The 144,179-nt window shown below is 36.9% G+C and overlaps 2 protein-coding genes and 1 long non-coding RNA gene across 6 annotated transcripts; 2 read left to right on the top strand and 1 right to left on the bottom strand.

Annotated features, from left to right (window-relative positions):
* The first annotated feature begins 24,814 nt into the window (after window positions 1–24,814).
* Window positions 24,815–51,478, top strand: LOC123313981 (protein Pixie). Of its 2 annotated transcripts, none has more exons than XM_044899093.1 (10): window positions 24,815–24,875; window positions 25,096–25,312; window positions 25,364–25,579; window positions 25,634–25,841; window positions 25,897–26,083; window positions 36,702–36,823; window positions 36,877–37,161; window positions 41,205–41,320; window positions 42,447–42,643; window positions 51,139–51,478. In XM_044899093.1, the coding sequence occupies exons 1-10, from the start codon at window positions 24,859–24,861 to the stop codon at window positions 51,419–51,421; spliced, it is 1,848 nt and encodes a 615-aa protein (XP_044755028.1). In that variant the 5' UTR covers window positions 24,815–24,858; the 3' UTR covers window positions 51,422–51,478. The 2 variants fall into 2 exon arrangements, with proteins under 2 accessions (XP_044755028.1, XP_044755037.1); XM_044899102.1 differs by lacking the exon at window positions 24,815–24,875 and adding an exon at window positions 24,882–25,022.
* On the bottom strand, window positions 43,916–45,984 carry LOC123313995. Its single transcript, XR_006537787.1, has 4 exons — window positions 45,865–45,984; window positions 45,749–45,803; window positions 45,599–45,691; window positions 43,916–44,102 (listed from the first exon to the last, which is right to left on the bottom strand). It is a non-coding gene; the product is annotated as an uncharacterized LOC123313995 (long non-coding RNA).
* A 3,658-nt stretch (window positions 51,479–55,136) lies between the features above and the next one.
* LOC123310381 (annexin B9) lies at window positions 55,137–90,581 on the top strand. Of its 3 annotated transcripts, XM_044893856.1 has the most exons (7): window positions 55,137–55,283; window positions 64,322–64,376; window positions 73,352–73,733; window positions 75,354–75,433; window positions 78,714–78,957; window positions 89,157–89,338; window positions 90,120–90,581. In XM_044893856.1, exons 2-7 carry the CDS (start codon window positions 64,344–64,346, stop codon window positions 90,180–90,182), a joined length of 984 nt encoding a protein of 327 aa, XP_044749791.1. In that variant the 5' UTR covers window positions 55,137–55,283; window positions 64,322–64,343; the 3' UTR covers window positions 90,183–90,581. The 3 variants fall into 3 exon arrangements, with proteins under 3 accessions (XP_044749791.1, XP_044749786.1, XP_044749796.1); XM_044893851.1 differs by lacking the exon at window positions 55,137–55,283 and having other exon boundaries at window positions 64,218–64,376; XM_044893861.1 differs by lacking the exon at window positions 55,137–55,283 and having other exon boundaries at window positions 64,218–64,376; window positions 89,944–90,581.
* The last annotated feature ends 53,598 nt before the right edge of the window (window positions 90,582–144,179 follow it).

Genomic DNA, 144,179 nt, shown 5'->3' with positions numbered 1-144,179 from the left:
AATATCGGAAAGTTTCAGAAGTTGTTTTCTGAAATTGATGATTATGATATTGCCACACAGTCTTCGTGGTTGACAAATTGTACAAATATATTGATACCTGATTGCGTAAGAAAGATTTTATCTTTGGGACCCAAATTTTCATTACCGTATAACTTGACTGATTTTCCATTGATGGACATTTTGGGTGATATTGAATCCTATGTAAATCAAAGCCAGTTGTTGTCTGATGTTAAGAATAGTGTAAGGCTAACGTTGTGTAATATTGTACAGAATTTTTATAGAAATTTGAGATCTGGTAGATTTTCTGGTGGATATGGTAGAACACTATTGTCTTGGTTCAGCAAAACAAAATATTTTCTTAAGACCAATCCTGATTTGTTAATTTTAAATTCTGATAAGGGTAATAAAACTGTTGTCTTGTCGAGGAGAGAATATGATGAAAAAATGTCGCGTTTATTATCTGACACATCCACTTACAGGAAATTAAAACGAGATCCTACCAATAAAATTCAGTCTGATAGTAATAAATTAATCGGTAAATTACATAATGATGGTTTTTTGAGTGATATGGAAGCGAGATGTATGAAACAATACAGTTCTGTACCTCCGAAAATTTATGGATTGGTGAAAATACACAAAATTGATAGACCACTAAGACCTGTAATCTCTTGTTGTGGTTCGCCCACATATAATATTTCGAAATTTGTTGTTAACATTTTAAGTAAGATTAGATTTAAGTTCACACATTCCATTAAGAATTCTTATACATTGTTGTCTGACTTACAGCATGTTACTATACCGGATGGGTTTGTGTTTGTCAGTTTTGATGTGGTATCGTTGTTTACAAATATCCCACAGAGATTAGTTTTTGATCTCATTGATGAACACTGGGATGATTTGAAAACACATGTTCAGTTTTCTGTTGATACATTGAAACAAATAATTAAATTTATATTTGAAAACAGTTATTGTTCATATAATGGTACCTTTTTCTCCCAGATCAGAGGTTCAGCAATGGGAAATCCAGCTTCCCCCATCCTTGCAGAAATGATTATGGACAAGATTATAACATTTGTTCTGTCCAAGATAAATTTTCAAGTCCCTTTTGTCTATGTGTATGTGGACGATGTTATTATGTCTATCCCTGAAGATTCTGTTCAATGTGTCCTGGACATTTTTAATTCCTTTGATGATGATATTAAGTTTACTCATGAGTTGGAGACTGATGGAGTGATCCCGTTTCTGGATGTTCTTTTGATTAAGAAGGACAATAAGATTATAACCGACCTTTACCGTAAACCCATTTCATCTGGTAGGTTATTACATTTTGAATCCTCACATGCCAGATTGCAGAAGGTCACTATTGTTAAATCAATCAAACATAAGATCCTCAACTTATCACATGTATCCTTTCACAAGAAAAATTTTGACGAACAAACATCGTTGTTATTAAGGAATGGCTACCCGAAGTACTTAGTAAAAAAGATTTTTAACTCATCGAGTCGTAGAGAACCACACGATTCTGCTGCAATTAGCCAAGGTGAGGGTAATGTTGTTTTTTGTAGGCTGCTTTATGTACGGGGGTTGTCGGAGAGAATGAAGGTCATCATGAGGCGGGGCACTAATCAGGTTGTGTATTACTATAAGAAAACGGTACGTTCTTTATTTTCTAAACACAGTCATTCCGAGTCATTCGCTTGACAAGAGAAGACGTGCGACAGTGCTCCTAGTGCTATAAAAGAGAAAGCGGACGAGAAAGTCGAAGTGTCATAAAAGAGAAAGCGGACGAGAAAGTCGAAGTGTCACAGTGCCGTAAAAGTGAAAGCGGAGGTGAAAGTGTACACTGGCGAAGCTGCGGAATTTATGATTCCGTCTACGAAACTTCCGAAGTTTTTTGTAAGTTCTATAAGTGTATGTGTTATAGAGCGGAAATTCGTTCAAATTCAGTGTATTCAGTGTCGAGTCCAGATCCCAAGATCGCTGGTTCCACGGATATCACTGGTGAGTCGATTTATTTTTCTGATAGTATAGAAAATATTTAATTTAGCCACATAGCTTAATAGTAACATAGTAGTAAGGATTTCCAATATTCATTATTATTCCGAAATACCTAATATAGTTCAATACGGAGAAAAAGCCATGTCGGAGGTCTCAGACAATGAGAGCTCCTACATGGAAGCTACGGACACCGAAGAATTTAGCGATGGAGATGCAGATTGGGCAATTGAAGGCTCAAATAAATAAATTAACTGAAACCGTAGCTCAGTTGGTCGGGGAGATACGCCTCTTGAGAGAGGAAGTTAACAAAAATAAAGCTCCTCAATCCCCTAGTTTTGCTGAAATTGCAAAACAGAATACGGCACAGAAATCCCCCACATTTGCAGAAATTGCAAAGCCGGTAGCGGTCCCCAAAAATTCCTCCAAACAGGAAGTAGCTCCAGAACCGGAGAAGAAGAGAAATTTTGCAACTCAAGTTGCTAAAACCCAGAACGCGCCGCCCACAAAACGCGCGCGTAAAGAAAGTTCATCTTCAGACGAAGAGACCGCAAAAAAAGCAACGGAGTTACCTAAAAAAGATAAAATTCCACCCATCACGACGATGGGTACAGCCGATTGGGTAGAGATCTCAAAAGCTCTCTACTTGAAGAAATTCAGCTACAACAGAGCAACCGTCGTAAAAGACGGGATCAGGATCGTAGCCTCGACTGTGGACGACTACAGGAACATAACAAAATATTTTGACCAGATTGGTAAGGAGTACTTCACGTACCAGATGGAGGAAGAGAAAAAGATATATGCAGTTATAAGACATCTCCCAATAGATGCTGACCTAGATTTAATAAAAAATGATCTAAAGGTCCAAGGAATCCATGACGCCGAGGTGTCCAGAATGACATCCAATAAAACCAAAAAGTTTATACCCTTATACCTGGTAAAAACTCAGAGAAAGGAGATTTTCGAAATAAGACGCCTCTACAATCTCTGCATTGTAGTGGAATCAAAAAGAAGGGCAGAAAATCCAAGCCAATGCTTCAGATGTCAGAGGTACGGACATGCCCAAAACAAGTGCTCTTTTCCATACAGATGCGTCAAATGTTTGGGCAATCATTGCACAAAAGATTGCGAACTTACCAGAAAAGGTGAGGAGAGAAATGCCACATGCGTTCTGTGCGGTGAAGAAGGCCATCCAGCAAGCTACAAAGGATGTAGCGAATTCAAATTAGTGACAAGAAAGAGGACAGGCCAGAAATCGGCTCAGCAGAGCACGATTCCTCTAAAAGTCCAGGAGAAAAAGAAGCCCACCCCCTCCAAAGTAGATGACAAGAAAAAAGAAGTACCCAAACCAATACAGAAGAAGGACACCGAAAATGCCCCAAGCTAAACCTACGATCAACAAAACAAAAGAAAACAGAAAAGTCTCTGAATCCGCCGACGAATTAGACACTTTTACTGAAAAAATTTTCAACAAAATCATGTTGAAAATTGAAAGAGAGATGGAGAAAAAACTCCAAGGAATGTTCAGTAAACTGAAATAATGGAACATACAACTAGGAAAAATTCCCTTAAAATAGTCTCCTGGAACATAAACGGGGTCAGAACTCGAAAACCCGAGATAGAAAAAATAATATCAGAGAGAAAACCTGATATTATAGCCTTACAGGAAACAAGAATACAACCAAATACGCGATTGAATATCATGAATTATGAGATATATAGATGTGACAGAATCGCAAACACTGGGGGAGGTGTTGCCTTACTGGTCAGACGAGATCTGAAACACTATTTTAAAGGAAGATCTGACGAGTCACAAATAGAAACAGTGACGATTGTAGCTGAAATAAATCGACAAAGAGTCGAAGTCACATCGGCATATAAAAGACCCCCAAATAACCTATTGGAAGAAGAAATCAACAACTTACTAGATGGAACAAACCCGAAAATCTGCATCGGAGATTTTAATTGCAAATCTCCAGAATGGAACAGCAGGATGGAAAACAGAAATGGCAGAAAACTGAAAGATCTCGCTGAAAAACATGAAGCTATCGTTATTGGACCTGAAGAACCAACGTACCTAGCATTCGGAAATGGATTACCAGATATAATTGATATCGCAATTATGAAAAATATCACTAGAGAATTCTCGATAGAGACCTTGTGGGACGGAACCTCTAACCACAACCCCATCGAATTAACAATAGGAGATGGGCCAAGAAGAGAACTAATGCAAACAAGAGAATACACCGATTGGACGAAATATAGCCATCTGATACAATCGGAGGTAACAGAAATACCGACAATCAACACACCGGAAGACCTAGAAAGAGCAGTTGATAAACTAGAAAAGAATATAATAGATGCCTACAAAAAGAGCACAAAGAAAATAACAAGACCAGCACCGATACATCCACACGGTGATACACCCAGAGAAATCAAAGATCTCATCAGGGAAAATCGGAGACTAAGAAAAACATACAGGCTCAACAAAACAGATATAAATAAGAGAAATCTAAACCGACACAGCCAAGTTCTAAAAAATGCCCTGAAGGACATGAGAACAAATAGATGGAACAAAAGAGTTCAAGAACTAAATACTATCGATCATTCTGCATGGAAAATGCAAAAATGTCTGAGAAGAGAAAAGACTAAAATACCACCTCTCCACGGAGAAAGAGGAATGGCATATACGAATATCGATAAAGCAGAAGCACTGGCGGACTCGATAGAAAGAGAATCGAGAATAAATTACAGACCTGATGACGATAATGACGAGCTGGAAGATCTTGTAGAGAACAACGAAGAAGAAATGGACGAACCACCAGTAGACGACAAAATAGAAAAACCAACTTCTCCATTTGAAATAAAAGAGATAATCAGAAGCTTGAAAAATAGAAAAGCTCCCGGAAGTGATAAAATAACGAATGCTATGTTGAAGAAATTACCTAGAAAAGGTATAGCTGCTCTCACAAATATTGCAAACGGTATAATGAGGACTGAACACTATCCGGAAAAGTGGAAAACTGCAGAAGTCATAGTGTTCAACAAACCAGGCAAAGATAAGAAATTCCCCCAAAACTACAGGCCGATAAGTTTATTGTCCGCCCTAGGAAAAGTAGTAGAAAGGGTAATCGCTAGGAGGCTTACAGAAGAAACTGAAAATCTGAATCTCATTCCAGCAGAGCAATTCGGATTCAGAAGAGACCACTCAACTGAACAGCAATTACTGAGACTCACAGAATACATAACAGAAGGATTCCAAAATAAACAAGCAACCGGTCTTGTACTACTAGATGTCGCCAGAGCATTCGACAGAGTATGGCATGAAGGATTGATTTACAAAATGAGATATGCTGGATATTCAATGAAACTGTGCAAGTTGATTAGGAATTATTTGAGGAACAGAAGATTCTACGTGAAAGTGGAAGGAGAAAACTCCACAACCAGATATATGGAAGCAGGGGTGCCTCAAGGGTCAGTACTTGGGCCGTTACTGTATAACATATATATTCACGATATACCAAAATCTCCAAGGACTATGCTGACACTATATGCCGACGACACAGGAATCGCAATGCGACATCGCAAGCCAGAAATTATAGAAGGAATGTTACAAGAAGCTATAGATGAAATAAATGACTGGTGTATTAAATGGAAAATAAAACTCAACGGACAAAAGAGCCAAGCGATATTACTGCAGAAGAGGAGACTAAGAACTACAACAAATCTAGAGGTAGATGGAGAAGAAATCGAATGGAAAAACGAAGCAAAATATTTAGGTATCACCCTAGACAAAGGTCTAACATGGAGAAGCCATATCAAAGAAGCCGTTGACAAAACCAAGGCAGCGATGAATATGCTCTACCCGCTGATAGGTAGAAAGAGCCACATGTCAAATGAGACAAAATTGAAAATAATCAAAGCCGTTGCTAGACCGCAACTGACTTATGGATCAGGTGCTTGGGGATTCGCGGCAAAGAGCCATATACAAAGAATTCAGGCAACAGAAAACAAGCTACTACGATGTGCCATAGATGCGCCTTGGTTTGTCAGGAACAAACAGATATATCGAGATTTGAAGTGGGAAACCATCACCGAATTTATGAAGAGGAAAGCTGAAAAGTTATTCGAAACAGCGAAGGAACATCCAAACGAAGAACTCAGGAGACTAGTGGACTACGATCCGGAGGAAGACAGAAGAAGAATGAGAATTTACAAAAGGAGACCGAGAGATCAATTGAGGAGAGATTAAAATGAGTACGACAACTTATTAAAACTATACTAAGAAGAGATATCCGAAATGGACGAACATGAAAACCCTAGCACGACAATATGCAAGAAGAAATCAACCGATTAAGGGATAAATGGTTTATAGGCAAATGCCCGGAACCAACAAAAAGCAGGTTAGGTTTAGTGGGTCGCGAACTCAGGAGAGTGAGTAACCCCACAGTGTTCCCTAGAAATGGGTTCCTCTGGGCGAGAGATAGAGCCCCGTGTTTTCACGGTCGCAGATTCCCCCTGCTATAAAAAATAAAAAAAAAATAAAAAAAAAAAAAATTTTCTAAACCGACTTACTTGGAAAAGTCATATCAAACAAGCAATCGACAAAACGAAAGCAGCGATGAATATACTCTATCCTCTGATAGGAAGAAGAAGCCACATGTCGAAAGAGACAAAATTGAAGATAATCAAAGCCGTTGCTAGGCCTCAACTGACTTATGGATCAGTTGCCTGGGGTTTCGCGGCAAAGAGCCATATCAAAAGAATTCAGGCCACTGAAAACAAGCTGCTACGATGTGCAATAGATGCACCTTGGTTTGTCAGGAATAGACAGATTTATAAGGACCTGAAATGGGAAACCATAACGGAATTCATGAACAGAAAAGCAGAGAAATTATTCGAAACAGCGAAAAACCATCCGAATCAAGAACTCAGGAGACTAGTGGACTACGACCCAGAGGAAGAAAAAGGAGAATGCGAATTTACCGAAGGAGACCAAGAGATCAATTGAAAAGAGATTGAAATAACAACTTATTGAAAAATTCAATAAAGTGTTAATCCAATAGAGGATAAACACATAAATCCCAGCACGATAGTGTGCGAGAAGAAAACCGACCAAGAGATGAACGGTTTATAGGCAAATGCCCGGAACCAAAATTCAAGAAGCAGTAGGGTTTTTAGTGGGTCTCGAGCTCAGGAGAGTGAGAAACCCCACACTGTTCCCCCTCAGGAGATGAGGGTGGTTCGTCTGTCTTGCAGATTTTCCCCCTGCTACACCAAAAAAAAAAAAAAAAAATTTTCTAAACCAAAGCGTCATTCCGAGTCATTCACTTGACAAGAGAAGACGTGCTACAGTGCTCCTAGTGCTATAAAAGAGAAAGCGGACGAGAAAGTCGAAGTGTCATAAAAGAGAAAGCGGACGAGAAAGTCGAAGTGTCACAGTGCCGTAAAAGTGAAAGCGGAGGTGAAAGTGTACACTGGCGAAGCTGCGGAATTTATGATTCCGTCTACGAAACTTCCGAAGTTTTTTGTAAGTTCTATAAGTGTATGTGTTATAGAGCGGAAATTCGTTCAAATTCAGTGTATTCAGTGTCAAGTCCAGATCCCAAGATCGCTGGTTCCACGGATATCACTGGTGAGTCGATTTATTTTTCTGATAGTATAGAAAATATTTAATTTAGCCACATAGCTTAATAGTAACATAGTAGTAAGGATTTCCAATATTCATTATTATTCCGAAATACCTCATATAGTTCAATACGGACAAAAAGCCATGTCGGAGGTCTCAGACAATGAGAGCTCCTACATGGAAGCTACGGACACCGAAGAATTTAGCGATGGAGATGCAGAGGAGCTTGTAAGGCTCAAAGAAGAGAATGGGCAGTTGAAGGCTCAAATAAATAAACTGACTGAAACCGTGTCTCAGTTGGTCGGGGAGATACGGCTCTTGAGAGAGGAAGTTAACAAGAATAAAGCTCCTCAATCCCCTAGTTTTGCTGAAATTGCAAAACAGAATACGGCACAGAAATCCCCCACATTTGCAGAAATTGCAAAGCCGGTAGCGATCCCCAAAAATTCCTCCAAACAGGAAGTAGCTCCAGAACCGGAGAAGAAGACAAATTTTGCAACTCAAGTTGCTAAAACCCAGAACGCGCCGCCCACAAAACGCGCGCGTAAAGAAAGTTCATCTTCAGACGAAGAGACCGCAAAAAAAGCAACGGAGTTACCTAAAAAAGATAAAATTCCACCCATCACGACGATGGGTACAGCCGATTGGGTAGAGATCTCAAAAGCTCTCTACTTGAAGAAATTCAGCTACAACAGAGCAACCGTCGTAAAAGACGGGATCAGGATCGTAGCCTCGACTGTGGACGACTACAGGAACATAACCAAATATTTTGACCAGATTGGTAAGGAGTACTTCACGTACCAGATGGAGGAAGAGAAAAAGATATATGCAGTTATAAGACATCTCCCAATAGATGCTGACCTAGATTTAATAAAAAATGATCTAAAGGTCCAAGGAATCCATGACGCCGAGGTGTCCAGAATGACATCCAATAAAACCAAAAAGTTTATACCCTTATACCTGGTAAAAACTCAGAGAAAGGAAATTTTCGAAATAAGACGCCTCTACAATCTCTGCATTGTAGTGGAATCAAAAAGAAGGGCAGAAAATCCAAGCCAATGCTTCAGATGTCAGAGGTACGGACATGCCCAAAACAAGTGCTCTTTTCCATACAGATGCGTCAAATGTTTGGGCAATCATTGCACAAAAGATTGCGAACTTACCAGAAAAGGTGAGGAGAGAAATGCCACATGCGTTCTGTGCGGTGAAGAAGGCCATCCAGCAAGCTACAAAGGATGTAGCGAATTCAAATTAGTTACAAGGAAGAGGAAAACAGGCCAGAAATCGGCTCAGCAGAGCACGATTCCTCTAAAAGTCCAGGAGAAAAAGAAGCCCACCCCCTCCAAAGTAGACGACAAGAAAAAAGAAGTACCCAAACCAGTACAGAAGAAGGAGACACCGAAAATGCCCCAAGCTAAACCTACGATCAACAAAACAAAAGAAAACAGAAAAGTCTCTGAATCCGCCGACGATTTAGACACTTTTACTGAAAAAATTTTCAACAAAATCATGTTGAAAATTGAAAGAGAGATGGAGAAAAAACTCCAAGGAATGTTCAGTAAACTGAAATAATGGAACATACAACTAGGAAAAATTCCCTTAAAATAGTCTCCTGGAACATAAACGGGGTCAGAACTCGAAAACCCGAGATAGAAGAAATAATATCAGAGAGAAAACCTGATATTATAGCCTTACAGGAAACAAGAATACAACCAAATACGCGATTGAATATCATGAATTATGAGATATATAGATGTGACAGAATCGCAAACACTGGGGGAGGTGTTGCCTTACTGGTTAGACGAGACCTGAAACACTATTTTAAAGGAAGATCTGACGAGTCACAAATAGAAACAGTGACGATTGTTGCTGAAATAAATCGACAAAGAGTCGAAATCACATCGGCATATAAAAGACCCCCAAATAACCTATATTGGAAGAAGAAATCAACAACTTACTAGATGGAACAAACCCGAAAATCTGCATCGGAGATTTTAATTGCAAATCTCCAGAATGGAACAGCAGGATGGAAAACAGAAATGGCAGAAAACTGAAAGATCTCGCTGAAAAACATGAAGCATTCGGAAATGGATTACCAGATATAATTGATATCGCAATTATGAAAAATATCACTAGAGAATTCTCGATAGAGACCTTGTGGGACGGAACCTCTAACCACAACCCCATCGAATTAACAATAGGAGATGGGCCAAGAAGAGAACTAATGCAAACAAGAGAATACACCGATTGGACGAAATATAGCCATCTGATACAATCGGAGGTAACAGAAATACCGACAATCAACACACCGGAAGACCTAGAAAGAGCAGTTGATAAACTAGAAAAGAATATAATAGATGCCTACAAAAAGAGCACAAAGAAAATAACAAGACCAGCACCGATACATCCACACGGTGATACACCCAGAGAAATCAAAGATCTCATCAGGGAAAATCGGAGACTAAGAAAAACATACAGGCTCAACAAAACAGATATAAATAAGAGAAATCTAAACCGACACAGCCAAGTTCTAAAAAATGCCCTGAAGGACATGAGAACAAATAGATGGAACAAAAGAGTTCAAGAACTAAATACTATCGATCATTCTGCATGGAAAATGCAAAAATGTCTGAGAAGAGAAAAGACTAAAATACCACCTCTCCACGGAGAAAGAGGAATGGCATATACGAATATCGATAAAGCAGAAGCACTGGCGGACTCGATAGAAAGAGAATCGAGAATAAATTACAGACCTGATGACGATAATGACGAGCTGGAAGATCTTGTAGAGAACAACGAAGAAGAAATGGACGAACCACCAGTAGACGACAAAATAGAAAAACCAACTTCTCCATTTGAAATAAAAGAGATAATCAGAAGCTTGAAAAATAGAAAAGCTCCCGGAAGTGATAAAATAACGAATGCTATGTTGAAGAAATTACCTAGAAAAGGTATAGCTGCTCTCACAAATATTGCAAACGGTATAATGAGGACTGAACACTATCCGGAAAAGTGGAAAACTGCAGAAGTCATAGTGTTCAACAAACCAGGCAAAGATAAGAAATTCCCCCAAAACTACAGGCCGATAAGTTTATTGTCCGCCCTAGGAAAAGTAGTAGAAAGGGTAATCGCTAGGAGGCTTACAGAAGAAACTGAAAATCTGAATCTCATTCCAGCAGAGCAATTCGGATTCAGAAGAGACCACTCAACTGAACAGCAATTACTGAGACTCACAGAATACATAACAGAAGGATTCCAAAATAAACAAGCAACCGGTCTTGTACTACTAGATGTCGCCAGAGCATTCGACAGAGTATGGCATGAAGGATTGATTTACAAAATGAGATATGCTGGATATTCAATGAAACTGTGCAAGTTGATTAGGAATTATTTGAGGAACAGAAGATTCTACGTGAAAGTGGAAGGAGAAAACTCCACAACCAGATATATGGAAGCAGGGGTGCCTCAAGGGTCAGTACTTGGGCCGTTACTGTATAACATATATATTCACGATATACCAAAATCTCCAAGGACTATGCTGACACTATATGCCGACGACACAGGAATCGCAATGCGACATCGCAAGCCAGAAATTATAGAAGGAATGTTACAAGAAGCTATAGATGAAATAAATGACTGGTGTATTAAATGGAAAATAAAACTCAACGGACAAAAGAGCCAAGCGATATTACTGCAGAAGAGGAGACTAAGAACTACAACAAATCTAGAGGTAGATGGAGAAGAAATCGAATGGAAAAACGAAGCAAAATATTTAGGTATCACCCTAGACAAAGGTCTAACATGGAGAAGCCATATCAAAGAAGCCGTTGACAAAACCAAGGCAGCGATGAATATGCTCTACCCGCTGATAGGTAGAAAGAGCCACATGTCAAATGAGACAAAATTGAAAATAATCAAAGCCGTTGCTAGACCGCAACTGACTTATGGATCAGGTGCTTGGGGATTCGCGGCAAAGAGCCATATACAAAGAATTCAGGCAACAGAAAACAAGCTACTACGATGTGCCATAGATGCGCCTTGGTTTGTCAGGAACAAACAGATATATCGAGATTTGAAGTGGGAAACCATCACCGAATTTATGAAGAGGAAAGCTGAAAAGTTATTCGAAACAGCGAAGGAACATCCAAACGAAGAACTCAGGAGACTAGTGGACTACGATCCGGAGGAAGACAGAAGAAGAATGAGAATTTACAAAAGGAGACCGAGAGATCAATTGAGGAGAGATTAAAATGAGTACGACAACTTATTAAAACTATACTAAGAAGAGATATCCGAAATGGACGAACATGAAAACCCTAGCACGACAATATGCAAGAAGAAATCAACCGATTAAGGGATAAATGGTTTATAGGCAAATGCCCGGAACCAACAAAAAGCAGGTTAGGTTTAGTGGGTCGCGAACTCAGGAGAGTGAGTAACCCCACAGTGTTCCCTAGAAATGGGTTCCTCTGGGCGAGAGATAGAGCCCCGTGTTTTCACGGTCGCAGATTCCCCCTGCTATAAAAAATAAAAAAAAAAATAAAAAAAAAAAAATTTTCTAAACCGACTTACTTGGAAAAGTCATATCAAACAAGCAATCGACAAAACGAAAGCAGCGATGAATATACTCTATCCTCTGATAGGAAGAAGAAGCCACATGTCGAAAGAGACAAAATTGAAGATAATCAAAGCCGTTGCTAGGCCTCAACTGACTTATGGATCAGTTGCCTGGGGTTTCGCGGCAAAGAGCCATATCAAAAGAATTCAGGCCACTGAAAACAAGCTGCTACGATGTGCAATAGATGCACCTTGGTTTGTCAGGAATAGACAGATTTATAAGGACCTGAAATGGGAAACCATAACGGAATTCATGAACAGAAAAGCAGAGAAATTATTCGAAACAGCGAAAAACCATCCGAATCAAGAACTCAGGAGACTAGTGGACTACGACCCAGAGGAAGAAAAAGGAGAATGCGAATTTACCGAAGGAGACCAAGAGATCAATTGAAAAGAGATTGAAATAACAACTTATTGAAAAATTCAATAAAGTGTTAATCCAATAGAGGATAAACACATAAATCCCAGCACGATAGTGTGCGAGAAGAAAACCGACCAAGAGATGAACGGTTTATAGGCAAATGCCCGGAACCAAAATTCAAGAAGCAGTAGGGTTTTTAGTGGGTCTCGAGCTCAGGAGAGTGAGAAACCCCACACTGTTCCCCCTCAGGAGATGAGGGTGGTTCGTCTGTCTTGCAGATTTTCCCCCTGCTACACCAAAAAAAAAAAAAAAAAATTTTCTAAACCAAAGCGTCATTCCGAGTCATTCACTTGACAAGAGAAGACGTGCTACAGTGCTCCTAGTGCTATAAAAGAGAAAGCGGACGAGAAAGTCGAAGTGTCATAAAAGAGAAAGCGGACGAGAAAGTCGAAGTGTCACAGTGCCGTAAAAGTGAAAGCGGAGGTGAAAGTGTACACTGGCGAAGCTGCGGAATTTATGATTCCGTCTACGAAACTTCCGAAGTTTTTTGTAAGTTCTATAAGTGTATGTGTTATAGAGCGGAAATTCGTTCAAATTCAGTGTATTCAGTGTCAAGTCCAGATCCCAAGATCGCTGGTTCCACGGATATCACTGGTGAGTCGATTTATTTTTCTGATAGTATAGAAAATATTTAATTTAGCCACATAGCTTAATAGTAACATAGTAGTAAGGATTTCCAATATTCATTATTATTCCGAAATACCTCATATAGTTCAATACGGACAAAAAGCCATGTCGGAGGTCTCAGACAATGAGAGCTCCTACATGGAAGCTACGGACACCGAAGAATTTAGCGATGGAGATGCAGAGGAGCTTGTAAGGCTCAAAGAAGAGAATGGGCAGTTGAAGGCTCAAATAAATAAACTGACTGAAACCGTGTCTCAGTTGGTCGGGGAGATACGGCTCTTGAGAGAGGAAGTTAACAAGAATAAAGCTCCTCAATCCCCTAGTTTTGCTGAAATTGCAAAACAGAATACGGCACAGAAATCCCCCACATTTGCAGAAATTGCAAAGCCGGTAGCGATCCCCAAAAATTCCTCCAAACAGGAAGTAGCTCCAGAACCGGAGAAGAAGACAAATTTTGCAACTCAAGTTGCTAAAACCCAGAACGCGCCGCCCACAAAACGCGCGCGTAAAGAAAGTTCATCTTCAGACGAAGAGACCGCAAAAAAAGCAACGGAGTTACCTAAAAAAGATAAAATTCCACCCATCACGACGATGGGTACAGCCGATTGGGTAGAGATCTCAAAAGCTCTCTACTTGAAGAAATTCAGCTACAACAGAGCAACCGTCGTAAAAGACGGGATCAGGATCGTAGCCTCGACTGTGGACGACTACAGGAACATAACCAAATATTTTGACCAGATTGGTAAGGAGTACTTCACGTACCAGATGGAGGAAGAGAAAAAGATATATGCAGTTATAAGACATCTCCCAATAGATGCTGACCTAGATTTAATAAAAAATGATCTAAAGGTCCAAGGAATCCATGACGCCGAGGTGTCCAGAATGACATCCAATAAAACCAAAAAGTTTATACCCTTATACCTGGTAAAAACTCAGAGAAAGGAAATTTTCGAAATAAGACGCCTCTACAATCTCTGCATTGTAGTGGAATCAAAAAGAAGGGCAGAAAATCCAAGCCAATGCTTCAGATGTCAGAGGTACGGACATGCCCAAAACAAGTGCTCTTTTCCATACAGATGCGTCAAATGTTTGGGCAATCATTGCACAAAAGATTGCGAACTTACCAGAAAAGGTGAGGAGAGAAATGCCACATGCGTTCTGTGCGGTGAAGAAGGCCATCCAGCAAGCTACAAAGGATGTAGCGAATTCAAATTAGTTACAAGGAAGAGGAAAACAGGCCAGAAATCGGCTCAGCAGAGCACGATTCCTCTAAAAGTCCAGGAGAAAAAGAAGCCCACCCCCTCCAAAGTAGACGACAAGAAAAAAGAAGTACCCAAACCAGTACAGATGAAGGAGACACCGAAAATGCCCCAAGCTAAACCTACGATCAACAAAACAAAAGAAAACAGAAAAGTCTCTGAATCCGCCGACGAATTAGACACTTTTACTGAAAAAATTTTCAACAAAATCATGTTGAAAATTGAAAGAGAGATGGAGAAAAAACTCCAAGGAATGTTCAGTAAACTGAAATAATGGAACATACAACTAGGAAAAATTCCCTTAAAATAGTCTCCTGGAACATAAACGGGGTCAGAACTCGAAAACCCGAGATAGAAAAAATAATATCAGAGAGAAAACCTGATATTATAGCCTTACAGGAAACAAGAATACAACCAAATACGCGATTGAATATCATGAATTATGAGATATATAGATGTGACAGAATCGCAAACACTGGGGGAGGTGTTGCCTTACTGGTCAGACGAGATCTGAAACACTATTTTAAAGGAAGATCTGACGAGTCACAAATAGAAACAGTGACGATTGTAGCTGAAATAAATCGACAAAGAGTCGAAGTCACATCGGCATATAAAAGACCCCCAAATAACCTATTGGAAGAAGAAATCAACAACTTACTAGATGGAACAAACCCGAAAATCTGCATCGGAGATTTTAATTGCAAATCTCCAGAATGGAACAGCAGGATGGAAAACAGAAATGGCAGAAAACTGAAAGATCTCGCTGAAAAACATGAAGCATTCGGAAATGGATTACCAGATATAATTGATATCGCAATTATGAAAAATATCACTAGAGAATTCTCGATAGAGACCTTGTGGGACGGAACCTCTAACCACAACCCCATCGAATTAATAATAGGAGATGGGCCAAGAAGAGAACTAATGCAAACAAGAGAATACACCGATTGGACGAAATATAGCCATCTGATACAATCGGAGGTAACAGAAATACCGACAATCAACACACCGGAAGACCTAGAAAGAGCAGTTGCTAAACTAGAAAAGAATATAATAGATGCCTACAAAAAGAGCACAAAGAAAATAACGAGACCAGCACCGATACATCCACACGGTGATACACCCAGAGAAATCGAAGATCTCATCAGGGAAAATCGGAGACTAAGAAAAACATACAGGCTCAACAAAACAGATATAAATAAGAAAAATCTAAACCGACACAGCCAAGTTCTAAAAAATGCCCTGAAGGACATGAGAACAAATAGATGGAACAAAAGAGTTCAAGAACTATATACTATCGATCATTCTGCATGGAAAATGCAAAAATGTCTGAGAAGAGAAAAGACTAAAATACCACCTCTCCACGGAGAAAGAGGAATGGCATATACGAATATCGATAAAGCAGAAGCACTGGCGGACTCGATAGAAAGAGAATCGAGAATAAATTACAGACCTGATGACGATAATGACGAGCTGGAAGATCTTGTAGAGAACAACGAAGAAGAAATGGACGAACCACCAGTAGACGACAAAATAGAAAAACCAACTTCTCCATTTGAAATAAAAGAGATAATCAGAAGCTTGAAAAATAGAAAAGCTCCCGGAAGTGATAAAATAACGAATGCTATGTTGAAGAAATTACCTAGAAAAGGTATAGGTGCTCTCACAAATATTGCAAACGGTATAATGAGGACTGAACACTATCCGGAAAAGTGGAAAACTGCAGAAGTCATAGTGTTCAACAAACCAGGCAAAGATAAAAAATTTCCCCAAAACTACAGGCCGATAAGTTTATTGTCCGCCCTAGGAAAAGTAGTAGAAAGGGTAATCGCTAGGAGGCTTACAGAAGAAACTGAAAATCTGAATCTCATTCCAGCAGAGCAATTCGGATTCAGAAGAGACCACTCAACTGAACAGCAATTACTGAGACTCACAGAATACATAACAGAAGGATTCCAAAATAAACAAGCAACCGGTCTTGTACTACTAGATGACGCCAGAGCATACGACAGAGTATGGCATGAAGGATTGATTTACAAAATGAGATATGCTGGATATTCAATGAAACTGTGCAAGTTGATTAGGAATTATTTGAGGAACAGAAGATTCTACGTGAAAGTGGAAGGAGAAAACTCCGCACAACCAGATATATGGAAGCAGGGGTGCCTCAAGGGTCAGTACTTGGGCCGTTACTGTATAACATATATATTCACGATATACCAAAATCTCCAAGGACTATGCTGACACTATATGCCGACGACACAGGAATCGCAATGCGACATCGCAAGCCAGAAATTATAGAAGGAATATTACAAGAAGCTATAGATGAAATAAATGACTGGTGTATTAAATGGAAAATAAAACTCAACGGACAAAAGAGCCAAGCGATATTACTGCAGAAGAGGAGACTAAGAACTACAACAAATCTAGAGGTAGATGGAGAAGAAATCGAATGGAAAAACGAAGCGAAATATTTAGGTATCACCCTAGACAAAGGTCTAACATGGAGAAGCCATATCAAACAAGCCGTTGACAAAACCAAGGCAGCGATGAATATGCTCTACCCGCTGATAGGTAGAAAGAGCCACATGTCAAATGAGACAAAATTGAAAATAATCAAAGCCGTTGCTAGACCGCAACTGACTTATGGATCAGGTGCTTGGGGATTCGCGGCAAAGAGCCATATACAAAGAATTCAGGCAACAGAAAACAAGCTACTACGATGTGCCATAGATGCGCCTTGGTTTGTCAGGAACTAACAGGTATATCGAGATTTGAAGTGGGAAACCATCACCGAATTTATGAAGAGGAAAGCTGAAAAGTTATTCGAAACAGCGAAGGAACATCCAAACGAAGAACTCAGGAGACTAGTGGACTACGATCCGGAGGAAGACAGAAGAAGAATGAGAATTTACAAAAGGAGACCGAGAGATCAATTGAGGAGAGATTAAAATGAGTACGACAACTTATTAAAACTATACTAAGAAGAGATATCCGAAATGGACGAACATGAAAACCCTAGCACGACAATGTGCAAGAAGATATCAACCGATTAAGGGATAAATGGTTTATAGGCAAATGCCCGGAACCAATAAAAAGCAGGTTAGGTTTAGTGGGTCGCGAACTCAGGAGAGTGAGTAACCCCACAGTGTTCCCTAGAAATGGGTTCCTCTGGGCGAGAGATAGAGCCCCGTGTTTTCACGGTCGCAGATTCCCCCTGCTATAAAAAAAAAAAAAAAAAAATTTCTAAAGTTAAAGATAAGGATTCCAGACAGAAATGTTCGGGAGTAGTTTACAGAGTAAATTGTAAGGATTGTGATGCTTGTTATGTGGGTCAAACGAGCCAATATTTGGGACATAGAACGGCACAACATAGACGTGACTGTGAGAATAGAAAGGAGTCAACTGCACTGGCTTGTCATGCTCTATCACTTGGGCATAGTTTTGATTTTGAGAATGTTGACGTTTTAAATCGGGAGTCTAATTGGTTTAGGCGGGGGTTCAATGAAATGATCTATATTAATAAACATCCTAATGCAGTTAATTTCCGTTCGGATATTGGCTCCTTGAGTGTTGTTTATTCAAATTTGATTCAAAAAATTAAGTTAAAATGAAATCGTTGAAACACGTTGGATCCGCCACTGTACGTTTGAAAATTGTTCTCGTGTTTGTCATGTGTGGGTGCTGTTTTTGTGATGTTGGGGTTCAGTTGGCTCTCGGATATCTCCATTGTGTGTGAACCGTGTTGATTCTGTGTACATCGATGATTTTGATCCTTGTTATACCTAAATGCTTATTTTATGTTGCAGACGATTTTCTTTAATGAAAGATTCAATTTTTTAATTTTTTTTTGTATTCCGATGGTGAGTTTGTGGAATGGCCTTTTTTGGTGCTTTTTCGTGGTTTTATTCACATGTCTGTTCACATTCTGATGTTTAGTCATAATTGACCATCTTTAATTGTTCTTGTCGACCTGTTATTTCATATTATTTCATTTTATTGTTTTCATGTTTATTTTTTTCATGTTTATTTTTAATCATTGTAATTTTATATTTGTATATTGTTTTGTTTTTTATGAGTTTTTCTCTATTTGTAGCCTGAAGAAGGCCCAATAAAGGTGCCGAAACGTCGCTGAAGGAATAGTATTCTTTGATTTGGTTCCTTGACCGATACTAGCTATTTCTTATATTTATATATTTCAAGCGCTTGTAGAAAAAATATTGTTCCTAACTCTTGCGTAAAGTGTCCTGCCCGCACTCAACTGCTTACCCGAAATCTTCTTCGCATCGTTCGGGCAACGGCAGTTTCGTGCGGGCAAGTATCACTTTCCGCAGGTGATAGGAAAATAACTATTTCTACATCAGACGATATGAGTGACCGGTAGAAAGTTTCTTCCGACTTTTCAAATGAATTATTGTCTCTTTTCCGGCTATAATTGCTCTTATATCTCTTCAGGCGTTCCGCATATACAGGGTTATCTTCTGCTTCAGAGTGTCGAGGCAGTGGTTAGCTGTAGCATTCTTCGTCTCTCGTTGTATGTGTCCTGTTCCTATCCATGATTTCTTCGGCAACTTTCCCAACCTTTGTTCCGTGATTTCCCCTTCAAGAACTCCATCAGTCGTCCAATGTCTCTTCTTAGCCTTTCTGTTTTGTTTTGTAAACGTTTCTGCCATGGTGGCGTTCAGTGACATCGAAGTTTGGGTAGGATTGCAGAATTTCTCTCATGTAGCCTTTTCCTATAGCTGTTTGTGTTCTGCCCTAGCCCCGTGATGGTGTTATTTCACACAATAGTTTCAATATTATTATTACCAAATAAAAACAAAGAGCCAAAATCAAGGACCTATTAAGGTTGATTCAAAACTCTAGGCGAAAAATTAAGGGACAAATAGAGATTGATATTCTTGATTAAACGTAAAAAAATCTTTGGCCGATGAGGCTTCGTTTCCGAGTTTTTGGACATCAATGTTTCTGCATGAAACCAACTGAATTTCATAAATTACAGTAAGCCTAGAAATAAATGAGATGAATGTTACCTGGTAACAGAACACTTACACTGCGCAAAAAAATTAACGCACATTCTGAAAATCTCAATTTTAATGAAAGTTAACTCTACATTGACTTAATAACTTCTTTTTTATGTTCTCTCGGAAAGGTTTTGAACGAAACAAGACACATTAAATGGAAGAAAAATTCAGGATTTCACCGAATCTTATGTGAAAGAGAAATGAACAATTTTCAAAATACTGAAATGCTGATAAGTGATTTAATACTTGGTATTTCCACCCCTTGCGTTAATTACAACTCGGCAACGACGGTTCATACTCAAAATGAGTGATCTTAAAATGTTCTGATCTAATCCGTCCCAGATTTCTCCGAGTTGGATTCCTTAGTCATTAAGAGTAGCTGGATGATTTTCTGAACTTCTCAGCCTTCTATTGAGGTTGTCCCAAACCTGCTCAATCGGATTGAGATCTGGACTTCTTGCTGGCCATTCCATTCGAGAGACTTCAACCTCTTCAAGGTACTCCTGAACGATGCGAGCACGATGGGGTCTGGCATTATCGTCCATAAAAATGAAATTTTCACCAATGTATGGGGCAAATGGCATTACATGCTCTTCAAGAATGTTCCTTATATACTTATCAGCATTCATAGCTCCATTATCAACGACCACTACGTCTGTGCGAGCAGTCAAAAATATTCCACCTCATACCATAATGGATCCTCCCCCGAAACCAGTAGTATTCAGGAAATTGCACTGAGCATATCTTTCATGTGGACGTCTGTATACAACGTCGCGCGTCGATCACAATGGTAGAGGCAGAATCTAGACTCATCTGTGAAGAGAACTCTTTCCCAATCGGCCTCTTCCCAATGGATATGCTATCTCGCAAAATCCAAACGCGCCCTTCGATGGGCTGGGGTAAGAGCTGGGCCTCTTGCCGCGACACGAGGCCTTAAATCATATTCTCTGAGGCGATTTCTTATTGTCTGAGAGCTAATTTGCACCTCATGAGTTTGCTCACGCTGAATTTGAAGGAGGCGAGCGGTTGCAAACCGTTGTCTCAACGAAGAAACTCTCAAGTAACGTTCTTGAATGGCAGTTGTTGGTCTACCCTGTCCTGGTCTTCGGACATTCATACCTGTCTCCCTGAATCGCTGCAACATTCTGGACACACTTGTATGGGAAACTCCAAACTTTTCTGCAATTCTTGTGTATGCCCACCCTTCTTCTCGCAAAACTACCGCTTGGGCACAAAACTCTTGGGTCAAATTGCGTGCTTCGCATGTGTGTGAAGTTGGCCCAGCACTTTTCGATTTTCGAAAAAAAAATTTTTGTGCTGAATTGTGCTAGGTTTGTGCTGATTTGTGCCGTTAAAATTTTTGTTTCATTCCACACGGTTCTCAAAATATTTCACAAAATGTATAGAATGGGCTAGCCCAGCACTTATCGAAAAAATGAATTTTTACGACTGAAACAGGTTGTGCTATGCATGTTCAGTACTGTGCACTTCGAATTTTTACGAAAGTCCCTCTTATCTCCCGGAAAATCGAAAATGAAGAAAAAAGTTAGCCCAGCACTTTTGATTTTTCTTTCCAAAAATTGGTGGAAAAATTTGTGCTACATTTGTGCTGACTTGTGCCGTAAATATTTTCTCGAAAATTCGTCGGATTTTCCGGGAAATCGCGAAATTAAGAAAAAGGTCAGCCCAGCACTTTCTTGTTTTTGCAGTTTGATTTTTTTTATTAAGTTGTGCTACATTTGTGCTGATTTGTGCCTTTGAGATTTTCAGAAAAAACTTTCAACTTTTCCTTCAAATGGTGGATATCAGAAAAATCAGTAGATTGCCTGAAAATCAGTATAAATGGCAACAGGCCGAATACCGTTGAGGTTGGCAACCCTGCGTGCACAACCTACGACTTATCAAGTTTTGCATAGCGTCATAAATCATCAGAAGTGTATCACGATAACAATGTTGCCAGAATTCAGTTTTCAGGAGAGAAATCTCGTAAATTGAGCTTAATAAACACCAGCGTGGATAGCTAATGACTAAAGAAGATTACTATTGTTTATAACTTGTAGATAAAACTCTTGAAAAAATAATGTTAATGGTTGTTTACATACTGTTAATTTTTCAGCTTAATTTCATACACGGACTGAAACGTATCTTCCATATATATAAAATTTTGAGATTAACGGTAAACTATTTTCAGAGTCACGCATCTGCATCTGTATCAAGAAAATTGAGTTATAAACAATAGTAATCTTTTACAGTCATTGGCTATCCACGCTGGAGTTCATTAAGCTCAATTTACGAGTATTAGGCCTGTTGCCATTTATACTGATTTCAGGCAATCTACTGATTTTGTTGATATCCACCATTTGAAGGAAAAGTTGAAAGTTTTTTTTGGAAATCTCAACGGCACAAATCAGCACAAATGTAGCACAATTTAATAAGAAAAATTAAACTGCAAAAACACGAAAGTGCTGGGCTGACATTTTTCCAAAATCTAAATTTTTTGGAAAACTAGAAGGATTTTCGTGAAAATTTCAACGGCACAAGTTAGCACACGACTAGCACAATTTTTCACATAGTTTTCATTGAGAAAAAACGAAAGTGCTGGGCTAACTTTTTTTTCAATTTTGCGATTTCCCGGAAAATCCGACTAATTTTCGAGAAAATATTTACGGCACAAGTCAGCACAAATGTAGCACAAATTTTTCCACTAATTTTTGAGAAGAAAAATCGAAAGTGCTGGGCTAACTTTTTTCTTCATTTTCGATTTTCCGGGAGATAAGAGGGAATTTCGCAAAAATTCGAACGGCACAACACTGTACATGCATAGCACAACCTGTTTCAGTCGTCAAAACTCATTTTTTCGATAAGTGCTGGGCTAGCCCATTCTATACATTTTGTGAAATATTTTGAGAACCGTGTGGAATAAAACAAAAATTTCAACGGCACAAATCAGCACAAACCTAGCACAATTCAGCACAAAATTTTTTTTTTCGAAAATCAAAAAGTGCTGGGCCAACTTCACACACATGTGCTTCGCGTTGCATAGCGATCGAGTGTAGAAAATCAAACGGAAGAAAAACTATTGATTTTAGAATGGAGCCAATACATTCAAAATCTGATAATATCATCTTTTTTTATTCCTGCTGGGAAGAAACATCTGTATGGAAGAAAACCGTTGAATGTGGATAACATATGCATGCATAATTCTGATAAAAATAATTAACATTGAGAACAACACCTTCAGTTGTAGAATAAATTTGAGATTTCCATATTGTGCGTTAATTTTTTTAGCAGTGTATTTTTTGTCAATTCAAAAGTTGATTTGCTGGTTTAGTCCTTCTGTTAAACATGCAGTTTTCTAACGAAGAATATGAAGATATTATTTTTGTGGATGGTTTTTCTGATGAGAACGTATTAAAAGCTTGTCGGTACTTGCAGTTTTTGGAAAACAATTTCGATAATTTGCTAGAAGATTTTCCAGTGGATTTGTTATACAATCGTATGTGTTATCAGCACGATAGAGCACCACCGCATGTAGGACGAAATGTTGTCGCCTGATTAAACAAAAATTTCAATGGATGGATTGATCGGCGTGGTCTGGTGCTATGGCCAGCGAGATCACCTGATTTGATTCCTTTGGATTATTTTGTATGCGGACATTTGAAACAACAAGTTTACGCAGTGGAAATTAATGATAAAGAACAATTGTGAATGGAACGAATTACACGACTCTACTAATAAAAAAATTTCGTTTTTGTCCTAACTTTTATACTAGGATTTTCCGGTTAATTATGCACAAAAACGAAAAGAAAATACCTTTTTTTGGTATAAAGTTTGCTTTTGTGATAGTTATAGTATTAATACTCATTCTTATTTTTTTTATAATTTTTGATAATTCAAAAAGACCGCGCGACGACAGTGGGGTGTTTACGTTTACAGGGTGCCGCTAGAGGGCACTCGAGTCATAAACAACGATTAGGTGTTGTTTACAAGCCCAGACAAACTTCAAATCAAAGATTATAGTTCTATAATCTTTGCTTTTTGCTTCAAATGTCTTCAAGAAAGTGTAAATACGATGCTGATGCATTTTGTTTTATATGTGGTCAATTTATTATAATTCGTGACGTGAAATACGAATTAAAGACATTTCACGTTCTCTCTGAAGCCTATGAAGCATATTTTGACTTTCCTGTTTAGAATCAAGACAAGCCATGGGCTCTACATGTTGCTTGTAGTTATTGTAAATGATATCGTGGAATCAATCTCCTGAACACAGAAGCAAACTTTTTCATGCCATATATTTTTTTTTCGTCTAATTAGGATCTAAACTATCGAAATTTTATGCTTTGCAGTCAAAGTCAAATTTGGTGTTGACCCGTGTTATTAATGCAGTCGAATCCACTCAGAATAGGCAAAACATGCAACTAGTGTACAATTCTCTTATTCTGCGTTAGCATGCATCGATGCTAATGGTGGCATTTTTGAACATTTGATTTGTATTTTTATCAGCTATTAAAGTTTAAAATCGATGACATGCAGAAATTTTGAACCCTTATATCTCGGAAACAAGGCAATATCCAAAAATTTTATTTTACTTTTTTTTTTATCAAGAATAGCAGCCTGTATACGTTCCTCAATTTTTCGCCTCGAGTTCTGAATCACCCTGTATATATCTTCTTGGTTTAATGGTTTTATTTGTGTTTATCCATGGTTTGTTTACAAGTGCAGTGCCCTCATCGGTTGATAGATCATAGAACTATAAAGAATTGGCATAGAATTATGTGAGATAGATCCTTCTATCTACGACATTGACTTATAATAATAATAATGTTATTTTAAGTCTATGATCTACGAGTTGGATTCGCCTAGAGTCATTGAACTCTACGGGAACCATAAAGTGGAATAGAGTTCAAAGCCTTTGGTTGCGTTCACAAACTTACTCCGAGCAAGCTCTGAGTAGGCTCTGATTACTCGAAGCGTTCAAAAACGTACTTTTAGTTCCTCAGAGTATACTCTCTGAGCGTGGCCATACTCATACTCTACTCTCGGAGTAAGTTTGTGAACGCAACCCTTGAGTTGATATCCAGAAATATAGAGAAATGTTCAATGTATAGAGCATGGAGGTTTACCTCCATGATATAGAGACATTCTCTGGTTGATATAACTAGTGTTCTGTGGATATTACATATCACAGACCACTGAATTAGACGCTCTCCATTCTGTGACTGCCCAAAATCATAGACAAACTAACCAAAATAACCTCATCTTTGCCAACACATTGCATGTTCTATGTTCTGTGGTCAACCGTATGTACTGCAAAGAGCACTATTCTCAGGGGCTGCTCTTTCTTCGCTAAATATTTGGAATTCTGAAAGTGTACTCCCTTTTCGATATATGTGGGTTAATATTTTTCATTATAATTTTTGAAGCGACGACCTCGCTCTTATTGAAAGGTTAGTTTTATAACCTAAAGAAACCAATTTTTGAATACTTGATACATTTATTCAACATATGTTTTGATTGCAGAAAAATGTCCAAAAGAAAAAATCAAGAAGAAAGTGACAAGCTTACTCGAATTGCCATAGTTAATGCTGATAAGTGTAAACCCAAGAGATGTAGGCAAGAATGTAAAAAATCTTGTCCAGTTGTTCGAATGGGAAAATTATGTATTGAAGTATTACCCAACAGTAAAATAGCTTCAATTTCTGAAGAATTATGCATTGGTTGTGGTATTTGCGTCAAAGTAAGATACTCATTCATACCTTCGAAATTAGAAGTAACAAATAATTTTTAGAAATGTCCATTTGAAGCTATTACTATCATTAATCTGCCTAGTAATTTGGAACGAGATACTACTCATCGTTATGGTAAAAATTCTTTCAAATTGCACAGACTGCCAATTCCTCGGCCAGGTGAAGTCTTGGGACTGGTAGGTACCAATGGGATTGGTAAATCCACTGCCCTTAAGATATTAGCTGGAAAGCAAAAACCTAATCTAGGAAAGTATATGGTAAGTAATATTATCAAAATTTCTTCTGTTTAGTATAAATCCATTAAATTCTAGGAACCTCCAGATTGGACTGAAATTTTAAGTCATTTCAGAGGTAGTGAGTTGCAGAATTATTTTACAAAAATTCTGGAAGATGATCTGAAAGCTCTGATTAAACCTCAATATGTAGATCAAATTCCTAAAGCAGTAAAGGGTACTGTTGGCCAATTATTAACAAGGAAGAGTGAAATGGATAATCAAGAAGAAATATGTAAAATGCTGGGTACAATCATCATAAGTATATTCTAATAGAATTGTTCAAATGTTTTCAATTCTAGATTTGAGTCATATTCAAGAGAGAGAAATAGCAGCTTTGTCAGGAGGAGAATTACAGCGATTTGCATGTGCTATGGTGTGCATTCAAAATGGTGACATTTTCATGTTTGACGAGCCTTCTTCTTATTTGGATGTGAAACAACGTTTAAATGCTGCTCTTACCATTAGATCCTTGATTCACCCTGATAAGTAAGTTATCCTTATTCACTATCATAATCATTATTTAAGAAGAATAGTGGTGATCAAGTAACCTGTTAACTTTAGCGCTCGCTTGAGAATTTTATCCCTGATTTTTCTCATCAATATGAATGAATTCAAATAGTGTTGTCAAAAGAACTCAGCAAATGGAAGTTTTCAATTAGTTTTCTGTCAGAAATATGAATAATTGATTCTATTTTTCTAAGTTGTTGAAGAGTAATTGTTTTCCTTTTTTTTTCTTTTATGAAAATATGCCACATGTATTGAATGCAGCTCATCCAAGGGCGAGTGAGGGGCACAATACAGGCAATATGCCTAGGTGCATTTCACCGTCCGGGATGGTGTGAACATTTATCGTTTATATTAAAAGTTTTTTCTGTACACACACGGAAAACAAATAAATGTTATTATTGTTGTAAAAGAGAAAAAAAAAAAAAAATTTTTTGGATGAAAATCATCTGTCGATAATGTAAGGGTTAACAGGTATATGTTTCAATCAAGTTGAGACTTTTACCAATCGATTTTTACCTGTGTGAAGTTGGCCACATCCACCCCCTGACTGCCTGACAAACTTTAAGGTTGATGTCGTTCCATTCATTTTTAAAGACATTCTAGAAGCAGAATGCGGTACTCCTTCATTAAAAAAAGTTATTGATTGATTTCTCATTAACCACCCTCTTCTACCCCCCTGACGGTCTGAAAAAGTAAAAGGTTGATGTCATTTGTTTCATATTTCCTTCTTCAAACACATTCTGAAAGCAAAAGGCGGTACTCCAATAGGAAATACTCCTTCTGACGAAAATGATGTATTTTTTATGAAATATCTTTGAAACTTCACATTTTGAAATAACCATTTCAATCTTTTCCCAAATAAAATTATTTCAAGTACTTAAAAATGAAAAATAAAAATGGGTATTTAAAGTTTAAAGCATTTCATCTCGATTGCACAAGTCGGCAACATCGACTGAAATATGCCTTGATAATAATAATAATAATAATAATAATAATATGCATTTATTTTCCAAATTATCATCACGACAATAAAGAGAAAACAAGTCAAAAGAAAACATTACATAGCTTGATAGACTCCAGAGAACAAGAAAATCTGCTTCAGCGCTCACAGGCGCACTTAAATTCAGAAATCGAATAAGGTTCAATATTCATGATGAGTCGGTGAAGTGATTTACGAAAAGTAGTGTATTCCTTAATGTCCCTTATGTGTTTCGGGAGAAAGTTAAAAAGTTTTATTGCTGTGTACATAGGATTATGTTCGGTGAGAGATAACTTATGAGTGGGAAAGAAGTATGCGAACTTTCTCCTTGTATTATTCGTGTTTTCAAAATCCTGAAAGTAATTCTTATTTTTGTGCATAAAAAGCATGGTTCTGTATATATAAAGGCCGGGAAGAGTCATAATATTCTGCGCTTTAAAAATGTTCCTACATGATGTCCTGTAGCTCATTCTAAACATTGTCCGCAGTGCCTTTTTCTGTACAATGAATACACGTTCCTCCTGTGATCCACCTCCCCAGAATATGAGCCCATAAGCCAGCAGAGACTGGAAATTTGCGAAGTATACCGTTTTTAAGGTATCCACATCGACTTGATCTCTCAATATCTTGAACGTATAAATGACGGAATTCAACCTGGATACTAAGGCATCACAGTGCAACGTCCATCCCAGATTACTTTCAATCATCACGCCTAGCAGTTTGGTATTCTGATTAACAGGAACCTCACCATCACCAAGTGTAATCTTCTCTGGAAATAATAGATTAGTTCTAATGTTAGAAAATATGACAATGTTGGTTTTGTCTGCATTCAGATTCAACTTGTTTTCCGTGCACCAACCCTGAATACGCTGCATTGTTTCTCGTATGTTTTCTGATAGGGTCTCAATATTGTCACCACTCACTATGACATTTGTATCATCCGCAAACAAGCAAGCATCCCGACGCACCGGCATATCAACCACGAAATTCTCATCCTGAATCCTTGTGGGTAGATCATCGATATAGACCACAAACAGGATCGGCCCCAATATTGTGCCTTGAAAGATACCCTCCAGAACAGAGGCCTCAGATGACATATGCCGCCCCCCAGGCGAGTCCAAAACGACAGCCTGTCTTCTGTTGCCAAGATAGCTTTCAAAAAGCTTGAGTGGTAACCCCCTAATACCAAATCTCTCCAGCTTCATTAGCAGGCGTCTATGGTCAACATAATCAAATGCTTTGGATAGGTCAACAAAGAGTCCTGCTGGTATCTCTCCTCGCTCGAGAGTGAGTGTAATCTGCCATAGGACCTCGAAAATGGCAGTCTCAGTGCCGCGCCCCGGGATGAAACCATGTTGTTTCCTAGATAAAATTTCAAATTTTTGGAAGAACTTCAGAATTCGCTTGGCAAGTACTTTCTCGAAAATCTTAGCAAATGCTGTAGTTAAGCAGATTGGTCTATAGTTGGAGAGCAAATTTATGTCACCTTTCTTATAACAGGGTTTAACCAGTGATAGCTTGAAAGAATCCGGAAAAATGCCGCCCCTGAAAGAACAGTTGATTATATAACAAAGAGGTCTTAAAATATTTGAAATATGTCGTTTGATTACAGTCATAGGGACACCATCATGACCACAACTATTCTTGTTCTTCATATTTTTTACAACTGACAATATTTCTGATTCAGTAACGTCGAATAGATAGAGGGATTTATGTGTTCGTTCTGGAATAGCGCTGTTAACATTGACCTCTGGGCCTCCAGTTTGTCTCGGTGGGAGATTCGTAAAGAATCTATTGAATGCATCTGCAGCCTCCGCCAGATTACCTTCTTCGCTTAGCGCTGGGAGTTTGGCATCAGATGTCCTCTTCTTCTTGGTTATCTGCCTTATGACATTCCAGACTGCGCTCGATTTATTATCAGCTCCATCAATGATCCTCCTATAATGAAATTGTTTATTATAAATAATTGCTTTATCGTATCTGTATTTTGCATATCTATAATTTTCCATCATGTCGGGTCTATACCTAGAAACCACAAACAGAGCATCCGCTAACCGCTTCCATGATTTAACCTCTGGAGAGTTCTGAAATTTGTTTTTCTTGCACCTGTTTACTGTCCTCACCGGAAAAGCAATACTATAAATCATGCCGAAAATTTCGGAAAAGGAATTCCACATTTCATCCACATTATTTTCTGGCAGAAGGTAAACACTAGACCAGTCCGCCTTCTTGAGTAGACATTCAAAATGTTGGTGTGTGTTGTCATTAAATATTCTCACCTTTTTCTTCACTACTGACTCAAGTGGTAATGGTCCATTCTGAAAAATGAATTTAAGCCCCGAGTGATCAGCCATATGCTCTTCCTGGACAGTTGTAGTGCCCTCCAGATTAGATATTACATTATCAAGGCAGGTGGCCGAGTGTGGAGTTATACGAGTGGGCTCACGATTAGTCACCGTCAGATTGTATGTTTCTAGAATAGATAGAAATATATTAGTCTCATCTGTGGAGGACAAAATATTAACATTGAAATCCCCTGCAATTATAAAGGGAATATTTTCCATGAGGCACTGGTCAAGAATTCCATTAAATTTTTCGAAGAAAACCTCGATTTTACTTAGGGGCCGGGTGGTAGGCCGATATACACAGATTATCAGCAACTTCTTCTCAGAGCTGACTGTCACAAGTGTGGCACAGCACATAAAGGACAACAAATACATTATCTTGATGAGATAGACAAAGATGGCTGTCTATGAAGTCTGCGACGAACGAGGAAGGTCGTAAAATTTTATGGGATTTTAATGGCCGGTTCTAGAGTTCTTGATCGTTTTCAGAAAGAGTTTTGCGAAAATAAAAAAAAAATTAGAACACAGGTTTCTGACTCTCGAAAAAAATCATATTGAGAGAATTTTTTTTGATATTTCAATTCTGATCAGAGTTCTCAATAGCGCTCGATGAGTTCTACAAAATATGTCAAGTGACTTTTATCAAAGAAACAAAACTTTTCAATTTATCAGCAAAAATAAGGTCCGAAATTTGAAAACCAATATTTCCTGTTGGCAGTTCTTGATCGCAAAAGAGTTCTGATCAGAGTTCTGAATAGCGCTCAAGAAGTTCTAAAAAATATGTCAAGTGACTTTTATTGAAAAAACAAAAATTTTCAATTTATCAGCAAAAATAAGGTCAGGAATTTGAAAATTTATATTTCCTATGTTGCCAAAATTTGATCGCATAAGAGTTCTGATGAGAGTTCTGAATAGCGCTCGGCGAGTTCTACAGAATATGTCAAGTGACTTTTATCGAAAAAACAAATTTTTTCACTTTTCAACTGCAAGCTCTGGCCGACCGCTTCGAAGGACGAATTTCCTTTACTTCACTTGCTTTCCCCAATATGACGGTGTAATAGTAGGGAGTTAAGAAGTAGACAATGATAAATAAAATAAATACGATAAAAGTCACTTGACGTATATTGTAGAACTCGTCAAGCGCTATTCAGAACTCCCATCAGAACTCTCCTGCAATCAATTTTTGCCAAAAGGGAAATATAAATTTTCAAATTTCTGACCTTATTTTTGCTGATAAATTTAAAACTTCTGTTTTTTCGATAAAAGTCACTAGACATATTTTGTAGAACTCTTCGAGCGCTATTCAGAACTCTTCTGCGATACAGGTTCTGCCAACATAGGAAATATAAATTTTCAAATTTCTGACCTTATTTTTGCTGATAAATTCAAAAGTTCTGTTTTTTCGATAAAAGTCTCTTGACATATTTTGTAGAACTCTTCGAGCGCTATTCAGAACTCTCATCAGAAGTCTTCTGCGATCAAGAACTGCTAACATAGGAAATATAAATTTTGAAATTCCTGACCTTATTTTTGCTGATAAATTTAAAATTTTCGTTTTTTCGATGAAAGTCACTTGAAATACAGGGTGTCTCAAGTTCGAGTGCCTATTAGACGTTTCTGGAGAACTAGACATATTTGAAATCTGAAAATTGGGATTATGATATTGTTCGAAGTTCTCTACAGAGCTAAAATATTTTCGAATCCCAAAAACTTCCGGTTATACAGGGAGTGAAAATAAATTCGACGAAAAAATTTTTTTTCAAGTTTTCCATTCCTGGTATGATCGAGTATTCAATATTGTTAAAACCATTGTATTAAATTGAATAGTTTTCAAAATATCCTAAAAAAACTGGAAAAAAAGTCAAATATGTTCAGTCAGTAATATGTTCATTATTCTTATTTTAAATATCCTGAGCGTAAACCGTTTTTACAACATCGAAGAGGAAGGATGTGAAAAGGTCATGCATCTTTTGGATTTCAAAAATATCACAGGGTTTCAAATTTTGTGTTGAAAATTGTGATCTCAAATTGGCCATAACTTCTGTTTTTCAAATTAGAACCCTATATTTTTATAATTGTGTTGGATTCTGCGGTCAAGAATAATGATAGTTTTCTCACATGATTCAATTCAATAATTTCTGAGTTATTTGAGATTTTCTGGATTTATGTAGTACGTAGAGTCAAATTCTTCGAATCTGATTCATAAGGATATTCTGTGAGCATAGAAGATAAATCATCCCATTTATAATTCACAAGTGTCAGACAGGTCTTATTGTTAGTCGTTATGAAATTTTTTGATTTCACAAAATGAATCGTTGCTATTCTAATAATGAGATTTTGGATTTATTTCTTATATTTTATTTTTTCAATTGTATACGCAATACACATTCAAATGCACTTAATGATATTGTTTATTTCAAATCCATGGTGGATGACACAAAATGTTGAGTATCCAATGAGAAGTATCCCCAGTTTTTTTACAATTTCTGAAAAGATGTTTCAAACTTTCCAAATTTTGGAATGTAAGAGCTCCTAAAGAATACAAAAAAAGGGCAGTTGATGAAATAAGTATTTCGACTTATTTCGAAGCGAATGAGAATTCATCTCTTCAATAGGAAACACATTAAATAGATTCGCTACTTCAGTACACCGAATTATGATTATAAATAAATTATGATAATAAAAATAAAAATACGTTTCAAAACTCAAATTAACAAAATAAATGATCAGGTAAGAGTTTCAATATGGTAACCATTTTGTTCCACACACTTTCGAATACGTCTTGAAACACCTCGGTAAGTCGCTCGCTCAATTTCCTCCCCCTTTAGCGAGTGGAAAGCATCCTCCACACGCCGTTTCAAATCTTCTTTGCTTTCAATAGGAGATTCATAGACTATGTTTTTTATTCTACCCCATAAATAAAAATCTAAGGGAGTAAGATCGGGAGATCGTGGGGGCCAAAACAGTGAAGAACGGCGTCCGATCTACCGATTACCAAACATTGCATTCAGTTCTTCAGACACCTCGTGCGAACTATGTGCCGGAGCCCCATCCAATTGATAATATGCGGTAGTCGACATACTCAACAGCAGTTCATCCAAAAACTCAGAAACAAAATTTCTCAGGATTTCCAAATATTTTTCTGCATTTAAATTTTCTTCATAAATGTAGTACCGCACTTTATTGTTCATCAAAAGAGCAAACACATTAAAACTAAATATGTTCTGGGGGTTTCTTTGTCTTTTTCTATGAGGATTTTCACTTCTCCAAATGTGGCAATTCTTTCTATTAAATAGTGCTTCATTATTGAATTTTGTTTCGTCTGTCCAAATGAACTTTTTCAAAAAATTTTCATCATTTTCAAGTTTTTCTAATATTCCTCTACAAAAATTTAACCTTTTTATGTAGTCACCTGGTTCTAATGCATGAACTTTCTCATATTTGTAGTCATGCATGTTGTGTTTTTTCAAAATTCGGTGCACTGAATTTCTGTCTAAATCGATTTCATGAGCTGCACTTCGAATAGATGCATTTTCAGTCGCTTCGAAATAAGTCAAAACACTAATTTCATTTTCCTCATCATCAACTACCCTTCTTTTGTATTCTTTAGGGGCTTTTACACATCCAAAACTTTAAAAGTTTGAAAAATGCGACTCAGACGACCAATGCGACCGTACGACCCTACTGCAGTACTGCTCTAGGAGCGGTCTGGTCGCGTTGGTCGCATGTAACGCGTGCGCACTTGAGGTCAACTTTCAATCAAAATGTCTCCGTTTTTGAGTGAGGATGATGAAAAACTAATTGAATATGTAGCTAGGAACCCATCAATTTATGATTGCAGCCTTTTTACATTTGTTTCTACACCATTGCAGTCACCAGAAAGTGTTTTGTCGCTCCAAAATTGTAGCGATTTTCACCAAGAAGATTATAGGGATTTGGATTTGCAGTCAGTATTTTCAAAGTTACCTTAAAAGTGACCAAAGTTGCTTTATAGGCTAAATTATAAAACTACCTCAATGTGATAAAGAGTTTTTCTTCTGCAGTTATTGCCATTCTTAAAGTTTAGGGCTGTAAGTCCTCACTAACCAAACTAAGAATAAAATTAAATTGGTCATAATTCAGTCTGCAATACTTTCGAAATATCCCCTCATCACTTTGTAAATACCTTTCAAAAAAATGTTGAACGAACCTTCACGTGTACGTGATTTATAGAGTTCCTTAATTGCTCTTCTTTGTCACCAATAAGTGATATAGATCATCATTTTCTTCCTCCTCCAGTAATATCTGTAAATATTTCAACCTCAGCATAGAATTCATTCTTGATACTCTGTATACACTGAAAGTCGCAAACTGATGGTGATTTGAAATCGAATCATGTAGGAAGCGGCCGCGTGTGTCGCGCACCTGGTAAGGAGGGTACGGATGCGACAGGTCGCATTGATCGCAAGTCACAGCCGCAGCCTGTCGCTGTCGCAACCATCGAAAGTCTACCTTTACGCGAGCTACTCATAAATCAGCGAAGGAATTCACAGAGAGGTTTCAGGATTATTGTCCCTCGTCAGTACAGTGCAGTGATAAACTTTTCAACCGGAGAAAGGGAAACCTGGGCGCTGCTGTGAGGAGGATTTTCAATTCTCATCACGATGTCCCACCAAGAGTGTACCAAGCCTCACTTACTTTGTAGAATCCTACACCCATCTATGACTCCCAGACATAACCACTATCTGGAGCCAATGAAAGTACAATTATTCGTCAAGAGACTGCAGGAGAGATCAAGAGTTCGCTCGCAAGGCGGCATTCGGCCAGGAAAACATGAACTGGAGCTCACAGTACTCCGCCGACAAGTGCCACGGGCACCACAGAAATATCAATAATAAAGACAAAAAATTGTCGTTTTAATGAAACGAGCTAGTCATGAATCAGCGCAGGAATTCCCAGAGAGACGGAACATCTAATCACAAACTGTAGACGGGTTTCGGGATTATTGTCCCTCATTAGTACAGTGATGAACATTTCAACCTTGGTTCAGTCTTTATCACTGCACTGTACTGATGAGGGACATAATCCGGAAACCGGTCTACAGTTTGTGATTAGATGTTTCGGCCTCTCCGGGAATTCCAGGGCTGATTAATGACTAGCTCGCATTAATGGAAAGACTTAGAATTTGTCGTCTCCATTATTGATATTTCAACAAATTTACATTCATAGAGCCATACTGCTATATCCAAGTTTGGATAAATATTTGCTAAATTCTATTTTCGCAAGAACAAAGAAACACATCCCTACGATTCACCAAAATTTTTTCACCCTCACCAAGTTTCAGTAGAGTCCAGATCGGCCGGGGAACGTAGGAAAGCGGGGAACTAGTAACCAGGGTAGCATAATGATGCACTAATTGTACAGATTTCTTTTATGTTTAGGAAAAATCAGATGTAGATGTAAAAATAGCGGTAAATTTGCTGCTTAAAGTCCCTTCACCGATTTTCAAAATATTTTGTAGGGGATTCTACATAATGTTGTGATTCCACAATAACAATTTGAGCACTGGCAAATCAGTAGTTTCAGAGAAAACCGGAATAATAAAAATAATTATTGATCCCCTCTGACAAGTCCATACTTGTATGGGACAGGTCAAACAAAATGAGAAAATAGACAATAAAAATCAACAATTTGTCAATACATCGCATAGATAATCATCTACTGAGTAATAATATTTTTTTAACAATAATGTTTTAACAGCTTTCTTGAAAGAATTACAATTCAGAGACTGAATGACACGCGGCAAATGGTTGTACAGTTTGATACACATAGCTTTGAAATGCTAGTATTTCAGTTTATGTAATAGGTACATAAAATGAAATTGTCCCCAAATCTGCTGCCCCTATGAAATTTGCCGCCCTAGGCTTCAGCCTACTCGGCTTCTATGGTAAATCCGTCACTGATTGCTTACTTTATTCATCATTTCATCAGTCGGTAAGTTCGCTGATGATATGTAATCGTTTGGGGAGGATTAAGCTCTCTGACTCTCACTTTTCTCATTGCCTGTAATTGTTCTGAGGATGTCCTTATGGGTTACCTAAACGTAGAGTGAGATCTGTAATTCAAGTTACTGTCGGGCACGTTCTCCTATGTCCAGTGATGCTCACACCGGCAAGACCTTGTACCTTATCGCGTATTTTCTTTTTGCTTGACTGGCCATTCGGAACGTACATCCATCGTAGTATGTTGGGGTTTCAGCCCTTTTTTGCTCTAACAGCTGAAATATTGACATACTTATTCCTCAGAAGCTTACTGTCTAGTTATTCCCAGATATTTGACTTCAGACTTCTATTCTATCATATCTCCATTTAACAAGTTCGGTGTCATGACTGGAAGGTTTCTTCTCCGATTAAACGGAATTACTTTGGTCTTGGTTAGGTAATTGCTGAGCTTCACTGACAAGCACTAGTGCTTGATAATTCTTAGGCCTTTGTGTAATAAATCACGAAGGGTATACTCGAATTTATCTCTTCTATTTGGACATCAGCATATCCTAAGTATTCAGAGAAGAGCTGGTGCGCATCAGTGCAATAATTTCAAATATCCTAGTGCAACACTAGCTTTTCCAATGAAATTCACTATTAGTGAAAGTCAATTTTTTTTAAATATTTTTATTTTGATCTATCAGATAGAATTTGATACAGCAATCTAGAAGGTAACTTTGAAGAATTTGGCACACCTTACCTCTGAGTAGAGCCTCATTTGAAAAATCATATCGCAGAAAGAAAAAGCGCTGTTGCGCGACGTATACCTACCTTCGATATTTCATTGTTCACCTTTGTAAAACTCGTTCAACAGAATATACTCTGGGATCTTGGACAAACTAAAACTATAAAAATCTTTAGTAGAAAAAATCCTTATTGAATTGAATCTCAATCTCATCCTGCAAAAGAACTCGTTGCCGTTTAAACTAGAGATGGTCAAGTATTAACGGAACAGGTTTGACTTTCGAAACAGTTAGGTATGTGGTATGAAAAATATCTGTTCCAACGAGCATAGACTTCGGCCCTAGTTAGTTGCCGGGAATCACTCACTGTATGACATCTGTGACACTAGGGGATCTTTTCGGTGTGTTACTTTGATCCTCTCGATTATCATCTAATAATCATTTTAATCTAAACTTAAAGGTTTTTGATTACATTCCGAAGATTCAGTTGACAGACACTAGCTTTCACGGCCGTGTACTCAGTTATTTTCCATTTATAATTTTTTGATGAAATGCTCATTTTTTCAGATTCATCATCGTGGTGGAGCATGACTTAAGTGTCCTGGACTACTTATCAGATTTCATTTGCTGTCTGTATGGAGTACCTGGAGCTTATGGAGTGGTTACTATGCCTTTCTCTGTTCGAGAAGGTTTGACAATATGATTAAATATAAATTCATTAACTAATACTATGAAATTATAGGTATCAATATTTTTCTCGATGGTTTTGTACCAACTGAAAACTTGCGATTCAGAGATGAGTCCCTTGTGTTCAAAGTAGCAGAATCTGCTACTGAAGAAGAGGTCAAGCGTATGAATCATTATGAATATCCTGGCATGAAGAAAACAATGGGGAATTTCAAATTAGAAGTGGTGAAAGGTCAATTTTCGGATTCTGAAATCTTGGTTCTACTTGGAGAAAATGGTACTGGCAAAACGACATTCATCAGAATGCTGGCTGGTAATCTCGAACCAGATACTGGCTCAGGTAAAATTTTAATCAAAACATCGAATTGCATATATTTCAATAATGTCTGTTTTGTAGCGTGAATAATATATGAATTACAAAAGAACGATAAATTATTGGGGATGTAGTCTTGACAGGTTACTCAAAAAAACCTCTTTTCTTCGAATTCAAGCTTGCGCTATTGTTTTATAGCTTCTTCCAGAACAAACTGAGAAGTATATATTTAGCACCAGAACAGGGCATAGACGATATCATCATCACATCATAACGAAAGTGAAGCCTGAGGCAATTTTGATCATATGATGGTATCAAATAAACAATATCTTATGGTTAACTTTCGGTTTTTTATGTGTGGTATTTATACCTTGTTATTGGTCCTAAATGTATGGGTCTCCCAGTTATTGTTCCTCAAGGAGATATTAAACAATACTGCCTTGCTAACAAGAATGCAAAATTTGATGAATATAATATAATATGTATAATCAAGAATCTACTAATCGGGAAGATATAAATCAAAATTATGTTTTGCAATCAAGCACTATTCTTCGACATAATATATAAAATAAAACACGAAGAGTTTGTTAAAATACTATGAGTTATACAATGAAGAAAAAACAAAAACCGGATTTTCTCAAAACCTAAATTTTGTAGATAGGACGGCAGAATAGCGAAAGCTTGAATTTAGAAAAAAAAGGTTTTCCTTTGACAAAAATCGTTTGAGACTCTCTCCAAATGATTAATCTCCTGTAATAAATATCTTTCAATATATAAATTCATTTTATCTATTTCTGTGTCGATCTAATTAACTATCGACATACTACGGCTAGTTGTTTCAAGAATATACTATTTTTTCACGAATTTGTTAGTTCCTTAGCAAAAATATATGTTGTCACTACCGTGTCCATGTATATCTGTCAATCATTCGCTTCATGTGGATGACGAACACTATTCCTAACCAACAAGTTTCAATGCGAAAATCACTAAATATATAGGGTATTCTAACGATTTGTCAAAATCAGCTGACCGTCCGTTGCCGTGGGGCACACAAAGCTATCAAATCCAAGTGATATTATACATAGTATCGTGTATTGTGTTATCAAAGTAGGTTTTTAAAGATACTTGATTTAGGAATTCTTCTGTGTTTTGTGCATAACATTGAAGGATTACAGAACAATAAAATGTCTAAAACACTGGTGTGTGCACTTGTCATTTTGTGCAAGCATCAACATTGAACCAAATTGGATATATTGAATTAATTTCTTGGCGGCCCCACCATGTCGTTTGCTTCGTTCTATCAAAGAAAGTCTAACGATACTCTCTAGTTTCATTTTGTTCTGCGTGATAATGATCTGTAATCTCGATAGATCAACGAGATGAAAAAATTAACTGTGATCATTTTCTCAGCTGTAAATAAATATTTGCGATTTTACACATATTTTGTTTTAAAAACAAATCTGCGGATACTTCAACACTGCCGAAGGCGACTATTCTTCTTCATGATAATTTCTATTGACAAATTGTACTCACAAGGAAGGTAATTCAATGTGATTTTACTAAAAGCAGTGATTACACCATAGTTTTAGACATCTTACAGAACAACTACGAAAGTGCCAAAGTTAATTATTAAAAATATTGCAACTTAACATACAGTTGATATGAAACTTTGTACTCTTTAGTAGTTGAGATGAGAACAAAACCAAACAAAAACACCAAATGATGTCATAACTTTCCTTGATAATACTAAATATATAAATTTTATATTATGACTTCGATTTGATAGCCAGTGCTTTTCCAAGTTGTTACATGATTGAGGCAACTGATAGACACAAATTGCATCTGAAAAAAAGTTTATATTTTGTGTGTTCTGTCGAATGTTTACAAGATTAGCAATCGTTTCTGAACTCGTCCATAACTTGACATAACTCTTATTACATTATGTTGCAGATTTCTTTTAATTCATGTGTCATGACAAAAATGATTGATATTATTTTTTTTCGCAATGATGCTTAGAAGTTTTCATTTTTTTTTGTTTGCAGTGCCAATTCTGAGCAGAACCCAAATCAATAGTTCTCTTCTGCAGTTTTGAATGGGGATTTCGAAATTCTCCCAATCCTGTATCGCATGAGAAAACAGTATTTTTTTGTGCGTTGGAGAAAAAGCCGTATTACCGATTCTTAACCTTGTTTCAGAATCGATTACACAATCCGCAGAGTCGTGGACCGAGAGTTAGGTTTTCACGCACATGTGCTCATTGGATCGATGCTCACTCCTTACAAATCTCTTACGAATTGTTCAACAAGCAAGCTTTACTCTTTAGTTGTGAATGCATTATTTTGACTGTCATTCAAATTACTCATCTCCAACAGTATGTTACCGACAGTCTGGCGGCTTTCACACTGCTTCACTGAACACTCCCTTATCCCAGATAATGAAGGGCCAATTTCACCAAACGGTGATTATAACTCCACTTGACTAAGATCAAAATTCAAACAAACTGTTTCTCAAACTGACATCTGCTTTGCCTATATGAAGTGAAGTTATGAGGGTAAAGAAACCACAAAAACCAGAGACACTCCATTGTAACTGAAGTCAAGATGCGTCATCCACATGAATCGGCTAGTTTTTTCCTTAACGCCATTAATTCTAATCTCGGTTTATATCCTTGGTGAAATTGGCCCTAAGTATCAGAAGGATTGAACTCTGTTGGAGCCCCTTCCAGATTATCGGGATCCTGATGATGGCCGAATCTTAGCTGCCTCTTAGGGTTCCCTGGAGTCGGTCAGTTTCCTGCTTCACCCCATGTGGCTCTTGTTGTTGCAACCGACGGAGTTGTCTTCCACGAATTTCTGTACTTCCAATGTATTTGCGTACAGTTTTTGCTGCCACCATCTATAATGAGGCTCCGACCAAATATGTAAGCACCCCTGTATACGGCAAGATATCTTATCCAACTCACATCCTACAGAGAACACCAGGATTCAAGTTTATCTTTAAATCAGAAAACAGCTCGCAACACATTTTAGTTAGAAAGAGAAAAAATCCCTGCTTTAACAAAGTCAGCAGTGTACAAAATTCAATGTGGAGACCCTGGGGCAACCTTATCAACAGCGTTCGAGTTTATGAGACTCTTTAAGTGGAGTCCTTTTCCTTTTCTTGGGCTCAACCGTGTTCTCTCCTTCTTCCGTTCTCACCACTGTTCTCCTGCTTTAATGACCTGACGTTTTGCTGTGGTTGAACTCAATGTAGGCCTCTTTTTTGTCGCTTGACATTTCGACGATTTGGATTCCCAGGTAGGCGAGGGGTAATTTTCCTCGAACCGTGCTGTCTTTGTGTGTCGTATGACTAATATGCCCCCTTACTTCATCCGAATGTAGATTCTGTGGGGAGAGGATGAAACGGAGCGTTCTTTTACGAATAAATAGCTAGAATAGACAATACTGTTCGACATTTTCCTGGCTATGGATTATTATGAAGTAATAATTCAGAAATATTCTTAGAAGAAGATCCAAAAATAATGATAATACCATGTGTGCATTGAACAGTTCTGAATTTCGGTCAGTTCAGCATTGGCACTACAAGGCATCCTTTTAAGATTGCACCGCATCAGCAAATACGCAATGAAATATCTGATGATTTTCATCTAACCTCTGTGCCACCTTATATTTGTCAATTATCTATTCATATGTACATATGTGTATTTGTCATTTTTTTGTGTGTGATTATAAAAAACTTATTTATTCTATTATTTATGAATTTCATCATATTGGATCTCTGTAAATAATTTTCCGAATATTCTATTTATACACTTTTTTATTTGTGTGATGTTGTAAATCATCAAATGTGAGAATGCATGTGCCTTCATAATTTGTCGATCGGCTAATGACCTTGGTAGTCGAAGCCGTATGTTAAAACCTAACCTAACCTATTGAGGTAGAGATTCGGCACAATTGCATAACTGTAATAAAAATTTTAACTTCGCGTCGGTCTCTAGGAAATTCTGCCGTTTTCCTCTGCATAATAGGATAATACAAATAATTTTACACATACTCAATTTGTTTTCACAGCTGATTTGCCACAGCTACATATAAGCTACAAACCACAGAAAATAAGTCCAAAATCTCAAGGATTGGTGCGGCAACTACTTCATGAGAAAATCAGAGATGCATATGTACATCCACAGGTAAGTAGCAGATTTTTTTCTTGATGGGACCTGCTTTTTGAAGGCCATAGAAATATTTCTATTGGTTGCTTAAATCACAGCAAAAACTCAGTATTCAGATCTGTTCGTGAACAGTTTCACACTGTACTGAACACTGATGCGAAAATCGCGTGTGCCATTTAGAATTTGCACAATAAATAGCTAATATTTTCACCGAAATTTTCGAAATAATTTTTCCCAGTCTGAAGGACGAACATTTTCGAATAAAATTTTGTTTCATATATGACGAATAGGGCGAATCCACGTTGACGTGGAATAGTTTATGATGTTGAATTTGTAGTAGAATATATTGGGTTATTTCCATCACTTTTGATTATTCTGTTCTAACGTTTCGCCAAGCAGTTGTCAGCCGTCTTCATTAATTCTTTTGTGTTTAATTTTCACTCACTATTCATTGGCCAATTTTTGTCCAAATGAAGAGTGACTGAAATGAAAACTTTTTCTGATCACAACAATTGTTGCTGGCGAATGCTTGCCGAAAGCAGAATATTCCAGAATGATGTAGAATGACGAAAATAGTCCAATTTCTCTCACATCCATGACATTTCTTTCTCCTACTAGTTCTGTTATTTCTTCAGCATTGATGTTCGGTAGTTCTTTTGTAAACACCTTGTTATACTCCACATTATCTATTGTTGGGTTTCTCTCTTTTTTCGCTGGATGATTCTCGTTGTTGAAATTCGCTGCTATTTTCCAGCAATTCAATCCCCCAATAACAGTCGGTTATTTTCCATACAAAGCCTGTTTTCGACACTTTCAACATTTCCTGGTTCACTTCCATCATTTCGAAGTTTATCGTTCACGTGTTTACTCTTGATAAAAAAAAATTATTTTATAACTTGAATGTAACAAGGATTTTCTCTAACGGTTGTCTATTTTCCCTATAACTTCAAGAAGGAATGGAAACGAAATCAATCTCATAAATCCAAAAACATTACAAATGTGAGCGCAATAGGGCAATAAACCATCGTAAAGATCATTTAAACTCTAGTCTCATGTGCGTGACGTTTGCTAAATTTAGATTTCTCGATATTAAATTTTTTTCATCTTTTGATGATAACTCAACTTATTTATTCTTTTCTTCTAGTTTATTACCGACGTCATGAAACCACTGAAAATAGAAGACATCATTGACCAGGAAGTTCAAAATTTATCAGGAGGAGAATTGCAAAGGGTTGCAATGACTTTGTGTTTGGGTAAACCAGCCGATGTTTATTTGATTGATGAACCTAGCGCCTACTTAGACTCTGAGCAACGTTTAGTAGCCGCCAAAGTTATTAAAAGGTGAGAATTCGATTATGTATTTGAATTTTTATTAAACCAAAATTTTTTCATAATGTTTTAAAGACTTCGTACACTCAGAGTTCCAACAGGGATGCAGGTTGTTTTAAGCCAATGCAAAACCTCTAACAACTCGGGCGGTTCTAGTGATGAGATTTATCGTGATTTTGAAATCACGTTGTGAACTGCGGCTGCTCATTTTCAAAATAAGTGATTTAAAAGTGTGACCTGATCACGATCAAAATTATATATATATATATATCAATAACGGGTCAAGAAAAAACTGACAATAAGGCCCGAAGATCCGAATCATCCATGTAAATCGGTTATAAGGAAAATTACCCTTTCTTATATTCAGTTCCTTCCAATGAATGAGAATGAGAAATAATAAAAACCTGACAATAAGGCCCGAAGATCCGAATCATCCATGTAAATCGGTTATAAGGAAAATTACCCTTTCTTATATTCGGTTCCTTCCAATGACATAGAATGAGAAATAGACCCAGCATATCATTCATAACATGGGGATTGTTATGAAACCAACATTGAACTCTCTAAGGAGGGGCTAGAAATAGATAACAATACGTTGCTTCTGCGGTTTTGACAACTTTGCATACAATATTTGTTTTTTTTGTGCATACGATATTCAGCGACGTGGTGCTCGGATTATTTTGTTTAAACTTTTGAGGAGACTCGAAAATTGAAAATACATACACTTCCACGTGATTATTCGACTATCGAGGAACTAGTTGGAAACTGGAACAGGAAACAAAATGGCTGAAAACTCAATAGAGTAGATCAAAAATAATTATTTGTTGTATGCTACTCGTTCGAACATTTATTGAAAGTTTTTGAGCTTCATGAAAGGAAAGTTAAAAAATGAAAAATATAATACTAAAATTAAATGCAAATACGAGTATGACGTGTTATAAATAATTGATACATGGAATATTTAAAAAAATCTGTACTCATCAAGAATAAAAATTAACAGTATAGGTTGCTGAATTGAATAACTTAAGTTCAAAATTTGATAATTCCTTTACGAAAGGGACGAAATAGTCAACTTACCTATATTTCATTTATTCATTCAGAGCCCCCTGCTTCGGGTACTATAAAAACCTTGCTTTAAGTAATAGAGGAAAGAAAATGTTTTTTTGTAATATAGAAAAAAATTTATTTACTACAAAAATTTAACAATGAAAGCTTTTTGAATCAATTGAACTATATTGATTTGATTTGAAACAATTCAATAACTCCTGTTTGAATGTTGTCACCGAATACGTACACTCATAACTCAAATATCCAATATAATTCCTCAAATAAATAACATCTCTTAACAATAGTAATGATGCGAAGAAAAACAATGTACTAAAATATCTAACTGATTATCTAAAAAGGCCTTCTCGTTCATCCAAGTCTTTCAGCTGTTCAGATAAATTATATGGTGCTCAAAAGTTTTTCTCTGTAATCAAAAGAAATTATGATAACTTCAGACATAAGGAAGGTGGGCTTAGTACAATATATCGCCAAGTTCCATTAGACTGAAGACAAAAAATATCATTGTCAGAAAGAAGCAGAGGCTAAGTTTATGTATGGTATTGGTAGTAACAAACATCCGGATGATGGAAATAGCCTAATAACTAAAGAACGAACATTCCATCACCAAGAATGAAACATACACAGCTGTAATAATGCACCTCTTAGCTTGAGTCAATGGAAGAGAGGCTTTCCACTGAACAAGGGGTGATTATTTTTTAGATGTTGAATACACAAACATTGAAGGCCCTCTTAAAGGCAAAAAGAAGGTGGATTCGGCCCGTCGCGCGAAGGACAGGTCTTTGATGTTATTTCTATATTTTTCTGGGGAGTGAGTTTAAATGAAACTCTTGTAAAATTTAACAAATAAATCTATAAAAAAAAAAAATTGAAAACCTCCTTACAAGCACGTAGTTGGTCGATGACGACCAACTTAAATCTTCAATTTCTTATAACACATGTAAAGAGCGCAAAACAATAAACATTAAAATCTTGGGTTAAAATTCAAAACAAAAATTGGAACTTTCTACCTTTTTCTGCGGCCGTCGTTCGCCTGATGATGCTGATAGAGAAACTTTTTCGAACACGACTTTCCACGCACAAAAAGGCGAATTCTTTACATTTAACCGAATTTTCTCGATTTTTTCTGTCGTACCGATAAGCATCTATCATACACAAGCTCGTTAGTCTGCTAATAACCAAGATTCCTACGATCTTTACTACAAATAACAAAAATTATTCTGCCCAAAAAACTGAACTTTAACTTCAATACGAAATTCTCTTACACTATTCCCTGAATAGCTCACACCCGTCTCCCCTTTGAGACCTAACTCTGAAAAATACTACTTATTTTTCCGAACTGCCGAATCTGGTCTCGGACTTCCGAATCAACTATCTTCCGTCTTCCCGACTCTTATCTCTGACGACTTCTCGTCTAATCTTTCGACTGACTCTCCATTCCTTAGAACAAAAACCCAAATTCCTTCTCCACCTCTAGTGGATGGATCCCCAATTATTCCGCTCTAACCTTGCATTTTTCTGCACTAATGGAATTAGCCGTTTAAAACTTCAAAGCTTGCTAATTCTTACAACGCCAAATAAATTATCTTTGAATATTGTATTGATATATAAGCTCTTATGGGCGAGTTATTGTCTAAACTAAACTGTTTTCCTCTTAACTCAAAACCTACTTCATGTCCGACATGAAACTCCACTTCTTCAAAACTTATCTTCCGACTCGAAAAATATCATTCATATCATGCATACCACATCGAAACCTTCATTTTAAAGCAATTAATTATCTGGAAAGCTGTGAGCCCAAGAAAGAATTTCATTGCCCAATATTCTATAAGCATATATATCTCGTCAATATTCCTATTTATTACACAACTTCTTTGTGTCTTCCACAAAAAATAATCTTACCAGTATGGTTGATTGTGCTCCGCCAGAGATATATGCCTTTTCCAACAAGGATTTCAATCTGACAATTTTACTTTTGAGTCTTTGGACAGTCTGCTGTAAGCAACGAATTTTTATTTTATCTCCTACAACCTCTGCCTTGATCATCCTTACATTTTTGCCTCTATGTAGGTGTAGTTAATTTTCATTTCATCTATGTAGCCCTTCTCTAAAGCAGAATAACATAAATTAAAAATTTTGTACCTTGAACTTACTCAGTAAGGAATTACCTGCGAAGGATACAAAGTTGAATGCTCCATGGAAAATAGTGAATTTGCACCACCTCTAATATATTTTGTACCATTTGCTTCTGCAAGAATGTCAATGAAAACCAAATTTTTCTTTGCTCTCTGTTAGTTGGAAATCTGAAACAGATAGAGGTTGTACAAACTCTATTAAATAAACTTATATGGGAAAAATAGAAGATTATCGATTAAGCTTCTTCTTTCTATTAAGTTGTGTGGTGGGTGCCTAACTGGCGCCATCTCCACATTATAGATGTGTAGTGTCATAGATGTGGCTTGTTATTTGGAAGAAAATATTGTTCGCAATAGGTTTCTGTGTTTGGCAACGTTCGAACGTTCGGAGAAAATGTCATTCATTTATTTATATGAAAATGAAGGTGTTATGCAAAGATTATAGAGTAGAAAGATAGGAAACGCCCTCATATCGCTAGTACTAAAAACCGACTACATTTTGGTCAGTGAAAACACGCGTGACAATGAGATGGCGCTAAAAACGCACTGTCAATACAGGAAAACTTTTTGATAACAGTTTTCTGTTTTTTAATTGAGGGGTGCGAAATTCGAATTCTATTTCTCGTATTGCATTCCAATATTGACTTTGTTTCTATCAGAAAACAAACATCCTGAGCGACAAAACAAAAGTATGGTTTTGTTTTGTGATCAGGATGTTAGTTTTCATCTAAACATTGTTTGGAATTCAATTGATATCAACGACAAACGCTGTTGGATGTGCTATATGTTTATTTGCAATTAATAAAAAATTTACAAAAATTGAAATAGTGGGCAATAAATGAAGCTTTAACTAGGACACTAAACTATATGGTGATCTGCTATAAGTCGAAGGTGTTGTTTCTGTACAAAAGACAAACAGACATATGCAAGACCTGTATGTCAGTATAGTTTCTTGGTGCTTTTTTTATGATTTCCTTATGATATGGTCTCTTCATGACACAATATTGATTAATGAATGAACAACACACTCACAGCAGGTTCCATAAAACTTCGACTTTCTAAACAATAATTTGACAGTCACTTGGTTCCCAAATGGAAATCAATAAAACCTCTGCATTTCTGAATATATTGAAAGAGTAGCAATTGAGAATCATTGAATGGACCTATAAAGATCATAATTTCCCCTTAATAGGCCGTTCATGCAAGGGATGCTTTCTGCATACAACAATTTACGTCGATGAACAGTTCTCAATTGACCTGCAGTAAAATGTTCATTGCACATGGTGTAGTTAGTAGTGTTTGCTGAAGTAATTGTCTTCAATCCCTGAGATTTTTATCCACTTTAACAAATTAGAATCAATGGATGACCGATTCACATTTTTAATACTTACGCTTCCATTTTCCTTAGTTGAGTAAAAAACTTAATCACGTAAAATATATTTTATTATTTGATCCACCGTTCTTCACCATTCAATAATTTTCGAACAATATTTTGATGTTTTCACCAAGAAATAAGTCAAAAGAATTCAAAAATCAGCAACTAGAACGAGCCAGATGAACAAAAAGCGGAATGAGAATCAAAACATTCAAAACCTCTTTGATCAAAATTGACGTCTTGAATCTTAAAAAATTTCATATATTTCTGCAAATGGCACTCAAATTAATATTTTAACCAGTCCTAGCGTCTTAAAAACACGCGTGACACACAGATGGCGCTCAAATCGCTTTAGTCGCATCGTTTCCCATCTTTCTACTCCATAATCTTTGGGTGTTATGTTTTAATCAGGCAACTTTTGTACGAAATGAAATAAACAACGATATGATATATTGAGGATGAATATCAGAACTGATTAATATGGGTGGTTGCAAGCTGAATACATTTATGTTATCGAAAATCAAGAAAAGAATATTCAATTTCTATCGCCAACGAAATTGCGGTAACTAATTTACTGTATTATTAATACTTCTTCGTGCACCAAATGAAATGAAAAAGTGACTTCAAGTCTTTCAACGCAGTAGGTTATTCAGAAGATCAAAATCTTTAAACATAAATACAAGGAATGGAAAATAAACATTTGTTGTTGGCCAATCACAGTTGAGATAGTTGACTCGGGCATTGTTGTCACATTTTCAATGCGAAAAGATGGGAAGTACGTAAAATTAATCCATGTTACGTCACTGCCTTAGTGTCGCGCTAGACAGATAGGTTTTCGAAGGTGTAGGTACATACTTCATCAAATGCATTCGTAGCACTTCAATGGCCATCACATGTATTTATGTTCCAAGGTTGAAATGGTATAATTAATGCTTGGAAAACCTTCAGTGTCAGGTTTCCACAGGTGGCACAGCTCATTATGAAAACTAAAGATTTTTATCTTGGCCGAATAGAAAAAAATGGTAGTGTTTATTTTGATCTCAAGAATCTACTATTGAAGTATATGTGCAAGTCAAAGACCCACTCTTCATATTACTCTAAAATGCACATTCAATGCTAATGCGCATCATTTGTTCATTTCAAATCGAACCTGGATATTGAACTAAAAATTTAATTGCATGATTTTCACAAACATGACACGTATTTCGCTATAACAGTAACATCTTTAGGTGGGTAAAAGTAAACTACAGTTAACATATTTCATCCATGACGGATATATTTCAACCTCCCCCCAGAAGACAACATCAGATTCCAGATACTGTTTGTGTTTCCTTTCCTATGTAGGGGAGACGACATATTCGTTTCAAAACGAGCGTCCATTGACGAGCATTAGAATTGACCTTCTGCACGAGTATAACACGTTATTTTCACTATATTCACAGAAATGTACGAAGATGTATTGATATCTAGTTAGCCTAGAGCAGTTCCATGCATAAAAAAATATTGCGTTACCATAGCAACGAACAATTACACATTAGAAGTGTCAGTGTGAAGTTTGAGGTCAAAAAAGTAAACCAGAGTTACGCAATAAATTAAAAGAAATAAGATGTCCACCGAAATTGTGAAAATCCAAAAATTGGGTTATCGAGCCATCATCAAGTATTTAAAAGGGTCAAGAGGTATGCGACCGTGAAAAATTGGAATGCAAGCTTCAAAAGAGGTAAATTTTCCATTGAGGATGATGACCGATCGGGAAGGCCAGTTTCTGTGTCAGTCCCCGAAAATATCGATGCAGACATGACATGATTTTATCAGACCATCGAATGGGGGCTACCGCGTGTGAATTTGCCGCTAGATGTGCTAGTGTTGGGAATTCAAAACAAGCGATACGCCCTCTGGTGGCTATTTTCGTAAATAAAAAGTTAAGGCACTTTTGTCATTTGTTTGTTTACATCATAGACCTAATAAAATAAAATGTATTATTAGGTCTATGGTTTACATCGAGGAACGTAGAACAATGACGTAAAGGCATTAACTTTTTACTTCGAACTGTCACCACTATGTCGCTGCAATCTACATTTGAATTCCCAGTAGCGTGAGGTCCACATCATAGATGCATTTATATGATTAATATTAAGTTCATGGTCTCCATATATCTATTATAATTATATTCATATTACAAGTTTTATGTTATGAAAGGAGTGAAGCCAATTCGTTGTCAGAAAAGGACTTACACACATGTGTTAATTAAAAATCCAAAAATGATGAACAAGATATTGATTAGTAACCAAATATTTCTGTACTCAAAATCTCCAATATTATGATCTGTGAAATGACAAGTTTCCGTCATCGTAGACAAACAGATTTGGCATTAGTTTGTCTATGTTCAGGACCTCACTCTATAGAGGCGCCAACTGGTGAGCACAAAAACGGTAGCCCTCAAAACGGATATCTGAAGCACTGAATATTTCGTACGAACGCGTTCATCATATAGTGACTTTATAGCGGCTACACACTGCCTAACTCGGTCGGGCCGACAGCCCGACTTGGTCGGGTTGGATGTGAAATCGGTCCGTGTGTAGCTATGACCGCCGACATAGGATTTGCCGGGTCTTGTCGTACGGCCTAGCCATCCAACCGCACGAACGACCGACCAAGTTGTATCGTGTGGGGCGCTGTCGGGTGGAAACGAGCTCATTCTGTATTCAGATGTCGACTGGAGATTCGCTGCTGCAAAAATGGCCATCACCATTGATCCGAGCGATGTATACTCCAGCGATCGTGAAATTCAACTGACCAAGTTGGACGGCGGTCGTGCCGTCTGTACGCAACGCCCGATCTGGTCGTCCCGACAGTTGGCCCGACCGAATTGGGCAGTGTGTAGCCGCTTTTAAATTTGATTATGAAACCGGACGTTAAAAGGACAGTAGAGGAAGCTTTAAGCTTAAAGTGACTTTAAAGTTGATTATGAAACTGGATTTAAGCTTAAAGTGACTCTAAATTTGATTATGAAACTGGAAGTTATAATTATTCAGTGAAGTTTAATTTGAATTATATTGGGTAAAAGCGATATGGCTTTCGCATCAACACAGCCTTGCGGAATTTAAAATTATACGTAACGTACGTTTTGGCATGGGTATGTCGCCTAGTGTACATGGAAAACTAAGTATGCAACCAGTCCAGTTTCTTTCGTTATTTTGCATAGCCATATCGAACTTAAAACCAACTTTATAGTATGTATACAGTCTCTGGCCAGTTTATTAGACGCACTGAGGATTTTTTTTATATTTACTGGTATTGCCCGAGGAAAAAGCAGAATATTTGAATTTCATTTCCACAGAATGTCAGTTTTATCTACGACTCTCATTAAATTGTTCTATTTGGCATTTATTTTTGATGTTGTAGTATTAGTACTTAAGTATGAATCAGTACTATGTCTTCCAGTGGACGTCTTGCATTCTGCAGGTTCGGACGTTATTTCGATAATCCACATATGAAATCATTATCCTCAAATGCAGCAAACCGAACAATTCTGCATTGATAGTATGAAGCTCTCATAGCTACACAGGGTGGCTCAGCAAAATATTAGAATTTCATGTTTAATCATCAATAAATCAATATTTTTTTATTGAATATGATATATTATATGTGAAAACCATTTACAGATGAAGTATATGTAACATATACATTCAATTTAATAATTCAATATTGAGATTTTGCATCGAATCAATGCGTCTAATAATATGGCCAGGGACTGTATGTGAAAGGAGCATTCAGTTACTTCTGAAATGAATCTTAGCTTCATGCGTCAGGTGTCGACATGTTGGCCAATAGCCTGTGATGATAATTAAGTAGTGTTTTAGTGTTTTTATCTTTTACCACCTATGCATACTAAATTTTTGAAGAGGTAATTTTATTGTATTTTGTTTCAGATTCATTCTTCATGCTAAAAAAACAGGATTCGTGGTAGAGCACGATTTCATCATGGCTACTTATTTAGCAGACAGAGTAATAGTTTTCGAGGGACAGCCATCTGTTAATACTACTGCTCACTCTCCTCAAACTCTTCTTGCTGGAATGAATCGTTTCTTGGAGTTGTTGGGTATTACATTCCGGAGAGATCCTAACAATTTCCGTCCCAGGATTAATAAGTTGGAGTCTGTTAAAGATTGTGAACAGAAACGTCTGGGGCAGTATTTCTTTTTGGAGGACTAATTTTTAATTGTATTTCTATGCATTTATATGTGACAAGAATACATTGATAAACATGAATTCATTTGAAATAATTTATAATCCCCATTCAACATGCTGCTCTATAAATCCGCCTTTCCGAGGTAGATTTCGTCCTTCAAATAAATATCTGCTTACCAATTTTTATTGGCGATTATAATTTTTCTCTCTAGAGTGAATAATTCCAGGTATATTGAAATTTGCAGGTGTACCACGATCGATCGACAACTTATCGATGTCGGATTCGATATGGCGTTGTCGGCAATCTTATTACACCCGACAGTTTTCGTGTCAACAAGATTTTCATAAAGAGGAAACCAATCATCTGTGGTACAAATTTCCACCTCGAGTCGAGTCGTGAGCTTGTGGTACGTACTCCGGTTCTCATTTATCTCGGATTAATTAAAAAATGCGCGATCCATTGAAGAAACACTGGCAATAAATCACACCATTAATGTCATGTGATGAACGCTGAATTCAAAAACAGTTGGCGATCTCCAGCTCTGAAAAATGCTACGCTTACTATACTCTAATCTACACAGGAAGTTCCGATTCTTTTATATTGAAACTTTGCGGAAATTTTTTTAATGAACTCAATTTTATTATTTCTAGTTTGTGGTGAAACTTATACAGGTGAGACGCCTGGAACTCTAGAAATAAGAAAACACGAACATAAAAATAACATTAAAAATAGAGAAATATATATCACATGATTACGGAGGCGTATAAGGGCCACATAATATATTTTAAAAATATTTTTCGTTAAATTCCGACTTTGACGTCAGAATTTAGTTAAATTCCGAGTTCGAAGTCGGAATTTTATTTTCTTCGAAACCATAGATCATTTCTCTATATATACAGAGGGATTGATGAGAGGTTTTCCTTTCGTAACACAATGCAAAGATTATAACTCTATAATCTTTCACACAATGTGTTTCTATTTTAATGAATACTGAAATTCATTCATATTGTGTGTTCGTACATTTATGAGGAATGTGATTGTTATTTATACAGGATGTTCTTTGATATTATTCAACTCTCCTTGCATGTAATGTGTGTATTCAGTGACGGCTCGTGGCCATAAGGTGTGGGTCGGCCAGACCCAGGATATACATGGGAATATCCTGGAATAAAATTAATATCTATTTTTTCAACCAATAACTGGAAATGAAAACTCGTATTCCCACCATAATCTTCGTTTTTCTAAAATTAAATATTGATATATGTTTTGTCAATTAAGTTTCTAAAGATAAGTTGGATGGGGTTACGGCTAAGGGGTGGAAGAAAAATATTCAATTTTATTTCCCAAAAATAAGTGCAATCAGAACTCAATTGACATGTTTTTCAGCATCTTGATGTTAAGTTATTGGTTGGGAAACTATTAATTGATAGAAGAAGAAGGTAATTGAAAAGCAATTGGTGGGTTTCAGCGTCTTCATTTTGAATGGTTGATTAATATTGAAGAAACATTTATTTTATTCCAGACTTATTCTTTGTTTTTGCCAAGCTTTTGAATAATAGATTTATTCTTCTTCGGGGTATTTCTGTAAATACCGATAAAAAATTTATTACAACCCAAAACATCAACGTCAATACGAATCAAAATTTTAAGCTCACTGAAAAAAATCTACAATTTTGATTTTGAGTGATAATGTACTAATTTTTCCTTTCTTTATTTCACCATTCTTCCGTCTACTGTCACATGATCTTGTGACAGGATGCAAAGTTTGTTTCAATTTGCTACTACTCCAATTATTCAACAATTAAAGAAATTTAGAATCCACTCAGATTATCAAAATTTACGAAATGAATCGAAGAAAACTGATAAACACGTGCACCCGTTTCCCTTATTCTACGACACAGAACACACCCATCTTGACTTACTTTATGTTCTACGACACTGACCTAATTCAATAGAGGACTTCCCTACATGTTTGCCAACCTAGAAAAAGGTCTAAAAGGTCTACCATCAGGGAATGATTGCTTTCTAACGAAACCTACTTCATTCTTTCCGCAATGATCAAATATATTTATGAAATTCTATCGAGCTTTCTAGAGTTTACTGTTAAAAAGAAAAAAAGATTTTCATAACCTCGATTGCTGATTGGTTGAAATTTATGTTGGTATCACTACTTCTTGTGACAATCGACATATTTCATTGGCAAATGTCATTTTTACTGATATATATAATATTAATATTGTCTGCTGTATAGCTTACAAAATACAAGAAAACAAGAATGCGTTCAAGCAAAGATTGTGCACATAACCAAAACTTTGCCCATAACCTAACAGATTACTTTTTTCTTCTTGACATTTGCCAACGAAACATGTCAATCGTCACAAGAAGTAGTAATACCAACATAAATTTCAACCAATCAGCAATCGAGGTTATGAAAATATTTTTTTCTTTTTAACAGTAAACTCTAGAAAGCTCGATAGAATTTCATAAATATATTTGATCATTGCGGAAAGAATGAAGTAGGTTTCGTTAGAAAGCAATCATTCCCTGATGGTAGACCTTTTAGACCTTTTTCTAGGTTGGCAAACATGTAGGGAAGTCCTCCATTCATAATATGGGAACAGCGATGCGGATGCGATTCTTAAATCCCCACTCCGAGGGCCGGCCGGCCGATCTTACGAGAAGCTTCGAAATCACCGTGCCCGTGCCCTTATAAATTCACTAGGAATTACGAATTTTTATGGTCAAAAAATCACTTAACTACTCTTATACGGTCGGAATACCCTTTTTCAAAAGTTTTCCAAATTTTTCTTCAAATGTTGGCTAATGAACTTCCTTATACAAGGTTGGCATAACTCTGGTATAAACGGTATATTTCTTGAACCTCTTAACCGCAACCTCATCCAAATTCCGTTTCCAAATAGAAACATATAAGTACCATGTATGGGCTCGTTGGAGCTCACGTAAAATGGAATACCACCATAATCGTTGTTTTTTTTGTGATCGCAAGAAAGACAAAAGTCTCTCGAAAGAAGTTCTCAAACCAATAACTCAAAAATAGGGCACGGAGGCCTAGTTGCAGGAACGTCCATTCAGACTTAATGCCTCATTAAAATTTAAAACTTTCATTTTTGGAGGGAATAATGGAGGATCACGATTTTAAAGAAACAATAAATTTTAACGGACTTTCCCGCAACTGAGCGTTTAACACGATAATTGATTACCGATTATTTAGTTTCAATTCTGATATATATCAGAATTGAAACTTTCAATAACCGTTTTGCATATTCCCTTTTTGTAATTTACCTTTTTCCTCACTATTATGTTTGTTCATTTTTGTTTCATTGACTAATTATAGAGGATATACGTACAATAAATTGATGTTCATTCATATTGATTATCAGAATTATATTAATCACGAATTGGTTTTTAAAGGGATGTCCTGAACCAGTAGTGCTCGTTGAGCACCACTTATGGTTCCTTTAGTAAAAATATATGCTAACCCCCAACCTTGAATTTTAGAAAAAAATTAATAGAGCACAAGAGGCCATGATGGCTCCTAATAATAACCAAACTAAAGGACACAGATAACTATAACCATTGTATAGGGACAACAATGTTGTTTTTGTACAATGCATGAATGCTACAGAGACTCATAACTATCTGAAATCCTCGAGTTCAAGGAATTTTAGCCGAACGATATGGCAACCCTGGTCAATGACCGGTTTGAAATAGAATAATTCTGGCGCAGCTATTCTACGTTTTGACGGCAAGCCCGAGAAATTAATAATCCCTATTTTTCTGTTGCTGGAATCGTCCTGTGGGTGTGTCTTCTACTGCCAACCCGATTTGAGTTCTTCTGTTTGTTCTTATTCGTACAATTTCAAGGTAAAATGAAGTTATCTAATAACCGCTTTCGATGCTATGCTATCTGCTAACCACATTTCTTGTTATCGGTTTCAATCATCCTGAAACAATATTTTCACGGTGCTGTGAGGGACTCATTTATGTTTAACTGAGAGTTTGCAATGAAAATTACCATTTTAATAAGGCGGAATGAAAGAATGAAATTGTTCACTTTAGGCCCGGTACTTTCACGTGCGAATAAATAAATTCATTCGCATTTATTAAGTCTTATTCGTAAGATTAGTAAAAATGCAGTCTTTTCACTTTCAGATAGTGTTATTCATCGAATAAATCTGTCATTGAAACTTAATTAGAAGAGTTTATTTGTCATAGATCGAATGTCGGTACGTCATTATTGGTTGAATAAAATTTATTCGAAGGTGAAAGTACCGGGCCTACGTCTTATTGGTATTGAAATTTCAACAAGACATTATCAAGCGAAATTTTGGCCCACTTTAAAATTTTTGTACATCTCTGTGATGTAAAAAACTGTAGGAACCGTTTTTAGAAGGGAATTCTTAAGGGTAAGGCAATTAGTGTGAAACCTCATCCGGTTTCATTCAATACTTTATACCTAATCAGTTTCAATAAAATTTGGACCTTTTTTATCCAAAATATTTTGACGAGAATATATATTTTATGTATCACCAGACTGTATAGGCTGACCAGATTTTCCCCAGTTCAATGATGAACGGACCTGGTGAATATAATATATACAAGGTGAGCCTTAAAATCGTAAAAATTTTTTAACAGTAGATTCTTGAGGTCAAAAAAATACTTTTTTCCTGTACCATTTTTTCCGATGCGGCCCTAATAAAAAGAAATCGCCATTTTAAGTTTTCATAATGAGCTGTGTGCCAGCCCTGGAAAAACAAAATTAGTTTCAGAATAAATAGCTCAATCTGTGACACTACACATCTGTGGATCTTTTGAAAATAGTTGCATTCTGTCGAAATACCCAATTTTTCGAATTTCACTGATGTTTAAAAAAAAAATTTAATTTGCTCGAAAACGGCGCATTTTATGGAAAAATATGAAGAATACTTTTATTTTGCAAAACGTTTCAAGAGTTGGGTTCTTTGAATTTCTGGTATTTTATGGTACATAATGCTCATAATGATAGGTCTGGAAGACGTGGGTGATATCCTGTCTTCGAAACAGATTCATCACATAAATGAAAAACTATATTCCGAAATTCATTTCATACGATAAAACCTTCTATGAGATAGACATAGAACTAAAAAGTAACATTTTTTTATAGTTTTTCAATAACCTGTATCTTTTAAACCGAGCCGATTAAAAAAAAATGGTAAGGGAAGAAAGAGTTTCTTTTGATCTGCAAGAATCTATTGTAAAAATATTTGTACGAGTCAAAGACTCACCCTGTATATGCTCTCAGGTACTCAGCTTCCTACTCCGTATGATGAGAGAAGGAAGAAATATAGTTTATTGAAAACAGCGAAACACATAATATAAAAGTTTATCACAACATAAAAACGAAAATATAGGTAATAATAGTGTGCACGTAGTGCATTACGTTGTGGAATGAGAACGGAGCTTTAGGCGTTGCTGGAGAAGCTTCTTCATCCCCGAAATTTGAATGTCTGAAATATTTGGTCAGGGTGGAAGATAATGCTGCTGCATTAACCATTTTTTTATGTTCGTCACTTGAGACATGCCTTAGGTGCAATAGGTATTCTCTTCTTTCTCCAAGTGCATTGCTGAATTGACCCAAACACTTCGTATATTGGACTTCAGAATCAAGTTATTCTTCAAGGAATGGAAATTCTTCAAAAAAATTATTATCCATCTCAAATATTTTTGAGAAGATTACAACGTTCAAATTCCTGCCGTACTTATTGAACGCCGAGACGTCCGATATTTATCTAGCGACGTTAGCACTCGGCTAAGGTACTAGAAATACTGAAAAATTCAAGATTTTGAAGAATATTTAGACGGATGTTTTCCAGTGATAGACTTCTTGAATGATTGACGGACTGTACGTCACAATGACGGACGTCTGTTCACCTTACACCGGAGTATTGTTGCATGGAATTCATGCCAAAAAATATCAATCGTCGAATCTTATATGGATTCTTCGATGAACCTTCTGTATTTGATACCGAATTTTCAGTTTTATCTTCTTGAAAAATTCTTTTTTAGCTCGTGTCCTCTACACTGAATAAAAGTCATAGGATTATTACCAAATTGTTTTTTTTGTGTCATTATTGGCCAATTTGTCAATTCCGATAAATAGAAGTTAATAATCTATATAGTAAATAATGAACATATGCCAAGTCTCTTATTAACACGTTGACTGCGATATCGGTCCCCGGGGACCGATACGAATCTCTTTTCTGGTGCGATTGAAGTGAGATCAAATATTTCCTCATGTGCTAACTCCATAACTTCCAGAACGCTCAAGATAGGATTGTATTACATGTAGCTAAAAAATTGTTGAAATCTTCACATTCTGGTTATAAATGAAATATCTCTTGTAGGTGTTTTAGAAATTTTAATCTAGATGGGACATCAAGTTGATGTTACCTGATGCGGCGCATAGCGTAGACTTCAAATTGATATAGTAAGCTAAAACTCTTCGAGTTTTAAGGTAACATTCGAAAAATCTAACACAATATGGCAGTGAAAAATATTTTAGATATCGGTCCCCAGCGACCTATACCGCACCAGAGCAGAGGAAAGCTCTGGTATCGGTCTCCGGGGACCGATACCGCACGGTAAACGAATCTTGAAAAATACATAACGCAGTCAACGTGTTGAAAGAAATAGTTTATGAGCTACTCAATTAATCGGAAAAATCAACCAGTTTAGCAATGCTTTACGATACTTTTCTTCGTTCTCACCAAAATAAACAATACACGTGTTTCGCTACCACAATACAATAGGATCTTCAGGTGTATGAGATCTAGGTTATATTTCATCCTGAACTCACAGTACGAATTGTTCTGGAAACACATTACACATACAGGGTGTTTCATCATAAACTGGACAAACATATATGGTCGGTAAATGGCACCGGAGAATTATTTTATGACATATACCCCATTTTCGACGAATAAGCGAGATATTCGAGGTGTTCAACGTCGTCGTTGAGCAATATTCTAATGAGTGTGGTCAGTAATGTATAAACCTCAAAGTAACGGTTTCTGGTCATATCTGAGTATTTTTGAGTGCTCAATTCAGAAAAGATGAAGAAATCCGAATTTTTTTCACAAAATGGTGGGAAACCTGCAATGTTCGTGATGTCTTTCTCGGTTGCCAAATTGAATTTCATTTTCTGTATCAAAGTATCAAAGAGTATCAGTTAATACTCTTTGGTAAAGCTGCATTCACAATCAATTCGCAAGCCGAAGTGCATTTCGGCACGGAAGTGGGCAAGAAATTTACCATTCGCAATAAACTGCGGACTAAATAATCTAATGAATTAAACATGTAACTGATCAAAACATAAGCATTAGTATCATCCATAGCCGGCACGCAATTATTTGCTGAAGTGATAGTTTGCAGCTTGCAAGAAATTTTGCCAATTTCCAATTCCGTGCAAGTCTTGAATTTCATTATGAATGGTAACAGAGAATTCCATCTGCTGAGTTCCATGCCGAAGTGCACTTCGGCCCGCGAATTGATTATGAATGCAGCCTCGGTTTCAACAGCTCATATTAAATAACACCAAACTGGTCCCACCAAATCAACAGCCATAACTTTCGAAGAGTGGATATTCGGTGTGACGACGCGACGTAAAAGCATGACCGGGCAGTCCCAATGACTTTTTTCTTTGGGTTGCTGAAATAGATTCATTTTTCATCACCCTTCACGACGCGATGAAGAAAACTCTTCCTTTACAGCCGTTTAAGTAATTTTTCGCTGGAGAAAAAACGACGTTCAACGTTCCTTTGGCTTAATTCATAAGATACCATGTTTTTGAATCATTCCCAACGCATGCAGTCGCTTGGAAATGACTTGGCGGGTAACTTCTAATGCTGAAGAAAGCTCGTATTGCATTTGGTACTCATCCTCATCGAGCAATACCTCCAATTCAGTGTTTTCGAAGGTTTTTGGCCTTCCTTGATGCGGACGGTCATCAAATCGAACTCACCATTTCTGAAGCGACGGAACCGTTGTTTCACTTACTTCGAGCAGCATCTCCGTAAACTTTTCGGAGCTCTCGTTTTCCTCGAATGAAAGAAGAAGATCAACACTTCCCATGGATGATGATTATTTGGCATAAAATCAGACATACTCACAATCAAAACAAACACTAATGTGTTAAGACACATTTTTTTGTACTACGTGTCTAAGCTTGGTTCATGATGTTTTGGACATGTCAAAATCGACCAGCACTTACTGCTGGAACCGTCTATTGCCAAATAGCGTGAATTTGAGGTGCCTACAGATTACTCTGACGGAACGTGGGACCACGTCATAAGGCTAGCCCACAGATTACAGAGCACATTGAGAGTAGCATAGCCTAGCGAAGCAAAGGAGAGCGATGGGCGCATATTGCACGTAGATGGTTGTTTCTGTGTCTTTTGGTTAGTTTCTTACAAAAAATATGGATCCAACCGTTCAGTTAAACCTACTTTTGGATTCGGAGTCAGATTATGAAATAGAAAATATTTTGTTTTCATATGGTTTGTCCCTCGGTTTGTCCAAAAGGCATAAAAAATAAATATTTAAATGTGATAATTTATGGAAAGGAAGCAACATTGAGGAATTTAATTTATTGAAAGAACTAAGTGATGATCAAATGAGAATGTATTTTCGAGTAACAGTTTGAAGAACTACATAAAATGATAAAAACTAAAATGCAAGGAACAGGTTGTAACGCACAGCAGCCTATCGAAACTGAAATAAAACTAGTAGTATGTTTATTGCTGGAGGGATGAACACTTTTATACAAAAATTATTTATTTTGATCATATCTAAAATTTCCAAAGTCGTTTGGAAGAGAAACCTCTTCAGAGGAAACTGTGCGCACTCCAACCGTCGCAGGGCAGACAGAGTACTCTGCTACTCATCAAAGATTATAGAGTTAGGTAACTCTATAATCTTTGTTACTCATAGAGTCTCTGTCTCTGTCTCTGCTATTACTACTTCCCTTAGGCCAGCTACGTCCAATATGCGGCCAATGCGGCGTTCTGTTTGATCGCATTCGTTACAAAATCCTCCACTTGGCTAGACTCTGCTGTACTGTTATGTGTTATGTGCTGGACTGCCCTCAATGTGCTATCATTAACATTGAATGCTAATCATTGAAAAATCTAACATAGGATTTTGCGAAGGAGCGTTCAAATTGTTCTGAAGTGACGTTGGACGCACAGATAACAGACGTGCATTTAAGATGTTTTTAGACATCTTACGTGCATTCCCGCGTCATGTCAGAACAATTTGAACGCTCCCTTGCAAAATAGTTTTTGAATCATGCGCATTATGACGTGGTTCCATATTGAGTCAGAGGAATCTGTAGGCACCTTTTGTGGCGAACATAATATGTAATTCAGTTGTTCGTTAGTAAGTTCAATCATGGATTTCCATTATGGGCCACATTAATTCAATTCAGATGATATACTACCTACTTGCATGTGATATTTCCACTACAATTGGAATGTATAAACAAGTTCGAGTGAAAGTTTTTGAAGGCATAATATTTGGACATCTGTACAAATAAGCATTTGTAAGGTTGGGGGTATGATATAACTTTGGCTTGGCGGCTTTCACACTCTTCTCCAGAGGAAAATTCACTTATTCCAGATATCAAAAGGATTAAGCTCTGGTGGAGCCCTTTCCAGGTTTTCGGGCTCGTGGTGGTGGTCGAGTTCGGGCCGCTCCTCGGCTCCTTGCTGTCGATTGGATTCCTGATCCACCCGCACTTCACATATACTTGCGTACAGTTGTCGCCGTTCCCAGCAGTACCGCCTTCTGTATGACTCTATAAATATTTTCGTCCAACTGAAGTTTCCTCAAGTTTTCTGGTAGTTTCTTTGGTATCAGGCCTGTAAATGAAATGACAATAGGGATGGTCTTGATCTCTTTTAACTTCCACTGTCTCCTGGTTTGTTCTTCTAGATCCTTGTATTTTGAAGATATATCTAGAAGATTGTTATTATTTGGAATCGCCACGTCGATGAATAGTGCTCTGTTCTCATCCTTTTTCAGCAATACAAGGTAATGTCTATTGTGAATTATTTTCCGGTCTGTGAGAACCGTGCGATCCCAGTAGAGATGATCATTTTCCAATACAGCATCCGGATTGTAATTGTAATCGGGAACCTTTTTTGACGTTAGAAGTTGGTATTTTATTGGCAATTCTTGGTGAATAATCTTGGCAACAGGATCGTGTCTATTTTTGTATTCTGTGCCTGCAAACTTCTGACATCCTCCAGTGATGTGCTGCATAGTTTCATCTGTCGCACAGCCATAACGTGAAGGACGATAGCTATTATCGTCCTTCACTGAGGCATACTTGGCGATATATTTCATGTAGTTCCTTGTCGGAATCACCTGGTCCTGGATGGCGAAGATGAAGCGCTCTGTCTTGGAAATAATCTTCCGGAAGTCAACCAAGTAGTTCGACGAACATGTGTCGACATAATCATGACTGACATTCTGGTGCCTTCTATGCAAAGGTTCGCCAATCAGTTTCTGCATTTTGCTTTCTGCAGAGTGTTTGACAGTTTCCAAGTGGTCCTGTTGTAGCTTCAATGGAGTAGAACTATCAGGAACACAAACTACTCGATGGAGTTCTGACGAAGCAGCCTTCGATTTCCTGGGACATGCGGTTGGACAAGTAAACAATTTCTCTACCCTCGAGGTGTCGTGGCAGCTCTCCGTTCTATTGAGCTTTTGGGATGATGTTTATGATGTTTTGGCAGTATCGTCCTTATTTTTCTCTGTAGGGGCTTCTAAATCCGTTGTGGCCCAAGACATTATACCGATTGAGTAGCTCAGTGCTGAGCAAGCGTAAGAAAAAATTGCTTTGGTTAGGTTCTTGCTGTTTAGACTAGTTTTCATTATCCTTCTCAATCTTCGATCTTTACTATTTTGTTTCTGGTTATATTAGGAAGACGATATTTTTTTCGTCCAAACTTTATTTTAATATCGTCGGAAAATTCTTTTACCATTTTCAGCCTCTGTTGCATATTATTATCAGTATTCAATTATGACAGCCTTTGTCATGTAACATTGGAGTGCATTTATTCCCTTTACAAATCAAAAAAATGGAACCGAGTGGCGAAAGTAAGACTTCAGAAAAAATATTGTACCCAACACGTCCCAAAACTTGTTTCAAGGGATTCGCAGAACTCCAGGACGAGCCGTAGGTGTTTTATTCGTCCCCAAAACTTTCGGTTTTGGAATTTGTTACGTAAATTACTATATTATTGGAGTTACATACTAGGACGCGAGTGAGGTACTTATCTCTCTTATGTGACTACAATTTTGGAACGACCTTCAACTTCTTCTGTATATTTATTTCCACTGATCCTTAATCAAGTTAGTCTCTATGCATCAACCTCCAGTAATTTCAATTTTTGCTTGAATATACATTGATTTTATTTCTGGAAAAATTTTCGAAGGGATTGTCATGGTGAGTATTGGAGTTTGTTTGATCCCGAGAAAGATGTTGTTCAACTTATGTTAAAACAAATAAATTAATCCAGTAAGACTCAGTGAGAGGTGCGATTACAATAATTAAATTTGTTCATGCTGAGCTATCCCTTGTAAACTGATTACTTATTTTTCAACTTGTAGATATTGTCTACCCAAAACATAATGTCTCGAAGCAGTGGGAAACAACTTATCTCCTTATTCAACCATGTTGTTTCGTTTAGAATATTGGCTCGTTCGATATTTACCTACGTGGTAATGAAAATGCAAACTTAGGATTACCGAATTTTTCTCTTTATTTTTATTAATTTATACGATTTTTTGAAATGGCTCATTTCGATACCAACTGACAGAAGAGACACTCTTAAAGATCTTTTAGAGTTCACTTGAAATTCAATGAAATTTTGTCGAACTTCTAGGGGTTGTATCTTAGCCATCTTGGATATTTTATATGGACAATTTTTGATTAAAAGATTTATTTTGATAAGTTCTACCTTCTGTCAAAAATCGCATCACCTTTGAAAACACCCTGTTTATATATTTTTTTGAATTTGGTCAGGAAGACTAACACTCATCACTGAGAACTAGGTATTTATGCAATGTTTCTGGATAATTCTCGTTCCTTCCAGAATTCAATAGTGCAACCAAACTGTTCAGTTGATTTTTGGATTATGATTCGGATGCCAACAAAATTTTAAGTATTTACATATCGAGCCCCCAAAGCATATAGATTGTTTTTCAATTTTATTTTTGACTTTCTTATTGACAAGTTCTTCTTGAAGAATGAAGGATTTCTCAGGTAGGAAGTTACAGGTGAAGTTATTTACAATGTGATCTAGTCAGTCCCCAAACAATGAATTTTTATTAAGTTTATCTGTCAGTAATGTTAAAAGTTTTTAATATTCTTTGAATTGTTCTAGCCACATAATCATTCACGCATTGATGGTTTTTTTGCTCATTTCGTTTTTTCATTGTAGCCTGAGGAAAGCGGAATATAACGCCGAAACTTTGCTTTAGGAATCCAAATTGCTTTACTCAGTTATATTATTCCTTAGTTTGTAAAGATGGGATTCATACCCATACGAGAATGTTTCACGATTCACAGAGAAAATAATTATTGGAAGCTCTAGTTCAATATCTCTATTCAAAACAGAATCTAACCATAATTTTCTTGAATAGATTCTTGGAACTTTGATTATTCAGTATAGTATTCCTCTTATAAACTCCCATGAATGAGTAACCTCTGGTGTAGATAGGTAATAACTAATTGTGGATATGATGTCATCCTTCGCGTTCGGATATACAAATCGTCGGGTCTCTTGATATAAGGTTAGTCCCTCTCGCACCGTACTAGTAAGCGTACCTGATCAATCAAAGTGAATTTTTTGTTCTAGTTAACCTAATACAACTTCCAAGATGTCAACTGGCCAGCAATACTACCCATTCAAAGTGAGTACAGAGAGTATTCTTTCACTTCATGGAATTTCAATTTGAAAATAGGTATCGATAATCAAGGAGCGAAGTGAAAACAAGCATCATGTTTTCATTTCAAGGACTGATTGCGAAATTTCTGTTCATTTTATTTCAACGACGATATTCAATAAAATTCTTGAATTGAATTTCGTAAAGACTGAAGGTCTGAATCAGTCAATTGATTTAAAAAAGGAATGATAAAGTATCTTTTCTTATTTCGCTTGTAAAAATTTCATTACTGAAAAAATTGGTGCATTGCATTGAAACTTGACATCACCAAAAAAGATGTTTAAAATAATTGAAAACGATTTTCAAATTTAAAAGCACATCCACCTTCGAAATGAATTATTTTCATAATTTTCATAGTTCTAGCCTCGTACAGAGTAGGTACTGGTATCTCACAATCATCAGATGTGTCTTCATATCACGGAAATTATATCTTTACGAAACGTTAAATTTATTAGGTAGGTTAGGAACAACTTATTATTTGTACAGGAAAGTTTTGTTGGAAATGGTTTGAATTTTTATTAGTTTTTTGGTGCCATCTCCCAAAAACGAATACCTATGACACTTTACGATTTCAATTTTCATCGTATTTTTTTGGTTCCTCCACTTCCACCCCAAGCAAGACTGATATAATCTCACCTTTTTTTTGAAACCACTCAAAATTATTTTGGGATAGTTAGTTCCATAATTGCGTTCAATACTCTGTACCATTTTAAATTTCAAATTTGAAACTTATAAGCAAACTATAACTAATTGTAAAAATAAAATGTGATTCATTCGTGTTAAGTAAACTAATGGTGTTAATTTAGTATTTTTGGGTTTGTTATAACTCTCGTAAAATTCAAATGGATTCGATAAACACATTATACTCATCAAACACAGTGGATGTCGAATTTTTGTCCAGTATCGTGTTTCGAAGTGTTGGTTTTTATTTTATTTAATGCGTTTTGGAAAGTTAAATATCTCTACTTTTGTTTATTCAACTGCGGAAAAGGTTGATCCTTTCGCTTTACTTTAGAAACGATAAATGTGCGAATAGATCGAACAGCTCCAGCTATTTGATGAACAATATAATTAATATAATAATAATAATTTAAAATTAATAAAAATTAATAAAAAATTAATATAATTAATATTAGATAACATGCCATTAGAAAGATGGCATATTCCAGACTTGTAGGGTTTAAAACAATCCAAGATTTAATATATCTAATGAAAAACGACTAATGAAAATCCTACCGTTTGAAGTAGAGTAGCAGTTTTGGGACATCTTCCTCCTACGTTGAGGCAGCTGTCATCTGCACCACGGATTTTTTGTCGTAGTATTGGCATTGAATTAGAAATCTAAAATTGCTGAGAAACTAATAGGCTCTGGCTTAGGTGTAGGAAAACCTTATGAATTAATCTTCATAACGTTCAACGAGATATAGAAATACCGAAATATGAAAGTTTTGTCTACTCGCTGCTTGTATCGCTAGAGTAACTGGTTCCTTCTATTTGGAAAACCCCATATTTTCAATTTTTCGCCATTTTCTCGTAAATGGTTCTTCTAAGGTATGAAGTAATCTGAAAAAACTCATAATTTGAGGTTGCCATTCCATTTTCGAGGACAATTACAGGGTGTTACATTGAAAAAAACGAACTTTGGTCTATCCTACTTTTGTTTTCGAACACGCTGTATATATGAAAATAATTTTAAATTGTTAACAACGTACACACATCACAAAAAGTATTTTCAAAATATCTTTATTTACTCCCTCGAAATGAGCTCCGCCTCAATGGTGGGTCATGAGATTTAAAAAATCTTTTTCTGATGTTTTATTGACATATATCAAATCTTATTTTGTCTCAAGAAATTTCAAGATCTGGAAATTTCTTGTTCAACCAGCGACACTGCCCTTGTTATTTGGACATTCCGTATATGTAGGTACGACTTACGTATTTGGCACGTCTTTGGCACCCAGCGCGAACAGGGCTGTTCTATTGGTCTAGAGCATCCTTCCTCTCAATAAGGTACCTATGTTCCGAAGTCGTAATGATGCATAGAATATAAAGTACCAGGAAGAAGCATGCTGAGCTTTTCCTTTGAAAAATTATGCGAACGGAAGCGGCTATATTAGAGTACCTTGTGTGACTCATCAGTCAAATGTTTAAAAACATAATGATAGTTTGAGTCTATGGTTTTTCTTTACCATAGACCTAATATCCTTCAATTTGATATTTGATCTATGTTCTCTATCAACAATTGAGCCGGTCAGAGGAAAAGTGGTATAAGTCACAAATTCCGATTTTTGAGTTATACCGATATTTCGGTACCAAAAGCATTGATAGGTATGGAAAATTTTGTTAAGAGGAAAAACAAAATGGGTATAACTCGGTCAAAACGACGATTTGACTCATACCACTCATAAGAAGAATAATATGCAACCTGTGGTACCCAAATATCGGTATAACTCAAAAATCGGAATTTGTGACTTATACCACTTTTCCTCTGACCGGCTCAATTGTTGTAAACAAATACATAATTCGAAATGGTTAGTTAGTACATCTTGTGACTTTACTAAATACAAAAACAAACGGACGTCTGTGGAACATGTCACACGTGAGTGTTTTACATGCCCAATTAATTTTTATGTTTATACTCAATAACAGGAGTCGGCCATATATGCAAATATATAATAACAAGGGAACAGAAGTTGGCCATATGCAAGTACTTTTCCGATTCTCAAATTCAGGTCTTATGTTCCCTCCTGTTATTCTAAACTGATGATAATGGCTCTTATTCGTTGATGAATAGTTCATACGATGCAACAAATTTCCACTGTCTATGCATTTATTTAAATAGGGCCAGGGAAATATTAGGGCAAATTTAATAAATGAGTTAGATGCGAAACGGAGGATGATGTTTCGATGTTTGATTAACAAACACCAATTGGCAAATATCATTCAACATGCAAAAAAACACACCACATTATATATAGCTGTATATCCCTTATTGATGTAGGAAACTTGTGTGGATTGGCTATTTCCAAGTTTTAATCGATATTTCAGTCTGGAATACATAGCTCATATTGCAGAGTGGAGCCGTATAAAAGTGAATATCATATAATTCTCTATTCAGTTCAATTGGATTTTCATCAAGTATCAACTATATCAATTCAATAAATTTAAGTAATGCGAAACATAAAATTTCTATGAAGCGACCCTTTTTTTATTTCGTAAGAAATTTGATGGCTTATGCATCTTATTTCAAGATAATGGGGAAGTTTTTCCTTTTGTTTGTACGCCAAATTCATATCAATTTCTTCGAGTTACATAAATTATTTCAAGGAAATTTCACAAGAAAAAGTCTTGATGCCACCAAACGACATTTAATTTCGATATACCTAATCGCGTTTTGGGTTTTGGTTAAGTGTCGTTTTTCCTGAAATGAATTTTTTTTAGCTTACAAAAATTTAATCAGTATCAAAGTTGAGTAGTTTCTACATAATGAATCGTTCCCGTTAATACGTCAGAAAACCTTATTATTTCAGTAACCATTCATCTTCGACCCATGGTTGAGTGGACTTAATTTTTGCAAATAATCTCTAATACGTATATAACCCCTTTAAGAATCAAATCACCATCTCTCTACCTCTCGCCCTACCTTAACATATTTACCTTTGTTTTTCCTATCTCTTGTTATATGCTTTATCGAAATTTTAATTTTCGCATTGCAACTACAATTTTGTGATTTTCCTTTGGCATTTTTATGCGGCTCCACTCTGCGGTATGAGCTCTATAATGAAAATTGTATTCCACAATGAAATATCAATTAATACAGTTGCAAATAGCTAACAAGCTAACCTACAATACAAGTTGTCTAAATCAATTTCAAAATAATTATACAACTACCTGCTTGCAAAAGTAATATGGTGTGTCTTTTTTGGTGTTGCATATTCGCTAATTTATGTTTGTTAATGAAACGTATTCCTACATCCAAGCTTCGCTTCTATCTCCCCCTCATTTAATAAATTTGCCCTATATTTTGCTTGCCCTATTTGAAAATATTTATAGGCAGTAGTTTAATTCGTTGTCAAAAAACGATGGCTCTCATGAGTGTTTTTCTGAAATAATGATGTGGTTCTGAAGATGGCTTTATTCCGTTTTCAGTTGGCCTTGGCCACCTTATATAAAACAGTCAAAAAACTTTCGGCATGTTTTGCCCTCCGGTTATTAGATCTATTGAAGAGTTTTAAGTGTTAGGCTGTTTACAGGAATAAATTTTCGGTCATAAAAGTTCAGTGTGTATGCTTAATCGTCTGCAAAGACTCCCTTGAAAGAATATTTGAGGTGGTCTGTTTCAACAGAAACCATTTGTATAAAGAAAAAAAAACATTCGAGCGAACGCGATAGGTACACTCAGTGATATTCTTGCTTATTCGAATGAGTTCAAATAATTCAGATTACCAATTCATCATTTAGTTATCAATAATTCTTACCAGTCATATTCATGAAAAATTATGATCCAGAAGGAGAAAAAGTTAGGTACTTTGCTGAACTCTTCTCATGACCTCCAAAATATAATGAGTGTAGGTAATTGATTGAGAATGAGATTGAATTCAGACCTTGAAAATTGAAGAATGGAATAAGATACTCATCTCTGATTGCACTAAGGCAACATCTTGTGAAGCAATGAAACAATTCATGACCTTTTGAGAATTATTTTCAACATGCTCGAGTACCCATTCGTGATTCAGAATTCATCATTGGGATTTCAATGTACCTAATGTTTTCAAGAAGAGTAAATGAAAAAGTTGTTCAGAAACCAGAATTCTTCACTGATAAACTTATTCCTACATTTTGTGGAACTCGATACTATACATTGTAATAGAGTGATATTACGCAATTTTTCTAACAATAAAATCTGTGGTATGAAATTATTGCCGAATATCACATATTCCAGAACAACAATGAGATATCAATTCAACCTCAACGGTACCTAAATAAATAACGCTAGTGTTTTCCAGGGAACATTGTTTTTTCTATGATCTCTGGTTTTTCATTTTCCTTCAGCCATTTCAGTTTCCAAAATATTACGTTCCACCATTAACAGTACAAAAAAAGTAGCATCATATGAGCATGTCCGAAACCGCGGGTGTTAGGTCCTCAAAGAGTGCACAATTTTTCCTACATTCTATAGGGTGTAAATGAAAAGTTGTCAAAAAATAGTATGGATCTCTTATATACTCTAAACCCCTGCTTAGATACAGCCTCCTAAAAATGGCACCTGAAAAGCAAGTGTTTCCCTATGTTGGCATGATACCCGCCTACTAGATAAGTTTAAGAGGTGACTCGTTTTCAAAAAATAATGTGGGTCACTAAAAATTTTTATTGCCTTTTGGCTTCCATAGAACGTCTGCCCAATTTAATATTTCTGTCAATTTTCTGGTTTTTAAGAAAAAAATTATTGAAAGTCGCTAAGGCCGTTAGAGGTTATAGAAGACCAAAAAGTATATAGTGTTCTTCTCGAAATCGCTCATTGAGGATGCTTAAACTTCCCCAAAACAATTTATAATAGGTTTTTCCTAAATTATTCGAAAGCTGTATATTTTTGGATCTTTCTTTAGGAGTATCTTTTGTAAAGAAAAAGCTTGGAAAATAAAAAATTTATTACGTGTCACTGAGAAATAGTTATCACCCTTATTGAATCCAAACGTGTCTTGGTACCCTCAAATAATAACCAGAATTCGAATGCATCATTTGTGATTGATTTCAAGCACCACTTCATAAAAAAACCTTCTACATACGAGTAGGTATTTTCTTCACCCCTAACACCATTCGAAGTCGACAATTTCGCCTTGCTGATGTTAAACTCTTGAAAGACACACATGTCTATATACTTAAATTACTCGAAAACGGTTGCACCTTTATTTAAAAAAAGATAACAAAACAAACTAACTACTTTTAGTAACATAAGCAAATAATTTTTCCTGCCTCAATTAATTCTGATCATTTGAGGGCCTTTTTAAAGGGTTGTAGTTTCAGTAGTTTCGAATTAAAGTTCATCAGACTAACCACCTAGATATTATATCTCAAAATTTCGAATTTGTTTCGTGCAAATTAAATGTCTATTCAATATTTCTGTTGATTTCTCAATGAAGTAATACACCCACAAGAGGAATGCTCTCACAATTTAAATTCACCTATTTCAATTATGGAATTATGGAAAGTGAGTCAGTATACAACCTTGTTCCTCAAAACGTTTTATGTTGGCCGTAGCCTTCACTGTTTGGGTTCACATAGATACAGGTTTGCGTCATTAATTTGTTTATTTCTGTAACGATGACATCAGATTCTACAGGTCTCCCTGCTCTATAGGCTGAAATTGTTTTCCTTCGTTTGATAAGACATGATACCGAACGAAATGTTTGTTCAATTATTATTCATTCCATGCGTTGATGTATTGCAGATTGTTGTGTGGTGTAGGTCAAGCGTTTAAATGATTCATGCGGTTACTTCATTAATAATGATATTTCAGGAGTTGTTTCATATTGGTTGAATTTTATCACAAATATTTATGCTTTCGATGAGTAGCTTTAAAAAATCAAAAGTTTTCATTGGAAACGAATTGGACCCATATATTGGCCTTGACCATCATGTGATAACACTTCTATGGATTATTTTCTGTGTGTATAGAACCCTCTTGAACCAAAGGGGACATAATTCGAGTCTGAGGCAGTTATTATTATTTTTTGATAATATATTTAGGAAATTCCAATATATTTGATATTTGAGTATGTAGTTGTTTTTCAATAGAAATTTTACCAACTTTGAACAATAATTGAAAAACTGAAATCTTATCATTTATTTGATATCGAATAATTCGAATATCTCAAACGGCTACATTTCAGATAAATTCTTCAGTAAATGAAGGAAAACTTCCTTGAACGAAATTTAGGTGAATCATAATTTAAGAATGATTCTTAAATGGAATTTTCCTGACTTTGTGGAAACAATCGAGATCTCTTAACTCAACTCACACAATTTGTCATTTAATTTACTCACACCGAAGTCCGAAACATGTTTCTAATTGAATAATATTTGTAAAGCTTAGCCTAGAGAAAATTTTCATTTCGTCCCATATACCTATTGACTTCATTTAAAAAAAAAAACCGACCATGAACCTATTGAAAGAAAATAGACTGGGGGATATGGACAAAGAAGTTGCACACAGAGATGAAGGCGCTGAGAGATCTCACGTGTATACCGACTTTTTTTCACAAGAATTAGGCTCCGAGCAGGAAGAGAAGGTTGATAAATAGGGGTTAGAACTTAAGCCAAATGATTGAATTACCTTCTCCTCAATTGAATGGCTGAAACTGTTCAGTGAAAGCTATTATTGAATTGGACATAGAACTGACTTCAACAAACTTATGTCTACATTGGAATGTGAGGTGCACCAATGACCTATTTATACGAAATTACAAAAAAAGGCTTCTTTCACCCTTTCCATTCCTTCACAGGAAGGATAAACCACTGACTCCAGATCTAGTTTACTTTAAATCTATTTCATTTAGCCATGTGGGATTTCCAGACCTGAGAAAGGTGTGGATAGATTTGAAACAAGATTTAATGGTGAACATAGTTAATGATTCGAAGTGATTATAAGTTTTGTATCATAACATTCGATTCGAAAAATTTTTTTCTGGGCAAACGAAAAATGTTGACGTATTTAGTTTGATTATATTTTGGAAATGCATAGTTCATCCGTGAAAACTAGATTCGCATAGACGAAAATGTTCGCCAATAGGAAATTTTTCTTCAGATTTTATTTTCAGTCAAAAGTACAACCGTTATAAAACGAAATTCTTTTGAAATGATGAAAAAAGAGAAATCGACCCATATTTTCTATTGAGAAACTTAGTTGAAGGTTGAAGTAGCTTCAATGTTTTAAACGCTTTGGGTCGATGAAGTTCATGAAAAATCCTCATCAGACTCTAAATTCTCCAAAGAAAAATTGACGAGTTGCTAAAGTTGGTTGGAACACCTTATTAGAAATTAATAGATTAGAAATAGAAATAGAAATTCATTTAATTTCTACAATTATTACAAAACAATAATGAAACAAGTCAAATGTTACATTTTTACTTGGAATTATCTTTGAATCCTTGATAGAATTCCTGCAGACAGTATGGTTTCATATCCATCAAAAATTGATATATTTCTGTCTTCAAGATTTTTACATCTTTTATATAGTGAAATTTTTTCGGCAAGGCATTGAAAACTTTAATGCACATGTATCTTGTGTTAGTTTTTGCTTTGGGTGGATATAGGGGTCTAATTTTCTGGTGTTGTTTTGGTTGAGAAACTGTTCAAATAATTCGCTGTGCATTCCAAGAAACATGACACATTTCAACACATATAGTCCTGTCAGTGTCAATAGATTGTTTCTCTTGAAAACTCCTCTACAGGCCTCTCTATATTTCATCCGATATATTACTCGTATAGCCCGCTTTTGAGTTTTGAATATTTTGCTTTGAGATATACCAATTCCCAGAGAACTATGCCATATGTCAAGATGGACTGGAAATTTGTATAGGGTCTTTAATGTATCTTCTTAAATATGATACTTCATTACATTGAAGGTATAAATAAATATAAGTATATCTTCAGTAGTTTTTGAGCATTGTATACATAAATTTTTTATTATTTTCTTTTATCGGAACTCTTTGCTTTAAAACAATATCTGAGAATTTCAAGAAGATGATTATTGGTACTGAAAAATGTTTTTTTCAAGTCACAAACTTCTCTTTTCTGAAGGAAGTAGGTATCCATTTCACGTGTCTGAAAATATGTTGGCCAAAAAATTCAAACTAATTCAGATTCTATAATCTGAATTATGATATTTGTCTGCTGAAATGAGTATAGGTACAGTTTGAACTAAACTAAAAATATTTTTTCAGTGTACCCCAACCGTTTATCCTGCAGATCCGTTCGACCCCGTAGAAGATGCAGCCACCCTCAAAAAAGCCATGAAAGGCTTTGGTGCCGACGAGAAGGCCATCATAGATGTTTTGGCACGAAGAGGCATCGTTCAGAGGCTTGAGATTGCCGAAACTTTCAAAACTTCCTATGGCAAAGATTTAGTATCTGAACTGAAAAGCGAGCTCGGTGGAAAGTTTGAGGATGTTATGGTGGCTTTGATGACCCCCCTGCCTCAGTTTTACGCCAAAGAACTCCACGATGCCGTCGCTGGAATCGGGACCGACGAAGAAGCTATTATTGAAATTTTGTGCACCTTATCTAACTACGGAATCAGAACGATTGCCCAATTTTACGAAAACAGTAAGTAGGGAATCAATCTGAAAATATCTACTACGAATACAATGTAAACTAACATATTTATAGAGTTGCTGTATTCATAGCAATTAACTGAATGAAAGATGTGAATTACACGGTTACTAGGCTCTAAATATTATTACCTATTATCGATTTACTGTTGAAGGCTGATCTAAACAGGGTGTCCCAATGACAAGTTGACTCTCCCAGCAGAACTCAAAAATGAAGAACTTTCGAAGATTAAAAAAAAAATGGTCAACTTCTGTTTTGCCTCTCCGAGTGGTTTTTTCGTAACAACGTCGTCATAGGAATTCTTTCTCCCTATTACAAAACTTGAAAATTCTTTTTGGGTTCATCAAAACTCTTAAGTTCTTGAGTTTGGGCGGTTAAACTGTCTGCTCAACATCACCTTTTGACGGTAAGTTCAATTATAACATTATGCCGTGAACAGTGATGCGATTTTGAAAATTTTAATAGAACATGAATATCTTTCAGACTAACTAACACTCGACATCTCTTCCCTATTAAAAAAATGTTGGGGGTTGATGACAACTTCATGGGGTGATTTTTTCTTTTCCCTTGAAACAGAAGTTAACCTATTCTTTTTAAATCCTCGTTTCTGAGTTCTGAGGAGGAGGGCAGTAAATTTTTTCGTTAGGACACACTCTACATAGATCACTCATTAGCCAAAAAATCCGATTCTTGAGTACGTTAGTGAGGTGAAAGGATGATCTTTGATATAGTTGCGACTCCGACGGTTGGTCGTTATTACTTTTCTTCTTATTTCTGCTGGAACATTCAACTTAAGAAGAATCCGAGAAATTATTATTAAAATAAAGGTTATGATGAGCTCTATACTATATATTCATACAAATCGATGCATGGTCAAAAAATTCTGAGGTATTTTCGATATTTTACTGTCGTTTGACTGGACCATTGTTATTGCCCATCGAATTACGAAAAATGGAGTGTAACTAATACTCCTAATATTTTGACTACCTATCATTGTTCAGAAATTTATGTTTAAGTGGTAATGTAATAACTAATAACTATAGGATAAGCTGTATGATAAATCCGAGTCACAGTTTCACACTTTAAAGGTTGAAGATTCTGGAATTATTTCATTTCGATCTTTTGGAGCTCTTATTATATTCTTTAAATATATACAAATATACATTACAGTACATCGTACATCCCTTCCTGATGACTACTGTCATCATACTACTATCATTCATATAGGTGAATCTTATGAATTATTCATTTATATTATTTCGATACCAAGATTTGATACTGCGATTTGCAGCATCTAGTGCTGTATTAAGAAGAGCATCATCTGGATATCTAATATTTTGTTGATTTCGTACATGTTCTTGATATAAGGCACTAGCAACATACGCACATGTCCCTAGTGTTTAAGTGAATAGAAACTGTTTTGCATACCGAATACTATTTTTTCGCCGAATTGTAACGAATTAAGCCGAGAGGCATTTCCATGCTGATTTTGCGGGGTCCTTTGACCCCTTTGATCCTGAGAGATGAATGAGATAGCCCAGCCATTTTGGGGAAAATTTTTTTCTCGAAAGTTTCATAATATAATGATTACCCATTTTCCCTGTTTTTTTTCAGTGTATGGTAAACCCCTCGAAAAAGACTTGAAAGATGATACTTCTGGCCACTTTAAAAGACTGTGCATTTCTCTATGCCAGGTATGTATAACATTGTTTAAACATATACATAGAACTGAGGTTTAAAATCTATGATCGAAAAACGCCAATTTTCCGCCGTAACTATATGAATATAATGGTAACTTATTTCCTCGATCAGACAGAATTAGTCTACCTAACCTATAAATCATCAAATATATTGAAGACTGAAACCGTGAAAAAGCGCAATATTCGAAACTGTAATTTTGCAAAATGCAGTGCTACTCGAATACAAATCAGTTACCAACTTATGGTTTCCTTTCTGAAATCATATAATTCAACTAGCTGACCCGGCAAACGTTGTTTTGCCATATAAATAATTTCCATGTTGTATCATAAAAAAATAGAAATTAAAAATTTTGTCTAAAAAATAAAAAAAAATTTAGGGGTGGACTACCCCTAACATTTAGGGGGATGAAAAATAGATGTTGGCCGATTCTCATAGATAGCTGACCCGGCAAACGTTGTTTTGCCATATAAATAATTTCCTAATGATTAAATTACTAAAATGGCTATTAAAAAATAAGGGTTGATCGTAGAAGGGTGAAAATTGAGGATTGTATGTATTTTTGTATGTTGTATCATAAAAAAATAGAAATTAAAAATTTTGTCTAAAAAATACAAAAAAAAATTTAGGGGTGGACTACCCCTTACATTTAGGGGGATGAAAAATAGATGTTGGCCGATTCTCATAGATAGCTGACCCGGCAAACGTTGTTTTGCCATATAAATAATTTCCTAATGATTGAATTACTAAAACGGCTATTAAAAAAATAAGGGTTGATCGTAGAAGGGTGAAAATTGAGGATTGTATGTACTTTTGTATGTTTTATCATAAAAAAATAGAAATTAAAAATTTTGCCAAAAAAATACAAAAAAAAATTTAGGGGTGGACTACCCCTAACATTTAGGGGGATGAAAAATAGATGTTGGCCGATTCTCATAGATACCGGATAAGCACAAAAAATTTCATCAAAATCGGTCAAGCCGTTTCGGAGGAGTATGGTAACGAAAACTATGACACGAGAATTTTATATATAATATTAGATATAAAGACAGAGGCGTAGGAAGGGGGGTGCGGAGGGGGCGGACCGCCCCGGGTGCCAGCCCTGTGGGGGTGACAAAAATGTATCTTGAGAGGCTTATATTTGATTAGAGCGTATTCTCCTAGCAAAGAATAAAGAAGTACATCTAAGTCGGATCGATTTTAAATATAGTTTGCGTACGATCGATAAAATTGTGGGTGAAGTACAATTATCTATTAGGATAGATATCGTATAATGGCAAAGAGGAAGGTTAATCTTTGAAAATGGCTACTAAGCGAGGAGCGGAACAGTGAGCAAAGAGTACGATGGCGTCGAGAAGGAAACTTGTAGTAAGGGCTGAATAGAGTAGGAGCAGCGAGTGTCCGGGTGGAGTGATTTATGACCCATTATGTTTCCACTGCGCCTGCCTCTTCCAGTAGTTTAATTTCGTCATTCATCCTCAGTGCGTCTGCGTCAGTTCCTAAATTCGACTGCAATAATACGCAAGCGCCGTTTACTCGTTTATTGCTTGTGCTTCTTTGTGGTAATCTAGACTAGCTTTGTTATTGGTGCCGTGGTGTACGTATAATCGTACAGAAATAAAATATTGAATCAGTGGTCCAGATTATTCTATCTCTTCGATTTGGCAGCTATTTAGGAATTTGGGTGAGTTTTGTTTTCCCATGCGTTTTGATAGTTCGAAATGTGATAGGATGAGGAGCAGAGGTAGGTAATCTACATATGCACACTTTCGCAATTTAGTGAAGGTCGATCTGTTGAGAAGTAGCAGGAGGACTGACAAGGTATAGAGTGCTCAGTATGAAGCTGTTAAGACTGTATTCCAAAGTTCCAAGAAGATTGCCGATATAGCATTGAGGAACTTTGTGACCCTTCAGAAACTATCCACACTTGAAGAGCAGCTCAAACTTTATTAACTGCAGAATGTGATTTTTCATTCTTGTGCTATTTGATTCTATGGAATAGTGCACTAGAAGAAAAAAGGCTTTTAAACTTCTCATTCTTATGAGGAATTTTTGACACTCATTCCTACAGTGTTGAAAAGGGCCTCATCAGAATGAGAAGTTTAATGGCCTTTTTGATTGAAAACAGGGAAATTCTTGTGGAAAAGGCAATGGAATTTGCGACAGGTATTTGACGAGATGAAAATTTCTACCGCCAAAAGAAGAACCTTCAGAAGAAGGAAATCTATGCCGGAGAAAAAGATATCAGACGATCCATGTTAGGGTGCATTGAAACGTTTCAACAAAAAATAAACACTCGTTGCCAAGGCATGGAAGTGATATCACTCAGGTGTGCTATCTTGCAGACCAAGAACTTGCTGAAGAGTTCAGAAACTGAATTGCTAGAATTAGTTGGCAGTTTAGTTTGGAGTTATGAAGAAATGTCTTCAGAAGACATTTTGAAAGAAATCCCACGTCTGAGGAGGTTTTTAAAAGTTCGGCTAGCGTTCCTGAAGAAGAAGCTCTGAAGTGGAGTTCTTTGGGACTATTGCAGTTTAATGTCGAGTATGAGCTTCCAGATTCTGTTCCAAATTTAACGTTAGCACTTTGAGTTTACCTTACATTATGTGTTTCTGAGTTTTTCCAAAACTACGCTTATCCAAAGTTATCTCAGATCTACTATGAGCCAAGCTCGACTATCTCGCTTGTCTATTTTATCCAATGAGCATGGTGTAGCCAGAGGGATCGACTTTGATGAGACTATTTCTCAGTTTGCAGAGAGCAAAGTCAGAAAAAAGAAGTTCTGAAAGAAAAGATGCTGATAAGACAACTTATGAGTTGTTGAATTTGTGCAAAAAACTGATTTTTTTCATTGAAATATAATATTTTACGTGTTACCCTTCACACCTCTATGCCCACTTGTCACTATGTCACACTTCAAATAAAAACTTGTAATTTTGTTAACAAACAAAAAAGGCTCAACAATGTTATGTAATGTTGAGGGGCGACATGTTGAAATTCCGCCCCGGGTGTCACAAGAGCTTGCTGCGCCTCTGTATAAAGATAAGGTATCCTCGTAAAATTTTTCTATAACTCTTATAACTATAAACTCTTATAGTTTTCGAGATGCTCGTCCAGTTCGAGTTAGCCCTTACATGAACTTATCGTGTTTTCAAAATATGTAATAGACGACCTAAGTTATGATCTATGTTTCTCAGTTCAACGTGTTGTCTGATATTCCCATAAATGCTTATTTCATTCAAGTTGATAAAACATAATTCGGCGATTCATTTCTAGGCCAATCGTGATGAAAACCAAGGTGTGAATGAAGCTCAAGCCACCGCTGATGCCGAATCCTTAATTAGCGCAGCCGATGGTTGGGGTACAGAAGAATCCGAATTCAACAAAATCTTGATTACAAGAAGTTATCAACAGTTGAGGGCAACATTTGCTGAATACGAAAGATTATCTGGGAAAGATATCGAAGCTGCAATCAAAAAAGAATTTTCTGGAAGCATAGAGAAAGGACTACTTGGAATCGGTAAGGAAACCAACTTTTCTCCAATGAGTTAATATTATTTTATAATAAGTCTTCAGGACCGCCAGTAACTTACTGACCCTAGCCCTTAATGGTCAGAAGCCCTTTTTTGGTGAAAAATATCTGCGAAATTCCCCAATTTATGTACATCATTATTAATTATGCAAAAAAAATGGTATACCTGCGCAACATCGAAAAAATGAACCGTTTTCAAGGTCCAAGCATTTTTATCAATGAATATCAAAATATTTCTTCATGAATATTGCATATTGTTTATTTTTGCGGTGATTATATGTTGAATGTAGACTGAGAAGGTTTTCCATGTTTATTGTTTGTTTTTTTAAATCCAAAAAGATGTCGTAAACCGTAAACTGGTATTTTTAAATGGAACACTGTATTTTGATTTTCTCATCCTAATTCTGATTTCAAATACATATGCTTTATTGAGGTAATCTTGGGTAATTGAAGCTGAATATATAAAAGTTATTCGATCTATATAGTCATCGAGTCGAAAAGAACTTTTGGAGTCCGTAGACTTAAAATAATAATAAAAAAAAATGTTAAAAATTTAGTTGTCGCTGTTTTTTCCACAATAAAGTGGAAAAATTTGAAATTTTTTTTTATGTTCAGGCCTAAAAAATAGAGCTTGAAGATTCGATTCGCTTTTTTTCACCAAGTTACAGCAAGTGACAATCACCTAAAAGTTTGAAATTTTTTTCTGATCCCTAAATTTTTTTCCTTAGGACCGTGTGCACCGACTTAAGGCGAGATTAACGTTAATACTCGATTATTTCTCAGTTTTCTATAGCAGTTACCATAGCAATCACCGAATTGACGTTAATCCCAGGGTCGTGACACTCTCTTACCCCCACTCCAAATCGCATATTTAGTTCTAATCGCATCGATAAGATGACTCTGTAGACGCAAATATTACAATGTTTGATCAATAGATGACTCTGTTGATCGTTTAAACCATTGGAACATAGATATTTATGTTCTAATAACAGAATAACAGATAACAGAATCATAAATAAAAATGAAATTAATTTGTCAAATATCAATGTCACTGTTGTCTTCAATGGATATGTACAAATTCGAATATATTCTTATTGGGCGGAAAATTATCAAAAGATCAGCTGAAAATCTCTCCTTCGAAAGAAGAATTTCTTCAGAGAAATCCAGGCCCGGATCTACGATTTTTTCTGACCGGGGCAAATATTCATGATGGCGCCCCCCCCCCTCTTCTAAGGTTCGTAGGAAAAAAAATCTAATTGCATATTCGTCATCACTTTCAACCCGAGTTATTTTTTTCACTAGTTCGAGGTCGTATAGATTACGAATATGCAATTAGATTTTTCCTAAGATGAGTACTTTGGGAAAAAATCACTCATATTTTTTTCCCATTGTTCCATCAAAAGATATTTTTTCTCATTGTTCCATTAAAAGTTATTCTTTTCCCAAAATACTCCCAAAAATTGCATAAATAGAAAAAAATTGAAAAGTTTGTATTTACAAGAATGTCGTTTGCAACCCGCCATCGTCTATCGTTTTTACCCGCGCTTCATGAACGAAATTATTCCGAACAAAAATTTATTTTTGTAACTACATATATCGACCCGGATCATTTTACATATTAATTCAAGGTAGATCACGAATATGCAATTAGATTTTTGGAGGATCAGTATTTTGAGGAATAAATCACTTTTAGTGCAAAATTTCGGAAATATTGGTCAACTTTGAGGAGCTGTAGCAGCTAGAAAAAAGGCACTAGTCATATGCTGCTTTTTTGGTGATGAATTGGTTCTTTGCAAATATAAAAATCCACACTTCATTCATCTATCTCGAACGGTTCAGATTTTATGAATTTTTCCGCGAAGGTCCAAAATTTCCGATTTTCCATCGACCATAACTTGAAAAGCAATTTTTTTTTAAATATCTGTTTGCATATTCGTGTTCTACGCCCTCGAATTAGTGTACAGAATGAATTCGGTTTTGATCGGAGACCAAAAATATTCTTCAGAAAACCGCCCACTTTGTATATATTTCATTTTGTGAAAACATTTAAAAAAAACTCAATTTCGTGAAACTTTTGTAAAAAACATTTTTTTGTACCTCTCTTAGTAACAAAGTTAAAGGGGGGCTCAAATTATGGTGAAAAACTCGGTATATCTATGGAAAATTTGAAAAAATTTCGATCTTACCGATTTCCACCAAAATTGGTGTTTTTACTAAGGCATAGATTACGAATATGCAAACAGAATTATGCTGAAAGGATTAGTTTTTATGTTATGGTCTATAGAAAATCGGAAATTTTGGGCCTTAGTTCCAGATGAGAAGGCGATGAGTCGGCAATTCCCCAGGCAAAAAAATTACTGCTTGCGACGCAGTGTAAACATATCAGATCTTTCAACCTATTTCACCCAAGTGTGGCGGTCATTCGTAGATGACTGAATAATACCTATGCAGTTAATTGATCTCTCATTGATTTTAAATATTTTAGGCATAGTGATGGTTTATCATGTTTCCATTCTACAGTTTCCATTTTAGCACTAGGAAATTAATTTTTTCCGAGAAAATCAAAAGTAAAAAAATTTCAACCTCTGGTTGATTTTGGCGCCCCCTTAGGCTGGCGCCCGGGGCAAGCGCCCCGCTTGCCCCCCCCTAGATCCGGGCCTGGAGAAATCGAGTGATTAGTAAAATAACACGTGTTGGGAGAGTTCAAGATATCTTCCAAAAAATGGTATTGAAAACTTATTGTGTATTTGGATGTGAGGATGTTGTTAGTAAGAGACATCGGTTTCCTAAAACTAAGAGAGCTCTTTTTTAAAAATGGGTTGAAATCATCAAGCCAAAATATTACCAAGATTTATCTGTTGAGCAGATATACAACAGGTATTGTGTATGTGATGCTCATTTTAGCTGATTTACCTATTCGAAAATTAGTTTGTTTTCCCAAATCCAAAGATAAAAGATATAAGTTATTGTATTTACTTGACTCAAATAGATGTGAGGAGTTGAAATATAATTACCATTTCAATAAGGGGTATGTAAACAGAAATGTACTGTATTGAATAAACATTCATTTTTCTAATTTCTTACAAACATTATCTCAATGCTTGTGATTTTAATGAACATTGGATTTTTAAGGTTTCGCTTGGATGGAGGAGTTGTATAAATCTGTATCGAACATTCACATACATCTGCTATTATTGAAAAACTATTTCCGATATAATTTTTCATTTTAGGTCGTGAGCTCACGGAGGCAATTTATGTAGCAAACCAGTCCTCAACAGCCTTATTGGTGATATAGGCGTAAATGTTGAGTTTTATGGCGATCTCACCAATCAGGTAGAAGACCGATTTGCGACATAAGTTGCTTCCGTGTGATCACGGCATAAAATCAACAAATAAAATAATTCGCTAAATTCGATTTTTTGTATCGATAAGTTGGGTCTCTGTAATTCGTAGTTCAAATCGCACCGTGTAGATGGCGGCGGCAAACAGCGTTTTTCACCATATTAGGGAAGTGTCGTATCTATATGATTCTGTTATCTGTGGTTAATCCTTAATGTTAATGTCTTAAATAAGTCGGTGCAATCGAGTTTCAGTGTATTACACGCGAATATTTTCTGATTCGTGGTAAGACGTGCATATTTTCTGAAAGTTGTGATTATTTTTTTCATTTCAAGACTAAAGGTTCTTAGAAATTAACTTCTAAATGTGAAATAGCCATCCCTTCGGCGGGGTGGCTACCCCCCTCGAATTTTTGATAGGGAGGATTGGCATAGAAATATACAGGGTGTTTCCAAATTAGGCATGAACCTTGGAGGAGGTGTTAGTGTCACTCATTTGTTGTCGTTTGAGCTATATTTATTGATAACCAAAAATCAACAGTTTCCGAGATATTTGAGTTGTGTTTTTTTAAAAATTTCTCACCTTACTTCATTTTTGTCAAGTTTTTTTACGTTGACCAAGTTTGTTTATAATTTCGGATTATTTTCATCAGAAAAAGATATGATACGTATGAAGAAAGCAAAACTATCCTATATTAAAAGTTGAAAAAGAATTAGTATGATTTAATAGTTGGTATATAAAGAAAAGAAAAATCAATTTCTAATGTCAATTTGCCTGCAACTTTCAAATTCCAGAATTTATGTAGGTATGAAAAAATTATTCTAAAAACTTGCCTAACTCCTTCTTTATTTCTTAAAAAAGTATTCGTTAGAATGCCAGCACTTGTTTCGTTTCAGCAGATTCTGATTAAATACTAATTCTTTTTCAACATCTGATACAAAATAATTTTGCTTTTTTCAAAATCATATCTTTTTCTTATGAAAATAATCAAACTTTGTCAACGTAGAAAAAATTGACGACAAATGGAGTAAAGTGAGAATTTTTCGATAAACACAAGAACTCAAATATCTCGGAAACTGTTGATTTTTGGTTATCAATAAATATGGCTCAAACGACAGCAAATGAGTGATACTAACACCTCCTCCAAAAGGTTCACGTCTAATTTGGAAACACCCTGTATATTTTTCGTCTACAACTAGGGCTGCTACCACACGACAGTAGCCATGGATAATAGAACAATTAAATTGTTTCGTCTGACATTGAGATTTCTTTTTTTTTTCATAAAAAAGTAAAGTCGCCATACTCACAACGCCTACTTGCCAAACGTTGGTTTTGCGTCGTTTTCATAAAATATTACACAATATCAACTCTTTCTACCCCATAATATGTCATGTTTAATATATCAATTCTCAAATTATGAATAAAAAGATATATATCAATTCTCAAATTATGAATAAAAAGGAATGTCAATGTTAAACAAAATAATTTAATTGGTTTATTATCCATGGCTTCTGTAGTTCTACAGCTGCCTAAGACTCCTTTCACACCATGGGTTTTTACTGGAAAACAACCGGATGAATAATTATTCATCCGGTTTTATCCGTACGGTGTTCACATAGAGAGCTCGCGGCGATAGGCGCCGCCGAAAGTGCCGGTTGTTTTCCGGTGCGAAACTGAACCGCGAAAGATCCCATTATATGAATGTAACTCGGAGCATAGGGTAAAAACCCGATGGTGTGAAATAAGTCTTAAGACGGCCACGGACACAAAGAGAAGACGGCGTGCAACATGCAAAGAATGACAACCATCAACGCTCGTGTGTGGGCATGAATGTTGCATGTCATTCATCTCTTGCGGATCATCCTGAAAAATTGTATGATGCGCGTCCGTGTGTGACCGATTTTATGCACGAACGGACTTCTACACCAGGGCAGCAAATCGAATCGAGCAGCTGCAGCTTCCGTCTTCAGTAGTGTTTCGGCTCGAAATGCACCAAGGACGATGTCGGACCTGAGAAATCTCTACCGCGATTTCTTACGGAGTTCATAGAAATTTATAGGTCCTTCCCATCTTTGTCGATCGAAAGAATATATGGACCGATCAAAGAAGAATTACGCATATTATATCTTACTTGCTGAGTTGAAAGATGTTGATAAATCCGCAACAATTGAATCGGTAAAATCAAAAATTAACACCCTTCGTGGTGGTTTCAAAAAAGTATTTTATCCAAACGATCGGGCGCAGGAGAGGATGAAGTTTATGTGCCGACTTTATGGTATTATGACCTTCTTCTTTTTGTCAGTCTTCAACTTCCAAACGTAATTCTTGTAATAGATTGATATGGGAAAATTGGTCTCTCCTCAAAAGCCATTCTTTAACCCATTTACTCCTTGGTTTCTTCTCTCGAAGCGACTTCAATTGCTTCTTTTTCACCAATCAAGCGTACGCCACTGTCATCAGAAAATATTCCTCATCTACCACTTTTTTTTTTTTTTTTAGTATGTCATTTATTTGGAGAAATTACAATTTACTCATAATGGTATTAAGTAATTTTGATGTAAGTTACAACATGAAAGTGAAATGTCCAGTGACATTTCTACTTATTCTGCACTAGTCTAGTGGTGCTGTGGGAGATCTTCAGGCCATGATTTTTTGAGTCTTCTGATGTTTGGTCCTCCTGCGTACAGATTCTGGATAAGATCGTTAGAGTGTCCCTGTAGTCGTTCTTGGTATTTAGCAGAGGCGGTTTTGATGACATCAGTTACGTATGGGATTTCGAGATCTTCATGTAATCTTTGGTTTCTAACGTACCATGGTGCGTTAGCTATTGTTCGAAGAGTTTTTGATTGGAATCTCTGAATTATTTTAATTCTCGTTGGTTTCGCACAACCCCATAATTGTACGCCGTATGACCATATCGGTTTTAAAATTGCTTTGTACACTGTCATTTTGTTTTGGATGGATAGTTTTGATTTTTTTCCGATTAACCAGTACATTTTTTTGAGTTTGATGTCAAGATGTTTTCTTTTTGCTAATATATTTTTTTCCCATGTGAGCCGTTGATCTAGGTGCATGCCTAGGTATTTTACTTCCTTTTTGGTAGGTATTGCTTTTCCATTTAAAGTTACTTTGGGGCAAGTGCTGGTTCTTGTGGTGAATATGACTTGGACTGATTTGGTCTGATTTATGGTCATCCTCCATGTTTTGTACCAGTTGTCAAGTTGGTTTAGGTGATCTTGAATGTTTTTGGAGGTGGCCAAGGGGTCGTCATCTGAGGACAGTATAGCTACATCATCAGCAAATGCAGCAATGGTTGTATTCGGAGTTTCGGGCAGGTCAGCTGTGTAAAGTAGGTACAGGAAAGGCCCTAGGACACTTCCTTGTGGTACGCCAGATTTGAGGGAAAAGTATCCTGATGTTTCATCATTGTATTTGACGGAGCACTTTCTATCGGAGAGGTAGGACTTCAGTAAAAGGTAATAGTTGTTATTAAGGTTTCTTTTTATTTTATAAAGCAAACCTGAATGCCAAACTTTGTCGAATGCCTGGGAGATATCTAGAAATACGCCGTTGCAATAGCATTTATTCTCAAGAGAGTTGGCTATTTCATTAACTATTCTGTGGGCTTGGTTAATTGTTGACATTTTTTGCCGAAATCCAAATTGGTAATCAGGAAGAAGGATGTTCGTTTCATGGTCCTCTTGAATTCTTTTTAGTAGCAGTCTCTCAAATATTTTTCCTGGTATTGACAGAAGGCTAATTGGTCTATATGACGCTGGTTCGTGTAGTGGTTTGCCATCTTTGTGTATCATTACCATGTGGGCATATTTCCATAATATGGGAAAGTAACTTAGATTTAGCATTCTATTGTAAATGGTGGTTAGGAACACTATTGCTTTTTTTGGTAGCCTTTTGAGGATCTGTGCAGTTATCAAATCATAACCAGGGGCTTTGTTGTTTTTTAGTTTGCGTATTTCAGCTTTCACTTCTTTGGGAGTTATTGATTTGATTGGTAACGATAATTGGCATGATGCTTCTAAAAACTCTTTGACATCGATTGTTAGCCCTGGTGTTCCTTCAGGTTCTACAAATACCTTAGACAGATGTGAAGCAAAGGCATCCGCCTTTTCTTTGCTTGATCGTGCCCAACCATTGTTTGTTCTTATCGGGCTGATATGTGGTGTTGGTCTTTTAAATTTTTTTGTGGCATTCCATAGGCTGTGATCTGCTGTAGTCAAGCTTTCTGTGTAGGCTTCGAACGACGCATTTTGGACATCTCTTTGTGCTGCCGAGAGAACCCGAGTTAATCTTCTATACTGATGTAGATCGTTGATGTTTCGTGACCGTTGCCAAATTCGCCTTGCCCTTCTTTTTTCAGATATAAGTTGTCGTATGTGGAGAGGAGTGCTTAAATAATTTGATACTCCTTGTGGGTTCAAGGGAGTAGCATGCCAAGCTGCTTGTTGAATCGTACTGGTGAAATGTTCCACTGCTTCATCTAATTGAGTTGGGTCTTTAATACTCATGTTGCTCAGGTTTTCAGTAATATAGTTGCTGAAGTGTTCCCATTTTGTATGTTTTGAGGCTAATTTGGGTGGAAGCTTTGTTTGTATGGGTATACTGTTTAGGCTAACAACAACAGGCGTGTGATCAGATGTTAAATCATAATGTGATTCCACTAGGCAATTTTGTGTTGGAATACCGTTCGCTACAAAAAAATCAAGAAGGTCAGGTAGTTTTCTTGGGTCTGTTGGCCAGTATGTGGGCTCTCCGTTTGAAAGGTGTTCATAATGTTTGTCAGTCATAGCCCGGTGTAGGTTACGCCCCTTGGTTGTTGTAAGTCTGGAGCCCCAAATTGTATTCTTGGCATTCCAGTCACCGCCCACAATGAATCGGATTTCCGTTGTTGGTTTTGATCTTAACAGTCGTAGCCTGAATGGCGTCCGTTTGAAATTTTTCTAGTTCGTGATGGGATATGCATTTTTTTATTATTATAGCTGATCCTCCATGAGCAGTTCCATCAGGATGAATTGTGTGGTAGACTGTGTAGAATGGAATAGTGAATACTGTTCGACTGGTGAAATGTGTCTCAGAAATCTGTAGGATGTCCACCTTGTTGAGATCTAGGAATGTTTGGATCTCTTGTTTGCGATTCATCAGACCGTTGGCATTCCATGTTGCAATTCGGAGAATATTATTTGCCATTGCTTACAAGGGTAGTGAGTAGATTCAACATTATGGTGTTCTGGTTCAGTAGTTGTGTAAACAGGCTTTTGAATTCATCAAAAAATGCTGATAACTCCTGGTTAAGGTTGGAAGGTGTCTGTTCCTGATTTTTATTAGTTGTCGCTTCAGCATAGGTTCGTGGAATTTGTGTTTGTGGTATTTGGTTGATTGATGGTGTTTGGGTTTTTGGCGGAAGGCTTGAGGTATTAATTTGTGGGCGAATGGTGTTTCTAAGATGGCTTTTCTGTACAAGGTCTTTATATACTTGGCAACCCCTATAGTTGGCCGGATGATTACCGTTGCACAAGACGCATTTTGCTGGTGTATTTTTCTGTTTTTGGCAAATTTTTGTGTCGTGTTGTTCTCCGCATTTTACGCAGTTGTAAGGTCTGTAACAGTATGCTTTGGAGTGGCCGTATCCCTGGCATCTCATACATTGTATCAATCCTCGCTTCTTTCTTGGTGGTTCTATGTTGACTCTGGTTCTATTTATAAATTGAATATCATAAACAGTTTTGTTGTTAGGTTGGGGCTCAAGATCAACGAAAAACATATGCAATGGTTCTCTTGTTGCTCTATGTTTCACATTTATTATGTTACGAACATTGTGTCCAGCTTCGTGAAGTTCGTTTTTGATTTCCTCAATCGGAACTGTGTGATGAAGGTTCCTAATGACCACTCTATATGCTCGTTCTTCGCGTATTTGGTAAGTGTGGTGGATTATTTCTTCCTTTCTCAGGTGTGAAGATAGTTTTCTGTAGGTGTCTACTGTGTGCGCGCTTATTTTAATTTTGTCGTTTGCTAGCACTCTTGTGTGAAATGAGTCTTTCTCTATTATCTGTGTGAAGCTATTCAACATTGCCTTATAGTCAGCAACGTCGTAGATAAAAATCGGTGGTGGAGTTGGCATTTTGTTTTCGTTGTTGGCTTGTTTCTTTTCATTTCCGTTGATATTATCGTTTTGGTCGCTAGTTGATGTTGTTGCTAGCGGTGAGAATCTGTTATTTGTTGGTGTTGTGGGCGGACTAGGAGTTTGGGTGGCTGATCTCTTGCGTTTTTTCGCCACCTGCCAGGTATTTTTGCTGTTTGTTTCCATGCTTTCGTCAAGATGTGGATGTATTTGTTGCAGTGATAAATTCCTTGAATATCCTTGATTTATTTCGCTTGATGGGAAACCTCGAAACGGGTCGCTTATTTGGTCATCAGACATTTCTTATAGGTGTGTGGAACACTTTATATTTATCTGTTATCGTCCGGCACGCGCCAGATCTGATAAAAACATCACAACAATATGTTCGCTTTTCAGATTAGAGTTTATTATCGGAATATTATTGTCTTTTCTCACTTTGTTTCGCGAAAACTTTGAACTGTTTTATTTTTCACTTAATTTCACCTCAATATATTTGAAATGAGAAGAGCTCTATTGATTAGGGAAATGAAATACGGCGTGTTCCATTAAAAAAATACCAGTTTACATTAAATTAATTATAAATGAAAAATTTTTTTACTAACTTTGTATAAACAGGTACCTATATCGTGTTTCGCGAAAGTATTTCGGCGAATTGTTCGATAAAAATCTAAACCAGTCATTAGACAGAATAATGTCAGTTTCTTTTTTACAGTTAAGTGTGTGAAGAGCAAAGTTGGTTATTTCGCTGAACGTCTTCATGACAGTATGGCAGGTTTGGGAACCAACGATAAAACTCTGATCAGAATAGTCGTTTCAAGATCTGAAATCGATCTGGCTGATATCAAACAGGCCTTCTTGGACAAATACGGAAAAACTTTGGAAAGCTGGATCCAGGTAAGAGATACTTTTTTCATCAATTACTTTCAACACTCTTCGGTAGGCTTCTTCATTAATCTACATTTTGTAGTTCAGTTGACTTAACTGCTCATCAAAGTTGCTATTCATATGAATTATAAAAACAAGCGACCAATTCACATCTTGTTCAGCTAACATTTTAAGTCGCTTTTTGTTGCTATATGGTAGTACCATAATGTTCGGTGTAAGATTTAGTGTTACACCTCCCTTGAATTGAATTTTTGGTTGATCCAAATCGGGAAGTTTTTTTCACGGTCGTTGAAATGTTTCAAGTTTTCAAACAATCGAATACAAAATCTAAATAATCAAAATCTAATTGAAATTCAGTTTTGGCATACAAATTCATTATTTACAATCAAGGGTTAGATTTAGATGGTCTTATTATTATTTCATTTCGACCTAGATCGGGTATCCACAAGTTGTGGATGAACCGAGTTTGGTGGATTGAATAGACATTTTGTTATCGATTCAAGCTAGAAACTTGGTAAATGGTTTTAGTGTGTTTGAGCCATTTAGTAAATTAATGGTGATGGTGCGTAGATCCTTCCCTTCTGCATGAGCTCTTAACTCACTATTATTTTCAGGGTGATACGTCCGGAGACTACAAACGAGTTCTTTTGGCCATCATCGACTAATTCACCAATTTCTTATACATGTTAAGCGCCATCACTGTGCCCTACTACTACTATTAAATGCAAGCTTATCGAAACTGCCACGAATGAATTTTCGATAATTTTTTATATATTTTATATATTTGCAGGATAAAGCTCCCAGTCAACTTAAATATGTACTGACAGTTTTGAGTTTAGTTGGAGGTTGTTGAGATATTCAGAACTCAGGAAATGAAAAGTTGAACTTTTTTAATAACATGTACCATTCAGAATGAATTGAATGATTATATTATATGAAAACAATTTTTATATCAAATAATAATATATCCTGTTAGTATTGAGATTTGTATTCCCATATCTTGTTTATTGATTAGTTGAAGAAAATTGTTGCTATATGTCTAACCACAAAGTATTTATTCAAATTATGTTGTATTTGTTAGTAAACGCTTGACAAAGTAGAAATGTAGATGATATTGAGATTTGGGGAATATTCAAAATTGTTCAAATAATTACTGAGATCTAGGGCACGTTTCCCTCCTATGTATTATATTTTGAGATATTTTTCAGATGTGCTTTATATGGGGCTTTTCGAATAAAACTGTTAAAATGCAGCTGTTCTTTTTGATTTTTTCTTCGATATTGGGAACTTTGAGTACCTACCTGCATGCATAAAAGCATCTCATCGAATTAAATACTTTATTCGTTTATTCATCATTTTTCCAGATTCCGCTCCATGGCGTGAAAGAGAAAAAGAATGGTGGAATTTCATAAAAAACTACTTTCCGATATTTTCACTATTACTTTTGCAGTGGCGGAGCAAGACCTCAATTTGATGTGGTAAAACATAAATTTTGGTTACGCAAGACAACGTTTCAATTGAAAAGCGACTAAAGATTAAAAAAATTCAAGAAATATTGAAATTGCTGTTTCCAGACAACCCCTTACACACAATATTTTGTGCGAATTGACATTTTTATCAATTGCACAAATAAGGAGTACGCAATGAAAGCGCTTGATTTTGGAAAATTAATCCGTCTTTCCGAACTATTGATTTTTTTAGTGGGGTGGTTCTTTCGACCACATGTTGTAAGCACTGGGTAAGAGAATTATTTCCGTCTTTTGGATTAATAATTAATAAGACCTACTGTGATAGACTTTTCTCTCACCCTAGCCGCTCCTTACCTTTGCTCGGGCGCCAGTGGGGCAATCAGTGAAACCCCACGTCTTTCACAGAATCTCCAAAGAATTAGAGAGCCCGGGTAGACTTAAATGATCAGTGAGAAGTTTAGCAGTGAAAACTAGGGTGGTATCGTCTTCTTGGTCCAGTCTATGTTGTGGATAGTTATAGCAGAGATTTCATGTGGAATAGTTTGATTGCGGTTTTAGATGTTCGAACTGTTGTTTATTTTTGAAGAAATACAAGAGACATTCTTGAATAAAGATTGCAGGGAAAGTAAGAATTTTGTTCGACCTGAATTTACCTCTACAGGACTCCCGCGTATTTAGTTTCAATATTATTCTCAATGCCCTTTTTTTCTGTGCTATAAACACTGAATTGGACGATCTTCCATTTGCATAGAAAATTATTCCATATCGCATTATAGACCCAAATGAAGAGTGATAGACAGTCTTTAGAGAGTTGAAGTTCATGTATCGAGTAATGATTCTAAGACCATAGCTAGCTTGGTTGAGTTTACTAAGGACATGGATTATATGTTGATCCCAACATAATGTGTTATCAAGATGTAGGCCAAGAAATTTCACATTTTCCGATGAGTCTATTTGAAAGTCATCAATGTTTATTGAAATCGTATTGTGACGAGATTTACTTGAGATGAATTGCATTACTTGAGTTTTTTCTTTATTGAGATTAAGTTTGTTCATATGAAACCATCTAGTTGCAAGCTGTAACAACAGTTTAAGACTCTGTCTATCACGTCAGGTAGCAGCAACCCCTTAACCAGAAAATTGGAATCATCCACATACAAAATCGGATTAAAAACTGCTGGATCAATACTTAATACTATATCATTTATGTAAATTATGAACAACAGTGGTCCAGCGACACTTCCTTGAGGTACTCCTATATTAAATGTTTGCAATTCAGATTGGAAATCAGTGAAGTTTTTCTTAATCACTACACGTTGTTTCCTGTTGTGAAGAAATGATCGAAGCCATTTCAGGGCAGGACCCCTGATACCATATCTTTCTGCCTTTGTTAGGAGTATGTTATGGTCAAGACAATCATACGCCTTTGATAAATCGAGAAATACACCAATAGCCATTGCACGATTCTCCAGAGCATCTACTATGTTCAACAAAAAGTTGAAAACAGCAGTCTGGGTGGATTTACTTTTCTGTGATCCATGTTGGTATTTGTTGAAAGTGTCATTATGTTTCAGCCATGTTATGAGTCTACTACACATAATTTTCTCAAAAATTTTTGAAAATGATGAAATAAGACTTATTGGTCGATAATTATCTATATTACTGGTGTCTGCTTTCTTGTGTACGAGTGACACCAAAGCAATTTTCAATGGATCAGGGAAAATACCAAAACGCATCGAGTTATTTATAATGAATGTAAGTGGGTTGATAATTAATTAATGAAATACAACTTTTCAGAACAGAATTGGGAATATTTTTATCACCACAGCTAAGGTTGTTTTTCAAATCTTTTACAGCGTCAAGTACCTCATAAGAAGTTACAGGCTTTACAAAAAATATTGATTTATCATATGGATCTATATTACATTCAAAAGGCAGAGTATCAATTTTAGATTGCTGGATAATAGGTATTTCTACTAAGTACTTATTTATCTCATTAGCTAACATGTATGGATCACCTATGATGGGAAAATCTTTACTTTTCAGATTTTGAGAACCTTTTATTTCATTTACTACATGCCAGGTTGCTTTAATTTTGTTGTCCGAGTTGATTATTTGATCATAGAATGCATTTGCTTTTTCCTCTTGTAGAAGTCTGTTATATTCGATTTTTGTTTTTTTGTACATATTTTTGAAGTCATTATTTGAATGACACAGTACGTACAATGTTTCGAGTCGTTTTTTATATTCAGAAATTTGGGGAGCATTATATCTCTTATTTTTGCCTTTAGATTTCAAAGAAACATTTCGGAATGGAAAACAATTTTCGAAATGAAAAGAAAACAAATTTTGAAAGACATTCCACTGTCTGTTAACATCCTTTGGGTCAACACTTGTGACCCGACTCCAATCGGAGTCCCCCAAGCACCTCAAAAATTCCTGTTTGCTCTCAGAGCTGAATATTCTTTTCTGTATATTAATTGAATGATTCAGTTTAGATGGTATGGTAAGTTTTTGTGCTATGTGATCAGACATCATCGTATGAAGAAGGGCATTGTGACATTCAAGGCGAGAACTAACTAAGAAATTATCCAGACAGTGGCTACTAGTTGCAGTTATATGAATAGGCTCCTCTGAAGTATGGAAGATATCGTACGAATTTATCAAGGAACAAAACTCAATCTTATCTGCAGTATTCAAATCAAAATGAACATTGAAGTCGCCTGCGAAAACTATGCTAACATTCTCACAAACAATCTTTGACAAAATACGTTCAAACACTTCAAGAAAGTCACTCAAATTTTCAGTTGGTGGGCGGTACACAGCTATTAATAAAAACCGAACATGACCCATCATGAACTCACATGCACAGCACTCAATGACACCCTCAATAGCCATGTATTTGATATCAACTCCTTCCCTCACAGGTGAACAGTTTTTCATCATTATAGCACAACCCCCATGGGAGTGTATCTTCTTGCGGCAAAAGCTCGCTGCTGTAGAATACCCCTGGACTCCATAATTCAGAAGCTGATCCTCAGTTTTCCAATGCTCGGTTAGACAAATACAGAGACAGTCGTTATGCTCACCCAGTAGATCCTGTAGTCGGTCAACACTGTTTCCGATAGATTGGATGTTTTGGTTGATGATACACCACTTGTTAGAATTTTCTTTCTTCGCGATCTCTGGTATATTTCTGTGGGGATTTAAAATAAATTTTTGTTCTGTTCCAGAAATGTCTGATTCCTCAAGAAACTAAATCGTGTAATACCAACTCCACACGGCCAAAAGGAGGGATCGTAGAATTCTTTTATCCTCTGAAAAGGCGCTGTTACTAAAAACTTTTTGAAACGATTTTCTTCTGAAGGCATTTCTATGACATTGTAATTGTTTGCATTGTCTCCTGCTTTATCAACTATATATTTCTTAATAGCGTCAGCAGTTGATGTTCTTTTAACCCGATATAGTTGTATCCATAGTCTCCTTTCAGCCCCAGAAAAACCATTATTTGAATCTCCTTGTACATCATTCGTACCGAATTTCTTTTTTGTAGAACGTTTTCTGAATACAGTTTCGAACGCAATTTCATCCAAATTGTCATCAGATAGTGGTGTATGAGTTATAGGTTTATCAACATCTAAAAGAAAGTAAAGGAATATGGTGCTGTCCAGCCTGCTCTTCCAGCGAGCGCCTACTCCGCAGTAATTCCGGTAGCTCTCGTCGTGCTGTGTCTCCTGTGTACGTCACACCTGCGTCACCACTATCAGGTTCGTCCGAGATGAGTCTTACTACCAAACATTTCGAGCTCCTGATGGATGAAATGCGCAAGATGACAGCCAGTTTAGAGCGTGTCGAGAAGAGGCAGGATGATCTCATGGCTCGCCTCGACCTGTGTGCTGCCATTGTTGACAGTCACTCTGAAATTCTAACCTCTCATAAATCTGAGATTGATTCTTGCAAGCGCGCAATAGCCACCATGAAAGATATTCAGGTCGCGGTCGGTGAGACCATCTCGTCTTTGTCGGACAAAACTTAAAAAAATTATATTGACTCGAGAACGTCTTCCGCCAATGATTCGAGGGAAGTTATCGTTCCGGAGATTATCGATCGTGTGAAACGTTCATTCAATCTAATTCTTTCTAACGCTCCTGAATCCGATGAAGCTACTGACACTGCCACCGTTTCAAAGATTTGCGATCTCATCAGCGCATTCTCCAGTAGGCACATTATTGTCAACGCAGTTAGACTGCAGTCTCGAGACAGGAATCGTCCTCGTTGGATTAGGGTGTCCTTTACCAACCCCGAGATAGTTCAGACGATTCTTAGAAGAAGGAACTCAATTCGGGTCATCTCTCAATACCGTTCGGTCGAGATTCAGGACGACAAAACCAGGGAACAATTGTCCCAGTTAATATCGTTGAGAGCAGAGCTGAGAGAGAGATCCGCAGGTGAACCAAATCTCACTATCAACTATGTTGAAGGAAATCCGAAAATCGTCAGCATTCCATCTCCATCTAACAGTGTGAAATCAAAAAACTAAGTGACCTGAATTCTTGGCCCGTCATATATGCAAACACACAGTCCTTATCATCGAAGCACTCTGAAATTCTTATCTATACGCAGTTACACCGACCTCTTCTTATGTTCATATCTGAGACTTGGCTTCGTCCGTCGATTCCTGATTCGGTTGTGCAGATCCTGGCTTACACTATCTAAAGGGCCGATAGTCAGGACACACTTGGCTACCGGGGCGTTGCATATATGTCAATAAACACATAACCGACTTTTACAGGGTTGAAACTATACATAAAATTTGGACCGACATCGATAACATTTTCCTGAAAATTTCTAACAACCAATTTTCAATCTTTGTTGGGTGTATTTACAGACCTCTGTGTATTTCTCACCTCTGCATCCAGAACCTACGACAATATTTTCATTGCAGGTGACTTCAATTGTCCCGACCTGAAGTGGCCGATGATCATGTTACCCCCTGCGCCTTCTCCATCATTTCCTTTCGCCGAATTAGTTTCTAACTCCCGTTTGCAACAGCTTGTAACACACAACCCACCAGATTTAGAGAAGGTCAAACCCCATCCCGTCTGGACTTGGTGTTCGTCTCTGACCCTCTGCTCACCTCAGACCTCAGCTATCTGCATCCCTTTGGTAAATCTGATCATGCCACGCTCTCCACTGAATTGCAGTTTCGTTCATCAAATTCCAACCATCGTGATATGAAGACTATAAATAAGGTCGATTATGAAAACATCTCCGCTGAATTGACGAGATTGGATTGGAACTCCTTGCTTCCATCACATGATAGCATTGACAAGCAATGGACGACCTTTACGAGTCTAATGAATATGCGGACTTCACTGTGCATCGTAATTACTCCAATTATGTTTCTACCTCCTTGCGAAATTCGAAGAAGAACTTTGAGAGTGGACTGGCCTCATCTTAGAACAAAAAGAAATTTTTCAAATATGTAAGATCATCTTTAAGCACCAATGTGAGTGTTCCGATCGTCAAGGACGACTGTGGCAAGCTAAGTTGCGGCTTTGAATAGACGGCGGACATTCTGGCCAAATCGTTTTTTCAATCTTTTTCCCCTGAGCCGCCTTGTCCAACCCCACAGTTTCCCCGATGCTGCTCCGAAATCTGAATGTTGAAATCAATGAAACAATGGTGAAGCATCACCTATCTAAGCTCAATATTTCTTCTGCTCCTGGCAGCGATGGAATTACACCTTTCCTTCTTAACCGTTGTGCCAGTGCCCTATCTATCCCCCTTACCATCATGTTTCGCCAATCCATGATTGCAGGTTCACTTCCCTCGGATTGGCTTTTTGCTACTGTGACCCCCATCTACAAGAAAGGATACAAGCTTTTCCTTGAAAACTATCATCCTATAAGCCTGCTGTTGCAAACGTTGCAAAGGTAATGGAGAGGAGAATTAGTGAAAAGCTTCGTGAATTTTATCTTTCCAATGGTTTGATTCCTGATGAGCAGCACGGTTTCGTTCCTGGACGCTCTACAACAACAAATCTCCTATCATGCATATCCGACTGGACAAAAGCAATGGACTCCGGTCAGCCAAAGGACGTCATATATCTTGATTTCTACAAAGCTTTCGACAGGGTACCGCACAACCGTTTACTGGCAAAGTTGGAGCACATTGGTGTTCGGGGAGAGCTGCTCGTTTGGATTAAAGCCTTCCTGACTGGCCGTTCCTACCGCGTGCGTGTTGGCGATGCATACGCTTGGCTGGTACTATCTGGCCTTTTCTCTTTCTTCTTTACACCTCCGATCTTCCACTCCAGTTTAAATCCACCCTGTCACAGTTTGCCGACATGGTTGCTTCCCCTTAACATAAGTAAATGCTTTGTACTTCACAGAGACAAAAACAACCCTCGTTTGCATTATAATACTATCAGTGCTGAATACCTGACTCCCGTATCCCAGATTGAAGACCTTGGTGTTACCATTTCGGAAGATCTTAGTTGGTTAGCCCATATTGAATGTATCTCAGCCAAAGCAAAACAGCTTACCTACATGTTCAATAAATCCTTCAGAGGCTGTGATGACCGAACTTTCGGGATTATTTTCAAACCAACCAACGCTAGTCCAGTTTGGTGGTGCTCCACGAAGGCCGCCAGCGATATTCTTGAGTCCACTCGCGCTCATTATGGTCCAATGCGACACTCATATGAGCAGCGACTTTCTGTTATGGATTTGTCACTCTTCGAGGAGAGACTTGTGCGCGGTGACCCGATCTCCTCGTTTCGAGAGAGGATTCGCAGTATGATTCCTCTGAATAGGAATAACTTGCGAGGAATGCGAGGGCATATTTTCAAACTGAAACGTGAAAACTTCAGGTCCTCCCAACGTCAAAACACGTCTTCCCTAACCGTATATTTCAAAACTGGGACCGTCTGCCTTCATGCGTAGTGCGATCGACCTTGGTAAACGGTTTCAAAAACAGTTATGACAGGTGGATGTCCTCTCTATGAGGAACTGTGGTGTTATATAAAATTTTTTTTTTTTGTATATATTTCAGTTTTGTATTTTTCGCTTTCATTTTCGTTTATCCATATCAGTTTACGTATACATGTATGTTATCTATAACCTTCGAGTGTATAGGCTTGTCATCTACCCGAAAAACTTATGTATAAATAAATACAATTTCATAAGGGCAGAGTGATGATCGAGGTTATCACTGAATTGTATGTCTCTGGGTCTCAGTCCTGTGAGTGGTTGAGCCAGGTGAAAAAAAACATTTCTTTTTCACAGATAGGTCTTCTGGAGAAAAACGCGTCGAGAGTGTCGCAGTTGTCAGGAAGGCCGTGTAAGAAATCGAATACAGAAATATGGTGAGCGGCTTCCGGTCAAAGGGATAAGCGCTGAGTCAACATATGATGTGACGAGGCAGATTTTGCCCCGCCACGAAAAGGAAATTTCTTCACCTATACTTGTATAATAAGACCTATCAACCGAAATATTTTCGAATTTTCCCGGTTTCCCGGTGGTTCCATCCGCCCCTGAGTGGAGGGAGTTGCCGCCAAGTTGGCTCCGAAACACTCGGGACCGTATACCGTCATGAACGTAGTTTCTCCTGTGATGTATGACATCAAGGATGGCAGTGGTAGGGTTGTCAGACACATCCACATAAAGGACCTGAAGTCCCCTGGGATTGAAAGGTATATACCGTTAAGAACCTGACCGAGTAATTTTCCAATTTGAAAATCCGAGAAGGCTAAGTCTTCTAACCGAAATGGTTGATGCGCCAACCTACAGCTTTAAATTACCGATCGAGTTCATCATGTCATGAAATAACGCCGAGGTAAATAACCCCGCAGCTTTCACAGGCTAAGACCGACATTTAGAAATACCGCAACGATACCCAGGGGGTTGAAAGAAAAATAAAACTTCAACGTATCAACCGAAATATTTTCGAAGAAAACCGTTATGTTATCATAGGGGGTCTTTACAGATTGATATTCTGTCAATGTTTTCCACCGACCAGTCCCATATTTGTAGCGGAGACCGTATATGTCTTTTGTTTTCAGAATTCCTATATTTTATAATTCTTTCCGTTCAACCGTACATTTTCTGAGTCGAGAGAGGTCTTTCAACTTGTTCAGTTTTTCCTTCTGTTCAGTTGTTTCTGTTTCTTTTCGAGCCGGCTGATTGACCGAACAATTTGAGTGTATCCAATGGAGAGATGAGTTACCCATAGTGGGGCAAGTTTTCCGAGGAGAGGGGTATGAACTTCTTCGACGCCCGGCATTGAAGGTCAAGAGGTAGTGGAGATCGAGCTGCCGAGAAAAGTGCGTAAGGTGTTATTACCGTGAATTGGAAATTACGTCAAGAAGTTTGAAAGTTTAAGGCAAGTCATTTGTAGCATTATTGTTCCTTCCGTAGTGCATACCTGAGGGCTATTTTCCGCTTTCTTGAGTCCGTTAGACTGGCTGAAAATACTTACCTACCGTTTAAACTTGATCTAGTGATCGTAGACTGTGTAGAGTGCCGGCTTCCGCGTCAGTTATTCGACCGCCGTTGGGTCCCAGGAGGACCTGGTGTTCCTACCGTATTTTTGGTGCTTATTTTGTTAATATATTGCCGACTTCCGACCGATCAAGTTACAGGTTGACAGTTTCTTCCGACCTGCTGTCTGACTGGCAGCCATTTTGAGGGTGACAGAGAGAGAGACAGAGAGAGAGAGGGAGAGAGAGAGACAGCAGTGAAATTGGGCTGAGACCAGCCACGGTAGCGATTTCCGCCGACAGAGGGTAACAGAGAGAAAGAGAGAGAGAGAGACAGGGTGCACTGCCATTCGACTGAGACCAGCCACTGTACCGATTTCCGCCGACAGAGGGAGTGACTTGCCAGGATTTCGAAAGTTAACCGTAATTACCGTCTATTTCACACCGACCAGGCCGCCAGTTGACATCAACATTTGTTATTACTTGTACGTTTCTGTATATAATTTAATCCAGTAGGAATAAAGGACTGAACATTTATTTTGTTGCCAGTTATTTTTGCCAGTGAGAGACAGTTTCCTAAATCAGTTAGAGCTAGATTTTCGTCACAAGAGGTAGGTACTCTTTTTGAGCGATCAAAAACCGTCAGAAAGCAGAGACCAAGAAGACGCTACCACCCTAGTTTTCACTGCTACCCTTCTCCACTGATCATTCAAGTCTACCCGGGCTCTCTAATTCTTTGGAGATTCTGTGAGAGACGTGGGGTTCCACTGATTGCCCCACTGGCGCCCGAGCAGAGGTATGGAACGTACAGGGTGAGAGAAAAAGACCATCACAATACGACAGCCGAGATTTCAAGCTGTGGTACTCAGGCAATTCGATTTTAAGATCCCTACGTGCTCGGATGTACAAGCCGCTCGATTATTCTTTTCGATTACAAAAATAAATGATTAAGTTTGAAATTCTTGAGTTCCATTTCTAACAATAGATATATTGGTATCGATCAGTATTTTGTTCTCAATTAGTTGCTCCAGAATTATGACAAATGACCCTGTATTTCTTGTATTCTGGTGTGCATATTAGATCGTATAGGAAAATTCAATACGTAGTCATTTTTATATTATTTCTTTCGCTCATTTTTCCAATTCTTCTTCAGCATTGGCTAACATTCTACTTCAGAAACGGTTTTTTCAGGTGCAGGTATAAAGTTGTCCCGCAAAATTCAATTCTAAATTTTTTTCATTGCTACTGAAGATTTTTCAATACTTTAGCACTATCGATTGAAAATTTCATTTTTTTCACATCTATATGATATTTTTTAATTCCGTCTTCGTTACTCCCCAGGTGACCATATCTCATAGCAGTTATGAAGCAGAAATGTATCCCGCGCTCCTTGTTTTATAACAGATATATCTCACTAAGAGTACAAATACAGAACGCTTATGTAGCAGCTATGCTCCTATGTCCGCCTCAAACAAGGAACACATCTCCTTTCTGAAAGGAGCATAAATAGTTCAAACATGGATCATGCAAATATTTGTTTCATGGGAGATCTATATATATTACCTTCATATGCTATGTTTATTATGTTTCATTTATTATTGAAAACGCTTTCAACAAAAAGATGAAAAATCATGGAAATTAATAAAAACTATTGCAATAATATTGAACTCGAATTTTGATTTTTCAAATAGTGTGTGTTTATCAATCATTTTTGAAAATAAATTTCAAAAACATCTCGCATCAGTTAGGTGAGGTATGTGAACGAATGAACTCATGTTCAAAAACAATATATTTTCATAAATTTCAGATTACAAAAATTAGAGCACACGTTAATAGAACTAGAAAGAATAAATTACATCATGCAAACTGCTGGGTTCATGATTGTTGTTCTCCAAGATTGATTAGGACATGTCTTTCTGGTCTTTGCACTTTGCTGCATTCCATAAAAAGAATAATCAACAGTTCATTAATCTTTTGGCTTGGGTCAAAAAGTTTTTAGAAGAATTGTCTCCATGCGTTGTGAGAATGAAAAGAATACTATATGCATATTTCATATCTTTCTGAAGAAAAGTTTTGATATAGGTATATGATTCATTCATTTATTTCTACATATGAGGAACATGCAACACGTGAGGAAATAACCTATCGAAATTTACACCAAACAGGACATTATTTATTCAAATATGGTTTTTATATGCTGGATATAACAAAAACATAGTCTATTATGTTTTATAGGACTGCTATGAAATATGAGAAGTGATTTATTGACCTACAGTTCGATATCCATCTCACTTTCTTTTCAGTAATTCCCCATTTCACTGGAAAATCACTATGGCACACAAATAACTTATCAAATGTACAATATCTGCACTTCACTTTCAGTAATCCACTATTCAACTGACAAAACGTCTAAATGATAATAAAATACATATCGAAACGACAGCAGTATCAATAGCATTTCTCACAATACTCCATATTTGTTTACGTTTTACAGCGCCCTCGACGGTAGTTAAAACGCTTATGGTGTCATGCTGTGTTTATGATCTCAAAATGATACATGGCAAATAAAGAACAATGTTACAAATATGTTACGTGGATATCATGGAGCGGGAACATGAAATTTACAAAATGCGGATGTAATTTGGATACGGCACAGGTACATCCCAATTATCGTATCAGACACGTAATGGTTACAGAAAAATAACACATAACAAAGTTCCCCATTTGATCTCCCAAGAAAACATAACAGATATGTTACTGGTCACCTGGGTCGCCATCAGTCAGCTGCATTAACTTTTTTGAAATATCATTAAAAAAGGTTCGTTTTTACAATCTGCACATAAGTTGGCCAAAAACTTCAAATATCAATAAGATTTTTCAATTCCATTTTTAGCACTTTAGCATTTATACCTATTTCGGAGATATCTATGGAAAATGATGATTTTTGCAGGCTGCATAAATTGGCCCGATATACTCAATTTCAAATTTTTCTACTATTATAGGAAGTGTTTTCCAATTTCAATATAAGCACTTCCTTGTACTGAAAGAACCTTTGTTGGTTTCACAATTTCGTTGTTCATATCTACTTTTCGTGATAAGATGAATAATTTTCTATTCAGATATCTCTTAGAAAAGCACAAAAAAGTTAACAATCATTGAAATCTTCCATCAAAGCATTCAGTATTAATTGTGGTTAGAATACTCATGCAACGATTGAACATAATTTGACTTAAGAGTTTACATATCACAGGCCAATATTCAAACCTGAATAAATATTCATTTATAAAAGGAAATTTTTTTAAAGGCAGAAACTTGATAGATTTTTGACAGTATGCGAGACTGGTCAATTAGACAGCTCATTTTTATAACGTTCGTTCAAAAAAATTTGTCGTCAAGTATTCTATGGAATTTTGAACGTCGATATTTCGTGTCTAAAAGTAATTCTTATCTTTGCTGTACTTAAGATGTCTAAAACTCTGGTGTATTCACTGATTCGATTTTGTTTTTAATTTCATGGGGATATGGGATCAGTTTCGTTTTTCCCACTGTAGGTAGCGCTGCTTAGAATTTGACAGAGCATTGTCAATTGATATTTGAAAATAATTTGAATACTTTCCTACGACTTACGAATATGTTGTATTTATAAGCGATTATTGTGTGTGTGAAAATGTATTAGTTTCGAGAAAGGGGTGTAGAACATTCATTTATTCAACATGTCGTTGAGTAAGTTCAGTTTTCTGTATGGAGAATCAAGAACTACAGCTAAGAATTCGGTGTTGTTGGAATTTGAGGCAGAACCAAATCAGACGAACGAACATTCGGGATGGATATAGCTAAGTTTTATGGCAACTTCAGCAATATTTCAAAAAAACTGTATTGAAAATACCTAATGTGAATTGTGGGCATGTATTGAGAAACAGAAATACATAAATCTATTCTAGTATGTTCTTCAAATATTCTTTATGAGTAGATATAGTGAAAATTCCCTTTCCGTCAACTGAATATATTGGACATTTGACCAATCAACTGTGTTTTATTAAAATCATATTGAATTACCCCCCCTCATTAATTCAATCTGTGAAACGGAAATTATCTTGAAGAAGAATAGTAAATACTCCTTCGAACCCTTATTCGATAGTGTTGAAATATTGACAGATTTGTTATTGCAACGAAAATTAAACAGTAAGTGACAAATATTCCTTAACAGCTGACAAAATGGGCCAGTTCAGATTTTGAATTCGTTGATCGATGTTCGATATCAACGCAAAACAAAATAAAACGAGAGAGTATCATTGGACTTCCTTTGGTAGAAAAAGGATAGACCGAAGCAAATGACATGGTGGCGCCGCCACGAAACTGATCCCATATCCCCGATTTTCTGAAATGTTGATGCATGCAAAAAGTGACAAGTGCACACACCAGTGTTTTAGACATCTTAGCTGTACTATTTTCCAGGTGAACTGTCAAGTTAGAAGTTAGCATTTTGGATTGTTGTTGCATTAAAATTATCAGGAAATTATAAGGATGGTTTTTGCGGACGTGTAAAAAGCATTTATAATTGAATCCTACTTCAAAATTGGGGAGAAAATAGAAGGAGAGTGGAAATATTCTTTTGTTCCAGCGACATTCCCAATGTATATTCTAATGTTGCTGAAAGATTCAATCTTTCGAAAGTACTGTTTTGCTATGCGTTGACGGAACAGGTATGTTAAAGCAAAAAAAAATAGTAGTCGACCAAAGAAGAAAACCTTTGCTTATTATTGCTGCATTATTCAGCAATAATGAAACTATGATTACAAAAGAAAGAAGCTCCATGAACTTCTGTTCGGGTTTTATCTCAAGTGGCTGGAGTATCTGTTGATATATTTTTTGCCACATGATTTCGAATGTAAGACATCAGTTTGATTTCATAAAGATTGACATGTTATCAAAAAATTGAAAAGATTGATTACCTATCCTTGTAGCATCAAAAAAAAAAAATTGGAGTTCGGTATGCATCAGTCAATGGCAAAATGTGGGACATGTTTTCTTGTATGGAACTTTAACAGTAAAACGTTATGAATAAGGAGAAAGCATCATGTCTAAATTGAATTTTGATAAATTATTCAATATTTGTTTTCATGTATAGTCTATTCAAGAATGATTGACATCCCAGTAGGTCTTGAAAGTCCAGACGCAGCTTAAAATCTGGTCACAAAAGAGCTTCAACAATTTCTGTAGTTTATAATCACAGAACTGGAATATATAAATATAACCTAGAGAAGCAGTTGAAAATAAAAATAATTCAACTTCAGAGCACATTAATCAGAATTCAGAATTGATACAATAATGTTTACAATTTGTACGAATAAATTAAGGACATAAACAGCAGTACACAATTCAAATTATCGACGGTCAGTGGCTCAGTACATAGATTCACATATTATAGGTGTTCATTAACAATACCAACCTTAATTCCGCAACACAAAATCTTAACATATGGGCTATTACCAACTTAAATTCGATTTTCCATAGCCACCGGAGATGTCAATAATTCTTGAATGGACTATAATTCAGTTATTTAGTTTAGTCATGGATTTTCATTAATGACCAAATCAATTCAATATTTATAAGAACATATTGAGATTCTTAATGTGCTTTATTCATATTATTGAAGTAGGTAGAACCTTTCTACAAAAAAAGCATAATACCACGATCCGTTCAAGATTCATGTTTCTTACGTATGAAAATATTGGACATCGGTGGAAATTTTTACCAACAATTTTTCTAACCGCCTCAGCAGATTGTATGGATTCTTGTAATCTGACGCAATGGATGAAATGCTTTTCGCAATTTGGGCTAATATCAACTGAATATCAACGTTTTAAATTCCATAGCCTACTTGACGACGATTTTTTTTTGAACGAACGTTATTTCTCTAGTATTGTATTTTTCGAACTATAGGCAATATTCACTACAGAATTTACGCATGTTTTGGAAAATTGTATAGCCACAATTACCCTTGAGAGTGTACCTACCCAATTTTTATTTTTTTCCAATTTTTTGAACAATGCGGCGTATTCTAGTTCACGAAGCACCGTCGAAAATTGACAGAACGCAGCACCGGAAAATGACAACAAAGCTTGAAAAACCCTGGCCGTTGAAAGAAAGTTGAAATAATACAATGAATTAAGATTTTTTTTTATTCATAGATAACAATAAATATCTATATTGTATTAAGTACGGACGACCACCATCATTGACCTATTTATACATCAGTACGATCTTTTAAAGTAATAAACTTCGTAGATCCTAATTAGGTAATATTCATTATGTGATGAACCAAACACCCGTCATGATTCAAACTCCTTTTTCACTCTGCATCCCATGAATATACCTCGTTCTCCTCTTCTTTCCAATATTGCATATTTTGAAATGACATAGTGTGAGATCTGAAACAGATGTTGAAGACTCAGTTATTTATAGTAAGGAAGGAATAAACAGAATTCTTTGCAAATAACTGACGGAGAGATGCTTCCAATCGTTAGACTACAATCAGTCTACGCCGCTTTAAGAAAACACGTTTATATTCGTATCATAACGATATAAAAAGGGTAGAAAGAAATCCGTCTTGAAAGATTAGATGAATAATGAACGTAAATATAGAAAATTGATTTCTTATCAGGATTCTAGTCCTTTGCTTGATATTGATTGGTTGAAAAAATTAAAATCTTTTAATTATCATTTCCTGAACTTTTACTATTTCCAGTATGATCTTTGATACGAATTGAGTGATAATTATTTTCTACAGAATAATAACATCGTTAAAACCATGGAGCACTACGCTTTGCCAGTAATTCAACTCATTTAAGGTCTCGGCATCCATGGAGCATCAACTTAATTTTTACGACACAAGAATCTTTCTAAGAATTTGAAAAAATCACATCCTTTTCTACTAAGAAAAGGCTAGCTTCGAATCCACTAAATCTAAACTTAACGAGCGCCAGCTTCTAGCGGAGATTATAGGCGCTTGTTATTCGATTTTCAAAAAATGTTTTCGGAAAAATATTATCACGAAATCCGTTTCGGAGGAGGTAGATTCAGAATCCGTAAAAAATTTTAATCTTTCAATGTGTGTGTTCAACGCTATGTTGTGGACGCAATTTTGAAGATATCATGCTTAATTTAGACAAGAATATTCGCATGGCTGATATTAAGGAAACTATTGAATGTAGTAAAAATCGAAAAAACAGTCATTAAAATAAAAAAAAATATTGTGGACACGATACAGTTCGCAAATTTGAACCTATTGTACCGATGTGAAATTTTGTTAGTTCTCATATGAAGCGTAACTGAGTCTACCGATTTTAGTCAGTACCGCTTTAGCCGTTTCTGAGCTTTTTGAAATTCACAGAATTTGGATCGGCTATGTTACAGTGGTGGCAATAGTCGATTTCGATCGAGGAGTTTATACCACGGGACTTTCTCGTCCTGCGTACAAGGCGTGAAGGGGGAAAGACTACCAGAATGTGAGGTGTTGCCAGAACACTTGAACGATAAGTAAAAGTTACGGATATTACAATAGTTTCCACTTTCGTAGAAAAGATGGCAGCACGAGACGAACGTCTCGTTTCAATTTCATCTTATCGAGGTATTGTTCTTCAACTTTCTCTAGCAGGTGGGAGTGGAGTATACGGCTTTCTTGACTGCGTGAGCCATGGTCAAAGGCTCCGGGCACTCCCAGCTAATAGTCTCATTTTTTCGATTCCGTCTGTGAAGTTTGTGTAGGTTCTATATTTGCTATCGGAATTTTAATTCTTTTAAATTTTCAAAGTTGGTGTTCATCCTAAGTGTCCAGAGGATTTTTTTTTCTCGTTGGTACTGCAGAAAACATCAGGTGAGCTTATTTTTCGTATCTTTCTTTCTGATTTTTCTCATAGCGTAGAGAATTTTTGATGAGTCGTTTTGTTTTTATGCATGAGATACATTTTTCTTTTTTGTCTTGAAAAATTTTATTTCCAATTTCTTTGAGTAGCAAAGTAATTATTAATCAGATTTTAAAATGTCTGACCATTCGGACTGCGATTCCGTAATGGAAGAAGACGCGCTAATGTCGTGTCCGAACACGATATTTTGAGAGAGGAGAACGCAAGTTTGAAAGCGAGGGTGAATGAGCTAGATAGATGCGTATCTAGCTTAGTTGCCGAGATAAAAATCTCAGGGAGAGGCTCGAGTTGCAGGAGGGAAATAAGGAAAGTCCTTACTCCAAAGCACTAAAAAAGAACATTATTTTGAAAAATGTCCAAGAAGTGAACTTACCGGTTCAAAAACAGAAGATGGAGGTGGTCAAAACCCCTCAAAACAAAATTTCCCCACCCGCCAAAAGAGTGAGAAAGGATAGCTCCTCGTCCAATGAAGACTCAAAAAGAGTCTTGGAAACCCCAGCCCAAGAGAAAACCACTCCAGTGGAGAGAAAAGAAAAAATCCCCCCAGTTACCCTGAGAGGTACGTCCGAATGGACGTCAATTTCAAACGCCTTGATCCGGAACGGTATTAAATACCAAAGAGCGACGACAGTAAAGGACGGTATAAGAATCGTCCCACAAACCGCCGATGATCATCGAAGGATGACTGAATTCCTCCACAAAATCAACAGAGAGTTTTACACTCTCAAACGAGAGGAGGAAAAGAAAATTTACGCGGTAGTGAGATACCTACCGCTGGATGCAGATATCCCGACGATCCTTGACGACCTCAAGGATCAAGGGATCGTCGATGCTGAGGTCATAAGGATGACCTCAAATATAACAAAAAAGCCGATGCCCTTATTGCTGGTTAAAACCCAGAATAAGGGTATCTTCGAGGTGAGAACAACATGAACTGTGTTGTTGAACCTAAGAGAAGGACGACCGGTCCTGGACAATGTTATCGCTGTCAGCGATATGGACATGCCCAAAGTAAGTGCACTTTTCCATGGAGGTGCGTGAAATGCTCCGGTAATCACAGCTCCAAGGAGTGTACGCTTACCAGGGAGAACGAGGAGCGAAATGCTTCCTGTGTTCTCTGTGGAGAGCAAGGACATCCAGCCAGCTACAAGGGATGTAGCGAATGGAAATTGGTCACTAAAAAGGCCAAGAGATCGCCAAGATCAAACCAAACCAGCTCGAGGCCAACACAAAATACTCCGAAGCCAGCCCAAAACTCTTCGGAAGTGAAGAAACCCCAGGAAACTGCAACCAAAGCAGTCAAAGAGACGAAGAAACCAGAGAAAAAGACGGAAAAGGCAAAAACCGTCAAAAAAGCCGAAACCAGAAAAGGAATTTCTGGAATCACTGAGGAACTGGATAAGTTCACGAAAAACCTCCTCAGCACGATGATGCAGAATCTGGAGAAAGACATTGAGAAGAAGATGCAGCAAATTATTAAGAATATTTAATGGCTGACACGACGATAAAGAACAATCTCATAATCGTCTCTTGGAACGTCGAAGGATTGAGAGCCCGCAGACCAGAATTCGAAGAACTGATTGAAGAGAAGAGAACGGATGTCATAGCTCTCCAAGAAACAAGACTTAACCCCAACGTTCGGATAGCATTTCCCAATTACGATATCTACAGAAGTGATAGACCTAACAGAACAGGTGGCGTTGCTATACTGGCTAGAAGGAATATGGATCACCATTTCGACCAAATATTCAATGGTCAAGAAGTAGAAGCAATATCGATTATTGTGAATACCAATCGAGGACAAGTGAAGATTATTTCGACTTATAAATCACCGGATAAGGACATGCTGGAAGAGGATCTGAAAATGCTACTAGAAGGAAGACACCCGAAAATCATAATTGGTGATCTTAACTGCAAATCGCAGGAATGGAACAGTAGGGTGAAAAATACCAACGGGAGAAGACTGAAGATTTATGCTGAAAAACTTGATGCAGTTGTGATAGGACCTGATATACCGACCTACATACCAAGAGTAAATGGACTACCCGATGTACTGGACATTGTCGTAATGAAAGACATCACTGAAGAAATCAGCATTGATACAATAGAAGACGGAACTTCAGACCACAATCCCATGGAATTCATAGTGGGACATGGCCCAAGAAACGAAGAAGAGACACAAACCAAGGATCGCACAGACTGGGAGAAATATAAGAATTTACTTCAGGAGAAAATCACGGAAATTCCCCAAATAAACACCCGGGATGAATTAGATGAAGCAGTTGAAAAATTGGAAAATCAAATAAAAGAAGCCTATGAAGAAAGCACCAAGAGAATAAGGAAACCAATTCCGAAACATTCACATGGAGATACGCCAAGGGATATAAAGGAACTTATAAAAAAGAACAGAAGACTCAGGAAAATCTACAGAACAACAAAAAGAGAAGAAGACAAGAAGAAACTGAATAAGCATAGTCAGATATTGAAAAATGCTTTAACAGAACTGCGTAATAACAGATGGCACCAGAGATTAAGGGAACTGAATACAATAGATCACTCGGCTTGGAAAATGCAAAAACGCTTACGACGAGAACAGACAGTTATACCTCCACTGCATGCAGCAAACGGAATGGTATATACGAGACTTGAAAAAGCCGAAGCACTTGCCGACTCGATTGAGAGAGAAGCCAGAATAAATTACAGAAATGATGATGACAATGAAGATCTAGAAGAAGAAGTGGAGGCAAACGAAGAACTGATGATGGAACCACCGGAAACCGAAATCATTCCAAAACCGGCTTCACCAACAGAAATCAAAGAGATAATAATGAAACTGAAAAACCGGAAAGCACCGGGAGAAGATAGGATAACGAATTATATGTTGAAGAAATTGCCTAGAAAAGGAATAGCAGCCTTGACGAATATAACAAACGGAGTGATGAGGACCGAATACTACCCAAAGAGATGGAAAACTGCAGAAATGATAGTTTTCAACAAGCCTGGAAAGGAACGGAAATTTCCTCAAAATTATAGACCAATCAGCCTACTACCAGCACTAGGAAAAGTCGTCGAGAGGGTTATCGCCAAAAGGCTGAATGAGGAAACAGAAATGTTGAAGATAATTCCACCCGAACAATTTGGATTTCGACGAGAACATTCGACTGAACTCCAATTACTACGGCTCATAGAATACGTCACCGAAGGAATGCAGACCAAACAGGCCACAGGATTAGTTCTGATGGATATCGAGAGAGCTTTTGATAGAGTATGGCACGAAGGCCTAATCTACAAGATGAAAAAAGCAGGATATTCGACCAAGCTATGCAAGATTATAAGGAACTATCTGAGGAATAGAAACTTTTATGTCAAGATAGATGGAGCAACCTCTCGAACCAGACAATTGGAAGCGGGAGTGCCTCAAGGATCGGTACTTGGACCTCTGCTTTACGTAATATACGTTTATGATATCCCGAAGAATGCTAGAAATATGCTCACCTTGTACGCAGATGACACAGGAATAGCGTTCAGACATCGACGCCCAGAGATCATACACCGGAGACTGCAGGAAGCCATAGATGAATTACTCAAATGGTGCATCAAATGGAAAATTCAAACCAATGGAAGAAAGACTCAAGAAATATTACCGCAAAAGAGAAGATTGAGGATGGAAGAAAACCTTGAAGTTGATGGAGAAGAGGTTGAATGGAAAAATGAAGCAACATACCTAGGAGTGACGCTTGACAGAGGACTTACATGGAAAAACCACATCAAATGTGCTGTTGATAAAACAAAAGCCGCAATGAGTAAACTTTATCCACTCATAGGCAGAAGAAGTCATATGAATAAGAACATCAAGTTGACGATGATTAAAACTATTGCGCGACCACAACTCACATATGGATCGGCGGCATGGGGCTTCGCAGCCAAGACCCACATCAAGAGAATACAGGCCACTGAGAATAAACTCCTTAGAATGGCGATGGACGTACCCTGGTTTGTAAGGAACAAACAAATCTACAAGGACTTGGAATGGGAACCAGTTACAGAATTTATGAAGAGAAAGGCGGAAAGGATATTCGACAAAGCCAAACAACATCCAAATGAGGAACTTCGAAGATTAGTCGACTACGATCCAACGGAAGAAGCTAGAAGGTCAAGAACCTACCACCGAAGACCGAGAGATCAGTTAAGGACTTAAATGTAACCAAAGAAGAGCTTAACCTATAAAAGCTATAGGCAGCATACAACTATCAACACGACTATGATCGTGTGAGAGTCCAGAAACCATAAGAGTCAACTGGTTAATAGGCAAAATGCCCGGAACCTATGAAGAAGCAGTTAAGGGTTTTTAGTGGGTCTCGAGCTCAGAGAGTGAGAATCCCCACACTGTTCCCCCTCAGCAGAGGGTGTGTTCGTCTGTTTGCAGATTTTCCCCCTGCTACACCAAAAAAAAAAAAAAAAAAGCTAATAGTCTAAGATCCCACTGCAGAATTACTACGTTCATTACATACAAAGGCAAACACACATACAGATAAACCTCGATGAATAATTTTTCATTCGGTTGTTTTCCGATAATAACTTGACGTTAAAAACCTGTGGTGTGAAAGGAGTCTTAGGGTTCTCAATCTGAATCATTCTTATATTATAACCACGTGCTGGAGCTCGTTGTACACACTGCTGTTGAAATTATTTATGTATTAACCCTTCGTCGGGCGCTATACGAATATTGAGAGTTCTGGAGCAATGCATATAATAGAATCTAATAAGAATAAGGTCCAAATAAATTAATATTGAAACATAAGAAGAATTTCTTAAAAAGATGATAATTCTCACAAAAGTTCATTCCAAAGACACTGGACGATTTATCATGTTCAACAAGATATATGCGGCAAAAGAGAAAAATGAAAAATTCATTAAAAATTTCAAAGTGTGTGTTTCAACCCACATTTTACCGTGTTGGAATTCGTTGGAAGTCATTAAAACAAAAGATGGTACAGACCATTTTCGTCAATTCGATGTGGCTCAATGCTACTAAGTACGACTGTTTAAATTTTAGTGCGGAGAATAAATGGTTGGCTTCTTCTGGATGGTTTCCAAGAAACCAACATGGTTTCTGGGAAGTTCAACTCCGACACAAGTTGAAAATGTATTATGTAATTGAGCTTACAAATTTTCAGATGATGAAAAAAACTCTGATTGCGACGACGATAGTGACAACTGCGATTATGAAATCAGCGAGGAACCGGACTTGGACTAGAAAATGTAATAAACAGATATAAAATATAACTTGATCAAGAGACTGATTTTGAAGAAACAGGAAAAAAAATTCTTGAGATTTAATTACATTTGTACTTGATGAATAAACTATTTTTATTATAAAACTAGCTGACCCGGCAAACCTAGTTTTGCCATTTAAATTATTTCTGTTCTGTACAATTTTTTTGGGAATATTTTGTTATATAAACCTTGCCCTAACAATAATAAACACAACAAAAAAAGAATTGTCCAATTTGGTGCGATCGTTTGAACAATAAAGCATAATGAAGTAAACCATAGATCCTCTTTCATTAATATAGATAGAATATGAATCTCTTAATACTTTAAGTTTTTTCATAATATTCATTACGTAATTATAATTTTGGAGTAGTCGTTTCTACTATTGTTTGAGCCGCTTAAACCTGGCTGCGAGGTAGTTGACGCCGAGTGTGCAAAACGGAGTGAACGAAATTTTTCTTGAAATATTGATTAACATTAATTTAATTAAAATTACTTGCGGCCACTTTTGACAGGCTGCGGTATTATTAGTGTATTATCCTATCCATAAACGTAAGTAAAAATGTGTGTTTGACTCTATACGTAATACGTAATGAACGTAGTGAATGTGCAGCGGGATCTCGTACTATAACTGACGCAGATATTATGACTCCCTCGTCACCTGCCAGCCGTTCTTTATCCCAATGTTTTCAAGGCGATAAGCAACGTAGTTGTGCCTGGGTATCTTTTTCCAGTGCATAAGACTCTACACCTTTGCAGGACATGCGAGAGTGACTCACTCTGGTCCTCAGTAGTACGGCAGGTCTGGTGTTGGTAAGCAATTTGACCTCAGCTGTATTACCAGTACATAATCCTCATCTTACCAGTATCTGGGAGGGTTATCAATGTAAGTACATGTTGCACATCTTATGGTTCTTAAGTGCATTCAGTCCAGTACCATAGAAAGATTGGTGGAGTTCACTGGCCCTATTATTGTCCTTCATGGATGTGATGGCGTTTGGCGGTCTTATCATCTTAGTCACCCAGTTCATCCAGACTAAGGAATTCTCTACGACGCAGTCCAGAATTGGCGTGATTCATCATAGCCGCTGCATCCTACGGGAGATTATAATGGGAATATTGTCCCGTATGGAGAATATTTTTTTTGCATGCAGAATACTCTCAGGCCACCCTCTCTTAGCGGTTCATGGTTCATGGATGACCGCATTGCTTACGTGGGTGGGCAGATGTATTACCCTCTTTAAGCCCCACTTAATGACTCTATCTGCCTTCATGGTCTGTAGAAGTATTCGGGGGTTCTGCAAAGAGTGGATATAACTAGTGATTAAATGAAATTTGAATATCTGGAGCTTTTGGTCAGGTTTCAGTGAGGCTCTACAGACTCTATCCACCTGTGCTCTTAAGTTGGAGATTGAGAACTTAGATATTCCCATGGACGAGAACTTATTCCCCAAGTATTCCATCATTTCCTTCACACCTACTTGTCGGACGGGTTTGCCGCGGATGTGAAATTTGCTGGTCGAATATACGGACAGCTCTCCCCACCGATATGGCAAAGCATTTGTCCACCAACAGGTCGTCCGCATATGCCATATGCTAATGCTCTGATCGCCTAGGGAGATGCCATTTTGCTGCTCCAGCTTTTCTATTGCCGTCCAATACGAAATTAAAGATGGAAAGGGACATCGGGTCGCCTTGCCTTGTAAAGGGTTTTTCAACAGGAACTTTGTTTTTCACTATGGCCTCACCGGAACTACATGAAAGTTTTGACATTTATATATATATACAGGGTGTGGCGTAATGAATGGATAATATGGAGCCTGCAGGTAGAGGATTCTATGGCGGTTCAGAAAAATATATTTTACGTTTAGTAAAAGTGCCTTGGTTTTCGAGATATTCGAGATTTTCGAAAATTCAAGAAAATCACACCCTTCGCCCCTCTTCTTGCAGGCAAGACTCCAAATGAAGGAATTTTTTCAAACTGTTTTTTGGATAGTACTCCTGGATAGATGCGCTATCGAATGTAAATTATTATTTTTGAGGCGCATGAATAGTTTTTCATAAATTAAAGAATTAACTCAAATTTTCCGTTTTGCTTATTTTTTTTCCTAAGTTCAACCCAGCGTGGTGTGAAAAATAATATGGTTACCTGAGTGCCAAAGCAAGAGAAAACATGCCTGTTTCACTGAGATTCTGAAATGGTATAACTCACTCTATTTTCAGGATTAAATACAAAATAAATTTCTATTACAATGAGTCAAGGCAGAGATTGACGTTAGCCTTTTTCTTTAATTTTTAGCAACTGAAATGAGACTTGCAAGCAGAATAAAGCAATTATTCATAAGAAGTTGTTGAGGATCTAGTACAGCTCCTGATGCACACTTTGAACACATTTTGTAAAACTCGATTCAATTAAACAATATTTTAAAATTGGGTTTTTCCCTCGTATCCTTTCATTATTAAGCCCTATAGTTATAGAGTTAATAGCGAATTTCAAGTAACGAAGTGAATTTTAGCACTTTTGTAATTAAGAAAAAAAGCTGAAAATTAGGTAATTTTTATTACATTGAGTCAAGACCCTTTTTACAAAAATGCTGAAATTTAATGCATAACTTGAAATTAACTTGATAATACTGATTTCACAACGTTGGGGTTCAATAATAAAAGAAAACAAGAAAAAATAACAATTTTAAAATATCGTTTCATTGAATAAAGTTTCACAAATCACAAATGATGCTTAAATTGGCCACCATGAGTTCTGATACATGCTCTATAGTCTACACTTTCTAATGAATAATAGCTTTATTGCATAGATATCAACAATTTTAAAATGAGTGTCGTTTCATTGAATTAAATATCACAAAAGATTCTCTAAGAGGCCACCATGAGCTTCAGTAGACGATTGCTTCATTCTGCTTGCATTTCTCATTTTAGCTAATAAAAATTTTAGAAACACTGTTTACATTAAACTAGGCCTCAACTGATTGCAATAGGAATTTATTTTATTAAATGCTGAGAATACAGAGAGTTATACCATTTCGGAATCTCAATGAAACTGGCATGTTTTTTCTTGCATTGGCTCTCAGGTAACCATATTATTTTTTACACCGCGCTAGGTTTAACTTATGAAAAAAAATTAGCAAAACGGAAAATTTGAGTTAATTCTTTTTTTCATAAAGAACTATTCATGCCCCTCAAAAATAATGAATTACATTCGATAGATCATCTATCCAGGAATACTATCCAAAAAACAGTTTGAAAAAATTCCTTCATTTGGAGTCTTGCCTGCAAAACGAGTGGCGTAGGGTGTATTCTCTTGAATTTTCGAAAATCTCCAATATCTCGAAAACCAAGGCACTTTTACTGAACGTAAAATATATTTTTCTGAACCGCCATAGAGTCCTCTACCCCCAGGCTCAATATTATCCATTCATTACGCCACACCCTGTATAGAGCATGTATCAGAACTCATGGTGGCCAATTTAAGCATCATTTGTGATTTGTGAAACTTTATTCAATGAAAGGATATTTTAAAATTGTTATTTTTTCTCGTTTTCTTTTATTATTGAACCCCAACGTTGTGAAATCAATATTTTCAAGTTATGCAATAAATTTCAGCATTTTTGTAACAAGGGTCTTGACTCAATGTAATGAAAATTACCTAATTTTCAGCTTTTTTTCTTAATTACATAAGTGCTGAAATTCACTTCGTTACTTGAAATTCGCTTAACAACTATCAACATTATAACTATAGGGCTTAATAATGAAAGAATACGAGGGAAAAAAACCAATTTTAAAATATTGTTTAATTGAATCGAGTTTTACAAAAAGTGTTCAAAGTGTGAATCAGGAGCTGTACTAGATGCTCTACAACTTCTTATGAATAATTGCTTTATTCTGCTTGCAAGTCTCATTTCAGTTGCTAAAAATTAAAGAAAAAGGCTCACGTCAAACTCTGATGCCTTGACTCATTGTAATAGAAATTTATTTTGTATTTAATGCTGAAAATAGAGTGAGTTATACCATTTCAGAATCTCAGTGAAACAGGCATGTTTTCTCTTGCTTTGGCACTCAGGTAACTATATTATTTTTCACACCAGGCTGGGTTGAACTTAGGAAAAAAAATAAGCAAAACGGAAAATTTGAGTTAATTCTTTTATTCATGAAAAACTATTTATGCGCCTCAAAAATAATAATTTACATTTGATAGCGCATCTATCCAGGAATACTATCCAAAAAACAGTTGGAAAAAATTCCTTCATTTGGAGTCTTGCCTGCAAAAAGAGTGGCGAAGGATGTGATTTTCTTGAATTTTCGAAAATCTCGAATATCTCGAAAACCAAGGCACTTTTACTAAACGTAAAATATATTTTTCTGAACCGCCATAGAGTCTTCTACCTGCAGGCTCCATATTATCCATTCATTACGCCACACCCTGTATACACTCGAACTAAAAGATTGTTCAGTACATAAAGGGGATGCGTTGTGACCTCAAAACGATTTTTTGATATGTTGGTCCCTGAAGCCTCCTGAATCTAACAAGCTAAAAAACAAGGCAAAACGTTGTCACCTCCGATTTCGGTATATATATATATATATATAACTTGGGCAATTGTTACAATGAATTCCATTTCACTCGCAAATCGTTTCAAAATAATAAAAATTCACTATGAAAATGGTGGATCTGTAAAAGTTTTACAGATCGGTCAACACAATCGAGAGATGTTAACAACTTAATTTTGGCCTAATGTTGAAGATATGGATATCACAAATATGTGACGGTACCACAAGTAACACATCTACCGAAACAATGGATTTATTGCAAACCGCATTTCCTGATCGCATAATTCCACGAAATTCCGCTCGATCATGCGATTTGACAACGCTGGATTATTTTTTATCGGGTTATGTTAAAGACAGAGTCTATACGGAGCCAATCGAATCGATTGCAGCCTTAAAACTAAAAATTCGTGAAGTTATTAACGTAATGGACCCACCACCCACCCATTGTGTCGACAAGTGATTAAAAACTTTGATGAGAGAACGACATCTGTAACCGTGGTCGTGGTGTGTGCTATTCTTGAAATACTTTGATAATCAATTATTCGAGGGTCATCTAAATTACTCAACATCTGTATCTTAACTAACTTTATTCACAACGACAATTTTACATCTCTTATTGGAGTATGCGCATCAAGACAAACACAATTACAGAATTACACATATGACATCTCCCCTGTTCAATAAAATAAAAAAAAAAATATTACTAGCCAATATAATTAAGTTACAATCAGATAGTATATACAAGTCTCTTAGGTTTAACAATCGTTCTTCCAAACCTTTTTTTCAATACGTGTCTGATTCACTAGATGAATCATTGTCATTCAAATTTCTGTCAGGTACATTTTCATCAGTTACACTTTCATCTTCTGAGTAATATATATCAGTGTTTTCATAGTATGGTTTTATAAATGATCTATTTCTTTTTTTTACAATATTTGAATAATTTCCTTTTACATAATAAGAATGATTATTACATTTTTTCACAACTTTTCCAGGTAGCCAAATATTCTTATTTTTAATGTATACTTTATCACCCATGTTGAAACCTTTCAAAATCCTAGCATTTCTATTATAATATTATAATTTTGTTGAATTTTCTACTTATTCATTAAAGAATCTCTCTGCAATTTGAAATTAATTTTTTGCGGTATCAGAAATTGAGGTCTAACAGGAATAAGTCCTCTTATTTTCCTACTAAACATTAGTTCACTTGGTGATTCTATATTACAATCAATTGGAGTATTTCTTAATTCTAAAAGAGCTAAGTCAATGTCAGTTTTATCAAAAGTACATTTCTTCATAATATGTTTTACAGTTTGAATGTGTCTCTCAATAAGACCATTAGATTTAGGATACAAAGGACTTGATGTTTGATGAATAATATTCCACTCTCTGAAAAATTTCCTGAATTCTTCACTGCTAAAAGGTTGACTATCAGAAAAAAATTATGAAAGGTATACCATGTACAGAAAAAATAGATTTTAGACTTATTATTAAACATAATGCCGAGGTAGTTGATATTTTTCTTATTTCTACAAATTTGGAAAAAAAAATCTGTTACAATAAGATATAAACATTTATTGATTTCGAATATGTCTACTCCAACTTTTTGCCATGAACCATCCGGAACTGGATGTGGTGTTAGAATTTTTTTGGGATTATTATTGCTAAATCGATTACATGTGGGACATGACAAAATTTTCATTTCAATATCTTTGTTGATACCTGGCCAATAAATAACTTCAGAGGTTTTCAATCTGGTTTTCGTTATTCCCATATGATTTAAATGTAAAATATTTAGCATATCTTTTTGCAAACTTTTGACACTATTAAACAATTATTTCTCTAAAGATCATTAATAATTACAATTTCATGTCTAATATTGAAATATAATTTCGTAGTGACTATACATTTTGATCGTGAATTTGGCCAACCTTCTTTAACATATTTTATCAAATTTTGTAAGATAGGATCTTTTTTCAGTTTCCATTTGAAATTGTTCAAGTTTTTTATCAGATATGGGAACATTATCTATTAAATAATTTATTTGTGATTAATATTCATCTGAAAACAAAATTGTATCGTCTTCGTCTATTTTGATTCTAGAAAGTGCATCTGCACTGCTCTTTCCATGGTTTGAACACAACGTTTAGATCATAAATTTGTAAGTCAAGCATCATTCTTTGTATTCTCATAGGACATTTTATCAATGGTTTTTTAAAAATTTGAACTAACGGTTGATTATTCGATTCTATAGTTACTGACCAAAAATATACTGATGAAATTCCTTACAACCATGAACAACAGCAAGCAATTCTTTTTCTATAGGCGCATATATTTTTTGTGTTTCTGCAAGAGATTTTGATGAATGAGCTATGGGACCAGAATTTTGTAACGAACATGCCCCAACGGTGGCTATAACTAGCATCTACACTCAATGTTGAAGGTAATTTTGGTTCATAATACTGCAAAACTGGAGGTGTTGTTAAAATGTGTTTTAAATTTAAAAAAGCTTGTTGATGTACGTCTTCCCATTTAAATATACTTTCTTTCTTCATTAGCTCTCTCAATGGAGCAGTAAGTTCTGCCAAATTCGGAATGAATTTATGTAAATAGTTTAATATTCCTGAAAAACTTTGCAATTCTTTCAAAGAATGGGGCACAGGATATGATTGAATGACTGAAACTTTCTCATTATCAGGTTCAACACCGGAACTATGATATGACCCAAATATTTATATTCAGTTCTTGAATTGAATTTAATCGTAGTATGTAAGGACCTCCATTGTCAACAATAAAAATTTTAATTTATAACTATTATTCTTGGTTTACATTCTAAATTTACATAACCTTTTACTTTTATTGTTTCACTTTCTTCAGTGTATGTTGTGAATTTATTTTCACATTGAAAAATTGGAATATTCTGAAAATGTTTTTTGAAAATGCTCCAAGGAATTTAGTTAGCTTTCGCGCCTGTATCTATTTGAAATTTGAAATTTATTTTATCATTTAAGTTGAGAGAAATAGTCCATTCATTCACATAATCAATTTGTGAAAGTTCGTTATCTATTTTACCGATAAATAAACTTTCCTGGCCAATATTGTAAATTTTTGTTTTACATACCATTTCTAAATGATTAAATTTGTTACATAATGTACATTTCTTCCCATAAGCCCAACACTTATTTGGTGGATTTAAGTAACCACATTTCGTACAATGATTCTTTTGATGATGCGAGTTTGGATTTCTAGTTCCATGTCCTTGTTTTGAGTTTGACGGCTGTTGGTTTGTGACATTCAATGATGACGTCGGCTGCTGCCATCGCTGGATCTTCTGATCGATATTGCGTCTGCTTCCTGGTCGATATTGATATTGCGCCTGCTTGGTTGCCATATTCAGCAATGTTGAGTGAGAACTCGGCGAAAGCAGACGTGTTCACAGTGCCGTAAAAGTGAAAGCGGAAGAGAAAGTCGAAGTGAAAGTGTACACTAGCGAAGCTACGGAATTTTTGATTCCGTCTATGAAACTTCCGAAGTTTTTTGTAAGTTCTATAAGTGTATGTGTTATAGAGCGGAAATTCGTTCAAATTCAGTGTATTGAGTGTCTGAGTCCAGATCATTTCCAAGATCGCTGGTTCCACGGATATCACTGGTGAGTCGATTTATTTTTCTGATAGTAAAGAAAATATATAATTTAGCCACATAGCTTAATAGTAACATAGTAGTGAGGATTTCCAATATTCATTATTATTCCGAAATACCTCATATAGTTCAATACGGACAAAAAGCCATGTCGGAGGTCTCAGACAATGAGAGCTCCTACATGAAAGCTACGGACACCGAAGAATTCAGCGATGGAGAAGCAGAGGAGCTTGTAAGGCTCAAAGAAGAGAATGGGCAGTTGAAGGCTCAAATAAATAAACTGACTGAAACCGTGTCTCAGTTGGTCGGAGAGATACGCCTCTTGAGAGAGGAAGTTGACAAGAATAAAGCGCCTCAATCCCCTAGTTTTGCTGAAATTGCAAAGCAGATTGCGGCACAGAAATCCCCCACATTTGCTGAAATTGCAAATCCGGTAGCGGTTCCCAAAAATACCCCAAACAGGAAGTAGCTCCTGAACCGAAAATGAAGAAAAATTTTGCAACTTAAGTTGCAAAAACCCAGAACGCGCCGCCCACAAAACTCGCGCGTAAAGAAAGTTCATCTTCAGACGAAGATACCGCAAAAAAAGCTACGGAGTTGCCTAAAAAAGATAAAATTCCTCCCATCATGACGATGGCTACAGCCTTTGGGTAGAGATCTCAAAAGCTCTCTACGTGAAGAAATTCAGCTACAACAGAGCAACCGTCGTAAAAGACGGAATTAGGATCGTAGCCCCGACTGTGGACGACCACAGGAACATAACGAAATATTTTGACCAGATTGGTAAGGAGTACTTCACGTACCAGATGGAGGAAGAGAAAAAGATCTACGCAGTCATAAGGCATCTCCCAATAGATGCTGACCTAGATATAATCAAAAATGATCTAAAGGTCCAAGGAATCCATGACGCCGAGGTGTCCAGAATGACATCCAATAAAACCAAAAAGTTTATACCCTTATACCTGGTCAAAACTCAAAGAGAGAGATTTTCGAAATAAGACGCCTCTATAATCTCTGCATTATAGTGGAATCAAAAAGAAGGGCAGAAAATCCAAGCCAATGCTTCAGATGCCAGAGGTACGGACATGCCCAAAACAAGTGCTCTTTTTCATACAGATGCGTCAAATGTTTGGGCAATCATTGCACAAAAGATTGCGAACTTACCAGAAAAGGTGAGGAGAGAAATGCCACATGCGTTCTGTGCGGTGAAGAAGGCCATCCAGCAAGCTACAAGGGATGTAGCGAATTCAAATTAGTGACAAGGAAGAGGAAAACAGGCCAGAAATGGGCTCAGCAGAGTACGATTCCTCAAAAAGTCAAGGAGAAAAAGAAGCCCACCCTCTCCAAAGTAGACGACAAGAAAAAAGAAGTACCCAAACCAGTACAGAAGAAGGAGCAACCGAAAATGCCCCAAGCTAAACCGACAATCAACAAAACAAAAGGAAACAGAAAAGTCTCTGAATCCGCCGAAGATTTAGACACTTTTACTGAAAAAAATTTCAACAAAATCATGTTGAAAATTGAAAGAGAGATGGAGAAAAAACTCCAAGGAATGTTCAGTAAACTGAAATAATGGAACATACAACTAGGAAAAATTCCCTTAAAATAGTCTCCTGGAACATAAACGGGGTCAGAACTCGAAAATCCGAGATAGAAGAAATAATGTCAGAGAGAAAACCTGATATTATAGCCTTACAGGAAACAAGAATAAAACCAAATACGCGATTGAACATCATGAATTATGAGATATATAGATGTGACAGAATCGCAAACACTGGAGGAGGTGTTGCCTTACTGGTTAGACGAGAACTGAAACACTATTTTAAAGGAAGATCTGACGAGTCACCGATAGAAACAGTGACGATTGTTGCTGAAATAAATCGACAAAGAGTCGAAGTCACATCGGCATATAAAAGACCCCCAAATAACTTATTGGAAGAAGAAATCAACAACTTACTAGATGCAACAAACCGAAAATCTGCATCGGAGACTTTAATTGCAAATCTCCAGAATGGAACTGCAGGATGGAAAACAGAAATGGCAGAAAACTGAAAGATCTCGCTGAAAAACATGAAGCTATCGTTATTGGACCTGAGGAACCAACGTACCTAGCATTCGGAAATATATTACCAGATATAATTTATATCGCAATTATGAAAAATATCACTAGAGAATTCTTGATAGAGACCTTGTGAGACGGAACCTCTAACCACAACCCCATCGAATTAACAATAGGAGAAGGGCCAAGAAGAGAACTAATTCAAACAAGAGAATTCACCGATTGGACTAAATATAGCCATCTGATACAATCGGAGGTAACAGAAATAATAACAATCAACACACCGGAAGACCTAGAAAGAGCAGTTGATAAACTAGAAAAGAATATACTAGATGCCTACAAAAAGAGCACAAACAAAATATCGAGACCAGCACCGATACATCCACACGGTGATACACCCAGAGAAATCAAAGATCTCATCAGGAAATATCGGAAACTAAGAAAAACATACAGGCTCAACAAAACAGATATAAATAAGTGAAATCTAAACCGACACAGCCAAGTTCTAAAAAATGCCCTGAAGGACATCATGAACAAATAGATGGAACAAAAGAGTTCAAGAACTAAATACTATCGATCATTCTGCATGGAAAATGCAAAATGTCTGAGAAGAGAAAAGACTAAAATACCACCTCTCCACGGAGAAAGAGGAATGGCATATACGAATATCGATAAAGCAGAAGCACTGGCTGACTCGATCGAAAGAGAATCGAGAATGAATTACAGACCTGATGACGGTAATGATGATCTGGAAGAACTAGTTGAGAACAACGAAGAAGAAATGGACGAACCACCAGTAGACGACAAAATAGAAAAACCAACATCTCCATTCGAAATAAATACTCTAGTACTAAGATTGCCAGGAAATCGTTATAGAAATCATAAGAATGGTGAATTGGCAAAATTTCTATTTGCAAATTACTTAAATCGCGACAGTTTCGAGATGGGATTTATCTCTTCTTCAGGCTAAAAAAAATAACAAGACATTGTAAAACAAAATATGACAAACTACACCCAATAAAGCGAAATAAATACTTTTACAATAACATTGGTAATTCAAATGTGTGTGTCAAATTTGGAATAAGTGGGAGTTTAACAAATTTAACAATATCATTGTCCATGTTATTTGGGCGAATATCGTTGACTGGAATAGCATTAGGGTTAGAATTTACAAATTTGCTAATTAATCTCGTTGGATAACCGTTTTTAACTAAGTCACTTCTTAAAATATCTAAGTTGGATGACACAAACTCTGGGCTACATATTCTAAGCACTCTCAAATATCCCTGTCTAATGATATTCATCTTTTGATGTAATGGATGTTGGGACCAATAATTAATTGTCCTGCATGTATTCGTGGGTTTTTTATACAGATTCGTTCTTATACTTTTACTACTAGAATCTCTAATTAACAGGATTTCTAAAAAGGGTAATGAAAGATTTACACCATCCTCTAATTCAAATGTGAACTTGAGATTAGGCTCTATGCTATTAAAAATATTCAAAATATAATCTAACAAACTCCTCGGGATAGCCATGCAAATATCATCCACATAAATAAATATGAATGGGAAAAATATGTTAGATCTACAAATGACTTCATTAATTATGTAGTTCATGACTAAGTGTGCAAAAATTGGCGAACATGGAGCTCCCATAGGACATCCAAAAACTTGTTCGTTCAATTTATTCGAATATTGTACGTAGCTACTTTTAAAACAAAATCAACCAACTCTAAAAAAGTTTCAAGGTCAAAAGAACAAAAATCTGTTATAGTGGGCCAATTATCATTTTGCACACTTAGTCATGAACTACATAATTAATGAAGTCATTTGTAAATCTAACATATTTTTCCCATTCATATTTATTTATGTGGATGATATTTGCATGGCTATCCCGAGGAGCTCGTTAGATTATATTTTGAATATTTTTAATAGCATAGAGCCTAATCTCAAGTTCACATTTGAATTAGAGGATGATGTAAATCTTTCATTACCCTTTTTAAAAATCCTGTTAATTAGAGATCCTAGTAGTAAAAGTATAAGAACGAATCTGTATAAAAAACCCACGAATACATGCAGGACAATTAATTATTGGTCCTAATATCCATTACATCAAAAGATGAATATCATTAGACAGGGATATTTGAGAGTGCTTAGAATATGTAGCCCACAGTTTGTGTCATCCAACTTAGATATTTTAAGAAGTGACTTAGTTAAAAACGGTTATCCAACGAGATTAATTAGCAAATTTGTAAATTCTAACCCTAATGCTATTCCAGTCAACGATATTCGCCCAAATAACATGGACAATGATATTGTTAAATTTGTTAAACTCCCACTTATTCCAAATTTGACACACAATCTGAAAAGAGTTTTAAAGAAAGAAAACATGAAGTTCATAACTTGGAGCGACAACACTTTCGAAAAAGTGTTCTTTACTAAACTAAAGGACAAAGTTCCTAAAAAATGGGAATCTTATCTTATATACAAGAACAATTGTCTACATTGTCAACAAAGTTATGTAGGAACAACTAGGCAACATCTTTGTAAGAGAATATCTGATCACAAATATTCGATTAAGCATCTCTCTGACAACAAAACGGCCCTAGTCTATCATCATCTTAGTACAGGACACATGTTCGATTTTAATCTCGATAATGTTGAAATTTTGCACGAAGAGAAAAATTATATTAAAAGATTTTTTGCCGAAATGTTTTATATAAAGACGTGTAACTCTGTAAATTATAGGACCGACATTGATAATTTGAGCCAGATTTATTGCAATTTAATTTCTAAATATTAAATGATTTGTGGTAGGCCATTAGGATACAAAGTTGATGTAAACACAAGAAATTGGATTATAACAACTAACCTCGTCGTTGGAACATGTCTGATTGATTGTTTATATTTAGAATTCTAGAAGGTTCCATCTAATCCAGTTTTTAGTGTCTGTGTGATGTCGAAACATTTGAATTACCAATGTTATTGTAAAAGTATTTATTTCGGTAAGCTTTATTGGGTGTAGTTTGTCATATTTTGTTTTACAATGTCTTGTTATTTTTTTTGCCTGAAGAAGAGATAAATCCCATCTCGAAACTGTCGCGATTTAAGTAATTTGCAAATAAAATTTTGCCAATTCACCATTTTTATGATTTCTATATTCGAAATAAAGGAGATAATCAGAAGCTTGAAAAATAGAAAAGCTTCCGGAAGTGATAAAATAACGAATGTTATGTTGGAGAAATTACCTAGAAAAGGTATAGCTGCTCTCACAAATATTGCAAACGGTATAATGAGGACTGAACACTATCCGAAAAAGTGGAAAACTGCAGAAATCATAGTGTTCAACAAACCAGGCAAAGATAAAAAATTCCCCCAAAACTACAGGCCGATAAGTTTATTGTCCGACCTAGGAAAAGTAGTAGAAATAGTAATCGCTAGGAGGCTTACAGAAGAAACTGAAAATCTGAATCTCATTCCAGCAGAGCAATTCGGATTCAGAAGAGATCACTCAACAGAACAGCAATAACTGAGACTCACAGAAAACATAACAGAAGGATTCCAAAATAAACAAGCAACTGGTCTTGTACTACTAGATGTCGCCAGAGCATTCGACAGAGTATGGTATGAACCATCGAGATAAAATAGAGAGGAGACGCTATGAGATTCAATAGTTCTAGAAAAAACGGTACCACTAAAAGAATAAACTCCTTTGAATGGCGATGGACGTACCCTGGTTTGTTAGGAACAAACAAATCTACAAGGACTTGGAATGGGAACCAGTTAGAGAATTTATGAAGAGAAAGGCGGAAAGAATATTCGACAAAGCCAAACAACATCCAAATGAGGATCTACGAAGATTAGTCGACTACGATCCAACTGAAGAAGCTAGAAGGTAAAGAACCTATCACCGAAGACCGAGAGATCAGTTAAAGATTTGAATGTAACCAAAGAAGAGCTTAACCTATAAAAGCTATAGGCAGCATACAATTATCAACACGACTATGATCGTGTGAGAGTCCAGAAACCTTTTTTTTTGGTGTAGCAGGGGGAAAATCTGCAAAACAGACGAACACACCCTCTGCTGAGGCGAAACAGTGTGGGGATTCTCACTCACTGAGCTCGAGACCCACTAAAAACCCTTAGCTGCTTCTTCATAGGTTCCGGGCTTTTTGCCTATTAACCAGTTGACTCTTATGGTTTCTGGACTCTCACACTATCATAGTCGTGTTGATAGTTGTATGCTCCCTATAGCTTTTATAGGTTAAGCTCTTCTTTGGTTACATTTAAATCCTTAACTGATCTCTCGGTCTTCGGTGGTAGGTTCTCGACCTTCTAGCTTCTTCCGTTGGATCACACTATCATAGTCGTGTTGATAGTTGTATGCTGCCTATAGCTTTTATAGGTTAAGCTCTTCTTTGGTTACATTTAAATCCTTAACTGATCTCTCGGTCTTCGGTGGTAGGTTCTTGACCTTCTAGCTTCTTTCGTTGGGTCGTAGTCGACTTATCTTCGTAGTTCCTCATTTGGATGTTGTTTGGCTTTGTCGAATATCCTTTCCGCCTTTCTCTTCATAAATTCTGTAACTGGTTCCCATTCCAAGTCCTTGTAGATTTGTTTGTTCCAAACAAACCAGGGTACGTCCATCGCCATTCTAAGGAGTTTATTCTCAGTGGCCTGTATTCTCTTGATGTGGGTCTTGGTTGCGAAGCCCCATGCCGCCGATCCATATGTGAGTTGTGGTCGCGCAATAGTTTTAATGTTCTTATTCATATGACTTCTTCTGCCTATGAGTGGATAAAGTTTACTCATTGCGGCTTTTGTTTTATCAACAGCACATTTGATGTGGTTTTTCCATGTAAGTCCTCTTGTCAAGCGTCACTCCTAGATATGTTGCTTCATTTTTCCATTCAACCTCTTCTTCATCAACTTCCAGGTTCTCTTCCATCCTCAATCTTCTTTTTTGCAGTAATATTGCTCGAGTCTTTCTTCCATTGATTTGGATTTTCCATTTGATGCACCATTTGAGTAATTCATCTATGGCTTCCTGCAGTCTCCGGTGTATGATCTCTGGGCGTCGATGTCTGAACGCTATTCCTGTGTCATCTGCGTACAAGGTGAGCATATTTATAGCATTCTTCGGGATATCATAAACGTATATTACGTGAAGCAGAGGTCCAAGTACCGATCCTTGAGGCACTCCCGCTTCCAATTGTCTGGTTTGAGAGGTTGCTCCATCTATCTTCACATAAAAGTTTCTATTCCTCAGATAGTTCCTTATAATCTTGCATAGCTTGGTCGAATATCCTGCTTTTTTCATCTTATAGAGTAGGCCTTCGTGCCATACTCTATCAAAAGCTCTCTCGATATCCATCAGAACTAATCCTGTGGCCTGTTTGGTCTGCATTCCCTCGGTGACGTATTCTATGAGCCGTAGCAATTGGAGTTCAGTCGAATGTTCTCGTCGAAATCCAAATTGTTCGGGTGGAATTATCTTCAACATTTCTGTTTCCTCATTCAGCCTTTTGGCGATAACCCTCTCGACGATATTTCCTAGTGCTGATAGTAGGCTGATTGGTCTATAATTTTGAGGAAAATTCCGTTCCTTTCCAGGCTTGTTGAAAACTATCATTTCTGCAGTTTTCCCCCAGGTGACCATATCTCATAACAGTTATGAAGCAGAAATGTATCCCGCGCTCCGTGTTTTATAACAGATATATCACACTAAGAGTACAAATACAGAACGCTTATGTAGCAGCTATGCTCCTATGTCCGCCTCAAACAAGGAACACATCTCCTTTCTGAAAGGAGCATAAATAGTTCAAACATGGACCATGCAAATATTTGTTTCATGGGAGATCTATATATATTACCTTCATGTGTTATGTTTATTATGTTTCACTTGTTATTAAAAACGCTTTCAACAAAAAGATGAAAAATTATCGAAATTAATATAAACTGTTGCAATAATAATGAACTCGAATATTGATTTTTTAAAGAGTGTGTGTTGATCAATCATTTTTGAAAATAAAATTCAAAAGCATCTCACATCAGTTCGGTGAGGTATGTGAACGAATGAACTAATGTTCAAAAACAATATATTTTCATAAATTTCAGATTACAAAATTAGTGCACGAGTTAATAGAACTAGAAATGATACATTACATCATGCAAACTGCTGGGTTCATGATTATTGTTCTCCAAGAAAGATTAGGACATGTCTTTCTGGTCTTTGCACTTTCCTGCATTCCATAAAAAGAATAATCAACAGTTCATTAATCTTTTGGCTTAGGTCAAAAAGTTTTTAGAAGAATTGTGTCCATGTTATGCGTTATGAAAATGATAAGAATACTATATGCATATTTCATATCTTTCTGAAGAAAATTTTCAATATACGTATATGATTTATTCATTTATTTCTACATATGAGGTACATGCAACACGTGAGAAAATAACCTATATCGAAATTTACATCAAACAGGACATTATTTATTCAAATAAAATTTTTATATGCTGGATATAATAAAACCATAGCCTATTATGTTTTATAGGACTACTATGAAAATACGAGAAGAGATTTATTGACCTACAGTTCGATATCCATACCACTTTCTTTTCAGTTATTCACCATTTCACTGGAAAATCACTATGACACACAAATAACTTATCAAACGTTTAATATCTGCACTTCACTTTCAGTAATCCACTATTCAACTGACAAAACGTCTAAATGATAATAAATAAATATCGAAACGACAGCAGTATCAATAGCATTTCTCACAATCCTCCATATTTGTTTACGCTTTACAGCGCCCTCGACGGTAGTTAAAACGCTTATGGTGTCATGCTCTGTCGATGATCTCAAAATGATACATGGTAAATAAAGAGCAATGTTACAAATATGTTACGTGGATATCATGGAGCGGGTACATGAAATTTACAAAATGTGGATATAATTTAAATACAGCACAGGTACATCCTAAATATCGTATCAGACACGTAATGGTTACAGAAAATTAACACATAACAAAGTTCCCAATTCGATCTCCCGAGAAAACATAACAGATATGTTACTGGTCACCTGGGCCACCTCTTTGGGTAGTATTCGGTCCTCATCACTCCGTTTGTTATATTCGTCAAAGCTGCTATTTCTTTTCTAGGCAATTTCTACAACATGTAATTCGTTATCCTATCTTCTCGGTGCTTTCCGGTTTTTCAGTTTCATTATGATCTCTTTGATTTCTGTTGGTGAAGCCGGTTTTGGAATGATTTCGGTTTCCGGTGGTTCCATCATCAGTTCTTCGTTTGCCTCCACTTCTTCCTCTAGATCCTCATTGTCATCATCATTTCTGTAATTCATACTGGCTTCTCTCTCAATTGAGTCGGCAAGTGCTTCGGCTTTTTCAAGTCTCGTATATACCATTCCGTTTGCTCCATGCAGTGGAGGTATAACTGTCTGTTCTCGTCGTAAGCGTTTTTGCATTTTCCAAGCCGAGTGATCTATTGTATTCAGTTCCCTTAATCTCTGGTGCCATCTATTATTACGCAGTTCTGTTAAAGCATTTTTCAATATTTGACTATGCTTATTCAGTTTCTTCTTGTCTTCTTCTCTTTTTGTTGTTCTGTAGATTTTTCTGAGTCTTCTGTTCTTTTTTATAAGTTCCTTTATATCCCATGTGAATGTTACGGAATTGGTTTCCTTATTCTCTTGGTGCTGTCTTCATAGGCTTCTTTTATTTGATTTTACAATTTTTCCCGGGTGTTTATTTGGGGAATTTCCGTGATTTTCTCCTGAAGTAAATTCTTATATTTCTCCCAGTCTGTGCGATCCTTGGTTTGTGTCTCTTCTTCGTTTCTTGGGCCATGTCTCACTATGAATTCTATGGGATTGTGGTCTGAAGTTCCGTCTTCTATTGTATCAATGCTGATTTCTTCAGTGATGTCTTTCATTACGACAATGTCCAGTACATCGGGTAGTCCATTTACTCTTGGTATGTAGGTCGGTATATCAGGTCCTATCACAACTGCATTAAGTTTTTCAGCATAAATCTTCAGTCCTCTCCCGTTGGTATTTTCCACCCTACTATTCCATTCCTGCGATTTGCAGTTAGGATCACCAATTATGATTTTAGGGTATCTTCCTTCTAGTAGCATTTTTAGACCCTCTTCCAGTATGTCCTTATCCGGTGATTTATAAGTTGAAATAATCTTCACTTGTCCTCGATTGGTATTCACAATAATCGATATTGCTTCTACTTCTTGACCATTGAATATTTGGTCGAAATGGTGATCCATATTCCTTCTAGCCAGTATAGCAACGCCACCTGTGCTGTTAGGTCTATCATTTCTGTAGATATCGTAATTGGGAAATGCTATCCGAACGTTGGGGTTAAGTCTTGTTTCTTGGAGAGCTATGACATCCGGTCTCTTCTCTTCAATCAGTTCTTCGAATTCTGGTCTGCGGGCTCTCAATCCTTCGACGTTCCAAGAGACGATTATGAGATTGTTCTTTATCGTCGTATCAGCCATTAAATATTCTCAATAATTTGCTGCATTTTCTTCTCAATCTCTTTCTCCAGATTCTGCATCATCGTGCTGAGGAAATTTTTCGTGAACTTATCCAGTTCCTCAGTGATTCCAGAAATTCCTTTTCTGGTTTCGGCTTTTTTGACGGTTTTTGCCTTTTCGGTCTTTTGCTCTGGTTTCTTCGTCTCTTTGACTACTTTGGTTGCAGTTTCCTGGGGTTTCTTCACTTCCGAAGAGTTTTGGGCTGGCTTCGGAGTATTTTGTGTTGGCCTCGAGCTGGTTTGGTTCGATCTTGGCGATCTCTTGGCCTTTTTAGTGACCAATTTCCATTCGCTACATCCCTTGTAGCTGGCTGGATGTCCTTGCTCTCCACAGAGAACACAAGAAGCATTTCGCTACTCGTTATCCCTGGTAAGCGTACACTCTTTGGAGCTGTGATTACTGGAGCATTTCACGCACCTCCATGGAAAAGTGCACTTACTTTGGGCATGTCCATATCGCTGACAGCGATAACATTGTCCAGGCCCGGTCGTCCTTCTCTTAGGTTCAACAACACAGTTCATGTTGTAGAGCCTTCTCACCTCGAAGATACCCTTATTCTGGGTTTCAACCAGCAATAAGGGCATCGGCCTCTTTGTTATATTTGAGGTCATCCTTATGACCTCAGCATCGACGATCCCTTGATCCTTGAGGTCGTCAAGGATCGTCGGGATATCTGCATGCAGCGGTAGATATCTCACTACCGCGTAGAGTTTCTTTTCTTCCTCCCGTTGAAGAGTGTAAAACTCTCTATTTATTTTATGAAGGAAGTCCGTCATCCTTCTGTGATCATCGGCGGTTTGTGGGACGATCCTTATACCGTCCTTTACTGTCGTCGCCCTTTGGTATTTAATACCGTTCCGCATCAAGGCGTTTGATATTGAAGTCCATTCGGACGTACCTCTCAGGGTGACTGGGGGGATTTTTTCTTTCCTCTCCTCCACTGGAGTGGTTTTCTGTTTGGCTGGGGTTTCCAAGACTCTTTTTTTGTTCGAGTCTCCATTGGACGAGGAGCTATCCTTTCTCACTCTTATGGCGGGTAGGGAAATTTTGTTTTGAGGGGTTTTGACCACCTCCATCTTCTGTTTTTGAACCGGTAAGGTCACTTCTTGGACATTTTTCAAAGCAATGTTCTTTTTGAGTGCTTTGGAGTTAGGACTTTCCTTATTTCCCTCCTGCAACTCGAGCCTTTCCCCGAGATTTTTAATCTCAGCAACTAAGCTAGATACGCATTTATCTAGCTCATTCACCGTCGCTTTCAAACTTGCTTTCTCCTCTCTCAAAATATCGTGTTCGGACACGACATTAGCGATTCCTAGCGCGTCTTCTTCCATTACGGAATCGCAGTCCGAATGGTCAGACATTTTAAAATCTAATTAATAATTACTTTGCTACTCAAAGCAATTTGAAATAAAATTTTTCAAGACAAAAAAGAAAAATATATCTCATGCATAAAAACAAAACGACTCATCAAAAATTCTCTACGCTATGAGAAAAATCAGGAAGAAGATACGAAAAATAAGCTCACCTGATGCTTTCTGCAGTACCAACGAAAAACAAATTCTGGACACTGAGGATGAACACCAACTTTGAAAATTTTAAAGAATTAAAATTCCGATAACAAATATAGAACCTACACAAACTTCACAGACGGAATCAAATATTCCGTAGCCTTGTTAGTGGGCACTTTCTCTTCCGCTTTCTCTTTTATAGTACTAGGAGGACTATAGCACGTCTTCTTTTGTCAAGATTTCACTCGAGACTCGAGAAAATGAACCAGAACCAGAAACCATAGGAGTCAACTGGTTAAAAGGCAAAATGCCCGGAACCTATGAAGAAGCAGTTAAGGGTTTTTAGTGGGTCTCGAGCTCAGAGAGTGAGAATCCCCACACTGTTCCCCTCAGGAGAGGGTGTGTTCGTCTGTTTCGCAGATTTTCCCCCTGCTACACAAAAAAAAAACTTTCAAGGAGATGTATAGGAATATTCTTGAAAGTGAGCACCCAAACAAAGTTTTTACTCGGTTTTTGAGAAATCTGAAAAAAATGTGACATTTTTTACTAGTTTATACCCAGATGAACAAGAGGGAAATAATATAGATTTGTGAAAGTAAATGATTTATTGGCCTTTAAACAAAATAATTTTTTTATTATAGTGCCTCATACCAATTTTTTCATTTCCTTTCTTTTCATTAAACATGTCATTCTTACATTAATATATTTATAAACAGCGCTTTTAATTAATAAATATCTGTACCCATCAAGTACAGATTGGTTCAAACTATGTACAAGTAAATCATCTAAGAATTCATTCGTATTGGTGAATTCTCTGAGTATTCTATTGGTCAAAACATCCAAATAACATCTTTAGATGGATATTGTGAGTAATTTTCTTTTCCAGGGAGAATTCTCTATAAGAGAGCTCATCTGATTTGAAATTCTTGGTGAATCGTCAGTCTTTTGTGGACTAGTTTCAGAAGTTGGTAGAGCAGATTTATTTACTACTGCGTCAATAATCTCCGTTTGGTGTGAAATCACAATATCAGAAAGAATTCTTATTTTTGGTGGTTGAACTGCTTCCTCCTATAATGGAAAGAAATTTAAGTATATTCCTATACAAAAGCTAGTATATCTAGTCTTTACAAAATAAGGTAAAATTCCTTGCTTTCAGGCTTCAGGAAAAATTAAAATTTCACAAAAACAAATTACTTTCTCAAAATCAATCATCATATAAACGTGTGATGATCAAAACATTCTGCTGTAAAATGTTTGGAACAAAACACCTCATAATTCGAAGATTGCCAGATTCCTCGGTTAACAAATTTCACCCAAGATATACACGTCTTAGTGGGTCTTTAGGAAATCTGTTAAAATAAAGTTAATCGAATATCAAATATTTTCTTCAGACGATAATAATATACCTTACTATCAGATGATCAAGATAGAAATGGAAGAATTACGAATACGGATCTGTTTATTACTCATTCTAACCTATGAAATGTGATTCCTGTGATTTTCTTTTTATCTACCTCGTCTTTGCTAGAACAACTGCGTAGAGCACATGACACCATTTTATTGTCCAATATAAATCGGGAAAATGAACGCAATTTTGTAAATGTGACCAGAATTGAACTCTTAAAAACGCAAAACTGACAGAAAATTCATGAATGTCAGAGTCTCGCACCAATATGGCGGATCTGATACCATTTTAGTCGAATGATGACTTCTCTCTATTATTCTATCTCGATGGCATGAACGATTGATTTACAAAATGAGATATGCTGGATATTCAATCAAACTGTGCAAGTTGATTAGGCATTATTTGAAGAACAGAAGATTCTACGTGAAAGTGGAAGAAGAAAACTCCACAACCAGATATATGGAAGCAGGGGTGCCTCAAGGGTCAGTACTTGGGCCGTTACTGCATAACATATATATTCACGATATAGCAAAATCTCCAAGGACTATGCTGACACTATATGCCGACGACACGGGAATCGCAATGCGACATCGCAAGCCAGAAATCATAGAAGGAATATTACAAGAAGCTATAGATGAAATAAATAACTGGTGTATTAAATGGAAAATAAAGCTCAACGGACAAAAGAGCCGAGCGATATTACTGCAAAAGAGGAGACTGAGAACTACAACAAATCTAGAGGAAGATGGAGAGAAATCGAATGGAAAAACGAAGCGAAATATTTAGGTATCACCCTAGATAAAGGTCTAACTCGGAGAAGCCATATCAAACAAGCCGTTGACAAAACCAAGGCAGCGATGAATATGCTCTACCCGCTGATAGGTAGAAAGAGCCACATATCAAATGAGACAAAATTGAAAATAATCAAAGCCGTTGATAGATCGCAACTAACTTATGGATCAGGTGCTTGAGGATTCGCGGCGAAGAGCCATATACAAAGAATTCAGGCAACAGAAAACAAGCTACTACGATGTGCCATAGATGCGCCTTGGTTTGTCAGGAACAAACAAAACGAGTACGGAAACTTATTAAAACTATACTAAGAAGAGATATCCGAAATAGACGAATATGAAAACCCTAGCACGACAATGTGCAAGAAGAAATTAACCGATCAAGGTATAAATGGTTTATAGGCAATGCCCGGAACCAATGTAAAGCAGGTTAGGTTTAGTGGGTCGCGAACTCAGGAGAGTGAGTAACCCCACAGTGTTCCCTAGAGATGGGTTCCTCTGGGCGAGAGATAGAGCCCCGTGTTTTCACGGTTGCAGATTCCGCCTGCTTTAAAAAAAAAGCAGTGGTTATGTGGGGTGTACCCCAGGTTACAGTCCTCGGCCCAATACTCTTCCTCATATATATATGTAAATGATCTTCTCAATCTCAATATCAAAGCCAAGATAATTTAATTTGCTGATGACACATGTCTTGTTTTTGGAAACACCTCATGGGAGGAGGTCAAAAACATGGCCATAGGGGAGTTAAAAAAAGTGAAGAAGTGGTTCTATCTAAATATGCTCTCTGTGAATATAAAGAAGACGCACTTCCTGCCCATTTCCTTTGCCGATGATCTTTTACCTGATTACGACTACCTTTATTTCGGCAAGGACAAGATAAATCGTGTAAAGTTCACAAGATATCTGGGAGTATATGTTGACTGTCACCTGGGGTGGGATATCCACAGTCTGGAGTTGCACAAGAAATTAAGAAGAATTTTATATAAAATCCGCATCGCAAGGGAAGTCTTGCCATGGGATCTGCGGTACTGTGTACTACGCCCTTGTGCAGTCGGTCCTGCAGTACGGAATTAGTGCATGGGGTGGTTCGAAGGAAAATATTACCTCATTATTGAGAGAGCGCAGAACGGTTACTGAAGGTGAAGGTTCTCTTCGAGAAGCCTGTTATGTATCCAACGGAGAAATCGTTCTGGGAGCTGAAGATCCTTGATCCCAGACAACTTTATGTGAAGACTTTGGGTGGTGTAAGGGGGAAGGATGCGTTTTATAGCCTCTCCTCTCAAATGCCAACCTCACCTACCCGCGGTGCACCCTGTTCTTACGAACGAGGCTCTGGCGACCGAACATGAGCGGTATAACTCTGTTTCCCACAATTACGTAGCCTAAACATTGGCTTGAGCAGGAAATGGCTCTCTGTGTTGCTCAAGTTACGTCTCAGACCTTGTCGTCTCAGGATACCTGTGCCACAAGATAATCTAGTCGTAGCCGCAACCAAAGTAGCACTGACAGCGTTACCAGTGCAGCTTTTGAACACCTTCTAACGCAGCTCCTACAAAAAGATGGATCAGTCGAACAGGACAAAATTCGTATCCGGAGGTAAAATACCCTCCCATTCGGATCTCCGGGGGAGGGTGCCTGAGCGAGTGAATCATCGAACAAACACCAATGAAAAGCACATAGCTTTTGCAGCATGGAACGTCAGAACCTTGCTAGACAACCCCAAGGCCGACCGACCAGAGAGGCGTACTGCCCTAATCGATAAGGAACTGCAACGAACATCCATTGCAATAGTTGCTTTAAGCGAAACACGCTTTTCGGACGAAGGTAGCTTGGTAGAACAAGCGTATACTTTTTTCTGGAAAGGCTTGCCGGAAGGCGAAATCAGAAAACATGGCGTAGGCTTTGCCATTAGAAACGACCTGACCGCCAAACTTACCGAAAATCCAGTTGGTATCTCAGAACGTTTAATGACCCTACGTTTTCCTGCAGCGAATAACACGTTTGTGAACATCATTGCAGTATACGCACCCACTTTGAACTCCTCTGACAACTTAAAGGACACTTTTTACGAATCACTCGTTGCTACATTAAGTAAAATCCCAAAACGGTAACGAATTATTCTCCTTGGAGACTTCAACGCTAGAGTGGGCAGAGGTCAAGACTCAGAACTATGGCCGGGAATAATAGGGAAACACGGCACAGACAGAATCAATTCGAATGGAGAACGTCTGCTGGCTCTTTGTGCAGAACACAATCTGTGTATAACGAACACCTATTTTATTACGAGACCCAATTCAAGGGGGACCTGGCGCCACCCGCGCTCAGGGCATTGGCATACCCTCGACTATGTGATCGTGAGAAGGAAAGATCAGAAAGAGGTGTTGGTCACTAAACCCAGAGCAGATCTGGAGTGCTGGACTGATCATAGGCTGGTAATCTCGAGAATGAAAATCTCAATGCGCCCAAAATACCAACGCAAGCCGAAGTATCTAAGAGAGCGCCTTCAAATATCCAAACTACAAAACCCTTCTACAAAGGACAGATTCACAGCTGCCGTCAAAGATAGCCTAACACCACCGGATTATAACGACGACATTGAGACTCATTGGCTCCGTTTCAAGTCATCCCTTACAAATACAGCGAAAGAAATACTGGGCACAGAACGCTCCCGAAAATCCCCAGACTGGTTTGCCGACAGCGAAACTCATATCGTACCCCTTTCGGACGCAAAACACAAAGCGATGAAAACCGCAATTAACAAGCCTGGCGATGTTGCAGCCCAAATAGGTTTCATAAACATAAAACGCGAGGTCCGTCAAGAAATAAGAAAAATCAAGGACAGCTGGTGGAAAGAAAAAGCTAGGGAAATACAAGCTTACGCCGATAACCATGACTACAGGCGTTTTTTCGAAGCTATTAAAACTGTTTACGGTCCAAGCAGAAAAGCTAGCTTTCCTATAAGAGATGCTCATGGAGCTATTCTAACTGATGATAGAAAAATTCTCGAAAGATGGAAGGAGCATTACTCACAGGTCTTGAATCAAAATAACGACTCGGATTTATCCATTTTAGACCTGCTCCCCGCGTATAGTCCGATGACATCGCTTGATGACGAAATCTCAATGTCGGAAATCATAAGCGCGATTAAAAATATGAAAAATGATAAGTCACCTGGTCTAGACGGCATTCCGGCAGAGATATTCAAAGCCTTGGATGAGGACATTGTCAATAGTCTCCTAATACTATTCCGCAAGATCTGGGAACAGGGAGATGTGCCACAAGAATTCAGAGACGCTTTAGTTATCAACCTCTATAAGAACAAAGGCGATACGTCGAATTGCAACAATTACAGGGGCATATCGTTGCTTAATGTGGCCGGTAAAAATCTCTCGAAGATTATGGCTAATCGTCTGGTTCCACTCTTAGAGAAGCTTTTACCTGAATCCAAGTGCGGCTTTCGACCAAATCGAGGTACGGTGGACCTAATTTTTACACTGCGACAGCTACAAGAAAAGGACCGTGAACAACAATCAAGGATTTATACAGCCTTCATCGATTTAAGCAAGGCATTCGACTCGGTGAATCGGAAAGCTCTATGGAAAATCATGGCACGTCTAGGAGTACCCGAAAAATTCCTAGCAGTGTGTAAAAGCCTTCATACCAACAACACCGCTAGAATACAGCATAATGGCTCTACAACCGACCATTTCTCAACCAACTCTGGAATAAAGCAAGGCTGCGTGTTGGCGCCTTTACTGTTCAATATTTTCGCCATAGCTGTATCGATAATTGCTGACATGAGCATGCCCGTAAGAGGTGTTGGGATAAGATTCAGATTTGATGGAGGCCTGTTTAACCTGAAGCGCCTCAGAGCAAAAACCCGTACCAAGTTTATCACGGAACTTCAATATGCAGACGACTGCGACTGTTCACTCATCGCTAGCAGCTCAGAGGATCTACAGATAATGATGGACACCTATAAACATATATACGAAGCTTTAGGCCTTAGACTCAATATTGACAAGACCAAAATCCTGGTAAGTCCGCCAGAAAGCCTTCAAACAGATATCAGCCTGGACAATGAAACTCTAGAACAGGTCGAGCAGTTCATATACTTGGGAAGCTTCATAAATACTAGGGCTAACCTTGACACGGAAATACACAACCGTATCAATTCGGCATCACGGGCATTCTGGAAGCTGAAGGACAGAGTGTTCCAAAATCACGACCTCAATCTGAAGACCAAGACAGCTGTTTACAGAGCAGTGGTCCTCCCAACGCTTCTTTACGGAAGCGAAAGCTGGACTCCCTACAGGCGACATATTAAACAGCTTGAACAGACGCAGCAACGTCATCTAAGACAGATAATGCACATCAGATGGTTCCACAAAGTTTCGAATGCAGAAGTCTTGCAGCGCGCGAGTTGTACAACAATTGAGACTCAAGTAACGAGGGCCCGACTCAGATGGAGCGGCCACATTCTGAGGATGCAAAACACAAGACTCCCCAAAATAGCTCTATACGGCGAACTCACTGAGGGAGCCCAGAAACCAGGAGGCCAGTATAAGCGGTTTAAGGATACACTACATCAATCCCTAAAATCAGTTAATGCTAATCATAACTGGGAACAACTAGCGTTAGACAGGTCACAGTGGAGGTCTTTGGTCCACAGTTATAATGGAGAATCGAGAAGGATACAGCGGCGGCCAGATCTTGTTGGAGACTATCCATGCCCTGAGTGTGGAATGATCTGCAGGTCACGGGTCACGGGTCACGGTTGGGTCTCTTTAGTCACAGGAGGGCACACAGTCGCAACTAGCACTAAGAAGTTACAAGTCTGTTCGATTTTTTTTTTTTTTTCCTTCTTCTTTTTGTAGATTTATTCCCGGTAACGGGATACAGCAATGAATGAATGAATGAGTGAAGACTTTGATAGTTTCTATTCCGAAATTTACACACAGGCTTAACTTCATGGATTCAATTCATAGAACGCGGCAGGCAGAGAATAGGGTAGTTAGGGGTCTCAGGGTTGCTGAAGAGAAAACAAGATCGTCGCTCCTCTACAGGTTGTCCCAAATTTGAAATATTATACCAGCACATCTTAAGTCACGGCAGAGTATTCATTCCCTTAAAAAGCACACAAATACCTGGTTGCTCAATAGTTTTGAAAGACAGGCAACGAGGCAATTCCGAAGGAATTGTCGTTCCAATAATGTGAGTTAGTCATGAACTATCATAGGAAGTCCCAGAGAAGTCGAAAAAATTCAAGTGCAACTGTAGACCGGTTTCGGGATCATTTTCCCTCGTCAGTACAGTATAGCACTGAATCTTCCGAGCGGAGGATGGTAGTCTTATGCGATCTTGGGACGTCGCTTTGAGATATCTCATCACGATACGCCACCTGTCACGCAAAGACTGAACCAAACCTCACTTTCTCTGCAGACTCCTACAACAGCTCATGGCTCCCAAGTTCAACTACTTCCCGCAGTCATCGAATGTGTTAACATTCATCAAGGACCACGGGCGAATTGAGGGGGTTCGCTCACTATGACCGTACTCTGGTCCGGAGAATATAATAAACAAAGGGTCGCCTAAGCGGGCGCATCGCAAGAATGAAATATTAATGGAAACAACAATTCCGAAGGAATTCATGAGTTGTTTTGAGTTTTCAAGAGTTGATTTGCACTTGGTCCCCCAGCTCAGTACTTGTAATTTTGTGTTGGACGATCCGTATATTGGTTTTTGCGGAAGAAGAATGCATTATTTAATTTTTGTTGAATCTCTGGGCGAGCTCAAACACGAGCTCTTAAATGAGCTTTCTTGAGCTCGCGTGGAGAATATATCATGATTTTGTATTGTCTACTTGCAGAGAAATTATTATGATGAATTATGATGTAATATTGTCAATATATACTAGTTTTTCGTTATTAAATAAAATAAAACATTATTTTCTTGTATAAAAAAGAAACAACAAATATTGAAAAGTTTACTAGTTTTTAGTTATTAAGCTCCAAGCGCCTTGAGCCAGCATTATCAAATCTGGTCACAACCATTTTTGTATCAATGACCCTCTCGTAATTTAAGTGCATTAGAGCTAATCAGTGCATCATCAGCTGTTGTTACAGAAAGTACACAGAATATTTGAAGTAATATGTACAAATTTGGGTAAAAATCTTTGCAACATTTCTCAAGTGCTGATGAAGGACATGATTCGGAATCATTCGGTGTTGAAGTGATCCATTTTTTTCCATCTTTTTAATTCACTGCAGAGAAGACCCTTGTCAATGTCTGGTTCATCAATACCAGATATTTCTTGTTCTATTTCACTGTCGGAAAGATTATTTAACGTTGCCGGCTGGAATAATGCACTGCAGCGAAAAAACTTTTTTGATAAGTGAAGAATATTTGGATGCCAATTCATTCACATATCATATTCTTTTGATATAGAGCATTACAATCTTGAACAGCAAACAATAATTATAGCATGTGTATGAGATACAGTTTTAGCAGAGGTTATCGTAACGGGGTACCATACAAATTGGTGTATGAATCAAGAGCTTAGGGAAAAACCTCAGTAAAAAAACCCTTTCTCCCCGTGAGTGTAGTGGATTGTAATTGTTCACGAAATAAGCTGAAATATTCCATATTGAAGGGCATCTCGCACTACAAAAATTGATTCTTTCTTCAACAAAAAGGAAAATCCAGAAAGTCTTCACCAAGATACCAGAAACATTTATCTGAAATGAAGAGAAAACAAAACCTACATATAATAATGTTATTGGCCTAATCTTATTTTGCTCGAACAATACTTGAAAGTTCTATGTGTCGAATGATAATGAGGGACCTCTTGCAAAAGCCTTGGGGGGGCTAGAGCCCCAATAGCCCCCCTTCTTACGCTCCTGGTGAGGTGGATAGTGCGGACGAACTAAGACAACTCATTGAAAATGCTTGTGAAAGCATCACCGGTATTTGTTTATAAATCTCCTCGTTCGGTACCAAATTTTTCAGTTTACCCTCAACCACCTGAAGATCTTATTGTGATCACAAAACACGTGTCGTGGTTTACAACTCATTCTATGCGAAACTCATATAATCTGTTTTTAGTTCTAAAATGCAGTACCTATTTCAGTCACACCAAATGAGTATGAATGAATATGGTCAAAATAATTTTTGTAATGAAAATAATGAGAAACGCATTTGGAAAAATAATACTAAAATTAAAAAGAAATCTGTGTGTTTAACAATTTACAATGTTGTTATACTGGAACAAAAGGGGCTTAACTAAGAGGCTTCAGTGTTCGTGAAGTTAGCACCCACTTTTTCGAAAATGAAGAAAATTTTTTTTGCATTCGTTAGTAACTCGTTAGTAAATTTTCGTTTGTACCTCAAAGCTAGTGCTAGAAAAACACCGCATGCCGCTGGGTGCTAACTTCACGGGCACCCACTGTTCGATTTTTCGCGAAAAATAAAATACACTTGGAAAGTCCATCGTTAGTAACTATTTGTTACACAAAAATTTTCGTTTGTAACCTAACCTATGATGGGAAAATGACACCCCCAAAACGTGAAGTTAGCACCCACATTTTCGAAAATGAAGATAATTTTTGCATTCGTTTGTTACTCGTTAGTAACTATTTGTAACACAAAAATTTTCGTTTGTAACCTAACCTATGATGTGAAAATGACATCCCCAAAATGTGAAGTTAGCACCCACATTTTCGAAAATGACGAAAATTTTGCGAAAAATAAAGTACAGTTGGCAAGTTCATCGTTAGTAACGACTCGTAACACACAAATTTTTGTTTGTAACCTCACCTATAACGGGAAAATGACACCCTCAAAATGGGAAGTTAGCACCCACATTTTCGAAAATGAAGATATTTTTTTTTGCATTCGTTTGTAACTCGTTAGTAACTATTTGTAACACGAAAATTTTCGTTTGTAACCTAACCTATGATGGGAAAATGACACCCCCAAAATGTGAAGTTAGCAACAACATTTTCGAAAATGACGAAAATTTTGCGAAAAATAAAGTACTGTTGGAAAGTTCATCGTTAGTAACGACTCGTAACACACAAATTTTTGTTTGTAACCTCACCTATAACGGGAAAATAACACCCTCAAAATGCGAAGTTAGCACCCACATTTTCTAAAATGAGGATAATTTTTTTTGCATTCATTTGTAACTCGTTAGTAACTATTTGTAACACACAAATTTTCGTTTGTAACCTAACCTATGATGAAAAAATGACACTCCAAAATGCGAAGTTAGCACCCAAATTTTCGAAAATGAAGAAAATTTTTTTTTTATTCTTTCGTAGCTCGTTAGTAACTATTTGTAACACGAAAATTTTCATTTGTACCTCAAAGATAATGCCAGAAAAACACTGCATTCCACTGGGTGCTTACTTACTTATTAGAATATTGTCCATCGTAAGTAACTATTTGTAACAAGGTTTGTAACCTAACATATATTGGTAAAATGACCCTCAAAATGCGAAGTTAGCAAATACATGTTTTTAGGAAAATCTCAAGAACACGCAATAAAAATATCTCATTCAGGCAACGTTTTGGATAACTTGAGGAACTCGCATTGGGAATTTCTCATTCATGTCACGTTCGCGATAACTTTAGGAACTCACATTGAGAATTTATTATTCTGGTTGTATTCGGGATAACTTCAGAAAGTCGCAATAAGAATTGCTTATTGATGTTAAGTTTGAGACATCTTCTGGTACTCGCAATAAGATGAAACCTGGAAAAAGCAATGTGAGGTCTCTGAGATTTCTCCTGCGTACACCAGTGAGAATGTCGCTTAGTTAAGACACATGGCGATCGTCGAGACCTCGCAATAGGAGTTCGCATTAGATCCTCATTATAACCTCCCAGAGATCTCGCGGAGAAGTCTGTGTTGCCTGGGTAGGGCTTTCCAACAAGAAATTAATGAAAATAAGGAAAATCTTAAAATATTCAACCTACTCAGTACATTAGCTACCAAAGGATCGGGCAGCCAATTTTATAAGGAAAGAGCTGTGTTCCTCAGTGAACTCTACGAACAACAAAAGCTGACGATAAACCATCAAATCGTTAAAGTGAACTGCCAAGATAATATCATATCTGCTCTACAAAAAATGGGACAAGGATTATATAGTGTGATAGAAA

Source organism: Coccinella septempunctata, chromosome 1, assembly GCF_907165205.1.
Source record: "Coccinella septempunctata chromosome 1, icCocSept1.1, whole genome shotgun sequence".
Lineage (NCBI taxonomy): Eukaryota > Metazoa > Arthropoda > Insecta > Coleoptera > Coccinellidae > Coccinella > Coccinella septempunctata.
Note: the sequence above shows the minus strand (reverse complement) of the source record. Positions and strands in the feature narration are given on the sequence as shown.

Excerpts from the sequence above, each read along its gene's own strand:
- LOC123313981 (XM_044899093.1), top strand. Across the intron at positions 25,842-25,896 it reads AGAAATATGTAAAATGCTGG|ATTTGAGTCATATTCAAGAG; the intron begins GTACAATCATCA and ends TTTCAATTCTAG. Across the intron at positions 26,084-36,701 it reads TCCTTGATTCACCCTGATAA|ATTCATCATCGTGGTGGAGC; the intron begins GTAAGTTATCCT and ends TCATTTTTTCAG.
- LOC123310381 (XM_044893856.1), top strand. The coding sequence starts at position 64,344 with ATGTCAACTGGCCAGCAATACTACCCATTCAAA. Across the intron at positions 64,377-73,351 it reads AGCAATACTACCCATTCAAA|TGTACCCCAACCGTTTATCC; the intron begins GTGAGTACAGAG and ends ATATTTTTTCAG. Across the intron at positions 75,434-78,713 it reads TGTGCATTTCTCTATGCCAG|GCCAATCGTGATGAAAACCA; the intron begins GTATGTATAACA and ends ATTCATTTCTAG.